This window comes from Empidonax traillii, unplaced genomic scaffold (assembly GCF_003031625.1).
Source record: "Empidonax traillii isolate 1590-97213 ecotype Southwest subspecies unplaced genomic scaffold, ASM303162v1 scaffold826:size277384, whole genome shotgun sequence".
Classification (NCBI taxonomy): Eukaryota; Metazoa; Chordata; class Aves; order Passeriformes; family Tyrannidae; genus Empidonax; species Empidonax traillii.
Window position 1 is genome coordinate 63399 of NW_020956019.1, and position 142876 is coordinate 206274.

The 142876-nt window shown below is 40.9% G+C and overlaps 6 protein-coding genes across 8 annotated transcripts in view; 5 read left to right on the forward strand and 1 right to left on the reverse strand.

The window, feature by feature from the left end:
- Nucleotides 1-12849: 12849 nt before the first annotated feature.
- Nucleotides 12850-29305, forward strand: CCNC (cyclin C). 3 transcript variants are annotated; one of them, XM_027901951.1, is made up of 12 exons: nt 12850-12983; nt 13909-14015; nt 17514-17598; nt 17844-17913; nt 19365-19416; nt 21209-21264; nt 22502-22537; nt 23901-23992; nt 24723-24790; nt 25077-25156; nt 26789-26907; nt 27553-29305. In XM_027901951.1, exons 1-12 carry the CDS (start codon nt 12952-12954, stop codon nt 27605-27607), a joined length of 852 nt encoding a protein of 283 aa, XP_027757752.1. In that variant the 5' UTR covers nt 12850-12951; the 3' UTR covers nt 27608-29305. The 3 variants fall into 3 exon arrangements, with proteins under 3 accessions (XP_027757752.1, XP_027757754.1, XP_027757755.1); XM_027901953.1 differs by lacking the exon at nt 22502-22537; XM_027901954.1 differs by lacking the exons at nt 12850-12983; nt 17514-17598 and having other exon boundaries at nt 13910-14015.
- Nucleotides 29306-32292: 2987 nt separating this feature from the next.
- Nucleotides 32293-34448, reverse strand: TSTD3 (thiosulfate sulfurtransferase like domain containing 3). The gene is made up of 4 exons (XM_027901958.1): nt 34394-34448; nt 34058-34213; nt 33689-33848; nt 32293-32364 (listed from the first exon to the last, which is right to left on the reverse strand). Exons 1-4 carry the CDS (start codon nt 34446-34448, stop codon nt 32301-32303), a joined length of 435 nt encoding a protein of 144 aa, XP_027757759.1. The 3' UTR covers nt 32293-32300.
- A 2914-nt stretch (nt 34449-37362) lies between these two features.
- Nucleotides 37363-88365, forward strand: USP45 (ubiquitin specific peptidase 45). Its single transcript, XM_027901950.1, is given in 20 exon segments — nt 37363-37404; nt 44991-45100; nt 47203-47372; nt 48957-49060; nt 49435-49535; nt 57572-57717; nt 58959-59054; nt 60951-61081; nt 61174-61206; nt 61208-61261; nt 72320-72407; nt 76643-76724; nt 77699-77790; nt 79806-79862; nt 81181-81324; nt 82540-83209; nt 84749-84846; nt 85200-85286; nt 85697-85850; nt 86984-88365. Coding segments are annotated over 19 exon segments (2541 nt in total). The 5' UTR covers nt 37363-37404; nt 44991-45000; the 3' UTR covers nt 87118-88365.
- Nucleotides 88366-94108: 5743 nt separating this feature from the next.
- On the forward strand, nt 94109-122094 carry PNISR (PNN interacting serine and arginine rich protein). The gene is made up of 12 exons (XM_027901955.1): nt 94109-94233; nt 106542-106660; nt 107895-108080; nt 109569-109792; nt 111459-111645; nt 111915-112105; nt 112701-112838; nt 113853-113952; nt 114675-114728; nt 116013-116183; nt 118776-119874; nt 120113-122094. The coding sequence occupies exons 2-12, from the start codon at nt 106573-106575 to the stop codon at nt 120141-120143; spliced, it is 2469 nt and encodes an 822-aa protein (XP_027757756.1). The 5' UTR covers nt 94109-94233; nt 106542-106572; the 3' UTR covers nt 120144-122094.
- Nucleotides 122095-123676: 1582 nt separating this feature from the next.
- On the forward strand, nt 123677-131280 carry COQ3 (coenzyme Q3, methyltransferase). Its single transcript, XM_027901956.1, is given in 11 exon segments — nt 123677-123715; nt 123717-123812; nt 123814-123903; nt 123905-123964; nt 123966-124071; nt 125299-125422; nt 125789-125941; nt 126102-126201; nt 127604-127846; nt 129022-129181; nt 130631-131280. Coding segments are annotated over 11 exon segments (1389 nt in total). The 3' UTR covers nt 130849-131280.
- Nucleotides 131281-139136: 7856 nt separating this feature from the next.
- FAXC (failed axon connections homolog, metaxin like GST domain containing) overlaps nt 139137-142876 on the forward strand; it is a 22771-nt gene continuing 19031 nt past the window's right edge. The window contains exons 1-2 of the mRNA XM_027901957.1: nt 139137-139411; nt 139884-140019. Of these exons, the coding sequence (XP_027757758.1) occupies nt 139143-139411; nt 139884-140019 (405 nt within the window). The 5' untranslated portion in view covers nt 139137-139142. The remainder of the gene's footprint in view (nt 139412-139883; nt 140020-142876) is intronic.

Here is a 142876-nt window from a genome sequence, read left to right on the forward strand (position 1 = left end):
AAGGTGAAGTGTGCCCAGTGTCCCGGGCCTTATTTCCAGGGCTGCACTGGGCTCGGTTTGCGACATACAAAGCCCGGCTGTCCTGGAAAGCAGCGGCACGACTCTTAACAACAAATGTTGCTGAAGTCTCAGATCAAGGAATGAAGTCCGTTCTCTAGGGGGGAATTTGGGGTTTGCCCCTGCATCCTGCCCCTGATGAGTGGACGATCTGGTTTAGGGAAGACTCACAGGGCCCTCTGCGTCTCCTCCCGCACCGCGGGGTGCCCGACGTTCATATTTCTGTAAGACAAAGAGCGGCGGACACGGTCGTGCGTGGTGGAGTGCGGGGAGCCGGGTGGCCGCCGCTGAGCCCGGGAGAAACCACTCAATTTCGCCGCAAATTCCAGCCGCGGCTGGCTACTGGCGGGTGAAAAAGCCTAGCCCTGACATGCCTCCGCCCCGAGAAGGCTGCGACATTTGAATAAAAAAGGAAAGGGCATCCCCGCGCCAGTCGACACCTCTGCCCCAGCTTTCGGAGGGCGGGACGCGGCAGGTTTGCCAGCACAGCCTGAGCCCTGCCGGGGCGACCCGCGTTTGCCTCCCGCTAAGCCAAACCTTGGCCTCTTCCCGAGGAGAAAAGCGTGGCCGAGGGCCAGGGCGAGGGAACAGGCGCCCGGCCTCCGGCTGCCCGTCGCTCCCGAGGTACCGGCAGAAGGGATGTCCGGGAAGCCCCAGTGCCTGGAGGCTGCTCCTAGGGTTAAAGGCAGAATTGCGCGCAGCTGCCTACAGCTACAGCATCAGTACGTGTCACAGGCACCTCAGAGGCAGCAGGGATGCGAGATTGCCTGTGAGCCCGTACATACGCACCCGGGTATTTATAAGTCGGTATGCTGGAGTCATTGTGATCGTTTCTTTCCATGGGTTTTGTGACAGGAGCGCAGGGATGAAGGCCCGTCCTCTCCTTCCTGACCGTCCCAGAGAGACAGGGCTGTGATTTATTGAGAATCATGTGGAAAAAACAAAGGTTAGCGAACATATGTGGAACCTGTGCATTAGGAAACATCTGCAAAAGTTTGCGTGGTGCCTAGGAACCGAGTTGTTCCTGTGCTCCGGGAGCAGCAGGGTGAAGAAACAGAGGGTGCTTCTCTCCCTCCCCGTCCTGCAGCATCAAATATCCCCGGGAATCCCAGAGATATATTCTAATCTGAGCTCTCTCTGAGTCGGACTGTGCAAAGACAGTGGTTGTCACAGCTAAATCAGGTTTCCTCCACCTCTAGACAGGCAATCTAGCATTGAGTTTTTATTTCATCCCGGGCTTTAATTGTTTGGGGTTTTTAAAAATACAGTGGGAGTACCCTTCTCTGAACATTTCCACAGATTGTCTCTATTCGTTCTGACAGCCTGATAGATCCTAGCCCGACCCTGAATCTCTTCTAGGGACGAAATTGTGCAGCGACAGGTTAAGCCAAAGCACGCAGACAGAACGCTCATCGCGCAGAGCTCCCTTCCTCATCCTCAGAGGACTGCTCCGCCATGCTCAGCTCGGCTCAAGGCGAAAAAAAAAATTACACATAGCGTAGATTTGTTGCATTTTGCTCAAGAGCTTACAGGGGGGTTCATCTCTTTTAAAATCAGCCCTGTGTTTACAGAAGAGTTGCAGCTGTAAAACGAGGCACTTAATTTCTGTAAATCTTCTCCCTGTGGGGAAGCGTTATAGTTCGGTAACAGCAACGACATAGCTGGATCTTATGTTTCGTAGGAGGATGCCAAGGACCTCGGGAGAAGCCAGTGCCATCAGTGCCAGGACAGGAGCGGGGAGCCGGGGCGCGGAGGAGGGAAGGCGCCGACGCCGACCCGCTCCAGCGGCGGATGCCCTCGGTTCGGGACTCGGGAGGTGAAAACGGTGGTGGTTTTGCCTGCTGGGCTCCCACCAAATTCAGCGCTCGATCTGAGGAGAGGCAGGGGAAATAAATCATTGGCACGGAAGAGAGAAAGGGATGAAAAAATGGTAGCTGCTGGAAGGAAGATCTCTCTGTGCAGTGGCACCAGGGAGCAGAGCAGAACAGAGCTGGCTGGCTGGCTGGTAACAGTGTAAATGGAGAAAGATAGGTTTTGCCAGCGAGCAGGAGAAAGGGCTATAAGAGAGATGACTTCCTAATGAGTGCATGTAATGTTGTTAAGGGTTTCGCCGTTTTATGCTGAATATACGACTTTTCAAGATACGGCTATCAGCAAGAAGAAAAAAAAAAAAAACCAGAACTTTAGCAAAAATGCAGCCATCGGAAACGGTTCGTTACACTCTGGTAAACATACCCTCATGGTGAAATTGTTGATGGGGGCGGGAAGCAGAGCAAGAAAACGCATCTTCTTCTAGTATGTGCAGCTCTCTAATTAATGAATTTGACAAACTGAAAGGTCTTTCTCTAGTCCCTGTGACTTGACTTTTTTCCTTTTTTTTTTTTTTTTTTTTTACCTAATAAAAATATTCGATACAAGAAATTCTTTGATTTAGATATGCTGAATAATACAGATTAGACCCACGTTATCTAGGGCTTATCAAGTACTCCAAGAACTACAGGTTTTTTTCTTCTGTTTATTTCACCATTGTACATTCTGACGCTGAAATATGCATCATTTTTGACAGATTCAGAGTTATAAGACCAAAGAAACTTGTAGGTGTCATCTGTCAAAAATAATTTTTCGTTATACCCTGTAGATGTAATGTTGTTCTTTCTATTCATTGTTTGTGCTATTAAAATAAAATCTAAATAAAATTATTCCATATTTTTTTGCCTGATCGCCTGTGGACCGCTGCCCTCAGCTTCCCCAGTGTCATCATCTTTCAGTCTTAATATTCAAATATGCATTTAGAAGAAGACAGATTAACCTCAGAGTTTCTGTCTCACTCTGTGTATCTCACATGGAAAAACAAGGGCACACTTCGGGCACACATATACAGAAGGGTTAGTTCTTCCACAGCTGGGAGGGAAAAGTCCTAGATTTGAATATTTCTATAACGTCTTGGTATTCGGCGGGGGGGGGGGTCTTCTTAATAAGCTGACCTTCTTAAATTATTTGTAGAATGAACCCTTAAATCGGATTTGAATTAAGCTGTGCTCAACTCGAAATATCAGAGTAAAACCAACTCCTTCTTTCGAGTCATTGATTTAAGCTAAATTAAGATGCCCACCGTAGAGATATTTCTTCCTGTGAAAGGACTTGCCATCATTGTTTCTAAACCCGAGTCCCGAGATGTTTGGGGGTGGAGGGAAGATCGACTGTGCACGTTCAGCTACCGCTGAGAAAAAGTTTTCAACAGTCCATGTCAACCAGAGCAGCGCCCCCGACTTAAGGGCTCAAGCCCAGGTACAGACACTGCTTTTGGATGAGTGTGGCACTGGACCTTCGGCAAACGGAAGCCCATGTGGAGGGAATACTTGACTTCCAGTCATCACTTCTGAGCCTTCCAGGCAGCCCCCGAGGTGGTCGCACCCCCAAGTACCGGGCTGCCAACGCCACGCCAAGCTGTCCGCACCCGTTGCCCACGCAGCTGGCAGGGCTGAGCGCTGCCCCATCCGTGGGAAGCCCCCGCAACTCTGGACAGCTTTACTTGAGAAAGGACGGCCCCCTCCTACAGCCTGGGCGTCCCGAAGCCGGTGGGCTGAAATTTTCCAGTAGTACTTAACTTTGTAGAAAAAAAAAAAAAATAAAAATCAGGAGATCAAAAATACGCTTGTTTCCAGGACGGGGAATATCTGGATTTTTATCACGGCCCACCTGAAGCTGTCACCCCGTTCCGTTGTGCCAATGGTCTCAGCGAGCCCCGCTCTCCGTGTCTTTCAATTCCCATAAATATCAATCTCACCGGTGCTCCCTCCGCAGTCTATCCGTGGGAGGAGAAGCCGGCCCGGAGCCGCGGGGTCCGCAGCGTGGCCGCGAACGTTGCTGCGGCATCCCTGTCCCACGGCTTCCCCCGAGCCGGCCCCAGAGGTGGCTTGTGTTGGGGGTGGTTGGAACCTGGGGCGAAAACACCGCAGTTTCTCAAACTCCCTTTGAGAGCTCGCAAAACCGGGTGGAAAAGATGTGCATATGAAATATGTGTCTGTTTGTCATATATGAAACCTGCCCGGGGGAATACAGACACGGAATTATATAAGGCAGCAGTGATTTTTTTTTTTCTCTTCGGTTGTATAGTTTTTCCTCACTTCTATAGTTTCAGAAGCCCCCTCTGAGCTTCTGGGTTGGAGAGGAACCATTTGTTACCAGATAGAGCAAGGCAGCGAAGCCTGCCCTCGGAAAAGCGTCTCTCAAGCGTGATCCGGGGAAGATACAACTAATTAACTCGCGTCTCTGTTTTCCGCTCATTTCTCTCCAGTAATGTCAGAGGCTTGTTGGGGAAGGGGGAGTTTCTCCTCTGGCCAGGCTCGGCAGCGCTCACCAGGAGCCACAGCCCCCTCCCGCCTGCCGGGTTGCTTCAAGGTTACCCGATACCTTCGCGAAGTCGTGCAGAAAATGCGGCTTCCGAGGTCCCACGGAGTCGAGTCAAGCAAGAGAATAAGTGTTCCTCATTTTATTCGAGTTAATAAAAGCGACACAACTGCCACAACGGCGGGAGGCTCGGGCTGAAGGTGGAGGAGCTGCTCTCCAGGAGAAAATACAGGGTTTTGAGTGAAAAACTGGGGGAATAGTGAGAAAGGAAGGAGAGGTCCCGCAGCAGTGGGGAAAGCCCCTGTGCAAGCCTGGAGTGGCAATGGAGCATCCCCCGTGTTTCATGAGGGGGGGGGGCTGCAAGCCACCTCCATTTTACAGCAGCATCATTTCCTCTGGAAGGACCAAGAGCTCAGTGCAAAAATATACGCCCTCAGGACAGACTTGCTTTCTCTTCTTGCTGAGCCACTCTCCATCATTTATTATTTTATCATCAGTCCTAGCTAACCAGAAGTTCCCAGGTGACTGAAGGTTAGCCAATGTGATGCCCATCTACAAGAAGGGTTGTAGGGTGGATCTAGGGAACTACAGGTCTGTCAGTCTGAGCTCAATGCCAGGGAAGGTTTTGGAATAGAGTGTGATCACACAGCATGTACTGGACAACCAGGACACCAAGCCCAGCTAGCCTGGGTTTAGGAAAGGCAAACTCTGTTTAACCAAGCTATCTCCTATGACCAGGTGACCCTGATGGATGAGGGAAAGGCTGTGGGTGTTGTCTACCTACACTTCAGTAAAGCCTTTGATACTGTCTCCCACAGTATTCTCCTGGAGAAGCTGGCAGCCCACAGCTTGGGGCACTCTTTGCTGCATTAAGAACTGTCTGGATGGCCAAGCCCAGAGAGTGCTGGTGAATGGTGCTACATCAGGTTGGTGACCAGTCACTAGTGGGGTTTCCCAAGGCTTGGTTTTGGGCCAGTTCAGTTTAATATCTTTATTGATGATTTGGACAAGGGGATCAAGTAAATAAGTTTATGGATGACACTAAGTTAGGTGAGAGTGCTGATCTGCTGGAGAGCAGGAAGATTCCGCAGAAAGATCTGGGCAGGCTGGATTGATGGGCCAAGGCCAACCCTATGGCATTCAATTATGGGGAGTACTGGGTCCTGCACTTTGGTCACAACAATCCCATGTGGTGCTATGGGCTGGAAGAAGAGTGTTTGTAAAGCGGTCCAATGGAAAATGACCTGGAGGAGCTGGTCAACAGCTGGATGAACATGAGCCAGAAGTGTTCCCAGATGGCCAAAGAGGCCAATGGCACCCTGGTTGTATCAAAAACAATGTGGTCAACAGGACTAGGAAAGTGATCATTCCTCTGTACTTGGCACTGGTAAGGCTGCACCTTGAGTCCTTGTTCAGTTCTGGAATCCTCACTACAAGAAGGACATTGAGGTGCTGGAGCGTGTCCAGAGAAGGGCAACAAAGCTGGTGAAGGGTCTAGAGAATAAGTCCTCCAAGGAGTGGCGGAGGGAGATGGGATAATTCAGCCTGGAGAAAAGGAGGCTCAGTGGAAAACTTATTGCTCTCTACAACTACAATGACCTGAAAGGAAGCTGTAGAAAGCTGGGGTTTGGTCTCTTCTCACAGGCAACTAGTGACAGGACATGAGGAAATGGCCTCAAGCTGCTCCAGGAGAGATTCATGTTGGACATCAGGAAGAATTTTCATTGAAAGGGTGGTTAAGCATTGGAACATAATGACTGGGGAAGTGGTGGAGTCACCATCCCTGGAAGCGTTCAAGAAACAACTGGATATGGCACTTTGTGCTATGGTTTAGTTGACACGGGGCTATTTGGTCAAAGGCTGGACTTGAGGATCCTGGAGGTTTCTTCTAACCTTAATGATTCAATGAAAAGTTGTTTAGGCTGTAGAAGTATCCCCCAGGGCACCCAGGAGTGCAGGGGCAGGTAGAGAGATCTCCTGTCCTGGTAGGGCAGCAGCCGTGGTCAGCATCCTGACTTCTCAGTAGCCTTTCATTGCCCGTAACTTAATTTTGTTTAACTGAACATTTGCAAAGAGGTGAGAGAGAGACAAACTCTCCGTGAGAGGTGCAAGCCAACTCAGAGACCCTCAATCCCCTACTTGTGTCCCATCAGAGGTCCCCAGTGGAGTCACCGTGGGAACTTGGTCTTTCCTGGTGAGTCACAGGGTCCACGTGAGCGTAGGGCCACCCAGTGTCTGTCCTGCAAGTTTATCTGCGTGGCTCCCAGGGTTTGAAGGACAATCTGAACACCCATCTCAGCCTGGGCCTGGTGGAATGCTCAGGATCCAGACCAACACACTAACTCCCATGTGGAAAGACTGAGCCATTGGAGTGAAGGATGCATTTCAAGCTGACCAGAGAAGAAAAATAGATCAAACCAACACAACACTGATTCCATCCTGTATATGTTCCTGCTGTGTGTTTTACTGAGAGGAGGTGGGGTTAAATGCTGGAGTGTCTGTGACCCAGAAAGGAAAACTCATTGAAATAACAGGCTACTGTGTGGGAATGCTGATGATTTTTAAAATTATTTTAAGCAAAGGTCAGTAGGAGGTGGCTGAACTATCTATCCTCATCAAGGAGTTCTTACAACAGAGCTGATGGTTTTAGTAACACCTCTGTCTCTTGCTATTTATCCTCATGTTGTAAACTGAACCCTCATTATTCTAAAGTCTTTCCCTTATCTAATGAAATTATCCTGAATGTCTTCTATGTAAAATATTAAATAGTTGCCTCTGCAAGACTGTGTTTTGTGTGTGTGTCTTGGGAGGTGAAGTACACGTAAGGGTGCTTCAAATAAAAAATTCACCAATATAAATCCTTTGCCCCTGAAATTGTCTGTCAAAACTAACAGGATCCTTATGTTCAGATGCATTACTGAACAGCTGAATTTTTATTTCATATGTATAAAAATTATTTGTTGATACTTCTTGCTGGTTTAACATGAGGTCACACCCAGGGTCACCACTCCTCCAATCCACCTCCTCTGTTGCAAAATATAGCCTAAAAGACCGCCATTATTGGGAAAAATATCAGACAACTGTCACATTACCTAACTTAGCGAAATCATAACAAAGGCTTCCATTAGAAGTGACATAACATAAGCTGGAAGGGGTTTTCAATTCCACTTACACTTCTTTTCCTCTTCCTTCCCTGAAATGTCTCACATTCTCAGCATGTTTTGTGGAAGCTTGATTAAAGTCAGGAAATCTGGGTTTGTACCACTCATTCATTTCCTGAGGGGATATTAAACAGCAGAGGGCAAACAAGAATGCTTATTGTCAGATCTGTGAAAAGATACGTACTATTTTCAGTTATTAGATGAATATGTAAATGTGAAAAACCTGAGAGTATTAGTAGAGACTGTTTTTTGTGTGCCACTAAGGAAAAGGGATAAAGAAAACATTATATTTCCAATTGTGGAGGAGAACCCATGAACAAAAACCTGACTGTGTATCATCCTATTTATCATGCTATTTATAAGATGTGGATTGGAAAATAAAAAAAAAAACATTTATTTGGGGAAAAATATCTGTCCAACTATCCTGTGTATATTTATGTCTAGTGATGGACTATTAAGTATATTCAGTATGTTTGTGATGGGTTTTATTAGGGGGGAGGAGGGGGAAGAGATCAGCAAGAGCTGACAGACAATTTCATCTCACAAATACGACAAAGTATAATTTTACCTGCAGGTTCTTGGATGCGATTTTTTCATCCTATATCTGGATGTCCCTCAGAGCAGCAGCCAGGTCCGAGGCTGAGCAGGAGACATCAGCACACACACGGCAGCACTGCACATCTGTTTCATGAAATCTTCGTTTTCTTGTTTTGACAGAAACACACAGAGAGGACATGGTAAATAAAGCGATCCCCCACACAGCTCCTGGAAAAGAAAGGCTGCAAAGCAATGTCAAGGGAAGAAAGCTCTGCCCTGTCTGCCCCCTGCCACGGCCCTGTCCAGGAAAGCACCTCCCAGCTGGGCCTCCAGGGACATGGAGCGACAGTGGCATCCACGTTCTCCAAGAAACACATGAAATCGCACATGGTCATCAACTCCCCTGCATCGTGGTTCCATGCCAGCCGCACAACTCCTGGCCTGGCAATGGGCATCCCCAGCATGCTCCAGCCAAAAGGAGCCTTTGCTCTTTTGCTCAAGGGATGCTGCAGGGCTGGGAAGGACCCCCCAAGCACTGGGAGCCTCCTGGTTGCCATGCTGCAGGGAGGATCTCCAGCATGGCAGGATGTACCCCTCTTGTAGGGTACCAGAAGAGTGGCTGAGCAGGGCAATGAGTACCCCAGGGAGTCCTCGCTTCTCTCTGGGTCTGTGGGCATGGGAAGGTTTCCTCCTCCATAGCTCTGGTACTGGTGTGGTCTGCTGCTGTGCTGCGAAATGGGGTCATGCATCATGAGGTCTGTCCTGCTGGGAAAAGAACAGTCTGGGAGTGGAGCTGGCAAGACTCTGCAGTGCCAAGTGCTCCCATTCCAGCAGTATCAGACAGCCCCTGCTGTGCCAGATACAGGGCGAGGAGAGTTGTTCCCTGTGCCCAGTGTGCAGTGGAGCAATGATATTTATCATAGTTATGGTAAGTCTCCTGCCCAGTCCCTACTAACTATTTCCTGCCATGCTGCAGCATAAGATTATAGAATCATTTAGGTTAGGAAAGACCTTTGAGATCATCAAGATCATCAAGCACTGCCAAGTCCACCACTAAACCACATCCCCAAGTGCCACATCTGCACATCTTTTAAATACCTCCAATGATAATGATGCCAACACTTCTCTCAGAAGCCTGTTTCGATATTTGACAACCCTTTTGGTAGATAAAGTATTCCTAATATTCAATATAAACCTCCCCTGGTAAAACTGGAGGTAATTCCCTCTTGTCCTGTCACTTGTTACTTGGGAGAAGATAATGTCTACAACCTCCTTTCAGGTAGTTGTAGAGAGAGATAAGGTCCTGCTGAGCCTCCTTTTCTCTGGGCTAAACAGTCCCAACTCTCTCAGCTGCTCCTCATAAGACTCATTCTCTAGATGCTTCACCAGCTTTGTTGCTCTTCTTTGGAGAAGTTCCAGCACTTCAGTGTCCCAAAACTGAGCACAGGACTTGAAGTGTGGCCTCACCAGTGCTGAGTACAGGGCAATAATCACTGCCCTAGTCCTGTTGGCCAGACTATTTATGAAACAAACCAGGTTGCCATTGGCCTTCTTGGCCACCTGGGCACACTGCTGGCTCATGTTCAGATGGCTGTTGATCATGCAGAAGCCAAATCACCAACATGAAGTAACAAAATGCAGGTACTAAATCACAGCAGAAAAAAAAGGCAAGGGCTCAGGTAGAGAAAGACGGGGGGGGAAAAAAAAGTGCTCACTGGATGTGATAAGCAGCACCATGAGATTTGCTGCTATTTTGGTTGCTCTAGTATGTTCAGTGAGGCAACAACAGACATCTCTGTTGTACAGCAGCTTCTCTCTCTGCTGGCTCCTGGGTGCTGTGCTGAGCTGTGTGATGCAGTTGTGGGTGGCTGGGATCCAAGGCATGTGCTGGCAATCTGATTCCCTTCTTTGTGACATTGACACAGTGGAGTAAAGTCTTTCTCCCATACTCTGCAAGGTCTGGTCTGGATGGCTTTTTAGAGAAAGTGTCAGGTCAGAGAGCCTCCGTAGACCTCCCGCAAAACTCAGACTGTGGTTCCCATCACGTTTCCTTGCACTGAGAAGGCAAAAGTAAAGGGTATGCAAATTATTTCTTCCCTACCTCCATCCTTACATTCCTAGTCACAGTCTCTAACCTAGAGTCTCTCTGATGTGTTAAGAAAGGTGTCCCATTTTGCCAGCAAAGATATTTAGAAACATTGCTGTCTCCATCTTATCCTGTGCATCTTCCTTCTCCATAGTTCCTAATGCATCTCCAGTATGTTAGCTGCACCATCAGCAACAGATCATTGCAGAGTTCTGTGGGACTGGGTCTAAAAAGCCTTTCAGTCTAAGGCCAACCACTGGGTGCTTCTCGCTGCTCCCGCTGTTGTATTAAATATGAGGACGGCCATGTAAATAAAACTGGGCACTCAGATGATGATGGCCTAAATTCAGCTTTATTCTCTTCATCCAGAATATTACATTGTCTTCACACAGCTGCACACACACACTGTCTCCTAGAATCTTACATACTAACACTATTCTTAGCTCTATTATCTATATTTACCACGAACCTTCACATATGATTGGACGTTCACATCTTATTTACATTCTTTCTCCCATGGTCAGGCTGCACAGCCTTGCTACATCCTCCGACATCCCGCCACCCAGAAATTCTTGGTTTACTGCTTTCAGTCCCCAGGCCCTGCCAGTTTCGAGGCAAAGCCCAAATGAATCGCGTCTTGTATGCTTCAGGGACAGGCTCATCTTTGCATAACATATTCATATATTTATGAGTATATGAATACCCCAAAAGATGCCCAGAACTACATTAATTATCTTCCCAATTATTTGCTAATTGATTATGTAGGAATTTCTTATGTCAAGTTGGGCTGAACGGAGAAATTTCCTTGCTTATTGGTGATGGTGGTGTTTGCTGCCTTGCAGGATGTTTACTTCTGGCTCTGCAGACAGCCTCTCAGTTCAGGCGAGATATTTGATGTGGTGGACAGAGACGAAGAGAGTTTGCCCATTGGGAGGAGAATCCCTAAAAACAAGCAGGCTGCTCTTCACATGGTATTTTTAGTGTGAATGGACAAGGCACACTTAAATTTCAGAATAAATAAGTTTTCTCAGACCTTGCAAAAATTAGTCCTAATGTGCTCACAGATCTTGCCAACCATTAGCACCGTACACAACATTCCTAGCAGGACAAACCAGGAGTTATTTCATCCTGCCCAGGATCTGCCCGGTGGGAGTGCTTCTTGCTGCCACCATGATTGCTGGCAGAAACTCTGCTGACTTTTGTGGGTGTAGAGATGAGTCTAAACTCCAGCCTGTGTTCATGGTGGAATGGTGAGACCATGAGGGCTGCAGCTTTACATTTGCTACCAGTTGCTGTCTGTTTGTATGTCTTGTATCCAGGCAGCCTTCCCCTTTCTGTCTACATTCATCCCTGAAAACTAGGCTTGCAAGAGGGATGAGTATATACGCTCATCCCAGGATAAGGCACATACTTGTCTCTGGGTGGGGAAGGGTATAATCCCCCAATCTAGGTTCTGCCACAGTAGAGTCCTCATTAGAATTAACCAAGTCAGACTGTTGACTTTGCAGAATAGGGTGTAGAAACAGGCAATGGACCTGAGACTGACTTGCTCAATCTTAATGTTATATACAGCTTATGTAGAGGACAGGGGAGAGGAAGAGATGAATGTAACTTCTGGCACCAGTGAACATAGGTAGAGCTTGCCTTCAAGACTCCCAGAGTTTTACCTTTATAACATTCTGGATTAATTAGCAAATTAGGAAACTGCTCTGAAAGCTGAGGCAATAAAGTGCAAAACCTAATGATTTAGACAGCAGCTTTAATACAATTGTTCTTGGGTGAAATACTGACTCACACTGGAACAAAAAGATCTGTTTTACTGCATCTGTGCTCCCTCCCTGCTCACCCTGCCAGGATTGCTGTATCCCACAGCAATGCAGGTATAGGCACCCACGGCTCTGGTTGTGATCCAACCTTGCCAGCAGTACATGCACTGATACATCTCAGATGATTGATACATGATATTGATACATCTTAGATCATACTGAGAAGCTGAAAGCCACCACGGGAAAGGGCATGAAAAGAAAGCTGGAAAGGATTTGGGCGCATGTTCTTCCTGTTAATATTTTAAGTTTATAATGACAGTTATTATATGATTATTAAAAAAAATATCTCTAGAGGCCTTTTATGATGAGCAAAATTCCAGCACGGAGCAAACTGAGCCCTGAAACCTTGGAAACATGTAAGTTAAGGGGAACTTTAGGTGAGGTGGAGACAGCACAGGCCAAGTAAGCTCTTGGTCTTACTGGGACCTTACAATTGGGAGAATCCTGGTTCTGAATTTAGACCTCAGTGCTTTCACACTGACAGAAGGCAGGTATAGACTGGACATAGGTAAGAAATTCTTTCCTGTGAGAGTGGTGAGGCACTGGCACAGGCTGCCCAGGGGAGCTGTGGATGCCCCCATCCCTGGCAGCGTTCAAGGCCGTGCTGGATGGTGAACGGACCGACCCGGTCTACAGGAAGATGTCCCTGCCCGTGGCATGGGGGGTCAGACTGGACGGTTGTGGAAGGTCCCTCCCAGCTCCCAGCCCAGCCCGGCCCGTGTCCCTGTGTCCCTGTGCCAGCCCGCGGGGCTGCGGGCCCGGAACCCGCGCACGGGGGAACGCTCGGCAGTGCCGCGTGTTGCCGGACGGCGGCGGCGGCGGCTCCTCCTTCCTGCTGTCGGCGCGGGGGTGGCGGCGCTGTGGTGGCGGGGCCGGGGCATCGCGGCCCGGGCGCCTCCACCGCGCTCCTCCCCGCTCCGCTCCGCTCCTTCCCATGGCCGGCAACTTCTGGCAGAGCTCGCACTAGTGGGTTCCGCGGCCGCGGGGCGCGGGTGCTGCGGGCCGTGCCCGCGCTCCGTCCATTCATTGCGGGGCCGGGCGGGCGGGCGCGGCGCTGAGGGGAGGCCCGGGCAGCGCCGGGCAGCGCCGGGCGGGCGGCGGGGCCTGCGAGCCGCGGGGCCCTTCCGAGAGCCGCGCTGGGGTGCGGGGCGGCCCGAGCCGGCCCCGCTCCGCCGCCGTTTGGGAAGCGTTCGGGCGCTCCGGGAGAGGGGTCGCGTCCCGGTGTCCCCGCCCGCGCCGCCGCAGGCTCCGGCGGCGGATGCGGGCACTTGGGGCCCTGGCACGATTGTCCCCCGGCGGCGGAGCAGCCAGGGTCAGCTTGGGATGGACATTAGAAAGAAGTTCTTCATAGAAGGGGCGATGAGATACTGGAATGGACTACCCAGGGAAGTGGTGGAGTCACCGTCCCTGGAGGTGCTTTAGGAAGGACTGGACGTGGCACTTCGTGCCCTGGTCTGGTTGGCAAGGTGGTGTTGGGTCATAGGTGAGACTCGATGATCTCGGTGGTATTTTCCAGCCTAATTGATTCAGTGATTCTGCCCTAAAACTCTTCATGCTGAGCGCGTCGAGGTTTGTGATGTACTGACTGCAATCCAAACCTTGTTAGCGACTGACGGGGTGTAAGAGCTGCACAGCCAGCTCAGATTGCTACAGGTAGAGGCTGATCTTAGCCTCTGGTAGTTTATGTTTTTTTTTTTTTTATTTTGTAGTTTTGTTGTTGTTGTTGTTGTTTTTCCCCGAGTTTGAAAACTCTGCTTGAGAAGACTGTGTGTGGCTTGGTTAAAGGCCACAAGCCCTTTAGCTCCAAGCCTTAATTCATAGTCTGTTTGTACAGGAGACACTCAATATAGTGCTGATAAAGAGTTGCTGAAATTATTTTCCATTCCTTTAGTTTACAATGGATTTTGGATAAACAAGATCTATTGAAGGAACGCCAGAAAGACTTGAAATTTCTGACTGAAGAAGAATATTGGAAGCTACAGATATTTTTTACTAATGGTAAAACCTTTTTTTTTATTTCTGCCATAAAATCTGCAGTGTCTGCCATGTCTAAATGCAAGCTTGAATTGCTTAGAGAATGTAGTGTTTTCATTGTCATATTACATATACTTTCACAGCCTATTTTAACAAAGAACTGCAATAAATAACATCATCATTTTTTAGTTATACTAACACAGTTCTTGGAGAACTTACAGGCAAATTATCTGCATATATAACATTTTAAACTGTCATAGGATAAAACAGTAAATTTTCTTATTTTCAAGAGGTTCTTACCAAAAACATAAAAGGAGGAGAAGTGAACAGAAACTGCTAAGCTAGCATACTAAAGACTCCATATCGTGCATTAGTACTGAGGCTTTTGGTGGGTTCTTAGGCTGTGGTAAGTATTTTAGGTGATCTGTGCAGTCCTGTTAAACAGCAGAGCTTGGAGACTTGTTATTTGAGTTCAGTTGCTTTCTCTGAAACTTGCAACACATCCTGTGTTTTGCCTTCTGACTGGTTCCTCAGCACCAGGTGGCTCACAAATTGTCCACAAGTTTCTGAGAGCTGTTGGCAGGCAGCCTGTTCTCCTAAAGAATCTGGGACTGCTGTGAAGTTATCAAAGTCTTACTTCACCCTTCAAAGCCTTTAACCATCCATAGGAATGGCCACATATCAGATTACAAAGGCACTTAAACTCACTATTTTCTGTGCAATTGTTCAACATGTAAGTAGTTCTGCACAAAGGATATGGCTACCTATTAATTTGTTTGCGGCATTACTGTTTTTTGCAGCAGTCCTTTAAAGTACAGAATGCTTATTTTTTCAGGCCAGACCTGAGACAGAGAAGTGAAGTGACTTTCCCAAGGCCACTTGAAGATCTTATGTCAGTGCTGGAATGATATCTGTGAAAGTTACTTATCCCAGCTTCTCTCTCAGCTTAGTTATTTTTGTAACAATTGCATATGCTGCCAACAGTGTCACTGTGGATATATCTGTATTATTGCTTATGTGGCACCAGGACATCAAGTTAGCAATAAATTACCTGTTTGATCCATTCCTGAAATTTCTTGAGGTTAAAACGAAGTGTCATAGCTTCATAATGCAAAAAGAGACATAAAGAGTGGTACAGATATTTTGAAAACTGTATTTCTACGCTAATTTTCACTAGTATTAATTTGAATTATGAAATATGCCTTTTAAATATTTCACTTCGGTGTTTTTCTCAAGTAAGCAAAGACTTACAAAATAAACAATTTAGCTTGTTAGTGTGTTTGTGGTTCTCAAGGTTCCTGTTCCTTGGCACTCCCTGACTCCCCTGAAGGTGCAGTGAGTGACCCGTGGCAGCTGGAGAACAGCTCTGCCAGTAACTCCCCATGTACGGACACAGCCTGGTCTGGAGGAGATGGTGGTGCTGGGCTTTACCCCTTCTCAAGCGGAGAGAGACACCTTCATGGGGAGGACAGTCAGGGGTGCTCTGTACTGGTGGGAGCTCAGGCAGAGCTTGCCCTGTCCAAGCCCTTGATGTGTGTTTTATCATCACCTGCCTCTGAACAGGGATCCTGCTTTGGGTCCTCCTTTGTCTCCCATCTGCACTACCTGCGTAGGGATATGAGTCTTGACCACAGCATGTCACGTGTGTGTGTCAGCCCAGGAGAAGATTGTTCCCTAAAGCAATCAAAAAATTGCTTGGCGAGGGGCAATTTCCTGCTGCTTCGTCATTGGAAAAGAAGTGCAGTAGATCATGAGCTGATTGTATGGCCGTGCAAAACTATTCAGAATACTGTAGAGAATGAAAAAGATTGTTTTCTAAAGTAGTTTGAAAAGTGAAACTATTGATTTCTCTGTTTGGATCGCCAAGTCTTAACAGTTTTTGTTTGAAAAGTGCATTAGTAGTTTTCCCTTTCTGATTTTGGGCAGAAGCTGTAATGTTTGTGTTAGAGGGTACTCAGAATACTCAGATTTAAAACAGTCTTTATTAAAAAAAAACAAGCACTGAAGCCACTTATTTTAAATATACAGGAATAAATAATCCTGTAGTTTCTTTTCAAATATAAAAAAAATAATTACAAGTATTGGACTTTTTCCCAGCATATAGAAGCTTCCATTTCATTAAGTCTCTCTAGGCTCTTGTCCATTTTTTTTCCTAAACCACACTTGATTTTTCTCTGACAGCAGATGGCCTAACCGTTCCTGAAAATCCCATGGGAGTAGGAAACATATTTGGAGAATTCTGTTTAGCTTAATATTTGAATTTTTCTGATGCCCTAGTAGTAGGACAGCTTTTTAGCCCCATGGTCAGATCAAAGGGAAAAATTCTTTCAAACCTGCTGATAAATATTTTAGTATTTGTACAGACATTGCATACTGGGCTTAACATCCTTTCGGGCAGTATTGCTTGTCCTGCTGTCACTGGCAGGCTAGTCCCAGTTTGGCATTCTTCTCTTTAGAAGTTTTGACATAGGCAGGGACTTGACGTTTCTTTGGGTGACCACAGTGGATGACAAATTAGTCAGGTGTACCCTGACTATTCCCCGGGCACATGTGGTAAGAGTTTGGGAAAACAGTCTGGACTCGGGTGCTTAAGTAGAGATTAAGAATTTAGTGATGACTGATAACAGAATTTTTTGCTTTTCTTGCCAGTGGTCACTGTCTTGGTCTTGCTGTACATATTTTAAATATATACTTAAGTGTATTTTAAAATACTGTTTCTGACGTTTCTCGTGAGGGAGGAAAAAAAGAAGAGGGAGCCTTCACACAGCCAAGCCTTGCTCAGAATAATGGCCATGAAGAAGAATGGGGAAAATAACAAGTAACAACCTTATGTTTCACTGTGCCATTCTTTATATCCAACCCCTGCTCTTAATCCCAGCTTGATGCATCTAATTTGCTTGGCACCTTTCCTTTGCCTGGGAGGCCAAACAAGAGCTACCTGCACAGATGACACCAGGGTTGTTTCTTGGCCAACTGGCAGAGGACCACCGTGATGGAGCAGCTGACTGCATCCTCTGGTCTCCCACCCCCTCTCCCTAGACTAAATATGTCATTTTTTTAACACCTGCTGCCTCTGCCAAATTTAATGACCATGTTTTTGTTGGCAGCTTTACTTGTTTGAAAAAAAACCCATCCATTTTGCATGGCACTGAAGAGCCATAGATTTATATTTTGTGTTTGAATTTGTTTTGCTCTTAAGTGGAATACCCAAGCTTTACCCTTCTGAGATTTGTGTTATCATCTTCTTAAAGGTCATACTCACTTTGTACACAATGAAGTCAAGTTACCTTTCCCTTTTTGAAGGTGTCCCCAAGCTTCAGGAGGCCGCGGTTCCTCTTCATTTGCGAGTCTGTAGGTTTACAGCAACGTGTTCTCACCAGAGCAGCATTTCTGAACTGAGGGAGAAGACTGTGCTGCTGCTCCTTAGAATCCCCAGCACTAGTCGTGTTTTGAGACCCTTTGCTATTTGGTGTCAAATTGTTTAAAAAACTCAACTCAAGCTTTTGTTCATTTTTTTTTAAGTTATCCAGGCTTTAGGTGAACATCTTAAATTAAGACAACAAGTTATTGCCACTGCTACAGTCTACTTCAAGAGATTCTATGCCAGGTAGGACTGTTTACTATGATGGTACAAGAATAAAACATTTGCTAGGCACATTTTGGTAGCCCTTTAAAAATGCAGTTCTGTATTAAAAACAGTGCCACTTTTGTTTTCTGGATGGTATAAAGCTTTTATGCTTTAATAAAGTTAACTTAAGCTTTGCTTTTTCAAAAGGAAGTGTGGTGCTCTTAATAGATTAATCGTTCTACGTGTATGAAACAACATATTATAATTTTGTTGTAACATTTCAGATATTCCCTAAAAAGTATAGATCCAGTATTAATGGCTCCTACGTGTGTGTTTTTGGCATCCAAAGTAGAGGTATGAAGTATTACAATTTTTTAATGTAAAATTATGTGATGTATGAGAGAGAGAAAACGTTTAGGACTTTTAAATTTTTTGTCATTCTTCATGCTTTGGGGGTTGAAACCTTCTCTTTTTTGTGTAGATTTCTGTAGCATTTAAAAAAAGGAGACGGAGAAGGCCTTCAAACACGTTATCTTTCGCTATTTTGTCTATATTACTAACCCTAAGTGCCTCTTAAAATTGAAAAGAGTATTTTAAATGGCTGTTTCACTGTGATACAGTGTTTATTATTTACATACACTATATCTTAAATTGTGCAGTGTCTCCTTTCTAGTGTGTTTTTCCTTATTTATGTTTACTCAAACTTTAAAACATAATTGGAATTTTTTCCTAATTATCCTGTTCTGTTTCATATAGTGAGGAATCCTCAGAGTTTACCACACTTTCATTGCTTGAATTAAAAGTATGTTGTAGCTCATGTGCTGTCCTTAAGAAATTATCGTGGCCCATTAGGGATAGTGGTGAGAAGGCTCCATGCTTCCACCATTAAAGCCCGCCATTAAAGCCCACTTTGAATGTGGCCAAGAGTCAGCATGAGCTGGGCACTGCTTTTAGTCCTCTGTAGTGCAGAAAGTTTTACAGCTGTCTGAGAAGTGTCTGTGTAATGGAAAAAAACCCACATTGGCCAATTTGCAATATGTCAGCACTAAGGAATTTTACAGGAGGAACTCAAATACCTAGTGGATGGTAGCAGCAGTCCTACTAAACCAGTGTTTACATGTGATACTGTTGTCTGTACAAATACTGTGACACTTTTCAGTGTTTGGAAGAGATGGAGGAAACGAGGGAGTTGGGGAGAGGTTTTTTTTTATCAGCTTGTTAAATAAGCCTTAAAGAAGTACAGACAGAGTTTATACTCATAGATGTGCCTTATATTTTAGAACAAATATTAGAAGTCTGTGTAGCCTTCCTTATTTTAAAGCTTCTGCAGCTTTAGGGGGTACCTATAGCAGTAATGACTCACGAACAATGTATACAGAAAATTTTCTGTTGGCTGACTGTCCCTGCAGAGGAGCTAAGTCTTCATGGAAGCTTAATTAAAAAAGGTAGTTAATGTCAGGTTTCTAAAGACAGTTTTCTCTCCAAATGAGATAAGGAAAAAACCCCATACCCTCTCGAAGCCTTCTTGTCTATTTTATATACAGTGTTAGCCAACTGAGTTTTGTGGCTGTAATACCTTTCGTAAGTCTTTACTGTTCCTCACAAAAACAAAATAACTAATCAGTGAAATAACTCTTTACGTAAGAGTCACCTTAAAGAAAAAAATGGGGTGGGGGAGAAAACCAAATACTGCAGTACTGCATAAAGAAGCCCAGTTTAGTAAGAAGCCATTATTTTAATTTGATAACAGTGTGAGTGTATGGTGTTTCAGGTGGTTCACCTCATTTACCATTCTTTTTCTTCAGGAATTTGGTGTTGTTTCAAATACAAGGTTGATTTCTGCTGCTACTTCTGTATGTAAGTATCAGTATTTCATTATACTGTAGTTTGGCATCTCTGTAGGGAGATCAGATGCCTTCTTTGCTTGTTTTTAAAACGTAGCTTTTTATCAAATCATGGAAGACTGTAAGAAGCAGTTAAAGCCATTTAGACTAAATAGCTTATGTTTCTAAATATAGAGACAGAAGGGTCCTTTCTGTATTAGTTTTTGGTTGATTTTGGTTGGAACTTACGCCAGGCATAATTAAAATAAAGTAATAAAATAAAACTATTGAAATTTATAAACAACATCGAGAAGTAAATTAAATTCTGAACTACTCAAAGATAGAATTGGAAACTTAGGGCTTTATTTGTCTGTTTTATAAAAGGTATGGCTCTATGGAAGTACCTGTTTTCAAAATTTTTGTTAGGCTGTATACCTTCACATTTTTTTAAATCCTTTCCCCCCATCATAAAATTAGTCTTTGCACATGATTTTTATTTCTAAAAATACATTTTATAACCTATATATTGTTCACAAATAAATTCAATAAAATTACACTGTAGTTACTTAATTCTCTATCTTTCCCACTTGCATCTCATCTGTCAAGGTCTTATAGTGTTGTCTTCCTTAGCTGAATGCTATTATCTGACCCAGAAGGTCCAGCTGCTCTCAATAGGCAGTTCCTGGCTATGCTCTTCAGAATGTAGGTCAGTGATTTTGAAATCCCTCTCAGCCATTGAGGGGACAGGTGACTGGCTGCATCTGTAGCTTCCACATGCAGTGAGTGTATCAGTCCATGGGGCTGGCTGTATGACAGTTCTGCCACCAGGAGCTGAAACACTTCTTCAGTGCCAGCATGACCAAGACCAGCACTGGATTTAGCAATGAGAGTTGCTATTTTTACATCAGCAGTGTCTCTGTGGAAGTTTTGATGCATCAGTGAGAAGGTTAGATGGGTTTTGGTAAATATGCAGTAGCTGATTTTACTTGGACATCTAGTTCTAAGCTGTGCTTTTTCTCAAAACCCCAAGTCTCAGGATCCTGTAGGAGATTTCTCCCACACCTCTTCATTCAGATGCAGAAGTCTTGTCAGCCCTGATTAGTACTATGCATTTCATGGAAGTGGGGAAAAAATGCAACAGGTTTTCTGCAAGCATTTATTCCTTTGTAGAAACATGCTATGTTTCTACATGCTATGCCATGTAGAAACATTTCAGTAGAAATTACTGAAACATGCTTCCATTGTAAGGAACATAATCTCAGACTGGTTTCCAGCAATGTCTTCAAAAGCTTTTTGCTCTGTTCCCACATCTCACTAAAAGGACAGCTCCATGTGATTCTGTGTCCAGTTTGCTTTGTGGGAAAAATGCTTTGTTTTGCCATCTTTTCCCTCAAAGTGGTATATTCTTTTACCATCTACATCTTCAGTTTGCCTACTTCCTGAGAAACCTTTTTATTAATTCTTCTCTTTCTTGAAATAATTAAGATTTCCAACCAGGAGCCTAGTCTTAGTGTCCTATAGCAAATTTTCTAGTAAAGCCCACCGTAGGTCTAAATGGTGAAGTCTTTAGTCCAGGCAACTGATGCTGTCTTTTCTTCATCAGCTGAGTACCTGTGCAAATCTGGGCTTCAGGCTTTCTCTTTCCTTTTCAAGATCTTAAATCTTGTAACCTACCTTTACTCTTTGAAATACAAATGTTTTGTACTGCAAGCAGTTATGCTGCCAAACAGATTTGAAGGGCTGTATAGAGATGAATTGATAGAAAGGGTAAGAAGTAAAAGTAATAATTAAATCATTTTTAACATACTTATTTCTCCTTACTGTAGTGAAAACTAGGTTTTCATATGCCTTTCCAAAGGAGTTTCCTTATAGGATGAACCATGTAAGTATGATGTTTGAAATACTACAAATAAATTAAGGCAAATAATTGTTAGCAGGAAATCCTGTCTTTTAAATTCTAAGAAAGAAATATTTTCCTGCTTATATGTCAGGGGTGTTCATAATTAGTTTTTGATAGAATATTGGGAAAGTTACTTTTAAAAATAATAAACATTAAATAACCTCTTTTCCTTTAATTGTTGACAGGAAAGACAAGTGATGTGACTGGGTGACTGAAACAGTTGTTCTATAGCTGAATGATAAAAGAGATTTAGTGGTTTTTGAATGTTCTTATTTACAAATACATTGCTCCAAGGAAGGTAAATGGCCCTTGCATCTGGGATGCTTCCAAGCTTGCACGCAGGAGCGGTTGGCTTACAGAAAGCAGTTTTATTTTTGCCTGTAGAATTTAATGGATTTTGAAAAAGAATTTTTATTTATTATTTAAAATTTAGATTTGCCAGTGATTTTCAAGGCATTCTCTGTCACAGTGCTGGGAAGTTCTGTAGTTTTTCTTAAAACCAGTTTTGACGTGTGCTGTAGAATTTTGGAAATTAAACATCTAATTATTTTTAGATTGACTGTAACAAATACTCCTTTTTTCTTGGTTTGCTTTTCACCCAATCTAGAAAGCCAAATGATACATCAGAATATAGAATATCTAAGAGCTTACAATAAAACTGCTATTTTACATATAAAGGCAAATGGAAATATATTTTGGAGTACTTCTTTCTATAGCCAAAGCAGTCCAGTCTTCCTTGACGTCACTAATATGTTACTTTCTCTGTTGAGAGTGAGAGCTGATTTAATTGCTACAATTGGACAGAATATTTCATATGAAATTAGACCTGAAAATACTTTGAAAGACTATTTGACATGTTAGTGGCCTGATGAAGAAGCTCTAGTTCTACAAAAGAACTTTATTTCTGTTAAGCGTTTATGCACTGGAAACAATTTTCGACTAGGTGTTGTAACAAATCAGACAAGTAGTGTCAATGAAGTAGTCTTTCATAGTAAACTTGATCCAAAATATTTAAATTCGTTATTACTATGACTGGAGTTAAGTTATAATGGTGACAAGGTAATTGGCATTTGTTTGGTTTTGTAGTTTCAGATGACATGCAGTTAGGACTGTTGGAAATGGGTGTTGAGAATTCCTATGAATTTGTGATGTTAAACTGTTAATTCTTTCTGTTGTCTGAAACATGCTGCTGATTAACTGTGATTTTACTTCTTTGCAGATACTAGAATGTGAATTCTATCTCTTAGAATTAATGGTAGGTTGGGTTTTTTGGTGGAACTGCTTCTGGGTTTTTAAAAAAGGTAACTGTATCAAAGTCCCAGTGCATAGACTGGGATGTCAGTGTCCTTATAAATGGCCTAGATAAATGGCCAATCATGATCACAAAGACTTGTATCCTTTCTATGCCCTCTTCTTCTTGCCTGGAAGAATCTGGAGCTACATATGTATGTTCCAGCAGATGTTGTGGGTACTATCCCACTCAGGCTATTTTGTACCATCCTGATAATTAGAGTAATCTTTTAGGAAGTGAGGTAGGTTTGAATCCTGTAAAGAAGCAGCTGAATTCAGCCCTCCCATTTTCCGAGATGGTGCTGTAACTATTACGCTGTTGGATGAAAGGAACACAGTGTGACATTTTCTTCAGATGCTTTCAAAGAAAGGAATTGTACCTGCTTTTCATAAGAGTTGCTATCCCATTGCTCAGTTTGTTCAGGCAGCTGAAAGGATTCAACCCAGGCTTCTTAGGGGCTAATTTCTCTCTATGTGTTGGACTTGGATGGGTTAATAGTTCTCGAGTATCTCAAGTGCAGAGAAAAGAAACCAGGGAGGAGCCTCGTGAGTTAGACAGCAAATGAGAAAGAATATGTGTTGGGACCAGAACACAGAGGTCAGGTCAAAGCTTTTGGTTGTGCCTACAGTTGTTTTACTACAGTCTTTAGATTCCTGTTTAGATTTAGATGTCCTTGATACCTCTGGTATACGTGGCAGTAACTCTCTTGAGTTTTGTATGCAAGAGTTTCATCACAAGCATTTACAAGAAATTGTTTTGGGAATTCACTTATTTTTCCAGGATGCTGTGCAATACATAGTGTGTGCAATAACAGTGTTTCACTTAAGTGTTCAGCACATGTAACTTAATGTGGCTTTTCCCTGTAGTATCCATACATTTGGCTGCTTTTAGCTATAGAGTTATTCCTTCTTGTTTACCTGGACCTGACATGAGCGGATTTGAGAGCAGTGGAATTTTTCTTTTTTTTCTTTCCAAACCAGTGTCAATTATTTTGGCATGCTTTCCATGTGTGGTATTTAGTAACAGACTGTTTTCTGGCAGTGTTCTGTATTTCCAAGTGGGAATTACGGGTTTGTAAGCAAATGAGGTTTCAGTATGCTGCAGATGTGACTTTCTGTCTCTTAGGGGAAGGACATTGACAGACTGGCAACGATGCTATGTAATGGTATTCTAGAGAGAGCACTGCCCTCATTAGAGCAGGGCTAGGTGTCAGAAAGCTACTTAAAAAAATAATCAGCAATTGACTTGTAAACCAAATGTTTGAATATGAACTGACAACATGCTCTGCACTGTAATCTAACTTTTATCCCACTGACATTTTTCCTAGGACTGCTGTTTGATAGTATATCATCCTTATAGACCTTTGCTCCAATATGTGCAAGATATGGGCCAAGAAGACATGCTGCTACCTCTTGCATGGTAATGAAGACAATGGCAGTAGTTCCTCCTTTCCATCAAGAATGCAACTGTTTAACAGTTATGCTACAAAGGTGGTTAAGCTTTTGCTTAACCCAAGAGGCTTAACCGTATTTGAATACAAAGGGTGCCCTGTGCAGGTGTATGTTTCTGATTTAGATTATTTTGTCTTTAACCCTGTATTTTAATTTTACTTTGCAGTCTAATTTTTATTTTTTTAGACTAGCTCTAATAGCACAGTTTTTACACTACTGAATGGTGACTGTGAGTAGAGAAAATCTCTTTCTATTAACATCGTCTTTCTGTTTTGTCATAGGAGGTAGAAACAATATATAGGGGTTTTTAGCTGGGTTAGCAGAACTCTTATTTTTGAACTTTTTCAAATACAGAAAGACAGTAAAAGTACTACTTTTATGCTTGACCTTACTTTTTTTGTGAAACAGATAATTATTTTATGGTATACATCAACATCCTCAGCAGCAAGACACTTATGGTACTAAAACAGGTTTTCCAAATAAACTTCTGTGGTGACTGGAAGGAAGAAGAATAAAGGCTTTAAGAGAATTTTTATAAGGGAAAAGATCTCTTCCCTTGATGTTTAAGCCCTGCAGCCTCACTGTTTCTACTATCTGGGAATCTGACAAAATATTTGTAAACTGCCAGCAGTTTTTGAAGTCATAAGGTGAATAATAAAGGTGAATAGGAGGATCCTTATAAGTTCTTTTTTGCACAGGAGGATAGTGAATGACACATACAGAACTGATCTTTGTCTGCTGTACCCTCCTTTCATGATAGCTCTAGGTAAGTAACACAAGTGCTGTCTCTTGTCATGTGTAAATGGATATATTCTGCGCACTGTCCCATCACAAGCATTCCTCAGAGTACACTCATAATGTGCTTCAGGTTGTGTGTCATACAGCACTGACAGTGCAGCCTTGACACTTAAAAGGTCTTAAAAAAAATCAGGTAATTAATCCCAAGTTTTCTCTGTTGAACTGTATAGTTTATATGTTTATAAAAATAGAATGTTTCTAACTGTATCAGGACTGGATCTTTGTTCAACATCTGTGTAACCTGTTCTTTGCAGCTTGCCTACACGTGGCCTGTGTTGTCCAGCAGAAGGATGCCAGGCAGTGGTTTGCTGAGCTGTCTGTTGATATGGAAAAGGTATTCTGCTTTTTATTCCCACCACTTGTAATGGACTGACCAGAAATGGTAAATGTGGTTGTCTTACACATCTGCGATACTGATTTGAACTTCATTCAGTGATTGTGTTAGATGCTGTTAAATCAGGCAGATCTCTTGGGGAGGGAAACAATGTAAGGTTATTTGGTTATCACCCTGCTCTGAAAGTCAAGACAAAACCATTTGATAACAGAAAAGCATTGCTGGTGTTGTCATTTTTCAGACAGAAGTATAAAACCAATCCCTTTTACATTTTTTGCCAGAAAAAGAATTCCCAGCATCTTTCCATCATACAAGATTGCCAGCATGAGTTTGACTCTTAAATTCAAGCGCACGTGATTTTCTGATTCACCTTTCAGCTAACCTTTGTTTCCAGCAAGCAAGCCAAACTAGTACTTATATTCCTTATCATGCTGCTTCACTTAGCACATATTTTATCCAGTCTGTCTGTTTTTGAAACAGTGTCTGGAATTAAATAGCCTGTTGTGCATGAGATGTATCATTGCCCTCTTTGCCTTTGGTATTGCTCTTTATCCCACTGATGTTATCCGGCATTGTATTTGTATTCCAGGATTTGTCTTCAAATTTAAACACAGTGTGGATGCTGTGCTGCCTCAAGAGCTCTGTGAATTATGCTGTCATGCATGTAAAAGCAGGGTGATAATAAATTGGTAGCAGAGGAGAACCAACCTATATTTGACAGAAAAGGTTACCATAAGCTTGGTACTGAACACGTTTGAATGTTTACACATCTTGGTTCTCATGTCAGTGATACAATCTAAGCTTGATTTTTTTCACATGAACACCAGGAATCTCTTAGCCAACTATGACTTTTGTTTCAGGGACGTATATATTGCTCTAGCACTTAATCAAAGCTCATGCATTAAAAAGCAGAAGTCTACTTTACTAATTTAGAGAATGATGAAGCAAATTATGGACCAAACATTATCCATTTGTATAGAATATTGCACTAGAAATTTAATAGGAAATAAGGTAGTTGAGGTGCAATAGATAGAAAATGTCCAAACTGGTAGAGAATGCTTATGCTTGCTTATGAAGTGGAATATGAAGTGTCAATAATTCTTATTATATGTGTGTAAGAATATTTAAAAACTCCTTGGAATTGTTTCTTGGGAAGGAATTCAGATTGGTATTTTATGGGTTTGGACATTTATTTTCCAACATTGCGCCTTTTATCATGTAGAACATTGATAATCATCAGTTACTGTATTAATAATGCATAGTCATATAGCTGCAGTCATGCTGCCAGGTTTCCTTATTTTACCAGTAGCATAGTTATAAGCTGTGGCAGTAGTTGCAAATAAATCTATAAATAAAAAGCTATTTAGTTTGCAGGGGAAGAGAAGTGGTATATACAGTTGAAAGGGAAAGTATTCCATTTAGGCTTCCATTCACAATAAAATCAAAAAACTAATTAAAGAAATGCTTGATTGCCACCAGATTAAGTGTGAGACTGCCATTTATCATATGAAAATTGTGCTGTTCAGTTTCAGTCTTGGGCATGTTTAATTAATTACTCACTTAAACTGATAATGAAAAAGATAAAATCACTGTTGTGCCCTGAGCTCAGGATCTCCTTTCTTTCTAATTCAGATTTTAGAAATAATCAGGGTCATTCTGAAGCTGTATGAGCAGTGGAAGAACTTTGATGAGAGGAAAGAGATGGCTACTATTCTTAGTAAAATGCCTAAACCAAAACCACCTCCAAACAGGTACTGTACTTCTTTAATACACCTTTCGTATAGAAAAACTAGGCTACTGTCTTAAGAATGCGTGAACGTTTAATTCAAGGTATAGCATGTTTTTACAGTGCAGAGGTTTCTGTTACAAAACCAGTATGATTGTTCAGGAGCTAGTGAGAAGCAGAACATCCCTTATGGGGAGTGTTAATGTGATTAGAATGTGATCGATACAGCTCTGCAAATGTAAGGAACCCCAGTGTGAGGCTCCATGGCTGGGCCAGATTCAATGGAACTGGGCCTGCTTGATGTCATATTTAATTACTGTGATTAAATATCACTGTTGGGAATCTGCACATGTAAATTCCCGTGCACATGCTTATGTAATGTGAACTTCGCAATGTTGATTTCAGAAGTAGATTCAGCAGGCAGCTGCGTGGACATATATTGAAATTATTATTCAATAAATAGGATGAAGTTATTTATGCATGCTGAAAATAAACTTTGCATTTTTTATGAAACTGAGCAGAATATCTTGACCTGAGTATATGTTGAAGTATTTTCTATCAAAAGGCTTTTATTATTTTCAGAATACTGTATTTTTTTAATCAAGAAAAAGATAAAAATGTAATATAATGCTTCTTATTGAAGACACATGTTTTTGTTTTCTTCAAACAGTGAAGGAGAACAGGGTCCAAATGGTAGCCAGAACTCTAGTTATAGCCAATCTTAAGGCATTCCAAAGAATTTCTTTATGGACCACTTTGACTCAAGACATCCTGGGATCTTCTCCTGTGTTCATGAAATGGACAGAAGGTTTTAGTAACATCTTGGACAAAGAACTCGAAGAATAAATAGCTTGTTTGTGTCAAGCATTTTGAAAGCTTTTCTCTAAAATTACAACATTTTCTCTGACGCTGGAGCAAATGTGCTAAGATTTTTCAGTGTAAGGAATCAAACGTTAAACCAAGCTGCAAAAGATTAACACTTTTCACTCAAAACAAATAGTTCGTTATTGGTTTTATTTGCATTGAAGTGAACTATTTTTAAAGTGACAGTAACCCGAAGCCTAAGTGTAACTGTATTAATGACTTGTGTTGTCTTCATTTTGTTTGTGACTGAAGGAAGATAGTGCACTGTATGTTAAATCTATTCATTACCTTGAGTTTTGTTGATTTAAAAAAAAATAAATACAGATTCCATAACAAGTAACACACAATCCTTCAGAAACAAATTCCTAGAAGAGCCTGTAAAAAATATTGTGACAGTTTTAATGAAAGCTGCAGGAAAGAAAGTCAGTTTCCTTTTTTGGATTTAAAAAAGCTGTTTTCCTCAGTAGACCTACTTGGATGCTTTTGCCATGATGAGAGTAGCCCAGCTTACCAGAGAAGTGCAATATGTATAGTGATTCTGCAGTTTTCTGAAACATTTCAAGTGTCAGGAATTAAGAAACCCCAACATACCAGGATTTTTTTTTTTTCCCGGATAAACATACTGTATGGTACAATCGGAGTATTTCACAATCAAGTACAAATCTGGATATGATTGCTATTTTTTATGGTGTATTTTTTTTGTAGAAAAGATATACACTGTTAGTGTGCCTTCACTGTTAGTGTGAATTTGTGTGGTTCATTAGAGAGTTTATTTAAGAGGATCATGCATTCGGTAAGCTTCATACTGACTAATTTTAATTGGAATGTTAGGAGCAACTCTAGAATAACTGAAATGGGATTCCTTGGTTAACTTTGTGCTGGAGAAAATGAGATTCCTTCAAGTAGAAGGCCATATCCTGTGTTCCTTACTCAGGCAGATATCCCACTGAAGTCAGGAATTGGCCTAAATTGATTTCTTGAATTTTTTTCTTTTTTTAGATAACTTTGTTTTTAATTAAGTTCTGTACAACTTTATTTTGAATGATAATGCCAACTTGCCCAAGTACAAAAATTGAGTGATAAAATAAAGTGTAGTAACATAGTTATCTTTTTTTTTTTTTTCCTCCTGAAACAACACATTTCACTGGTCTGAAATTCTGGAGGGAGATTCTTGAAAACCTGTGCTCTGTGACACGTCTTGGTTCAAAAAACTGGCCACTTAAAAAAACCCCACCTATTTTTGCAAATGCCTGTCTTTGTAATTGGCTGGTCATTCAGTGAAATATAACTGATGAGTGTTTGTATGTTGCCCATTAGGCTACTCACGTTTATTTCTGTTCAGATTATTTCCATAAACCATTAAGTAAACAAGCCCCAAACACTTTGGTGAGATCGAAAATATATACAGTTTGGTCTTTGCTACTTTGTTTGATCCATACCTTCTATAGACACTTGATTGATGAAGTGGAATTTGGCTGTTTTGCTTTCATTTTTTGAAGTCTAAAATGTGCTATTTGTAATGTGGACTTGGGGAATAGAAATAAATCAAAGCAACTTGACCTCTGTTGTGTAGAGTTCTTAAACAGGAACTGTTCTTCAGGCAAACATCAGTCTTCTCACATATACCACATAATCTGCCAAGAATGCTCATGTTTAGGAATTAGGGATGTCACACTATTAATGAAGAATTCTGGCTGGAGTGATTAAATTTTTTCTTGCTGCACAAGAGCCTTTGCAGATTTTACTTCACACTTAAATCACAATGTGACCTAAACCTCAGAGATAAAATGTCAGGCACTTCTGGATGGTAACTAGAAGTTTCTCTGCATTCTCTGCTGGGGAGGTGAGGATAATTTTACCAGCTCTGATTCCAATGTAAAAGTGAAAGGCAGTAAAATGCAGTCAAAGGAACTGGATTCAGTGATGACAGTTTAAAAAAAAAAAAAAAGATGTAATTTGGAACAACAGGAAATGCAACACAATGTGAATTCAACAGCCTTGCTACAAAGCAGGCATAAAAAAAATCACCTTTCTTGTGCTTCATTTCAAAGGAGAGGTGCATAAAAATATGATATCTCATTAAAAGGGAGGTAGCTGAAAGTCTTCATAGATGATACGGCTGCAGGTGACAGTGGAGTGGCAAAGCAAACACAGGCCATCTATGCCAAAAAGACTTCAGGAAAAATCCCAAAGGAAGCAAACTGAACTGGATCAGACGAGTTAGGTAACGCAAATTATATTTACATAAGGAAGATACAGAGGAAGACACAGAAAGGATCATTAATTTGGCAAGCTACCAATAGTTTGAGAAACATCTTGTAAAAACTACCCACACTAATAAAAAATGAAAATAAAAAAGAGGTACATAGTAGCTTTCCAATTAAAAAAACCCACACAACTCTTCATCTCAGAAAAGACAGCAGTGGTCTAGAAAAATCATGACTGGTGTGAAGACTGATGAGGTGACAATGTTTCAACTTCTGACAGAAACATCTGGAGCAGCTGATGAAAAAAATAATGGCAAGTTGAGAAGCAACAAAACGAAAGATTTCTTATGTTGTTGAACCCAGTGAAGCCTGCTATGTCTGCTGGGAGTTAGTGCTGAAACTATACAAGTACCCAAATATACCAAGACATGCAAAGCCTGAAGGAAGTATCAAAACACTGTGTTGTAAATGAGAGTAATCTGGGGATTGTATCACTACATACTAATCCTGTGTTATGCTCTTCCTCAGATGCTTCTTACCAGTTGCTGCCAAACAGAAAATAATGGGCTAGATAGATGTGGTGTGGCACAGTGTAACTGCTGTTTATTTTCTGTGGCTATGTAGTTTTAGGTGTTCCCAACAAACTTTAGTGTAGCTACAAAAGGAAGCATTGGCTGCTTCTGACTAAACACTGACTGTTTGGTTGATTAGATTGCCTTGCTTTATTCATTTGTATACTGAAGTTTGGTGGCTTGATCAATACAGCTAAGCATGATTAATTTATACACTCAGGTAAATGTTCTCAGTGTCTCTCAAATCCTCTGTATAGTCTGACCTTAACGATCTTCAAAAGGCATCATTAGTGCTGCTGAAGCCCGGCACAACACAGCAAACAATGGGTTTCTGTTGCTCCCTTGATCACATGCCCATAACATTGTGAAACCAGCAGTCTAGGTCATGTTAAACAGGCAAAATTAATGGATTGTAGGATTTGCCTAACTCCAAGGGAAGTGTTAGCATCCATTACTTCTCCTGATCCAGTCTGAAAAAGACCTTCTCAAGTAAGATAGTGAGAATTGCAGAGTAATTGACTACAACAAGGTAACACCCATGCTCATCCTGGCATTTTAATTTCATCTTAGTCCCATTAACAACATAACATCAGTTATACCAAACCAGTATTTTGAAAAATAGTCTAAATTCTGGTTCTAAAGTTGTTTGGGTATTTTTTATGGACTGGAAATACAGTGTAGCAATAAGACACTAAAAATCAATAATACTATGAAGAAAAATGCACTTATTACTCACTATTCTGACAGCTACTTACTAGCAAAGATGAGAGTACAGAAATCCCTGTAAGACACCATCAGAGCAGCACAGCCAACATAGCTGGCTGTGCCAGCTACGGGGGTTCTCCTTTAGAAACCAATGACTGCAGAGGCTGCAGAAATAAAATTCTAGTAATGTTTGTTATCTTCTCAGTTCTCTAAATTTGAGAGGGCATATTTTCTAGGTCCTCTTCTAACCATGCAGGTTGCACTGCCAGAATGGAACAGCTGTAGGATAAGTGCACATTGCCTGCAATACCACAAATTTCAATTCCTTTTTCCAGACATCCTACAGAGTCCTAAACTTCTGTGCTAGAGCTTTATTTTATAGAAGCCAAAGCAATTCACCTTCGCAAATCCCCTGAACTGCTACAGCATTAAATAAATTTTAAAAATTCCTTAAAATTATGACTATGCACATTTTTAGGTGACAATGGGTTGGTATGTTTTTTAAAGTTAAGACATGCAAATTACTGTATATAGAAGAAGGAAAGTGGTTTAGTGACTTCCTTGGACACCTCTAATTTTCCAGCCTAAAATTATTACATCTCTGTAATAGTAACTTCAAGTGTAGGCAAGTTCTCGCTTGATAGTGAGAGCTGCTGAGAGAACAGAAGTGTTGACTTAACAAATGTTACAGCACTGTGGGCTCAGAAGCAGATCTGCTTATGAAAGTGGATATACTTTTAAAATAAGGATTCACACAGCATTTTGAACAGTGAGTATTCTAGCATCAAGTCAGTTTCCATATGTGCACTGAGATTCTCTTCACATGCATTCACCAAAAGCACTGGCTAAAGTAAAGGTTGAAAGGTTGAACAAATGTAATGTCCTCTGTTCATGTCCTAGTCTTTACATGTAATTTAAACCCAGCAGTTGATATGCACGGCCATTTGAAGGTGAATGTCCATTCACACAAGAAGACAGGAGTGAGCTTTATTCTGGAAGTGGAATGCACACAGTTTGAATGCTAAAACCATCCTGAAGCCTTGATGCAGTAAGGGTCGGGGCAGTAATCTTCATTTCTTTTCTGGAGGTTCATGTTTTACCCAGTCCTCAAAGCCACCAGCATAGTGCTGAACTCTGAAAATACGCAGAGATACCTTTTTCAAGAAGAGTCCTTCTTAATATTGTATCTTAAGAGGACATGGCAAAAAAACCTAAACCAAACCAAACCAAGAAAAAAACCCCAACAAACCAAAACCAATCAACCAAAAAAAAACAACAAAAAAACCCCACCATAACCCCAAAACCACACTGAAAAAAAAGAGGGAAAAAAATAAACATAGAGAAATTCGATGGGCATCCCCCGTGCTCTAATACTGCCTCCTTCCATGCAGTGTGTTCTGTTCCTCTTTTTTTCCAAATGACACAATGCTGGAGATCAAACATCAAGCAAGAAATAGCAGCTAGATCAATGAAACAGTTTTTTAAAAAAGTGAGAACAGACTCTCTGCAGTGGAAGATTTATTTGCTATTGTGTCTAATACTTCAGATGTCGTCAAATAAATACAGCACAACAATCTTTACTTCCTTGCAATCTTACATGCTCTATAGATCTGACATAAACCTGCACAAAACTTAATTCTGGAAAAAAAAACCCACCATGCAAAACAATACTGACTCCTTTAATTAGGCATTACGAAAAACAGGTAATGGAGGATATTTTGCACTTTGAAACAAGAATGTTGTTCCATACTTTTGACTAGAATTGGTAGGAATATTCCAGTTCATGAACTGCAGTTCATGAAAGCATGAGCAAACAACCAGTGTCTTAAATTTTACCTGCAGTCTTCAAGCCAGCAAGGCACCTTCCAGCATGGATGTAACAATTCTGCCAACCAAATGCTGCTTTTGATTTCACTCTATCATAATCTCTTTTTTTTAGCTATTGCCTTGACTGCTTTACTCCTGGAAAACACTCCAAAGCTTTACTGAAAGTGAAGGTGTACTTTGTCAACAGTGAACTGTACAGGCAGAACTGTAATTCAACAAAGGGTGTGGTTTCATAAAATATTTAAGATTGTACTTCTACCAAAGCAAACACCTCTCCACCTTTCTAATCATCCTGCATCTTAGGACTAGTACTTATGAAGCTGTATAATGAAGCAATGTCTCAGCAAGGGAGCTCTTCAGTGACAGTGTGGTCTTAGAGCAGTTTGCATCACCTGGAGCACATGCACAGAGCTGCTGACGGGTTGTGTTCAGAGGACAATACACCTCACTTTCCTGGAACACCCAATGGCATCTTTCAAGGGTAAGGGAGACATGAAGAGGTGTCTATCTCAAACACCAATTGTTTTCATATTCCCCATGTAAATTTTTACCCTTGCCCACAAGGTGAGTACATGTTCTGCTTCATGAGGGGTGGCAGCATTAATCCCATCCTTACATACACAAGTCATACCTGCTGAAACCCAAGGACATGGCAAAACCAAGTGCTTGTTTACTTCTTGTTCCTGCCAAACAGGAGAAAACCACAGGGTCTGACTTGGATGGCATCTTTTGGTTGTACTGCTCCTTGAACTCCATTGGGTCCATTTGTAGAGCTTCCACTAACTCGCCCACTGGGAAACACAGAAAGCAAAGTAGTATTTATTGTCCATCCACAGACAGACTTACACTTCAAGGCTTCTAATTCCTCTGGAGGAAAAGTTCAACCTCACCACATACCAGCAGCTATCTAGCACTGCTGCTCTTGGCTCACTCACCGCCACATGTCCTGAGCCTTGACCATCAAGCCAAGAGGAACACTCAGCGGCGTTCAAAAACTTACGCGGGATGTTGATGGACTCTGGTATTTTTCCAAACCTGTCGATCTCCCACCTCTCCCGCACGTCAATGTGGAGCACGTTGGTCTTCTTCAAGTCTTTGAGCTCCCGGTAGGAGAGGCCGAGCTCCCCGCCGGCGCACAGGCTGCGGCTGCTGGGACCTGCCGGGGAGGCACAGCCCGTCAGCCGCCGCAGGCCCCGCGCCGCGGCCGCCCGCCCGGGCGAGGACACCTCCCCTGAACGCAAACACCTCCATCCACACCGGGCTCCCCCCGGGCGCCGCCAAACCTGACCCCGCCCGCCCCCCGAGAGACGCGGCGGCCACCCCGGCCCTGCCTCACCGGGCGCTGCCGCCAGCAGGGCCCGCGCCGCCCGCCACCAGCTCCCGAGCACCATCCCGGGACCGGGCCCGGCCCCGCCGCTCCCCGCCCGCCGCCAGCGCCAGCGCCCGCCCCGCCGGCGGGGAGGAGACACCGCCTGCTCCTCGGGGGCGGGGGCTCGGGGGTTTGATCGCCGCCGGCCCGAGCAGGGACTCGGGAAGCACCCCCGGGAAAGCCAGGCGGGGCACCTGCCCGCAGCGGAGGCAGCCTGGTAAGGCAGCCGCCGCCGCCTCCGTTTCGGTACACCCAGCTACCGCCGCCTTGCCTGGGTGATTTCTACCACTGAGCCAAGCTGTCGAGAAGCCTTAAAGTACCAAAGGCTGGGAGTCTGAACATGGATGGGAAATTTTGATGCCAAATCTACTCAAAGTGATTAAAAAACCCCCACACTACCAGAAAAAACAAACAAACAAACAAACAAAAACCAAACAACAAACCACAACAGAAAACAACCTCTGAGTGTTATGTCCGAGGAGAAAATGGGTTTCAGCAATGGCCTGCACCCCTTTCATCACAGTCACTGTCCCCCTACAGCCACAGGAACGTGGTCCAGGCACCGATCTCCTCTCTGGTGACCAGTGAGAGGACTCGAGGGAACAGCCTGAAGCTGCATCACAGGATGTTTAGGTTAGACATTAGGAAAAGGTTCTTCACCCAGAGGGTAGTCGGATACTGGAACAGCCTCTCCAAGGAAGTGGCCACGGCACCAGACCCACCAGTCCAAGAAGCGTTTGGACAGCACTCTCAGGCACATGGTGTGATTCTTGTGGGTTTGCTGTGCAGGGACAGGAGTTGGACTCAATGAACTTTGTCTGTCCCTTCTAACTCAGGATATTCTATCATTCTATGATCCCTAGTTTCAATACCCCTTGATTTTGAAAGCTGTCAGTCTCCCAGCCACAAGGACTAATGACCAAGCCATGTAGGTAGAGAAATGAGGGTCCTTCCATTCCACACATTTTAAATCAATACTCTGTATTTACTGCATACTTTTACATATATTTTACATACCAGCAGTTCCAGTCTTTAAAAGCAGGCATGCTGGATCTTTTTGTAAAAGATGCATTTTGAGGAGTATGTTGTTGAATCTTTATTAATAAGAGTTTTCCTTTTCAAAATAAGAACAAAATATTTCTTGGTACTGTAAAGTGTGACAAATTGAACTTGGCACATATAACTGGTTCACTAGCTGCCCTTCTGCCAGCCTCTCCATATGGCCTCCTTGACAGGCATTTGCAAATTGTCTTTCTGAAGCAGTACATCTCTATGTGACTTGAGGTTTCATGCATTTCCCATTTTCCACAAGGTCTGTGTAGAATACACTACTTCTAGAAATTATATTTTGAAATATAATCTACTGTATATTTTATCTGTAGTAAAATAATGTCCAATGGTTAATCTCCACTTACTGCATGTATCACTGTAAGGACCAGCATTCAATGTGAAGCACCAGGATACTTGTCATATGAAATGCGTGTTCACTTGAAACTGCATTTCTGTGTTTTTAATTTGACCCTGGATCATGCTGTGTACACAAAGCAAGAATACACTAGTTTGCTTGCAGAAATAGGAACCATCCACCATCCATCTTGTGAAAGACTGAGAGTTTGAAGTCAAAAGAGATCAAGCTTGGCAAACTCCTGTGGTTTGATGAAAAAGTGGGAAGCAGCACATTCAGTTCTGCTTTTGCTTTCATGGCACTGCCATTCTGCACTCACTGTACCCTTCCTCAGCAGCTTTCTTCATTTCACCTCTTGGGACTCTCTTCATTTCACCTTCACTTCACTCTCCAGTTCTGCACAGTTCTACACACTCATTCCCAGTGGTGTAATTTCCCAGACCATTACCCAGCTGCATTTACCCTTGCACATTCTTTATCCCCATCTTCTCATTTGACTGAAGACTATGTTGATCAAAGAAAAGGTTCACTAACCTAGGGTTTCATTGTCTTACTGCCTTTCTGATTTTTTGATTACCGCATCTTTTTTTCCTATCATCTGACTTTTTTGCCTTCACATGGTTTGCAGTCTGCCTGCAGATCTTTGAGCTCACTTGTCACCACGGTCACTGATGTGCCTGAAGAATTCCTCCTACCTAAATCAAATTCTACTTAATCTGTCAACCTCTTTCAGTAATAATCTTCTTGACATCTTGTCTTTGCTTGGTCCAAAGATTTTTCACCTGTTTCTCTAACCATGGTTTCAGTTTACTTGTCAGCAGATCCTCTACAGGTTCTCCATCCTTGGTTCTAGAGGAGTGCCACAGCAACCCTTTTCCCTTTTTACTCTATGCCTTATTACTGGGTAATCTTATTCCAATAAAACTATTTCTCAGTCCTTAATTCAGATGTGCCTTCTGCCCAATAAAGCCACCTCTGTTTTCTAGCCACTTGCTGAGTTTAATCCCAATCCCAGTTTCCACTAGTTCCTCGAGTGCTGGACACCCTTTACTCTGCCTGTCCTTCAGCGGGGATATGCACCTTTGATTCTGATCTCTCTCCAGTCCCTCCCGCGGTGGATGCCCTGAAAATCCACGCAGGGCCCAGCCCTTGCTGTGTAACCTCTGGGCACGGCTGTCCGCACCCCTGCGCGGGCACAAACCAAGCGCAGCATCTCCAGCTCTTCCACGAAAACTCAGACGTGAAGGGTCACACCACCACGTCTCCCTTCTTTTGCACCCTCTTCGCCCCAAGTTTCTAAGGTGCCCTGCAGCCAGACCCGCTGCTCCCTGTCGCCTCTCAGCGGGCCCGCCGTGCGCTCCCGCTCACCATGGGATGGCTCCGCTTTCCCACGGCCCTCCCCACCCGGGACACGCGTTCTGCCCTCAAACCAGAACCAACCCGCCCGGGAGCGGTCCGGCCAGCGGCCGGGACGGGAAGCGGCGCGGCCGGGGGCGGAGCGGAGCGCAGGGGAGCGGAGCTTCCTCCGCCGCTTCCTGCCGCCGCCGCGCCCGCCGCCGCCGCCCGGCGCTCCGTGAGTGCGGGGCGCGGGGAGGGGGGGCTGCCGGCACAACGCGGGGGCGCCGCGTCCGGCCGGACCCGCCCTGCGCAGCCGGGGGGGATTGCGGGGCCGTGGCCGGAGCGCCGGGTCCGGCCGGGCCGGGCCGGGCCGATCCGCCCCACCATGGCGGCAACCGGGCCCGCGGCCTGCGGAGCCGCGTCCCGGGGGCGCTGGGCTGGGGGCGGGCGGAGGGGGCTTTGCCCCGGCGTGGCCCTGGGCCAGGCGAGCCCCCCGCGCCGCTGCTGGGAACACCTGGGGCTGCGCTGCCCGCGCTGCTCCCGCGGGACGCCGGGCTGGGGGCCGAGCGCCGCTCTTGCTGGGTCGCCGGCGACGAGCTGCTGGTGGCGGCCGCCCGCTGTCGGTGTGAAGCGGGTTAAGCCTGCCGGGACACGTCCGGGACCCGCAGCGCGTTTGTTCCTGTGTTACATTGAGGAGAGGTGGTAGCAGCGCCTGAACACGCGCCCCGGTCACTTGGCGCTGGGCCCGGGGGTACGAGGGTGCCCCGGCCGCGTGTGGTGCGGCCAGCGCGGCTGCTGCGGCCCCGCCGTGTCGGCCTGGAGCTGCCGCGGGGTCGGTGCCCGGCGAGCGCGGACCGGCCCGTGCCCCCCGCTGGTCCCGATGGCAGCCCAGGGACGGTCCTCGCGGTTAAGCGGAGGGAGACGTGGTATTTTAGACACATAGCTGCGACTCTGCAGGTTGTATTTGACTTGATGTTGGGATTCTCTTGATTCCTGGCCTTCTTTATTTTTTTTTTCTTTTGCTGTGATGTCCTTTACTTTAGGACTTCATCCTGCCCTTGCTATAGATATGTTGCTACTCGCACTACGTAGCACTGTATTCTAGCTGCACCTCATCTTTAACTGCAGGTATTTCCCAATTCCATGAAATAGTCCTCTCATATGAGCGTACAGAGCAGAGTTGTAGTTAAAGGATTTGTATTTATTTATTTGTATTTAAAGGATTGTTTCTGCTTTCATTTTCTAACTTTTAAGTGGGAGTATAGTAGTGGTACTATCCTGGTAGCATGTGCCAGATTGAAGCAGAATATGCCTTTGTGAAATTGTTTTGGTGTTTACTACATTTGTAAATATTTTGTCAGCTTTCTTCATGAAATATTGAAGAACTGATGCTCTGTATTTTCTTTTCTGAGAGAGTCACAGAACTGCAGTTCAGGAGTTCTGTTTTGAGCATCGATTGTAGATTGAGGACAAGTTGTTCCACTTCACACGTGTCATCAAAGCAAATTGGGGCAGTTTGTGTGGAGCAAGAAAATGAAATGAAATGAATTTTTTTTGTTATGGTGGCAAGACTTAGGCTTTAAAAGAGTTCAAACTAGTTTTCAAATTTATGGTTTTATCTGTTCTACCCTCATTACTTAACTGATTCTCTCAACACCCTTCCAGAGTATATGGGAAGTTATACACAGCCGTTGTCTTCCTTTATCTGCTCTAACTCAGCCATTTAGGAGAGGTACAGCAGCAGCCTTAGCTTAACGTACGGTCTTGTGTGGGTTTCAGCCTTCTGTCTCACACACATGCTGCAACCACAGTTCCTTTTTTATTTTCCTGAATTCACAGAATTAGCATTTCTCTTAAGTTCATCCTTTGCTCATTTTGTCCTTCATGTTCTCTGACCAGCTTTCCCCCAGTTTTTGGCCACATAGTTGTCCTACAAAGGTACTGTGCTTTCACTGGTTACTCTCCACCTGTTTCAGTTGTTATACTCTCAAATTTTCTGTGGTGATGGCACTGTTACATCGGTGTTCATGTCACAGGAGTGCACAGTCTGTCAGCTCTGTCCTCTGACTGCTTTTTCACGTACAAAGTTTTCACTTGCAAGCCATCATCATTAGTTACAAGCTCTGGCTCTTTTTATGATACTGTGTTTTCCTTTTAAAGCGTAAATTTTCTTGGAAAATCCATGCTGGACCATCAGCACATCTACTCAGATGTTTTTCCCTCTTGGTGTGTCCATAGTTTTTTAAAAAATGCATTTAATATGGGATAGAGAACATAAAAGTTGCAATTTGCTTTATGGGGCTGGATATTGATATAAGTATCCCTGAAATTTTCCTAAGACCTTTGCTATAAGATAGTAGCAAAAGTATGTTGTCAAAATACTACTCTTTTTACCCACTCAGTTCTTTAAGATACTCTAGTTATAAATCCAGTTACAGACTCTTCTCATTATTGTTTCTGGATATATTTGGTTTCTGTTCATCCTTAGAAGTAATTTTTTTGAGGCAAGTGGGTTTCAGTAGGAAATCCGAGGGGGATTGTGCAGGATACAAACGTAAACTTTGACAGACCATGTTTACCGTGGGCAGCTGGATAAAACAGGCTAATGAAAGTGAGAAATGCTATGGGATAGATACAACTTGGGAAGTTGTATGTAATAGTCCAAAGGCTCTGTCTCACTCCTTGCTCAGAAAGTGCATCAATGTCTCACCCTTTTAGGACTGTGCTATAATGTCAGGTTTGGCATTTGAGCTCCAGTGACGGTGTAGGATGTGTGATGTGCCTTTGGGCTAGGAGATCTTGGAGATGACGCTTTCAGAATTTCAGATGACATTTTCCAGGGGAAAAGGCTTTGCTGCCACTACCAGTCAGCAATTCTGGTCCTTTTACTGCTCTAGCAGGCAGCAGGGGCTTGTTTGCCGCGAAGGTTTTGGTGGCTGTCAGAGCGCTGAGCCTCCTGGCCCGCTGATGGGTGACACTGCCCAGTTGCTAACTCTGATGGATGTGGTTCCTGCTTTGATTGGGTGACATTTGATCTAGTGGTGAGCAAGCCAAGATGCCATAGGTAATGCTTGGAACAGATGTCCAAAATATATCAACTTGCAGCTTGCGTCAAAACATGTAGCAGTTCTGCATGTAGTAGTGGGGGGGTCAGGCGTTACTGATCCATATAAGGCTCTTCTTTCTGTGCTCTCACAGTTATGTGGAAGATCATAAAGATCTGTGTCAGATGTGCTATGGAGCATCTTTGAACTTAATCTGCACACCTGAGAGGTTCCTCACCCCTTTGCCTTGGAGCAAGACTGCTGTTGAGCTGGAAGTGCTAATTTTTTCCTTGTATTCAGTGAGTGCTATGCCCTTTCAGCGTGACACAGGTTTTTCTTTGCATTAGCAACAGAAAATGGTATAATTTAAACTTGAAACTTTGACTGCGAGTGGTAAGACAGCTGGAATTTAGAATACCTCAGATGAAGTGAGGGATTGAGGTAAATGTATTTGCCCCATCTTCCTTGAATTCAAGTGTTCACTGATGGAATAATTAAGAATATTTGTTTCACAGTTAATGGACAGTCCTACTGGGAGAGTATTACCCATATCCAAAACAGTATCTGGAGACTATCTGTAGACTCTCTTGGCTGTATTTCATAGGTTAAGTATGCTTAAATAAGCCGGTGGATTTTTTGTCATTTTTATCTTGTTTGCATTCCAGCAATGCTGTTGTAATCCTCCTAGTTAATCCAGAATCAGGAGAGGTATTGGAACAGGTATTACACAGATAAGAACAAAAATGTGGCACTCACTTGAAAGAGCAAGCACCCTAATTATAAGAGGAAGAAAAAAGTGAATCTTAGCAGATAAAAGCAGTGTTACGGTATTAGGCAGTAGACCAGGTTATTTCTCTAACATAATGGTGGTCTGGTTCCTGTTTCTTGTAAACATCATGGTGAAAGTACAGCATGTGAAAACTCATTAAGGGGATACATTTCAAAATTTAGTAAGTGAACTATGTAGGCATTCTAGGAGGGACTCAACTTCCAAGTAAGAAGTGCAAGATGGTAAGATGGGAAAAGATGTTGTAAAGAGAAATTATTTAATTGGTTTGTTGGTTTTTGGTTTGGTTTGGTTTTGTTTCCCAAAGAAAAGTGATTTTTAGTTCATACTAGCCTTGTATCTTTTATTGGTCCTAGCTCTACTGAGTTACAGTAAAATGAAGGTTTTTTTAAAAAATAGCAGTTATTTTAGGAACTACAGTCAGCTCTTGTAAGTATCTAAATGTATACTTTATGAAGAGAGTCAATTTCTAAATGTAGGAATATTAATGCTGTTAAATATAGACTTTTTCAGGCATACCTTACATTTAAAATTCCTTAGATTTAATTTAACAAATTCAGCACATTGATTTTTGGCACTTAGTCAAATTTGAAGCTTTTAAAGTTAGATAGGCAGATCATTCTGCTGCTTTTGAAGTGGTTTGTTCTTTGTAGAATGGTGGAAACATTTCTTTGTAAATCTCAGCAGTTGTAGTGAGGAGGTTTTGATCTTAATCAGCTTTCTGTAGGCTGACTGACATTAGGAGTCTTTTAAGAAGTAAAAATTTACAGCAAATAGCTAGTGATGATGATTACACTTCAAACTCTTGTATGCTGAGCTCTAAGAATCTGAACATGTTTATCAAGGACTAGTTCTTAGTTTTGTATGAAATTATTTTAAAAAGGAAGAGATTTAGCTTTTTCCAATGTGTCTCTTCCTATTTTTCAACTTTTCCTCATGAAACTGCATAATTTCTACTTAAGATTTTTACTGTGTGCCAAATAGAGATCCAGGTGGAGCTCATACCCTCTCAACTCAGCTTTTTCTACCACAAAAATCAGTGTCCATTTAGTTGTCAGATTCATTAGTCAAATATCATGTGCATCATGACTTGATTTTATGTATGCAAAACCACTTTGATTTTGAAATGTTGATCATGTTAAAATTCTTAAGAAAGATCTTTTATTCGTGATGTTTTCTGTCCCTAAATGTACTGGAAAAGGGCAGATAGCACTGCATATATACTGTGCTACTTGCATCATAGATCATATGGAGTAGCTCGTTGCTCTTACCCTTCCAGCACACTTACACGCGTTTCAGTCAGGCACAAACCCTGGCTGTTTAAGTCCTTGATATGCTCTGGTTTTTCCAAGAGCTCACAGGTCAGTAAACATTGTCTGATGGATGCCCCTCTATATGTGTGTTCATAGAAACTAATTAATCTAATGGTCCATGTTGTCTTTTGCTCTGCCTGCTCTTAGTGAAAGGAGGCTGAAAAGTGTGTGGGCTGTGCAGTGCGTTCCAGACCTGCAGTGTGAATGCCAGCTTCTTATGCCAGTGTTCATTTTCAGTGCCATGTTGATTATGCTGGGCTTGAAATGCCGTGTTTTCAGTCATTGCAGTATCAACTGACACTCTTTTCCACGTGTCCTGAAGGTCCCTAGAGTGTGGGTTCAGCAGTGGGCTGTGTGTGCCTCAGTCCGGATTGTATCACCTGCTCTGCGGGCCACAGGATTTCACAGGTGGTAACAGCTCGCTTTTAATTCAGCTGGTTGGGCCCATAATTATTTATCTGACTCTGAAAATGTAGTGATACGAACATGACTTTCATTGGGGTGAAGTCTGTGGTTTGGACAGTCTTACATAATCTGTCCAAAGAGATCAAAATTGTTATGCTGAAATGAACTTGTAGATTGTTTATGTCAGTGTTGAATAACCTAAACACAACTACGTTCCTTTAGGGAGGACATTTTTGCTGTCTTTGCTATTGACCCTTTACATAATTTAGTGCAAAATATTAGGGTTCCTAACAGCAGCTGTGTTGGCCTTATTGTTTGATGTGTGTCTCGATGGATCTTGTGCTCAGTTAAGCGGCAGTGCTACAAGTGGTGATGGGTAGTTTCACATGAAGCTTGAATATATATAATAAGGTGCCAAGGCAGAAATACACAGTTGAAGTTGTTGGAGTCTTTTCGTGTTCTAGGCATGCCATATGCATGGCTGTTGATGGACATTAGGTGTGCTAACATTTGTTCAACGTAAATAGTCAAGGGCTGGAATTTTTAGATCTTACTGTATGAGCAGGAACTGTGAACCTCTGAAATCAGCAAAGCTGAATTCAGTAGCATTGTTCACTTGCATGTCTAAGCATTTGAAGCTTTATAACTGTAAGTATAGGAAAATTTTAAAGCTGTAATTTAAAAACATCGTGATATTTAATATAGTCTAAACTAATTTGTATGTAAATGTAGCATTCTGCAAAAAATGCATTGTATTTTTGAAAGGTTGAAAAGCCATGAAGCCGCTGACGCAAAGACGCAGAGAGTAAAGGTTTCTTTTGTTACTCTACAAAAATTTGACTCGTCCAAGGCAAATCTGTAACCTATACCTTCAGACAGAAAACCTCCAGCACTAATAGTGTGGGCAGCAGGTGCAGGGATGTCTGTTCAGGTCTGTAGGAACCTGGAACAGGACCTCTGAGGTACAGATTGCCTGCTTTGCTTCAGTGCAGGCTGTTCAGATACCACTGATGGTGGTGCTCTGGTATCAGTATTGATGACTGTTCTGCTGACTGGCTTAATGGATAATAAAGGAGAGGAAATACTGAGTTCAATATACTGGTTGCCTCCTGTGTCTCTCAGGGCTTCAGTTATACAAAGGTTTAAACGCATATACAGAGAAGATTAAAAAAAGCCTTAAGTAGGCTAACTTTCTAAACTTTGGCAAACTTAACTAATTGATGTGTAGTAATAATATATTTTTTGCTATTCCCAAATGTAGGACATTTTGGAGTTCTCCTACACATAAATTGCAGTAGCACAATTGAAAATGTTTGGTGCTGGTGGCTCAGGTGACATTACTAGCCAGTTTGTGATACACAAACATTTTTTTTCTAAACAGAATGGCTCACAGTTTGCAGTGTATGAATATTTGACTATCTTACATTCATATGCTTCACATATGAAAACAAAAATTTGTTTTTATGAAGCGCACTGTTAAAAGACAAACAGTAAGCTAAGCCCCAGCAACTGTTTGTGTGATGCATAGCTACACTCCTTTAGTGAATTTGTATTTGGATTTTGATGAAATGACTGGTGTGCCAGAATCTCTGTGTATTTTTTTTAATATTTAGTGGCAAATATCTATGCTTTAATTCTGTTCCTTATAGGACTCCTTGATTAATGACCCAAATTTCCTGTGAGAGACTTCATCCTTATGGATTCTCTGATGTTTAATAGAGGGATCAGCTTGCGTTCCAGTTTGTCATCCCTCATAGGATAGGACACTTGAATCAGATTTGGAGGACTTTTTGTATTTACTTAGTGTTCAAAAGCTTTCAGGGAATTTGCCAAGGGTAAGGGATGACTATAACCTTTCCTAAGGGATATATTTTAAGGAAGAGAAGCTTTTATTTTGATGAAGTTTTTCTGGTAAGGTGTGATTGGAGCTCTGTAATAAGTTGCTTTACAAAAGCAAAAATAAAGGAAATCTTGGTATCTCAGATATTTAACAGCACTGCCTAGAAGTGTGTGTGTGTGTGTCCCCTATTGCCACAGATACAATTCATAGTGTCATGTAGTGTAACTGATCTTGCCACATTCCTAGGAATTCATTCCTGACACATTCACAGTCCTTGTTACACAGTAGCTGACATTAGTCCAAGCTTAAAACTGTGCTCCTGAGGCTTGAATGTGTGATTTGATCTTGTGCTTTTAGAGTTCAAACTCACTACATTTGGTGAAGCATTTACATAGCAATAACAATAAAACAACATCTGTCTCTCTTTCCTAGTAAGTAACAGATGCGGGTGAAAGATCCATCAAGAACGCACCCCGAGAAGCCGAAGAGAAGCAAAAGGCCTAACAGGCCACAGGATGAGGACTCTTCAGATGATATTTCAGGTAAGTGCAGTAGGTGATGTTTGTCCCTGAGGCTGAGGGCTAATAAATTCCAAATTGACTGATAAAAGCCACAAAAAACCCAAAAAAACACCATGACATACTTATCTTGTTTGAATGTATAACAAAATATGCCCAGTCAGTTGTTAATGACATGATCAGTTCTTGTACTGCATGCCTACCCTGAAGGGTTGGAGATTTGGTTGATCTTCAATGAGAATCTCTTCAAAGCAGAACGGTCCTTTCCTCTCCCTGTAAGGTCATGCACGTGTGGCATGAGGCTGCTTGGCTGAATGAGGAGCTTCCAGATGAGCTCAGAGGAAAAAAAGAAAGGGCAGAGAGGGTGATGGCATGTTTGGGCTGCCCTTGCAGAGATTCAGAGTGTGCAGGATTAGGGATTAGGTAAACCAACCTCAGTTAGAGTTGGACCTGATGAGGAGTATGAAGAGTAAGATGGGCCTATATGAATACCATGACAGCAAAATGATAGCTAAGATGAGTACAAACCTGCTTCATGAGGGTTCAGAGGACCTAGGGACACAGGACATGGGAAAAGGCTGAGGATATCACTTTTTACTTTGCCTCTGTCTTCATATGTAAGCTCTTCACTTGATCCTCTCTGACCCCTGAGCCCAATGGCAGACTCTTAATGTTGTCTCACGAAGAAGATGGAGCACTGTTAAACAAACTGGATGTCCACAAGTCCATGGGATCAGATGGGATGCACCTGAAGGTGCTGAGAGAACTGGGTGATGCCATTATAAGGCTATGTTTTGCCACCTTCATAGCAGTTGAAATGCAGGGGGGCAGTTCTGCCATTCAGAGTGACTTAGACTGGCTGGAGAAATGGGATGGCAGAAACTTGTCAGAGTTCAGCAAAGGCAAGTGGAGAGTTTGGCACCTGGGCATAACCACATGCAGTTACAGAGTGGGAATTAATGGCTTGAAAGCAGCTTTGCAGAAAAGGTCCTGGGGGTCCTAATGCACATGCTGAGTAAAACCAAGCTGTGCTGTTCATGCTGACTGTATGCAGGACTGTATTAATTAGAGCACAGGGCAGGCAAAGTACATGATTGTTTCCATCTTTTCAGCATGGGTGAGACTTCTGGAGTACTTGTGTCCAGTTGTGGGCTTCCTGTGACAAGAAAGACACTGACTTGTCAGAATGAGGCCAGTGGATCACCCCCTCCGCATTGTTAAGGAGATTGAGAACATGATGTGGGAAGAGAGACTAAAAGGAATATCTTTGTTTAGCCAACAGAGTGAAAGTGTAATTTCTTTCTTTGACTGCCTCATAGTAGTTACAAAGAAGGCAGAACTAGATTCTTCCAGGAGGTCTGCAATGAGAGGGCTAAAGGCAACAGACAAAAGTGAGGCCATGGAAAATTTGACTGGGTGTGAGGAAATTTATTTTGTTTTCACTTGGAGGGTGGTCAGAGAGAAAGCTGATTTTCTAGTGAGTTGGTAAAACCTCTATTCTTGAAGATATTCAACACTCAGCTGAACAAACTGTGAAAAAACAGATCTAATTCATATTTGGCTCTGCTTTGAATGAGGGTTTGGACAAGATAGCCTTCAGAGGTTACTGCAAACCCACCTTATTCTGTGATATTATAGTGGAATTTGTGTAAAAAAATATGAGAGTGAAGAATGTCTGATATTCATGTTCAGAATGAGCAGTCGTATACTAGGGATGCACGGGTATTTGAAAATCTTTATGGGTTGAAAGGAAGGTCAACTGCCTTATTTTTTTTTTGTTGTTGTGGACAAAAATAGATTTATGTAGTGTTTTACTGTTAAAAACCAGGGAAATTAGTTTTGTACAAAAGTAGTACTTGTACTTTTGTACAAAATAGTTTTCTGGTTTTAAGAGATGGCGTTTATTGACTTGAAAAGAATTTTCATTACAGAAAGACTGAAATAGGTTCTTCATAAAATTCAGTATATGGGGAGCAGCTGGCTGATCTTTCCTATTCTAGTTATTTGCTATTTTTTTTTCCTTAATGCTGAATTCGTTGGAAATTATGCTCTTGTAGTATACACATGCTCCCTTTCATAGCTATTATTTTTAATGGATAAAGGTGAGTATCTCTTGTTTTCTCTAGGCTTAACCTGCCAGCACGTGAGCCAAGCAGTGGATGTGCATCATGTGAAGAGAGCGGTGGCTCAGAGCGTCTGGTCCATATGTGAAGAGTGTCTGAAGGAGAGGCGGATGAGTGATGGTGAGCCCACGGCACCTTCTGACATATGGCTGTGTCTCAAGTGTGGCTTTCAGGTGAGCACATGCGCTAAATTTAGGTGGGTTTTCTAAAGGATACGACTGGTGTGAGCCCTTGTCTGTTTGTCATCTCATTACCTTCAGTGAAACAGTGTGACGTAAGTGCTTAGTTGTGAGAGTCCGTGCTTTAGCTTCTTCAGGGAAGTGGGATGTGGCCTTATGTTCTTGTCTTGGTTTTTGGCAGTGTTTTGGATTAGCTTGACGCGTTAGGGTGTGATTTGTCATCGTGATTAGTAGGTGATGGTCCTGCCTCTTCTGTGTTCTTCATCTGCATGCTCTTGCCATTTACAGAGAATTGGCACCAGTAACTGTGTGGCTGCAAAATGCATCCATTCAGATGGCTCATCTGGGAGAAGTTCCCACGAATACAAGTGAAAGAAAAACCAAACATGTATATTGCTGAATCAGCTTGTACTGTGGACACTCAATTGCTAGATTTGATTGAAACCAGGCAGAAAGGACTGTGCTGGAGTGAGAATGCTGATTCCATGGCAGCCAGCCATTAGATTGGATCAATTATAATGTCAAATCTTGGCCTCAGAGTTTAAAACAGCAGGTCCTGACCCCAGGGGCTTGCACAGGTTTCTTTCCTGTGAATGAAGTAAAACCTGATACAGAAAAATTCAGTTTATGGGCGATGTCAGGTTCGGTTCAGCCAATAGTTGCCTGAACAAAGCATTTCACAATTTTTTTATACTTTCATTAGGTTTTGCTATAGTAAGGATAGAAGCCAGCTCCTCCCAGTATAATCTGAACAGATTTGATTTTGCAAAGAAACATGCTATTTACAGATTTCAGAAGATAATTTACTGGATCTGAGGAGGACTCCTGTATCTTGTTTGAAAATTTCTAGTTAAGGAGGGTTTTTAGAAGGAGTTAATTCTGTGTAATTCTTCATGTTCATGCCATTAACAGGTACCAAAATTCATATCTCATTCAGAGACCAGTCCCGGAAGTCCCACTCTCTAGATACTTGAAGAGTTGCAAATGCTTTCTCTTGAAATTTCTGTACATAAATGGTGTGTTCTGAGTAGCTTTTTAGTGCAAAACACTCCATTTACCTTTTTTATTTGCTGTCTGGAATGTATTTTGCATTCTTGAGCAGTGAGGGTTACCTATGCTGTCCTTTCCTTGATATTCTGTGGACCAAATATGCTACATAATTGTTTCCTTCGCAATTTTTAGAGCATTTTTACTTTTGTAAATGGCATCATTTTCTGTCTATTGATACTTATTTAATACTTTTCCAAAAGCTAGGAATTATTTCTATTCAGTTTAAACAAAACTTAATAAATCTCTGTGCTTGTTTTTTTCCAGGTAGAAAAGATGAGGTTTTGGTTTTGTGTTGTCATTGATTTTCCTTTATTAGTAAAAAAAAGTTAATTGATATCATTATAACACTGGATTATAAAGGATACTAAATCCTTTCAATCCTTGAGAATGCTAAAAGGAGAGGGCAGAATAGCTTCTTGTCTAATTTTGAAACGTGAAGTTTTTGTCATTTATTTACTAATAATATAGTCTTTTCCTTCTTCCCTTCCTCCCCCCCCCGCCTTACTGTGTTAATGTTTCCATTTTTAGGGATGTAGTAAGAATTCGGAGGGCCAGCATTCTCTGAAACACTTTCAGGCAGCACGCACAGAACCTCATTGCATCGTTATCAACCTCAGCACGTGGATCATATGGTAAGAATAAGCATGCAGGGGTTTGTGTATGCTTGTGTATAAGGATGCCATGACTTAAAGGAGTGTCTTCTCATGATAAAGATGATTCTGACAGATAAAATTAATACTTTCTATAGAGGAAAGGGAGGCTTTCTGGAAAGAAAATTAGTTTGTCCTTTGGATTCTCTGAGAATATTTAAATCCATAAGTGAATTGGGACTGATCCATAGATGAGCATATACAAGATGAGGGAATTCGATTCTATCCCTCTTTTTAGTGTGAAAAATTGAAACCTAGATCTTAAGGAATTTTTGTAAGGTTGCTCGAGAGGGTTGTTAGAGCTGGGATGTGCATGCAGATAGTCTGAATTCTGGTTTGTGTCTTCTTTTGTTTAGGTGTTATGAATGTGATGAAGAGCTGTCAACACATTGCAACAAAAAAGTTCTGGCTCAGATAGTTGACTTTCTTCAAAAACATGGTGCCAGGGCTGAACCAAGTAAGTTTGCACAAGAAGTTTTATCTGGAGACACCTGTAATGTACTGACTAAAAATTTCAGATTTTAAGTCATGTTAAAAATACAACTGAAAAATTATGTATAGTATGACTATAATGTAATATGTAATTGCACAACTTCTTGGGCACATAATGCCTGTCAAAACATAATGTCACTTTTTTCTACAGTTTGATGACATTTGAAAATTATTTTGGGCACTAGAGGACAGTTTTTCCAAATTTTGTCTGTAATGAAAAGGGTTTATCATAGAGAAGTTGTTACCTAAATATAATGCAATACAAATTAATGCACAAAAAATATGTTGAAGCGTACACTATACATTTACTATAAAGGAATTGAATTTTTCTAGTGTGGATGTATCAAAGCTACAACTTCTCTGATTTAAGTTCATTCTACACAATTAAACAAATTTATTTAAGTGGATTTTTTAGTATTCTGTTGTTGTACGTAATGTTCATTTCTGCTGTTTGGTTTTAATTGACAGAGTGCTTGTTTCTATTAGTAGAAGATAGTATTAAATTATTTTCTTAAGTTAGGAACCTAATATAACTTCTCAATATATGTGATTGTTGCTAGAACCTTGTATGTGTGGCCCTCAGCTGTCTACTCTTGATAGTGTTGACATTATTCATCTCTGCTATAACATACTTGGCAGCATTTCTGGCTTGTGACTTAGAGAGTGCATTGAATTTCAGATTTTCTTCTCAAAAACCAGCTTAAGTAAACTTTTAAATCAACTGGTTGCATTTTTCAGCTGAGATAATCTACTGGTTAGAAGTAAGAATGCAGAAGGATTGCCTTACTGAATTAGACTAGGTGTTCTAGCTCCTTGTGCATAAATTCTACTGGTTTTAAGAGGTGTTACATATTTTTTGAGTGGAGAAAATGAAGGGCCACTTAAAATATTATATTTTGATCAAGTCACAAGTTATATGCTAAATTATTCAGTTGTAATAAATTGATAAATTGCTACTTTTTGCATCTTTTTTCTCTTGGAGAAATGAAAATACAGTATATGATTTTACTTTTTTCACAGCTTCAGTTTCAAGTTCACATGTAATAAGTGGTTGTTGCAACTTTCCTGCAAATGAAAATGCCATAGTGTTTCTTTCAGTTAATGTAAGGTATTCATGCAAAAAGTGGGTGTCTGTACTTCCAGTGATGTTTTAAAAATGGAAGTCTGTAACCCTCTCCACTGTGGCTGTGCTGAGCAGTTTGGATCACTATTGTGAAAGGTCTGGGACCGTTGGCCCAAAGGTGATATGCTGGGTTTTTTACATGGCAAGGAAAAGGGGAAAAAGCTGTTTGCCTGGGACACTCTGTTGCTTTGGCCAGGCTCCTTGCTGGAAGAGGCTGTAAAACAGTCATGTATTTGTAAAAGAAATGCATGACAGGGAACTCCCAACCAGAGTTGGCATTCTTCGTTTATTTTGGTAAATGACACACTTGCTACTTCCCCTACAGAAATCTATGTAAGGTTTTCTCCTTTCATTTAAATTAGACTACCTTTAAGGATTTTAAAAAAATAGAATCTGAAATTGAAATGTAATTCTTGCTGTTGTCCAGAACATGAAGGACACAACGAATAACTAAGAATTAACTCTACTTTTGTTTTGTTTAATTTTTATTTAGTTTAGCATTTTATTTCGTGTTTTATTGATATTTTCAGTGTAACTATCATTGTTGAAATTATTAGTTGGCATACATTTTTTAAATGTATTTTATATATTTAGCCATTAAAAACATAACACAATTTAAAAAATATGAAAAATAACTAGAGAGAAACAAGCAGTGTAAAGCTGACAATTACCAATTCATGTTTCTCGTTTAAAAATCAATCTTGTGCTTTTTTTTCCCCATTGTTTTTCCATTTCTTCCTAGAAAAAGCAGTCAAAATGAAGACAAAATTCTCATATCAGAATGTGGCACTGTAACAACAATTTGTCTTATGTCTGGATTTCTTTCTGTTGTAACAACTGGTTGGCATGGTGCATCATTAAAATTCAAATAACATTGTGTAGAAATTTCTGTAGAGATGAAGTATGAACATGGATATATAACTAACAGATGAGGGCTGCTAGGGTTTTTTTTTTTCAGTTCTCAAAAGTGCAGGATTCATTTAAAGATAAAATAATCAGTTTAAACATGTAAGGGAGGGTTATATAGATTTCCTAATTAATGCATCTTGGAAAATAAACAAAAGCAAAATGCTTGTCATTTGGTACTAATGTGGTGGAATAGTGTGGCAGCAGGATCCCTGCTTTTCACTCGGCCTCTCATAAAGATTCAACTTCACTTCAGCTGTAAAAATGTGCAAATTACATTACTACTACATGACTGACTTTTGTAATTACATTAAGCGATTGAGATAAATCCCAGTGCTGGGTTCCCAAAAGAATGCTTGCAGCTGTGTGATTTTCGCATCTGATCCTATGGTTTGTTGTACCCAGCAATGCCTGCTTCCCCCCCTCCCTCCCCCCCCCTTTTTTTTTTAAAGGAGTCTGTTTGGTTAAGAGGTCATGTTGGACACAAGATGGAAGAATAAAGCAAGATTGCTTTCCAGGGTGTACCACCCAGAAATTTGTTTTGTGGAAAAGGTTAGCAGGCCATGATGATTTCCACAGAAAGGCAGGTGCAGTATTGTCCGTGTGGCACACTTGTGAGCTTCACATGGACATAATGCACATGTAGTACACAGGAACCATGCTGAGACATTGCAATCTGTGTGTCTGCTCATTTGCTGCAGAAAACAAATTGTTTTGCAGTCTTCAAAGTGAATATTATGCGTATTTTCCTTTACAAAAGCCAAATTAGATGTCGGTGGAGATGTAAGATTGCATGGTTTATATAGAGCGGTTAATTAAATTGGTTTGTGTGGCAATAGAATGGGAAGAAAGAATATATATTCTCAAATTTCTTAGTTAAATGTATTGTTGGGAAGGTCAAGCAGAGGAATGAGATTTTGCTAGTAAGTTTAGCTGCCTAGATTTGCCAATAAATGAAATTTAGAAACTTGATTTCTATTTTAATAAATCTATTTCTATTTTTATACATCTAATAACAGATGTATAAAAATATATATAATTTTACAGTACAAGTAATAGTTGTTCACTTGTGTGTAAAAACAGTGTGATGAATAATTTTTTAGATTTGCATTCATCTGTGTGTATTAGCAGTTGACAAAGGATCACTCTGAAAAAAAATTGTATTATTTCATAAGTGATTTTTACTACATGTACGTCGGAGTCATGTAAGACCATTCTGTCTATTTAAAATTAACTAGCAAAGTAAAGCAGAATATATTGAGTCTCCAAATCTGAAATACACTTCAGCAAAAAGACATTTCTGTTATCGGTCATAAATTTTCTTTCAAATGTGCATACGTATTAGGGGCTGCGGTTAATTATACACCCTGCAAAGGGATGAAAACTGAATGAATGGTAAAAACTTTTTTTAGGCATCCTGTCATTTTTATTCACAGATTCTTTCCTTTCCCTGTCCATGTACTTCCTTACTTGTGAGGTGTAGCACAAGTCATCTGAGCGCAGAGGATCAAAACCTGTGCTTGAATAGGTTGCTCTTTAGCTGTGCAGATGTCTTTAGTTTATAACATTGTGTCAGATTCAGAGAAATAAAATTGCAGTTTTTTGATCATTAATTTGGTATGATTGTAACACTGCAAGAGAAATAGGGCTTTTAAAATATATAGCTAGTGACCATTTTAGAAGAAAACTGTGCTGTTTGTCCAAGGGTTAGATTCTCATTGTTGTACAGTGTTGAACAAAAAAAAAAATCTATTTTTTTTTAATAAAAAAGGAGTGCCAGACAATTTAGTAGCATTTCATAATACAACATGATAAGAACTTGGTAAAAGAAAGGCAGTCTATTAACCTTGTTTTTACTGTGAAGACCTTCAGCTGAAGTACCAGAGTTGTATTCAATAGGAAAGGCTTGACCTTGGCATAAAAGTGAGTGTTCCTGGAACTCTCATTTTTAATTAAAAAAAAAAGTTGAATTGAAAAGATGAGCAAAAGTGCTTACTCTGATGTCATTTATCTTCTTGCTTGCATACCATCTGCACCCCCAGGCACAGCTCAGTTTCAGCAAGGGCGGCACAGAAGTCCACGTGCACTGGAAGTGTCTGAAATACTGGCAAAGCAAATGGATAGGGAACACACGATAAGTTTTCTGGACATCTTTTGCAAGTGGATGTGTTGGCACCATGTGTGTTTGTACACCTGGTCCCGTAACTTGCTTTGCTTCATGGAATGAATCATTGCCCGTGTTAATGCAGGGCTTAGGAATCTCAGTCACGGGGCTGGTGCTGTGCAGCTGTGGGACAAAACCATGTTCCCCACCTCCTGAGAGCTTATAAGACTACAAGTGAGCAGAAGTACGCAAAACAAAAGAGTGGCAAGAAAAGGGTGGCAGGTAAAAACCTGTAGTAGAGGATCAGTCTCTGCTGTCCTCTTTCCCATGGGTCTGGTGGGAAGGGAGTTTTCTAGCATGGGGGAGAGCAGGGTGATGTCGGGAAGCTTTGCTGAGCATGGAGGCTGTGTCTATGCACAAATGCAGCTGTCTGAGGGCTGAAGGAGGGAGTGCTGGAGGTGGATGTCATGATGGGACTATGAGGCCTACGAAGAATTGGTCAGTAGGGTGTGATGAATTTGGTGGAGAGCTGGGCAATGGGTCTTGGCAGAATGCTCAGGTAGGGCATCTCTATAGCCAGGTACACTTTGTCAAAGGAAAAAGAGGTTTTGGTGGTCAAGGCACAACTTGGGCGAGAGTTTTCCTTGTGTGACTGGATTAGGAGGGCCCCTCTGCAGCAAAACAGCAAAAAGAGCCCAGCAGGGTAGCCGGAATGTGTGAGCCCCAGGCACAGTCTCTGCTGTGGAGGGACAGGCCTGTGTGGGGCTGATGTTCACACTACCTGAGAAGGACAGAGGTTGAGGGTTACCACGTCAGTTCTTTGAAAGATGTTATAATGAACTATGGATACAAACTAGTCTATGAATTTAATTACTTCTATGCTTTTTACCCACCTTGCTCTCAGTAATGTTAATAAGGTCCTTTATAAGAAGTATTACTGCATGTGGATGGATGGCTTGGACTACTTCGTTTCTCCTGTTTCTCCTGTTTGGCAAGGAGCTGAAGGTCCTTGTGGGCAGCAGCAGATGACAGCCCTTTTGATGGAATCCTTTTGCTGGGATCCTTGTTGTGTCTATACTGGCTTAAGAGTCACTTTTCATATCCAAAAGCATGCCTGTTAAAATATTACAGGATTGCAAGATTGAGCCGGCAAGACTCCATGAAACAGCTGTTCAGTGCAAATTCACTTTAAAAAATTACATATTAGCCTTTTGATTAATAACATGCTTGTAGCCTTGGGTTAATCTTGCAGAAGGACCCTCCAGCCCCAATCTGTAGAAGTATTAGCTATCACAGTCATTACCAGCATGTCCTATTAAGACTGACCAACTCTTCACATGTCAAGTAAACATTCAGCTTCAGGCCTGTCTGTCATTTATCACTGAGCTGGGGACACTGAGCGGAGCTAAATTAAAAACTGCTGTCCCTCATCTGGCTCTATGTCCTTAAAAATACCTGTCTTATAAGCAAGGCAGCAGATAATGTTTGTAATGTCAAAACAAAACTTTTCTTTCAAGACTTTTTCACAGATAGAAAAAAACCTAGTGAAATGTCATGTGGACTGTGTTTGTAAAATTATTAAAAAATAAAGAAGCAGTAATTAAAACCTTCTGAGTGAAAGGACATTCCTAGACTTCGATAACAACATCCAGGCCTTTTCCCAATTTACTGCTACTTCTCCTTATCCCTATGCTAATTATCCAGCTTTGTGGTAATCGTATGTCTGGTTCTCATTTATTGTGTTTTATAATTGCGTATTCATCCAGCTCTTATCGCAAAGCTGGATGCTTTGGCTTTGTTTTCCCTCCCTTAAATAATTTATATGTAAGGTTCAGCAAATGGAACCTTGCTACTTGTGTGAAGCTGCCATTTAACCATGAAGTGAAATGCTTTTATCGAGTTTGCCCTGCAGATATGGTCCGCTGTGGCAGTGCTGTCCATATTTGGTGGCTGTGCAAGGAGAGCCAGGTGGTGCTGCAAAGCGTAGCACAGTGAAGCGTGGACAGATCTAGGTTTGACATTTGTCATCCTGTACTGCTAAAGGGAAGAGAAAAATCTGCTTTTCCATATGCTTATGCTTTAATTTTTGCCTGCAGTTTTGTCCAGATGGCCTTGTGAACATTGTTTACTTTAAGATGCTGTCCCAGATGTTTTTGAATGCCGATGGATAAATGCAACAACTGTGGTATACTAATACACAAATTATTTACACAATTTTGGTTTTTTTCCCCCTATTTTTTTTCCTTTTTAACCATCTCTTCTCCCCTGCGCTACTCTGCATGGCCCACTTCTCTGAGGGGAGAACAACTCCACTTATATTATTAAACTTTTGAGAGTGAGCAATGATTTCGAGTTGCAGATATTTGGAGCTCCTATTCCTGCACTATGGTCGTTCTGGAGCTCTGTGTGGGTGGATGAGCGTGCCCCTTTTAAGCATGCCTGTTAAAAGGTGTTGCTGCATGTAGCCCATGAAACAGTGAGCAGGGTGTAAGCAGCTCGTTTGCCTGTCGTAGCATTCAAAACCACTTGCCTTTTTCAAGAACTCAGTCTTTTGCTTTGCCCTTGTACTGTCTTAATTTTCCACCTGAGTGGAGAGTAATTTAAAGCTGTGTAAGCGGTATTAGCAGGAACATTTAAATATGTTTTTAAACAGCAAAGCACCTCTAATTGTGTTTTGACAAACTCTGATACAATTTGGAAGAATAGGTATGCCTTGATGGTACTGTAGGGTGCAGGGAGACTGCTTCAGAGGCTTGTTTCCAGATACAACAGCTATTTCAATTTCTTCGTTATGTAATTATAGTTTTTCATCTTCTAAGCAAGAAGCTACCTAGGAGTGTACATAAAAGAACCTTTTGGCATGAGAATTTCATTAACGTAAATAGGTCTGTTAGTTATTTCTCAAGAACACTTTAATGAGACTTCAATGTGAAACTCATTAGAACAAATATATGAATTCATATGTCAAGACAGAGATTGTAGCATCACAGTTCTTGGCATCTATTAAGTCCATAACTCGTTTACATTGACATGCATTGTTAATCAATATTTAAGACACTGCAGATGTCAGTAATGTTCATATTTAGTCCTGCAACCATGACAATATGAAAGTTGCTAGTAGAATTCAAGGCTAAATATTGTTATCTCAAGTCTTTCCATTACCTCTAGGCTACAAGTTAATGACTGTCTAACTTTGCTGCCCTTATCTATTAAATAATAAGGGAAGCAGGGAATTATGTGGATGTTATACTGGTAGCATAGTTTTACAGATTTTTGATACTTGAAATTAAAACACTAGCATTGTATGTATGTGGGCTGTATTAGCAAGTCCTCAGGCTGTAACAAAGGGAGGTGGGTTGAAGAGCAAATGTAACGTTGGAGCAAACTGATAATGACTCCAGTTGGGCTGTTGACAAGGCAATTGGAATGGAGTACAATAATTGATAAAGACTTGCAGCATTCAGGTGGTAACTTTTGGTTACCTCTCTTCAAATGCACCAAAAAGCAGCCTTTGTGTGGAGTTTGTAATGTGTCTGGGGAATGTATATCTCCACTGCCTATTGTTAACAAACTAACAGAGCTCATTTTACTTTATTTATTGTTTGCATAATTTTAGAAGTTACAGCCTTATGGGAGAGTATGATTACTGTGGAAGGTTTTGTTGGATGTATGAAGTTGTTGGGAGGGGATTTGGGGATTTTCCTCCCTCACAAGGGCTTTAACTGGTGAGATTGCATAAAGCAGCATCTTAGAGTATCGTCAAGGTATCTTTCCACATATGTTAAGATTGATAAACATAATCGTGGAAGGACTACATTGATAAAACTGTGCAATTACGTAGTCATATTAATTTATAGTTCAATTATAGGTTCATCAAAAATCTTACGTCTTCGTGAAGAAAACAGTGAAACAAGTGAAATACTAAAAGGAAAAAGTTCTGGTAATGGTGCATCAATTCCAGTTAAAGGAATAAATAACTTAGGAAATACTTGCTTCTTTAATGCTGTCATGCAGGTAAGATGGAAAGATCATACCACTTTCTCTTAATAGATTTCAGAAATACTAAATCTGTATAATCTGTGGGCTTCAGAAAAGGTTCTGAGTTACCAGTCTTCATTCTGCTTTCTGAAGGTCCTTTTCAAATTCTTTTTACTCCTTGCTATCCAAGGAATATTTCCTGTTATAGCAAAAAAAGAATTCTTGGATCAGTAGCATTTTGCACAGTAATGAGACAAGTGAAAAGGTCAAGTGTTTTACACACTGCATATGTGTGTGGGTTGTACTCTAGCATGTAGTTTTATTTGTAGTTCAGCATTAGCAGTCATGAGTAATGCAAGGTAATTGAGTCATGAGTAATACTGGTGCTGTGAATAGTGGTACTTTGTGTGTACACTAAATTGTGGTGATTTTAAGCCCCTACAATGGATACAGTTATAAAATTACTTTTACTGATTATGATTTTTTCATGATAGAATAAGAGGAATGAGCTTTACTAATACACTTCTATTGATGTTGAGTATACAACTAATCCAACAAAAAAAGCAGCAGCCTTAGCAGGTTTTATATTGGACCATCCCATTGTTTGTCAGCTGAAGAGACATCTCTGTGTCTGCAGGCAGGAGTGAACAAATGAGGGAAAACTGCTATAAAGGTGTTCTGCACTGGCACACTTTACCTTGTGTTTATAGTGTTGATTACAAGACTCAGTAAACAAATAGTAAAATTATAAGGAGTAGATCTGCTGCAAATTGGTATCTGTCAGTACTTGGAGCATCGCAGAGACAGAGGGATCTGCAGTCAAAGTTAATAAAAACTAAAGAAACAATGTTGAGCTGGTTTCTCTCTCTCCTCAATTCAGGGAGGTAATGCTTTTCAGCGTGCCAAAACCTTTGAGCTTTATGAGGCATGATGAGAGGGACTGCAGAGTTTAAAAGAGACAAATGATTTCTGATACTATTGTCCTCACCATAAAAAAAATAAATTAATGAATCTTGTTGTTCAACAAAAATAACAAAGTTATTACTAGGAAACTATTTTGAAATTACAGAAAAAGAAATAGATACAATTTTAGAAACAAGTCAAATCAGTGATTTTTCTAGTGCTTTTTCTAGTGATCTGACCTAAACCTCAGTTATACATTATGAAATAGACCTGATTTTGTCTGTCCCTTAAGCTAGAATATGTAACTAAAGAAAACTGTGTAATTGAAAGATCAGCATGTTTCCTGTGGATTTTGATTTTTTTTTTCCCTTAAGAACTTGGCACAGACTCACGTACTAAATGAACTGATGTATGAGATGAAGGAGAAAGGAACAAAGTTAAAAATCTGTCATGCTTCAGACTCTCAACTGGTAAGTATGCAGTGAGAAATACAAATTTGGGGAAATGTGGGAAGAAGCCGGAGGACAGGAAGTAACACCTCTGTTAAAGGCACACTGTTACTCTCCCGTTTCTTTTGCCTTTTAATTGTTTAGCTGTTTATGTTATCTGTGAACTCATTCCTTTTACAAAAGTCAGTATTCAGCCCGGGAGGAGGAGGAATAAATAACTTGCTTTCACGTTGTCATATTGAAATATCAAATAATGCCTGGCCTTAAGTAAGAGAGGCTGGCTTATTTTTATTTGCCATTGAGTTTCTTCAGTATGAACGTATATGAACAGGAAATAGTCTATTCAGCTTTAGGAAGTGTTAATAAAATATTTTATTCCAGTCTGTCCCAGCCCTTCATTGATAAGGCTTGTAAAATTTATTATGTGCTTCAGAGGCCATAGGATTAAAATGAGAGAGGCAATATTTCACTGAGGAAAAAATTTCTTGTCCTTGAGCTCATTGCAGGCATATGGGAAAGAGACTCCTGTGGCTATTTTCCAAAGAATATCTTGCTGTTCCTGTCATGTCTTAAGAGACTTGGATTTTCATATGTTGTCGGCAATAAAGATAATAACCCTTTCCCTCAGCTGTTTTAAGCAAAGTGTTTACAGAAGACTTTTGCTTCTTTCTGTTTTTCCTTTTTTTTCTGCTATTTGCTGGGAGCTTTCTGGTGGCAGTGAGGGTAGAGGGGTGATATCCTGTTTCAGATACCTCTGAAATGATGAACATTTCTCTATGTTGCTGTAAGTGATGTTCATAGCCTTTCTAGGCAAGAACAGTGTGAAATTCACTGCACTGCTGTCTTTATTTCCTCCAGTGGTATTTCTGAGCAGCCACATGTTTCACTGAGTTATCCTGAGCCACAGTGGAGGTCTGGAGCTTGTCTGTGCCCAAAGGCTTAGAAAGCCAGTGAGATGTTGGCTTATGCTTGATGCGAAACTTGCAGCGCCATAAGGTTGAAAGATTGATTTTTTTGTTTAATGACAATGCTTACACTGTAAGTAAGGTATTTGGAACAAAGACTGTGTTTTCTGGTCTTTTTTTTTATTTTTCAACTCAAAATTAGAGGGTTGCAGTAATCTGACTAAGGTAATGTAGAAACCTGCAGCTTCCCGCTTGGTAAGGGGCATTTTTCCACCTTTCAATAGCGTATATAAAGCATATACTTTATATTTGTGTGTATCTGTAGTGCTTACATTTTGTGTGGATCTGCTTTCTGGACGAGGCATACTCTGTAATCATTTGTCTGGCTGTTGTAATCTGTTTTTCTGAGAGTCAGGCCTCCTAGCAGGGAGCACTGTGGTTATGTATGAACCTTGGAACGTGTTAGGGAGAGCTGGTGGTCTGTGGTCGCTGTGAGCCGCTGCTGGTGCCTTCACAGCACCTGGTTCTTGGAAGAACAGGGTGTGCTGTGTCTGCTGGATGTGTGGAAATCTCGGTGTGTGGCTCACAGGTCAGAGAAGCTGGCCACCCTTTTCCTAAGGTAGAGTAACAGGGAGCCACTGAGCACCGTCTTAAACTGGCCCACGGAGGTGATCACTTGGGTTGTCACTCCAGCTGAGTTTCAGTGCCATGTGGGAGTAAGAGTAAAGCAGGTAATACAGGAAGGCAGTCTGTTTTTGTGAGACTCAGATTGGCTCAGTGAAATACCTGTTTCCATCACTATTGGTTACCACTAATTTTCTCAACAAGAATTGTTTGGTTTTGCAACTATTATGGCTTAAACAATAAGCTTTCTCTTCAGATGTTTCAATCTTGTAGGTGACAGCAACCCCAGAACACTCTTAAGACCAAAGTTACATTGCTCTTTATCATGAATGTAGTAACTTGAAAGAAGTCTTTGAAATCTGATGTGTATTTTACCTTTGTTTTGAAGGATCCTTTGGTGGTAAACCTTTCCAGCCCAGGACCTTTGACTTCAGCGATGTTCTTGTTCCTTCACAGCATGAGGGAGGCTGGAAAAGGTCCTCTTTCTCCCAAAGTACTATTCAGCCAGTTATGTCAAAAGTATGTATTGTCAGTATCTTTTACTTATTCATTTAATTTTAACTTTTAATGGTGTGTTTCTAAAGTGTTCAGTGTCTTTTGTGCTTTCTAAGGTGCCATTGGATTTTTACTGGGCAGTCCAGAAAATGTCTTAAAGTTGCAGGACTTGTACTCCAGGGTTGTACCTGCCCTTCATGTAATGTATGGTCCAGTTTTTGAACTGAGTGTGAGGGGGCAGAAGAGGGCATGATAAAACTGAAGAAAACAGGATTACCTTTCAGGTTTTGTTTTGTATTAGCATAAAGCTGTGCTAATACTGCGAAGTGTTATGTAGGTATTTTGTAAAAAAGAGTAAGATTTTACATGGGAAACTTCTGCAATGATGTCTAACCTTGGCATCGATTCAAAATTAAAAAGGGTGTAACAAGTAAGGACTTGAAGCAGTACTGAAACGGCATATGGCTCCAGATTGCGGAGAGCTTACAAGCCCTAAAGAAAGTCCTGTTTCTTGGTGTGGAAAATGTTTACAGTGGTGCTTTGTAGGTGCTTTCAGTTGTGATGCAAACAGTCTTGTTTTTTAAAACACCTGTAGAAGACCTATTTAAAAGTTGATACAAATATTTAAATACTGACTTACAAGCAAAAGAAGCTGTAGAATCAGAGTAACTGGAGGGTGGTATGTCTGAATCTCACATTTAAAAAATAATAATATTTATTTGCTGCAGTATTATTTATGAAACCGTAAGCATTTTGCAGCAAGAGAATTAGGAAAGTTGCAGCCTCCTACCATGGCTTTCCAGGACAACCTTACTGGGCAGTGGATTTAAAATACAGTATTAAAGAAACAAAAGCTTTTAGACTAGAGCAGGGACAATTGAATACTGTAAAGAAATATGTAATTACCTTTTGAACTGTAAAAGAAAATGTGTATAAAGTGACCTTACAGCAATTTTGAGCCAAACAGCAGTGTTCTCTCTTTAACATTATCTACCTGGAAGAAAATATATAGGGAAGAAAAATATGTTGTTTTCTCACTCCTCCTCCTGTTTTGAGGCTGTCTTAAAAAAATGTGATTATAAAGATAAAATTTGGCTGAGAAATGGAAGGGAAATTATTAAATAACAATAGTAGTTTTTTCCCAGTAAGTGTTAAGGATAGAAGGGAAAAGATGATATAAAACATGTTTTGAAGCCCACCTTAGCAAATTCATTGTGAAATAATGACAATGCAGTGCTCTTCAGATGGCATATGTATTTTTAAAGTGGTAGTTATTTTGTATCTACTCTGTGTCTGTTTCTGTAGTCATCAAGTGATGTATAGCAGTATTAAATCTCAGCTATATAGTTTTCTTTTATTGTTTTTGGTTTTTAAAATGGGCATATACTTTAACTACCAGCTAAAATGGAAACATTTTAATGTGGGCAGTAGGATTTTGCTGTTTAGACATGTATCTGCCCACTTCTACCATCTCTTGTCTTCATTCCTACTTCTTACTTTTGTTGTTCTTGAGGAACACAACATAGATAGTAATACTTCTCTAGCTCTGTTGTCAATATCAAAAGTGTCAGCTGCATCCTGTTAACAAGAAGTTAAGTGTTCAGGGTCAAATAAGGGGTTGGACAAGTATGAGATAAGCTTTTGGGTTTTTGACTGTTTTCTTATTGGTGGGTAGATAAACAAGAAAGAAGAAGGGGAGTTTCAGCAAATTCAGCAGTCTGCAGTGGTAGACGCAGGAGAATGCAGTATTCTGTCATGCCATGTTTACAAAGCCTTTTTTCATCTTTTAAAGTTGGCCTTTCTACTCTTCAGCAAAGCTGAAATGGAAAAGAGAGCATGGCGTGATTACAGGAGTCCCAGCTAGGAAGAAGTCTGTGTAACTGCAGCATTCTCCGTAAAAACTGCTTCTTGAATCCTGCCAGAAAGTTGTGTTAATGAAGTAATCTTAGAGGCATGCTCTACTTGTGGTCTTCACATTGAATTAGCCCAAACTCTTTCTATTCAACAAGTAAAGTCCAAACAGGTTTCCTACAGAGATGGGAAGGTGAAAGCGTAAAAGGAAGAACTACACTGAAATAAAATGTTCGTATTTCAGAGAGATATATCAGAGAAAGACAGGACTGTTAACTGCTGGGGAGGAGGGCATGGGGAAAGACTTTTCATAGCAGTGGGTTGGGTTTATTTTTAGTATTAAATCTCAGCTATCTAGTTTTCTTTTATTTATTTTTTACATAAAAGTTTGCTGATCCCGGTTGCAGTCTCTTTTTTGTTTGTTTGTTTTTGTTTTGTTGGTGTTTTTGTTTGTTGGTTTAGGGTTTTTTTAAATTATTATTGTTATTTTTTTGTTTATTCTTTTCGCATCACAGGTCTTGCTGTCTCAGTGCAAGTATACAGTATATGACCATAACTTTCTTCAGTACAGAATTTATGAAGCAGATTGTGCAGATAGTATAGGATAAACTTGTCTGTGATACCAAGAATTGGACTCAGTGATCCAGGAATTGTCTTCCCAGTCCCAGCCTTTGCCATAACATTATTTTCAGTGGTTGCTTTTAGCTTGCAAAACATGGGGGGGATGCACGCACTGAGTGGTCATTCAGAATACAGATGTTTTACTTATTACTTAGCGTAGTCACTTCCTAGGTTTCTTACAGATGTGAGTGGTTGAAATGCTGAAGCTGTCAGCAGGTGATGGTATGCTGCAGTTCTTTATATACTTAGACCTACTTGATTTCTTATTAACGTTTTTCTCATGTGTAACAGAGGGCTGATCTTGTAAAAATGCTTACCTTTCTCAAATGACACAATTGGTTTCTATATAAAAAAAATATAAATTTTGATAAATTGGTATTGATGAGTTTGGATGGATTTTTGTTTCCTTTTCAATCTCCTAGCTGGATGGTGACATATTTTCATGTTGGATCAGTTGATCCAAGATACAGTAAAGGTAGCTGTATAATTTTAACACCTGATACTTGCCCTCATTTCCAGTTCAATGCTGGAATAATACTTATGAAATTTCTTTTTTTTAATGTATGGAGTTGCTTTTTTGGATGTCACTGTAGGACGTCAGGACTTGACTTGCTTCAGATGTTGCAGTATGCAAGAGTTTGAATGCTAACATTTGAACTGGGCATCCTTACTCAAAAATTGAAAGTGCTCAGAGAAAGAAGACCTAAGAAAAGCAGGCAGGAAGGAAGGGAGGCATTAAAAGGAGCAGGCAAAGGCACATAGGAGTGAGGTTAGGTGTGGGCAGAGAGCCTGTAAAGAAGGGCCTTGTTCAGCTGCACCTCTGGCCTGTCCTTTTGTGGGATCCCAAATCTGCAAGTGGATACATGTTCACTGCTCAAAAGCAGTAAGGGAACTGGAACACAGTCCTTTTCCACTGCACACTGCTTCTTTAAGAGTCTGAGGAGATCATGGAATGAAGTTCATAGTCTTGTGTATGAAAGGGGACCTGTGGGGCCTTTTTTAATGAATAACAGAAGAAAAAAATGATGCCGAGTGTTGATTTTATCAAGTGGTGGGGTAGCCAGGTTGAAGAAGGGGAGAAGAAGAAAAGGAATGGATGAGTCTTTCTATACAACTGTTTAGCGTCTGGTACTAATTCATCCACTGTTAATTTTGTTAGTGTTGCAGCTGTCAGATGTTTTGTGAGGACAGATTGTGAGCATAGCTACGGGGCCCTTCTGTTGGTTTTCCACTATGCTGAATATCAGGACTGCAGACTTCTGACTTATCTGGAGACTTAGTAACTAATGCAACACTGATATTTAAGAGGATATAAATTTTATTTCCTTTATTTTTTATGCCTGAATCATTTTATTGGTGGAAGAAAGCTTAGTTTTGTAGATCAAGGAAATGTTGCAGCATATAGGTGAGGAGTCCAGAAAAGAGTTACAGAATTTAGCTGCTTCAGACCTCCACCAAATAATTATCTGTATAGGTATTATACTGCTACATTACCATGAAGGAAAATACACTTTCCTAACAAAGGTTTTTTTGGTGGTCACAGTATCTACGTAGGTCTCACTTCCTCAAGGAGCATTCATCCTTTCTTCTCAGGTGCAGAAATTAGAACTCAAGCCAGAGGTGGGACTGACAGAATGGAGGTCATGCACGGTTAGGAGTGTTGATATTAATAGAACTATAGTTTTGGAGGGAAACCTAAACAATGCTTGGAGCATTCCACATGTATCACTTCTGAGAGGAAATGCTAAAGAAAACTAAGGTAATGTTGTACAAGACATACGGGGTGAAGGAAACAGGATTTTTCTCATTAATTATGAGTCTTTGAGCCTTTTCTTTTAAAATAATATTGCTGTAGAGAAAATACCTCTTTAGAAAAGATTTTCAGCTTGCTTATAATTCCCATTTGACTTTTACCATTGAAAAATAATAACAGCAGAACACATGGTTGATGTTTCCTTGACCAATTGTTAAGAATTATTTTGTGTCCCTGTCATGCCCTCCATGTCCCTTGCTGACGGTGCTGTGGTATGTTCAGGAGCTCCGACAGAGGTGATTACATCTTCTTCTCTGTGTGGCAGCAGTTGAGAGATTGCACGTCTTGTTTTTCAGAAAACTTTGTCAGAGTTTTCATGATTTTAGGAACAAGTTAACAAAGCTGGGCGGATAAAGTTTTTGAGTGCAAAGACGAATTGCATTTAAGAGTGTGCATTGGCAGGAATCATGTTCCAGAGTTTTGTGTTCACTTCTTCTACTCAGGGGGAAGACCTGTGCAGCATTGTGGAGAACACAAGTATTTGAAATGTGTGTGGTATTGGTGAGCTATGTAAGCAAAGCTTGTAGATCAAATGAAGGAGAAAACCAGTAATTTCATTAGGTACATTGGAGGTGTAGTCTCAGTGTAATGTTCATAATATCTAGAATTTAAGGAGAGGTAAGAAAAATAGGAAGCCTTGATGTCACTAGGGATTTGAATATTGGGAGCAGAGAACATGAAAAGAAGGCATGACAGTGAGAGAACACAGAAAATGATAGAAAATAAATTAGCTGTGCTTCATTAACTGACCTCATTAGAGTTCCAGTAGCTTTCTGTGAAACTGAAAGGCAACAGACTTAAGAGCTGGAGATTAAAAAAATGAGGTTTTTTTAACATTTCATAGGGCTGACCTGTGGAACTTGCTGTCACAGAGCGCTGTTGAAAATCTTAGCAGGACTTAAAGGCAGAAAGAAGAACTAAGACATTCATATAAAGAGAAAACTTTTTCTTAGAGGGATTATCTTGTGCATAAAGTCCTTCACTTGCCTACCAGCTGGTAGGAAGAAGTTTCCCCAGACAGATATTACCATTACTTCTTAAAAAGAGATGTGTTTTCCCTCTGACAGTTAAGTTGGAAATAGCTCATGGTAACATGTGAGCTGTTATGTCCATTCAGAGCTCCTTCTAACAAGTGCTTTTTACTGAGGTACCAAAGATCTGGTGCATTGCATGGAAGTGATGATGCCTCATTTTCTGTTTTGGGGGAAGGTGAGACAAAAAAGATTCAACAAATTGGCCAGCATGTCCCAAGGAGAGCTAAGAGCTGTCTATCCATGACCTCCAGATGTGCCTGGTGTTATCTGTTACTTACATATGGGGGCAAACCCATGTTTGGTTGGGGTTTTTCCTGCCAAGCACCTCCTATCAAGCAGAACTCTGTAGTGTATGTACTGCATTACTAAAGGGTTCCTCTGTGTGTTGCACTACTGGAAAAAAAAAATCAAATAGTATGCTCTGTTTCTGTGTCCAGGTACTTATTTCTGTTTCCAAAATTTTCCAAGGTATTAGGCTATCTTCTAAACAGAGATAGTAATTCTTGAAAGGATGATTTTGGGTGAGATTTTTATTAGAGACAGTGAAAGTGCGCCAGCTCTGAGCAGCATGACTGAATGACTGTAATAGTGTATCCTGGTTCTGCTTTCAAAGCATAGCTTAATTTCCCTCAAATTAATATAGTATAGGAATTAAAACTATCAGGGTATTTTTCTTTGAAAAATTATGTTATTACGTAGTTTTTGTTATTACAGCATTCTAGGAAGTAAATCATGAGGAGAAGTATTTTTTTAACTGACAGTCTAGCAATTACAACTGGTCTCCAGATGAGCAGCGAGAGGCTAGATAAGTAGTATGCTTGTAGATGTCACAGTTGTCCTTCACCACTTATGGCCATTAGCAGGAGTTCAACCTGTTCTGTCATTATCCTGCTGACACTGTACAACAGGTTGTATCGCATTGGCACTGGCTTCCATATGTCAGCACATCTGTGAGCGGTCAACCCAACCAACCATCTCCAAGTCCCCCACTTTTGCCAAGGATCTTGCTTGGAGCATATTTTCAAGGAGACGAGAGCACACATCTTTTAGTTGTCAGATTTCTGTGTATCAGCATGGATTAATTCTTTTTCCCCCCCCTCTAATACTGGTTTACAAATGTAGGAAGCTTCCAGTAAAATGCATTGCGAGCTGTGAAATTCCCTCCTTTTTATTGTTGATTTTTTGGTTTCTTTTTGTGGCTTCCCCCCAAAACAAATGCACTAATCTCAAATGTTTTTCCACAGAACATGAGATGGAATTATAGGCAACATTACATAGCATGCTATGTACATGAATGACTATATGTTAACTATTAACTATATGTTAAGCAGTGTTAACAGTGACATCGTTTGTCAGTTCAACTAAATGACTCAAACCTTACATAGAGTCTTTACAGGTCACTTTCCTTGCTGCTACACTTTTAAAGTGGTAGCTGTTAAATTACCATCATCCATGTTTCCATTAAAATTTAGGCATGTAGATTTAGTACAGGCACAGAGAAGCCTAAATAATCTTCCAGTCATAGATGCACCATGTGCTAGTAAAATAAAAAAAAAACCCAAATGACACACTGCCTTGGCTGAGTTAATTTCCTCCCTTCTAAGTTTAAGCTGTTAAAACTGTGTTGAACATACAGGTGAACTGTTTTACCTTGAAATATAAATTAGTACATTAGTTTTCATCTGAAGTGATTATTGCATGCTCATCAGTGGGAAGCTACACTGCAAACCATAAGCAGTAACAAAAAGTATCTGTGGCGCTTTTTGCATTGAAGATTTAGCTCTGAGGTGTGTTTACAGTGAAAAGAAACCTCCTGTAACAGTGATAGAGTTTTTGTTCACTTCTTTGTCAAGTAATTATTAATTTTTATTCTTTTTTACTGTAGTGCCTCTTGCAGAGGTCCTGCTTTTGTGGCCAAAAAATAATAAAAATCTCTATTAGTACCAGGATCCAGGATGTATATGTGCAAGGTTTTCTTGATATACACTGAAGCTATTAATGTATCTGTACTGTAGGAGATAGGCTGAATATACTCACTGATTCTCACTGTGTCAAGGAAACAAGACATTTCTGATAAATTAATGATAAAGCTCTGGCTAACTAATTAGATTTGTCAGAATTGAACTGATTTTAGCATCTGGGTTAAAAAAATAAGCTTATTTCAGGTTCCTGGACATTCAGTGAGGGAAAACTGTTTTAGCAAATTGAAAAGTGAAACTGTGGATACATGGAAACATGCATGCAGCTACGTATGTTATGTTTTTTTTAAATGGATATTGAGAGTTTTATTGGAGCCAAAATAAAGGTTCAGTGCTTCTCAGAAAGTGTTTGGGGTTTATAATCAAACTGATTGGAAATAGAACATTTGATTTTAATAGAAGAAAATATTGCATTTTAATTGTATTAAACAGAATATTTTTTAGGAAGAGTGTTGAGATTTTTAAAATCTGAAATTTAATTTTTTAGGTTGACCTGCTCATGGAAAAGAATTCACATTGAAAAGAATACTTAAAAAAATCACCCACTCTGCTGATTCCAGATTTTTTAGTGAGCCTCACAGTACAGCAGCATCATTAAATCATTTTTAACTAGGGGTATTGTCAACCTTGTGTCAAAAAGTAGACATAAAGTACAAATGTGAAAGTATCCTATTTGTAAATGTGAATATGTTGTTTTGCATATGCAGGTCCAGATTTATTCCACTTAATTTTAGGCACTGACCTTAGAGATCTGCCTTGTCACCTTCAGTCCTTCTCCAGTTACACCCCAAAGGGCCTCCAGTGAGCAGCTAAAAACTGAGAGCGTTGTATCCCTATCCTGCCTGTAGCCCAAGTATGCTGTGTCCTATCTTGGCATTTTGACATCTTGCCCAGCTTTACATTTTACTGTTGTAGGCACGTTGCACATCTGATGTGTTCTCTGAACTCCTTTAATTTCTCCTGTCCAAGACAAACCCAAGGAGCTTTAGTGTATGAGTGAGACAGAAGCCTCACCTTCAAGAACCCTAGAACAGCTGCAGAGCATGGCTGGGCAAGTGAGATCATTGTGCCAGGGGAAAATGCAGCTGCGTGTTTGCAGCTCCATGTACTGGTTAGCTGGAGCACACAATGAAAATGAAAACTAGCTCAGCGTGTGTTTAATAAAATTGAAGTAAGTGGTTGGTTTTTTCTGGCTGCTCTGCCGGTTTGATTAAAAAATTGCTGTTTGAGCTCTGCTAAGGGAGTTGTCCCCTGTGCTAAGTTTTGGAAGGGGTGCACGTGGTTACGCCTGCATGTGCTCTTCTCAGTCTGCGTCAAGAGTCGCAGCTGCCATTTGGTGGCATTACTGGAAATGCATAAACCCACCCATTCCAGTCCTGAGTAACATGCTGTGGTTAATGTGAATAGAGGTATGTTAATAGTGAATATTTATACAGTTTCATTTGGGGTTGCAAGAAGCTGGACATCAAAGTTGTTTATGAGGAGCCTTCTAGCGGTGGTTATCTTAGTAAAGGCAACACCTTAGGGATCTATTCAGGTACTTATAAGTCTATTTTTTGTGATTTCTGTGTAATCTATGCCTGGAAAATATTGTATTTAGAGTATATTTAGATGCTGTGAGTAGTAAAAAAAGGAATCACCTGTTTTCGAATAGCAGTGATTAAAACTACTGAATAGCTGTCTCATGAACAGACGCAACGTTACCCTGTGCAATTGGCTAAAAGATCACCAGTGTAAGTGGGAGTGTAGTCTGAAACAAATGATTTTCCTTTTTTGGCTTATGAGGGTTGTGTGGATGGTGCTGGTGATCCAAAAGGCTAGAAAAGAATCACCTTTCCTGTGGAGCCTTCAGTTTTTGTTTGTCCTGGATAGTAAAGTGCAGTGTTACAAACTTGGCTGGTGCCACTGTCCCTTCTGTGTCCTTGGGCTGACTCCTAAGTTGGCTCATCTCTGCTGGTGCCAGACACCACAGAGGACAGCAGCTTGGAGGACAGTGTAGTCAGAGAGGACAAGAGTGACACCAGATGTGTATTTTCTAAGGCGTGTAGACCCTTTTCTTTGAGACTTTTTATTTCTAGAGAAGAAAGGTTAGCAAGTACACTACTTTTTTTTTTTCTGAAAGAAGCTGTTGCAGCTGTTGAAGACTCTAAATTTTGCAGGTTCGTATTTCTGTTTAACATGAGTAGCCAGTAAATGAATGTAGTGATTTTAAATCACAGTAACAGTGTGGATTGTTCATGATCTTTCACGGTCCCTTTCAACCCAAATCATTCTATGAGCCTATGATTGGATTGGTTGTCCAGATAACTTGGTTTTGGTGCGCTCAGGCATTGCAAAAATGCTAAAATTTGTAATGTTTTTGTACAATTCAATGTACAGTGGGAACAAAATACTTGATATACTTGATTGTTTTGATGGGTGAGTAAAGCAGGTTCCTTTGAATTAGTGCTGAATGTTTATGAAATTTGAACATCTGTCATTTCAGGGCTTTTTGCTGTTAAAACCACATGGGTATACAATTCCCAAAAGCAGCTTTGAGGAGAGTTCAGACAGTGTTTAGCCAATTTATTATCTATCTTCACAAACCTGATAGTTTTGGAATTTGAATTCAAATTTATTGTCTCAGTTAAAATACCTGTGAAGAGATTGTCTCATTATTTTTGGTCTCTCTTCATTTTAGGTATGAAACTGTGTTTTGTTTGCTTCTGGTAATATTGCATGTTTTAATATGCATTTCAGATGTGTGAAGTATTGCAGTTTGTTAGGACAGGATTTTGGATGCAGATATTGCACGAATTGATAATTTATGATGCTAAAAGGTCCTTTTAAAACTTCTGTGAAAGAACTGTAAGAGTAACTCTTACCTGATAACAAAGGACTGCTTAACTCTTCCTACCCAAAGAAACCCAACACCAAACCCTGGCTTTTCTGATTAGAAATGCTCTTAGAAGGGAGATCCCTGGTTTAGAGCATTTATAGCTAATATATGTAATATTAGTTGAAGAAATTTAGCATAAATAAAAGAATAATTGAATACAGTGGAAATTACATGTATTAGGATACATATATCAGGATATCTTTCTATTATAATTCTCTTATAAGTTTTGTTAATAGTATTTGAAATCCATATACAATGTGATGTTTACCATCTTAACTCTCTGATAGTTTGGTAAGCTGCAGATTACTGCATTAATGGCCTGTGTAGCCATTTAGAAGAGATGGTTGTATATTTGTTTAAGTTGAGAAATTCTCCTTTGGATTCTGACACAGTTTTTGTTTGTTTGCTTGACGTATGGCCTTGTGACTTCCCTTTCATTTCAAGATTGTCTTTTTCCAGTTGAGATTATTGTGCTGTTTATGGTCTACTGTACATGGACTGTTTTGTGCACATTTGAGATTTCTGCTCAGTTGAGAAAAGGGTGAGATAGCAAGGGAGGCTAAGCACTTTGACAATCTTTCTGTCTCTTCCATGACATTGGGAATGTTTAGTGGTACAGAAGTACTGGTGTAGTCAGTCAGGGAAGTGCTGCTAGCATGGATGAGGCTCTACTGGCAAAGCTGTACTTTAGTCAAGCCATACTCAATAGGATTAAAATGTGACCCAGGTTAGAGTGCAGCCTTGTTGGTGTAATTGCTGCCTGCCACAGCAGGAGCTTCCTAAAGTCCCATGAGGTCCAGCAGGGATTGCACCTATTTGTGTCCCTGGCATCCAACAAGACTCTGCTGTAGACATTGTCTTGCCACTGGAACAGGCTCCCCGGGGAAGTGGTCACAGTGCTAAGCTTGATAGAGTTCAAGAAGCATTTGGATAATGCTCTCAAGCACATGGTGTGATTTTCGGGGTGTACTGTGCCAGGCCAGGAGTTGGACTTTAATGATCCTTGTGGGTCCCTTCCAACTCATCATGTTCTGTCATTCTGTGCCTTCTCAGGTAATTTTAAATTCTTTACTCTTTCTTTCATAGGGCTCCTCGATTTAAGGGGTTCCAGCAGCAGGACAGCCAGGAGCTTCTGCACTATCTGTTGGATGCAATTAGGATTGAGGAGACAAAGGTAATGTTTTTGTGTGTCTTTTTAAAGAACTTAATTGACTTTATGGTGAACTACTAGCCATTGTTTCGATGTTCTTCATGTTCCAAATGTTTGAAAGATGTATTTACTGAAGTAAGAGTGGCTATTTTTGTTATCTTGAGAAAAATGATTACTTTTTTTGAAAGATGATTTAATTATGTTCATGTTGATTTGTTAAAATTGTTGATTGGAATGGAAGTTTCAGTTACCAGTAGAAGGAGTATGGTAAGTAGAACGTGATAACTTTAGGAATCTGAGTTGTTTGCCTTTATTTAAAAAAAGAAAACTATGAAAAAAGGACATCTGAGGAGTCAAGAAAGTAAATACATAGGACCTCTGATCTAGCTGACAGAATTTTTATGCTTGGGAACAAAAATTAGCAGCTCCTAGCTGTGGCCTGCCCACAGTTTTAACTGAAAATTGTGGAAAAAAAAACCCCGAAGAAAAATCTTGAGAGATTTCTTGTATCTGTTGAAAGTGTGAAGAGCTCCTTGCTTTATAAATAAGGTGTTGCTTTTCTCTGCTTAAAATCTACATCTAAGTATGCTAAGTATAGAAGCAGTTCATTGTATTGAAAATGTCCTTGTGTGAGTTTTGTTGTTTCTTTTCCTTCATTACTTGTGCCTCTTGCATTGCTGGAAAAAAGTGTGTTTGCTTGCTGGAACGATCTTGGACCATATCAGATTTAATCTGCCTGACTTGGACCCTTCTTTTCAGATGCTGTTTAAGTAAATAGGCTTTTCTAAGCATCCTCTGAGGGAAGGCCTTAAATATCATACTGACCTGTGTACTTCCTCTTCCCTCTCATTAGTAACCTGATGAATGTCATGATCTTGAGTTGAATTGTCTCACGGATAAGATGTAAAGTTGTATCTGAGCCCAGTTTTGGGCACTAGAGTAGAACTGAACAAATCCCCATCCAACCAGAATACTAATATACATGGGCCAACCATGTCTTGAGGGGCACCAGGCAAAGCATTGCCAGCTGGTTGAGGGAGGGGATTGTCCTGCTCTGCTTTGCACTGGTGAGGCTCACCTTGAATATTGTGTGCAGTTTTGGGCACCACAATATAAGAAAGATACTAAGCTGTTAGAGAGTGTCCAAAGGAAGGCAACAAAGATGGTGAAGGGCTTGAGGGGAAGCCCTATGAGGAGTGGTTGAGGTCACTTGGTGTGTTCAGCCTGGAGGAGACTGAGGGGAGACCTCATTGCAGTTACAACTTCCTTGTGAGGGGAAGAGGAGGGGCAGGCACTGCATCTCTTCTCTGTGGTGACCAGTGACATGACCCAAGGGAATGGCCTTGAAGTTGTGTCAGGGGAGGTTTAGGTTGGATATTAGAAAAAGGTTCTTCACGCGGAGGGTGGTTGGGCACTGGAACAGGCTCCCCAGGGAAGTGGTCACAGCACCAAGCCTGACAGAGTTCAAGAAGTGTTTGGATGATAGTCTCAGGCACATGGTGTGACTCTTGGGGATGATCCCGTGCAAGAGTAAGGGTTGGACTCAATGATCCTCGTGTGTCCCTTCCAACTCAGCATATTCTGCAATTTTGATTCTGTGGTCTTGTTAGCAGCATACTTGATCATAAACAGAACTGATTTGCAAGGAGAAACAATTAAACCTTGACACTGGAAATTTTTAGAAAATTATGTCTTGAGCAGGGTGCTCAGCAGAAGCAGGTAATTTCAGTTAAAAAATGCTTGTCACGTTTTTTACAGCAGAAGGAAACTTTATTGGTTTATTTTTTGATTTTCATATTAAAAAAGGTGGAAACTGTACTTACTTGACAAAGGAGGATTCACAGAAAGTAGGATTATTACCACAACCAAGCTTCTTCTCCAGTAGGTGCTTGTGTTTCCCCTCAAGTCAGTCTCCTGCTTCACCAGTGGATGTGCCATCATTACGATAACCTGCATTCATATTTGCCTTTTGAATTTTGCCATTTATTATTAGAGAGCAGTGACAGCTGCAGTAGCTGCCTCAAAAGAGTGATGGAAGATGGTGAGAATTCATGGTGACCTTTTGGGCAGTATTTCTGCTGCCCCTTACCAGGCGGGGAGAGGTGGGTCCCACCCTGCCCTGCAGTTAAACCTCACAGCTGCCCTAACTATGGTTTACTGCAAACACATCTTTATCACCTCGGGGTGCTCTGCCACCAACAGTAGTAGGAAAAGCTCTCTCCCCCTTTCTCTCTCATTTTCTTTAAAGTATCCCTTGTTTCAGGTCTGTAGATGGCGCAAAACCAGCAAATATAAGGTCCGTGGTGAGCATTGGCCACCGTGCTGGCCGGACACAGGCAGGAGCCTGGCAGCTGCCCCTGTGGCCTCCTCACCTCAGTGGCTCTGGCTGCAGCAATGTGTTTGCCACCAGAACCCTGTGGCAAGGCTTACAGACGCTGACCTTCCTCTTTCAAGCTGCTTTTAAACTTTATGCTTGGAAGAAGGAACAGCCCTGCTGAAAGGTGACTGACCGCTTTGCCATCCACCTGTGAGGGCTGAACGTGGCCATCCTTGCTTCCCTAGCCCTACCAGGATTGTTTTTAAACCCTAAGCGTTTTGGTAAGAAATGATACATATGATACATAACATGACACTAGTTACAGGACCTAACCAAAAATCACTTTATATTTTTGTCTCTTCTCTTTGGTTTTGTGTCTTGTATCTGATACCAGTGCTATCCCTGTGAAAAAAAGTTAGAAAGTGTGTTTGTACACATTTTTAAGCTAAAAGCCTGGCAGTACGACAATAAAGATGACATAGCGTCTGCCGTTTCCAGCAATGTGGGCTGGAGATGGTTTCACACCGGGGCCTGAAGTGGCTGAACCCTGCTGCTAATTGATTAATGTCTGCTGCCATTGTCCACAGCACCCTGTCCATTCAAAGACTATGTCTTTCTTTGACCTAAATAAATGGTTCAACGCGCTAATCCCAACAAAAGGGTTGCTTATGGCCCTAAACCCATTTATGGTGCTCAACTTCATGAATTACCTATTGATTAATCCTTTTAGTATATTGTTGGCTTTAAGATGAACAAAGCTGAGCTTGGGGCAGCGGGAGTTAATTCACAAGCCAGGTCACATACTCATAAGGTCGGAGTATGACTGGTCTGATGGGTGCCTGAACTGCAAACCAAACCTCCAAGGCTGTCTGTCATCCTCACACTTTTGTAGCATTGTGGTCTGAAAGTGTACTTTGCTGCCTGGAAACAAGAGCCATTTATTAATCCTTTCCTGTTAGGACACAGGGTTTGAGTTGCTTGCAGAAAGTTGGGTATCATCATTTGTCTCTTAGGATGGTACTTTGCTCTAAGTGTGACTTCAGTGACACGTTTAATTAGAAATGTCATTTGCACACCAATGTGGGAGACTCGTACATGTTCCTAGAGTTTGTGGATCAGATAGCCAGTACGTTTGCCAAGAAAAGGGGAAGCACAGGTCATGCATGCTACACTTGTTCCCTGTCAGGGGACCTGATTCATCCTCCTGCTTCCCTCTAAGCAGCATGTCAAGTTGGGCTTTTTTACCAGCCAGTGCTGCTCTGCTGCCAGGGTACACCTCACAGCATCCCCTCACCCCAGGGCAGCTGAGAAACAGCAGGGGGAAGTACCCTGCATCTGGAGGGGCAGCTACAGCCCATCGCTTATGAAGTTGCTTATTTCTGATCCTTCTTTCAAAAATGTAGTTTTTAGGATTTTTTTGGAGCAAATATTAATAACATTTATATGGATTCACTTCATGGAAGTTTTCTGTCTCTTGTAAGGTTTTCTAACATAACTCTGGAATGTGCAGTGTTAGAAAATAAAGAGAAGTAATAAAAGTACTGCCCAAACACAGTCATTGAAGTCTGACTGTTATAAGGTCTTTAGCTGCCTTCAAGTGTGTTTTGTCTTAGTCATCAGTAATAATCCATTCTTCCATATATTTTTTCTCTCCAGTGGTGGAAGAAATGGACAGTACTTGTTCACTGAAAATTCCATTGTTTCTTGATAACGTATCAAGGGCGCTACAGTGGTTCTCTTTTTAAAGGAAAGAAGTTTTTGGATGGTTACCTACTAAAGTTAAGCTCATGTAGTTTTGACATTGTTAGTGAATAACAACAGTAATATGACAACATTAAATTATGATTATTTAATTCAAATAATACAAGATAAAATCTAATAATATACAACTATTTTTAGAATGCTTACTCTTAAAATACTTGTAATTTTTTTTTACTTACAGCGTATACAAAGTGGTATCTTAAAAGCATTTAATAACCCAACCACTAAGACGGCAGATGAAGAAACTAGAAGAAAAGTCAAAGGTATGCAAGTCTTTATTGAAAACTTCTAAAAACTCCCAAGTCTTTAAATACTATTTTCTTCATAACTGCTTATTGCAAACAGCAGTCCCGAAGTGCTGTAGTGAGCAGACATTTGTTCTGTGTTACTTTAGTGCCGCCTAGTGTGTACCCAAAGTACAGACAGCTTAGTATGTGCTGGCTTGCATCTTTGTATCCAGGATAAAGGCTCCCATGGTGTTAATAATGCATCTTTTAATGATAGGCAGAATTTAATTTTCTTTTTTAAAGTAGCCTGCTTCACATTTTTTGTACAGTCATAATTACTGTATCACTCAGAGAGGCCACTTCCCATAAAGAAACTGATTTCTGTCACTTGACTGATACTTTGAGCACTCTAAATACAACTACAAAGTAAAGAAGGCATGGTTTTGTTCAAAACGAGGTTTTAATCTTTTTGTGTATGTGTGTTTGCTTATTCAGTAGTTCTAATTTGGGGGATAATTTTTTTTTTATTAAAGTCTCAGTGATTAAGATGTTTTAAAAGTCACCCTTCCCAAATCTGCAAAAGATAAGGCATAGCAATGTATTAGACAAGGCTCTTGTTTATTTTTTTGGAGTTTTGTAGTTGAAAAAAACATTTAGAAGGGGTGACAACCTGTCTGCTACCCCAGTCTCTATATCAAGGCAATACAACAGTATGTATGCAAAGGGAAACAGATTTTATTTAAAAGACTTCTTCTTGAGAGATACAGTTTTATTATTCTGTTACATTAGGTTGGGAAGGGAAGGATAAAAGGGAACCTTCTCACTAAAATATTTTTAAATGTTGAGATAACACAGTATATGATGAATTAGTTATTGTATTGTGTTCTAAACATTTTGAATATGGTTAAAAATATGTTTTCATAATATATCTTGGAAAGAATTTTTTTGTACTTATAGTTTGGCATTGGATCTGTTATTTTTCACATTTAAAAAAGGCAATGTTTTTTCAGCATATGGAAGAGAGGGTGTGAAGATGAACTTCATAGATAGGATCTTTGTTGGTGAATTGACTAGCACTGTCATGTGTGAGGAATGTGAAAATGTAGGTATTCTGGAATTTGGTTTGATGTGGAATAGATCACATACTGGTTTGATTATGTTGTCTTGAAAGTATAAAATTGTGTTGCCAATTTTATACTTGTTTGTTTGTTTGTAAAAACAAGACTTTATTGAAAGTTTTTCATTTGAAATGATTTATTCCTTCTTAAAAGCATTATCCTCCCAAACCTAAGAAGAGGGGTCCTTTGAATTGAAAAAGGATTCAAGTACTGGGCTTGATTTTACATTTAACTTAAGGCTGGAGGTTCCAAATTCCATAATCATAAGTGCTATACCCCAATGCTACTTGATATTTTTAAAACACCTGCCTGTCTTAACACATAAATCCTCCTGCCTGCTCTTCTGGGATATACCTGAAAATTGGCAATTACTTAATTTGAATTAGTATGAGCGGGGAAATGCTGAAATTATTTCTTTTTCCTTGAAGTATGTTTTATAATTAACATAATAACCCCAATGAACAGCATATTCCTTTCATAATTAATATTACTGACATTTCATCATAAATGCTTTCCATGATCGTTATAATTTACTTTAAGTTTGAAAGAGAAAAATCTTATTTGCATGACTTTTCTAATTGAATGTTATATTTGTGTTTGGTTTTAAATGTTCTATTTCATATTATAGAGATTAAGTAAATTAATCAATCTGAAAAATTAAGCACAGTCGTGCAGTGCCAGGTAAACTTACCTGTGTGTGATGTGCAGATTACACTTCAATGTGCTACTAGTGTCAATGAAGAACTTTGACTATATAAAAAATAGAGGTTGTATGTATTTTGCACGTCTCATTTATTTTTGATGGATTCTTATATTCTACCTGCACAGGACTTGGGAATGTGCTAGCTGTAGCTCTTTGAGGAAGAGTTTAGCATTTATTTTCCTTTGCCTGCGCTGGCAAGATATTTTTGATTCATGTTCCTTCATGCAAACTGACACTTTAGAGGAACCCCTGTTTGAACATCGCCCCTCAGGCAGTCAGTCACCGTAGTTGCAATGCTTTTTATCTCATTTATTGCTTTACTGGAACCTAAACCATCCTGATTCCCTCGCACAACAGGTAAAAATAAGCCCGCAGTCCATATCAAATGTCCCAGGTGGAGGACAGGGTCACAAATACAAGACAAGGGACACAGTGATAGTAATTGAGGGCATGACTGTGTTCAGTGACTTAAATGTTCAACATGATTTTTACTGTGTTTTTTTTTTAAGGTTTTGTTTTTCACAGTCTTTCCAGAGGTAAGATAAGTCAGTTTTGGAAGGATTGAGGGCAGCAAGGGAGAGAGCTTAAGGAAGTTAGTGATAAAGGCAAATGGGAAGTGCTGGAAGAGATTGTCTTTAGGTATGCTTTGAAAGATATTTCCAGCTTATAGATGGCAAAATAAAGCCGCAGTACAAAAAAGAAGCTGGGGAGTTTTTTTAATTCCTTTTTCCCCAGTAACTGGATCTATTTTAACAATACTAGAGTATATTACAGTGTGAAAAAAATCTAACAAAGCTTTTAGCTGTAACCAGTAATATTGACTTAATCTTATCTGAGGCATGAGGTCAGAACCTGTCACTTAACTGTCACTAACCAGTCCCTGCTGTGCAACGGTGTACGAGGTCAAATGCCTGTGCAGAAGAGTCCAGAATCAGGAAACTCTAAAAGATAGCTTTCTGCAAATTTATACCACAAAGGCCCACGTGACTTGAAAATCTGTCTGAAGCTCAGAGAAACTGAGCACCAAACTACTTCTATGTCCAGTTCATGCCCAGGTGAATGGCCTTGCCCTTTGTGTCTGTATGCTGAAATTTTGTGCAGTGTTGGAAAGAAAATTAAAGCTAACATAAAAAATTTTTTAAAAAGTGGGAAGTTCTTCATTGTAGTTTGATACATCTCGTAACTAAGTAACTTCTTGTATAGTTTCTGATAATAAATTGATTAAATAAAGGGAGCTATGTACTAAACCTGCAAAATGTTCTTTGTGTTTAAATGCATTTTCTCTTTTTCTTCAAGATTTCAACAGTAAAAGAACCTTTCATTGATCTTTCACTTCCTATAATAGAGGAGAGGGTAAGACACAGAATATGTAATAAGTAACTATTGCTTCTAGTGGATTGTTTCTACATAACTTTATGAAGATATTTATGTATTTACACAGAGTTTTGATTTCAAGCCTAAAAATGTAACCTTGTCCATAAATACGAGTATTGCCATACATTTGTTCATTATAGGATTTTCTTTGTATGGATAGACATACAATATCTTAAGTACATATATTTTTAAATTAGTCCAAACTTGGACCAAATAACCATAGTAATTTACAGAATATATAGGTCTGAGATTAGCTTAATATAGTAGAATATACTTACATGAATAGAATGATTGTAAACTTTTTTTTGGAGGTTCAGCAAGTTAGATTCTCATCTGTTGGTTTGCACATAGAGAACTGGAGTCTCTTGGGCTGGAGTTTACCTACAGGATGAGACACTGTAAAAATGGATATTGGAATTTATTGATTCTGGTATTTTCAGCATTTCACAGAATACTTCCATTAGCTGTGGAGGAACTGCGTTCCTTTGAAGGCATCTACTCTGGTTTTGCAGGACTTGGGGTTTTCATTTGACAAAGTGGGGGTGGGTTGGGAGGGGTTCTTCCCCCATCCCGCATATATTCTTTATATATTTAAGGGAGAGTATTAATGTAGTATTTATTCCTGTATAAAATGTGTTCTTGTCCAAACAGCAGTTTTGCTCATAACAAATTCTCTGCCTTTGTCGGTGCATTGAGTGCAGATGCCGGTGGGAGTTAAAGCTTTAAGAACATTTTGTGTATCTGGGCTCTTGTGCTTCCTGGCTCCCATGTGTAACACGGGAACTCTGTGGGCTCTCTTTGGGAGCCATTTCTTTGGATGTTTGGCAGTTGCTGCACTTACTCAAGGACGGGCATCACTGTACAGTTGTTGCTTTCCTCAATTCAGACACACTGCTGCCAGTAATGTGATGGAGGGGGTGTGGCAGCTCCTTCACCGTGGCATAAGGTGGTTGGCTACACCAGAGACTGACTTACGGGAGCTGTGTCCCCTTTGATTAAGTCATATCTCGTACAGCTACGCACGTCCTTAGAAAAATAAGAGATTATTTTGTGTTGTATTATGTACAGGAATTTTGTATCATTCCTATTCCTTCTGCCTTTCAGTTGATCCTTCAAAGACTTTGACAGTGAGGTTATGATAAAAAAAGTTCGAAGGCAAGTTAATTGGTTTTATGTAGGTCACTGTTTTCTAAAGTAAAGGAAAAAAAACCACCACCTACATTCATCTCTTCTGTACGTTGCAAAGGAATACAAAATTGACATAGTGCCTGTCCTAATTTTCTGTCTAATTTCTTAGGTTGCAAAACCTGTGCCTTTGGGAAGAACAGGTAAAGGTAAAAGTGTACAGGAGGCAGATCTTGGTCAGTATAACTGTTCTTCTATCAGTACACTGAATAATCAACCCAAAATTGTCAAGAAACACACTTTAACAAAAGATAAGGTAAGAACTTACGCACACTAACCAGTCATCTTGAGTTTATTCTGAAGTTTCTAGGGCAACTGGGAATTTCTAGGGAATTTTGCTAACCTATGAATGGGGGTTTTTTTGTATATATGTTGTTGATATAAACTTGTTTTAAAATATTTAGGTCATTACTAGAAGTGTGAGAAATGACAATCATTGGTAACTGTTTAGTTTTCAGTTACAGGGTTTCCTTTGTGAGGAAAAAAAGTCTGCAAACTAGTTTCAATTCATGTTGATTTTGGGACTATTGCAAGGGTCTGTGCCCAGTTGGGAACCATAAAAACTCTTCTTAATCAGGTCCTAACACATTAAATACATGTGAAGAAAAAATACAACAGAATGACTATATAAAAGCATTCTAAGAGAAGAGAATCAGACAGAAGTACAAAAAGGGCATGGGATATAAACAAAGGAAAGGATGGAAAGAAGTAGTGCAGAAACTGATTGTTGTAGGAGAAAAGGCCTACAGCTCAAACTACTGAGGTGAATGGAAGGATTCCCACTAGCACCACTGGAATTTTCATCCAATTGAAATAAAGGAAAAAACAAAGGGGAAGGGAAGTTGCTAGTTTATGTTGAAAAGTAGCCAAACAAAAGAAGGAGAGAAAAGAATCGTGAACACTTTTTATCTAAATCACTTTTTATCTAAAGGAGTAGTTTTCTGCGGCAGCAACCTTTTTCTTTCTTCTTGCAATCTTGATTTTAAAAATATCAACTTCAGGTAATATACAAATTAGCAAACATCCTACAAGGGATGCTTTAGTTAATTCTACGGCAATGCCTACAAGGTGAGTTGAATTTTCTTCTGGAGCCTCTCATTGACTAAGGCCTCTGACGGGAGGACTAGCTTAAACTTGGGAACCTTTTTTAAATCAGATTAAGTGAATAACACTTCAGGCGTGCCATCCACAGCTGTCACAAAGTGAGTTATTAGTTGTGGGAAGTATTGATCTCACAGTAAGTATAATGCTCTTAGCTGAGTGGGATGTAGGTTTCTAATCCTAAATCAGTTTAAAAAGATCTTAGGGAAATAGACTAGCTTAAACATGTGAGAGGTGGAGCATATAAACCAATATAAACCCCAATTAATTTGCTTTGAATTTGTCATGTTTCAAAAGATATGATAGATTACAAATCTATTTTCTGAATGGATTACTTTTATTACTGAAATAATAGTGCCATAATTTACAGAACCAATTGAACCATGAGAGACGGCTTGCCAGAAAAGCTTCCTCGAAGGAAGGAGAAAGAAGTCCTGTTATCATGCAGGAGAAAACCAAAAAGCTTGAGCTGGAAGGTAGCTCTGGTGTCCTGTACTCCAAAGACACAACTGCTGACTCAGCTGTCAATGGCAGTCAGACGGAGGGCAGTGAGAAGGAAGCCAGCCGCTCTGAAAGCAGCTTTGATGCTGACAGTGAAGCCTCAGAAAGCGAAAGTGCTTCTAAGCAAACAACTTTGAGCCCGTCCAGCCACACGTCTGGTTTGCATGTCAGCCACGTAAATGTTAAAATGCCACACAACATGCCAAGTGACAGTAATGAAGAGGTGATTTCCAGTGCCATATCCAAACTTGGCTTCTGTGATCCAATAAATGAAGATAAAAAATCGAGCCGTGGAGATCCAGCGTTAGGTTTATCAAATAATTCCATGTTCTCAGTAGACAAATCTTCACTATCCCAAACCCCTCAAAATGCTTTCCAGACGCTTTCCCAAAGCTACATAACTAGCTCAAAGGAATGTTCTGTTCAGTCCTGCCTTTACCAGTTCACCTCTGTAGAGCTCTTAATGGGGAACAACAAGCTTTTATGTGAGAGCTGCACAGAAAGGAAACAGAAGTATCAGAAGAAAACCAACTCCACAGGTAAAGTGCTTGTACCCCTCTGGACAATTCCCAGCATTTCCTCCCAAAACCTCTGCGCTGGCTGCTGTTCCATTGCTCCATCACAGGCCTCCCCCCATTGTGGCTAATTAGAAAATGTCTCCCCAAGCAGAACTTGCTTGTAACAACTCAAAACTTCATCAGGCAATGGCAACAAAGCTAAATTTTGTATTAGAACATAATCATAGATGCAATGTAAAATTTATTTTGCATCTTCATTCTATCCAAGATTAGGAATTTAAAGATGACCATAAACTGAATACGTGCATTGCCTTATACTAATCTTTGCTGCTATTTCTGTTCCTTACAATCCTTGAAGCTCTGAAATAAGTGCTGTAATATTCAGCCCCAGTAGCTTATACACTCAGGGAAGTAATAGTATTAAGTGTGGACAAGGGGCAAAAAAAGACACTTGTAATGAAGAGGGGGGGGGGGAAAAACTTCCAAAGATTTGTACGAATGGAGATGAGAGACAGGTACCTTCTTGTGACAGTGTTTTCCTTGACGTTTGTATAGCCCAAGCAGACCATTAGAGTTCACTGAGTAAGAAAAACAATTTAATGAAAAATAAACTTTTTCAAAAGACTGGAGGATTTTTTTTTAATGTATAAATATTCAGAAGGATAAAAAATTAAGCTCTTGTGATTATTTGTAAATAAAATATAAAGGGATGTCTTATAGTAACAAAAATTTGGCCATTTGCTCTACAGTTGTAGATATCTGTAGAGATACAAGTTAAGCATCAGTAAAATCAGAAAAATTAATCTAAACATAGTATTTTATAATCATTAGAATGATTGGACTGCAAGTGCTGTATAAATAGAACTTTGGTTCCAGGGGCACCATGAAATATGGAAAAGGAACATCAATTTACAATTAATCATCATTTATTTTTTCCTTCTAAAACAAAAGATGTAAGAAGTTGCTTTGACATGAAATGCTCCATTTTACCTCAAATGAAATATTTTCCTTTGAACATGTATAGAACTAGTAAATTAATTAATCTTTTCAGCAAAAATAAATGGTGATAGCATGTGCCTTTTTACTGAGTAGCTAACCCCTGAGCTACTTTTGGTAAGAGCCCTGTGTTCAATGTCTTCTGCACCATAGGGGGACTGGAGTCCACATGTCCCAATCCTGAGTGCTTAAGCTAAGGACACCCATGCCTTCTGGTTTTTGTCCAGGGATCATCCGTCTGTTTCAGGTTTTAACAGAAAAGTTGGTTGCTGTAGTAACAGGCAATGTAGGTATCTCAGTGTGCAAGATGACCTAGGCTCCCAACTTTTGATCTGATTTGCACAAGACTGGCTAAAATAATCCTCAGATTTGGCAGATTATGGTTATTAATAACTAGAACAATGAGAAAATGTTTCTGTTACTCTACAAAATTTCCCTTGTATTTTATATAACAAGTACAAAATCATCGCTACATAGATCTATTCTGACAGATGTTAAAAATACTTTAAAAACCCCATGTGACTGCCTTCACTTGACAAATTATTTTGATACTCATAAATACAGAAAAGAAAATGGAAGGTGTCTACACAAATGCTCGGAAGCAGCTTCTGATTTCTTCAGTTCCTGCTATTCTTATTCTCCACCTGAAAAGATTTCACCAGGTAAGAGGCTAAAACCCTCTTGTACATTCCTCTGCCCCACTGGTAGACAAGCAGTTCTTGAAATGTTGTTTTGCATAGTGATACTGGCTTTTTATAAGGATAGCTGGCAGAACCTGATAGAAGATGAAACATGCTGGTGGTTTTTGTGATTGTTTTAACACCTCCAGGGAAAGGTGTCCATCATGTTTATGTGTAGCAACATGGTATTGAAAACATAGAAAAGAATGTTTAAATCGGTTACAATCTTACTCTTGGATTTGGTTAATTTTAATAGTATAGTGCTACACCTTAGCTTTAAAAACTTCTAGTAAAGATACATATTTTACAGTATTTTTTTTTCTTTCCTTTTGAAGGCTGGTTTGAGTCTACGGAAAGTAAATAGGCATGTGGATTTCCCACTGATCTTAGATTTAGCACCATTTTGTGCTGCATCTTGCAAGGTACTCATTTCAAATCTTTATTTTTATTGTACTTCAGGAGTCGTTGTCTGACCACAAGTAAAACTGGACTGATGATGATGATGGTGATGATTCCTTCCTTTCCTAGGGACATTATAGAGTGAATTTTTCACAGAGATTTTGAGATCAAAATGTAACTATTTGCAATTCCATTCATATCAAGAATATCACAGTGTTAACTAGTATTAGTTAAGCTATGGTGCCCTGATGATGTTAGTGTATCTAACAGCATTAAGGACAAGTATTATTGCAAAATATAACAAAACTCAATTGTAATGCTGTAGGTGTCTGTTTTCTTCTTTTGAAGTAATACAGTTGATAGCTAGTTAAAATGCCTATAAAATTCACTGTGAAACAATTGACCTTTGTTTTCTGCAATTCTGGGAATGCAGAATGTTACGGATGGCGCAAGAGTGCTCTATAGCCTTTATGGAATAGTGGAGCACAGCGGGTCAATGAGAGGTGGTCACTACGCGGCGTACGTGAAGGTCAGGACATCCTCCAAGAAATTACTAGAGCATATTTCTACCACTAAGAATGTTTTGGGTATGTACAAACATAGCCTTCTTTCTCTCTCTCTCTGTAAAACCAAAAACAACCACTGTCCACAAGGATTTATAGCAAATAATTTTTTTAGCTCAGACTATTCTGTGATGTTTAGAGAGTCGTAGAAACCCATCCCTGAAAGTGTTCAGTGCCAGGCTGGGTGGAGCTCTGAGCAACCTGGTCTAGTGGAAGGTGTCCCTGCCCTTGGCAGGGGTGTTGGAACAAGATGATCTTTAAGGTCCCTTCCAATCCAAACCAACCTATGAATCTATGAATTTTTCTTCTTTTGTTGCACCCAGTACATAACCTACTTCTGCTACTAATTCCACATAGAGCTGAGTGAATAATGGAGTTTTGATTCAGTTATTAAACAGACAATTTATAGAAAACTCTCCTCTCTTTCCTAGCCAAAATAATATGCCCAGATGAATAGTTGTGCCTGGTAAAATGTAATTATTTGGCATATTTGGTATTTGAAAATATTTTAGTACAAGAATCAAATCCATGACATTAAATTAAATTAAACTTTCCAAATATTTGGGCTTTTTATGTATTTTAGCATTAGACATTTTTTAATGCTTAAACTGGAATCATCTGGATTAATGTGAACAGGAAGAAGCTTTTTCATGGAGGATACAAGATTTAGTGGAGGGTTTCTAATGGTGTTTTGAGAACAGCATACTAGTTCTTATTAATATTTTTTGGGTATATAGAATGAAATAAGATTCCAAGATAGAATCTGTTAGTGAAAGATTTGTTGAGGCAAGAATATGTTAAGCCAACCAAGTTAAGTAAATCTATTTACTATTTCCCTTCTTGGGGAGGAGTGAGAACCAAGCATTATCCTGTCTATCCTATGTGGTATCACTTTGCATTTGAAGCTCATTTCCCAGAAAGACAAGCTTATACATTATTTTTGAAACCAGAGTTTCCTTCAGTCTTATGCTTGTCTTGCATTGATTATTGGAACAGACTAGATGTTTTTGTGTTCTTAATTTCACACTGGTCAGCTTTTGAAATAAAATGAATGCTTGGGGGTTAGAAGCTTCTCTTGCTATTTGAAATAATCCATTGTATGTGTTTGATGACGTCTTGAAAGACAAGAAACAACTTCTTTTGCTTCTGCATTTCAGGTTTAAAAGAAGCCATGGGAGCATCAGGAGGACAGTGGGTGTATGTTAGTGATGCCCATGTTCAGATGGTTCCAGAATCAAGAGTACTCAGTGCACAAGCATATCTACTTTTTTATGAAAGATTATTACTATAATTCTTAACAATTTAATTTCAAAGATGGCAGTGGGTTTATCTTATTTAAAGCTGCAGTGGTAAGAGTACCTGTAAATATTGTGCCTTTATCTTGTAGAGAATTTATCATCTGTTGGCTCTGAAGTTTAGTCAAGCTATTATAAATATCTGAATGGTTCTTTTAAAGTAAGCACTTTGCCAAATTCCTGAGTTCATTAAAATACAGTACCGTTAGAATGTAAGATTATGTCCTATCCTACTGAGGTCTAAGGAAAGTTTGTTTTTGATTATGAAAAAGATAAGCTTTCACCCATAGTTCTAGAACAGCTGAGAATAGAAATACTGGTAGCGTTAAGTGCCTGGATTTGCTGGTGTACAGTAACAGTACAAAGTATTTCAACTTTCTGTGATCTAGTCCAGATCCTTCCCATCACTGGGTTGGATGTCAGCTTGTTAAGATTTCTGCAACCAAGAACTTGTCAAATAGTATCACTTCCGTGTTTAGTAATTGGAAAGCAGAGTCCTTCCAGAATGGAGTAACAACAGCTGTCTGGGTAATACTTCAGTGAACTTTCCTGGTAAGACCTGGGAATAGATTGGGAAAACATGGTTTCTACAAAGTGACAGTGAATCCTTAGATACCCAGTACCCTTTCAGCTGTCTCCAACTGGCACTGGTATAGCAATGTACTCCTCTTTCAATATAATATGTACTTGGTGTGCAGACGTATATTTTCTGAGGCATATACACACACCAAAAACCATCACTATATATTCCCATTCTACCTAGTAGGAAAGTGATTTACAAATACTTCTGTATTTAGTAATTTTTCAACTCCATAATTATTACAGTGTACAGCATATAAGCTTGTATATGTACAGAGTTTAAGCATAACTTGGTAAATTCTGTTACTTTTGGTTCCAAACGTGAATTTCTTTATCTGTTCCTGAACACTTTTCTCACAGGAGGAATAAACTATAAATTATTTTTGCACTGTGCGTGTGAGTTGAACAGTAAATTATGACTTTTGCCCTCTGGACTTCTTTTTGTCAGCTGTGGGGGATAGGAGGTGTCCTGGTGGCAACTGGTTTCTGTAGAGTGTTTTACTGCCCTGGTTTGAGTTGCTCCTTCTTTTGGTAATTTCTCATTTCCATCCCAGTGAGTAGTAAATACATTTTAGGGTAAAGATCTGATGACTACTTTGAAGCTATGTGGTAATTAACTTATTTTATAAGCACTTACTTAAATACAAATTATTTCTGTAACATTTCCATTCTGTCTGACTTGCTCTTTGGTAGAGAAAAAAACCTATGTTTATTTCTGCTTACTGTTTTCATTTATGGACATGTGAGGGTTTTTTTGGGTGGGTTTGGGTTTTTTTGTGGAAAACAAACAAACAAACAAACAAAACCAAAAACCCATGCCATCCTTACATCTCTACCATGTGTTGTGATACCTACCTGCCTGACTCTCTTGTTCTCTAGTTCTGTTTCAGAGCTTCATCCCACTGGCATTCACTCTTTTGCATAAGAAAATGTCACAATCAGGTATATTTTGCAGTCACAGTACTTGCACATTCCTGTGCAGGCACTAAGGATTGTTAGGCCATACAACTGATTGCCGTAACAGAGTGAGCCCCTGGTTGCACAGGTTTTTATTTTCCAAAAGAAGACTCCTCTGTTTAGGTCAAAGTTAGTCTATGCGTTTTGGCCAAAATGATAATTTTTTTCCTTCCACAAATTAAAATTGTTTCAGTCCACACAAAAGTAATAAAACTCAGAGAAACCAAGCAGTCAGCTTTAGCCATCTGTATTCCTAATCACATCTTAATCTGCATCTGCACTAAGAAAGAAAGAAAGAAGGAAAAATAATGTTTAGTTTAGAGCTGGTTCAAGTACCTTAATTCTCTTCTAGCTCTTTATCTTCCCATACCCTTCATCTACCTATACACACCTTCCTCCTCCTTGTATGTAACTGATCGAAACTCAGAATTTAGTTCTGGGTAACAGTCATAGTAACTAGCAACTAAGTTTCACTTCTGTGACATAATCTTGCTAGGGGAACACAGATGGAGTGTATTTCCTCCACCTTAAAGCAGAAAGACCAACCAGCTAAGGCCTGACATTCCTTGTTTTTCTGACTTGTGTAAAACTAGTGAACTGCATTAATCTCCTACTTTTTAGCCTAGAACTACCTCCCTAGACTGCAAAACTAGGAGAGAAAAAGAACAAGGTTCTTAACTTATTAACTTATTTTTAGTGCTATTTTCTGGAAGTTCTTGGAGTGGTCTTCACTTCTTTTTAAGTGAAGTTTACAAACTGTTTGGGCCACTGGAATTTTTCCAAGTGGACATACTGACTAGGATGCCGTAAAAGATGCTGGCAGGATTATTTCATTAACAGCCAGGGACATGTTTCCTTGTATTAAGGTATTTTACAGAACAAAGAGAGAAAGTGGCATGAAAAAAACCCAATGCCTTTATCCAAGATAGGCATCACTGGCTCCTGAATGAAGCTTTTTGAGTTGAAATGTTAGCAGGAACTCAAGTGAGCTCAGAGTCAGGAACAGGTATGAAAATATTACACATGGAAATATAATCTAAAAATGAGGGCAATAGGTGAAGTTATGCCTTCAGAATGAAAAAGAAATTACTACTAATGCAAGATGCTGTATAAGATTTTAGATGCAAGTCACAGTGTCCTTTAAAACATAGGGGTGTGTGGGTGTGTGTGTGGGTGTGTGGGTGTAAAATTTGGCTGCAAAGCACCTGATTGTACATAAATGTGCATACTGAAGACTTGTAATAGTTCCCTATCAGGAATTGCAAGAGAAGCTCATAGCATTCTGGAAAAACAGGGGTGTACATCCTTTGAGTGCTAGAATTCTAAGGTCTAGGAACTTGCAGTTTCCTGCAACTGCCAGCTGCGTGCACTCTATTGAAAAGCTACATGTTTTCAGAATTTAAGTGAAGGGCTTGAAAGTTTAAGCCTACTTAAAATATCTTATGTTACCAACCAAAAATATTTTTAGGCCTACAGCTTCTACTCTTTGCAGAGCTACACCATACTTTTGTGGGGCCCCTGCACCCTGAGAAAGTGCGGTAGCCTGCATCTTCACGTGGAATAGCTTCAAAATGGCTTTTTCTTTGTACTCCTCACGAGGGCACCGCTGTTTTCTTCATCAGCCTCATCTGTTATGTTTTCAGGGTCTCCACAAGCCTCTGTGTCAATGTCTTTCCTTTCATTGATCCTCAGCCATAATATAGTGGTTCCCAGTCCCATCTCCTGTGTTCTGTGAACTCACAAAGCTCTTCCAGGAAGAGCTGCTGTAGCTGAAGCCTGGCCTGTCCCTGCCACCACACTGTCTCTGCCTACAGACTGCAGTACAGGTAATTGAGAAAAGCTGTGACACCTGAGCAGCTCTCTGCTGACCAATCACAAGACAGTGCCTTCAAAACAATGAGAAAGAATGCAAATTAAGTATTTCCTGACTCCTCAGTAAGTAAACCTCATTTATGGGAAGTACTCGATTTGCAGATGGACAAGTGGAACTCCCTACTAAAGTTTACCCAAAACAGAGGCATCAACAAAGTCTGCTGCATCAACTGAGGAGTTACTACATATTATAAGTCTTTTTTCCTCAGAAAGAACTTGGTTATCTTTGGATTTATACATAATTTATGCCAAATGTGGCAAAAAGTGATGGGGAATTTTATTATACTAACCCACCTCCACCAGTATGTGTACAGACATCATGTTTGCATAAGTCTGTTCTCCTAAGAGAGGGCTACAAATAGTGGTGAAGGAAAAACAAACAAACCCTGAACTTTGCTGCCCAAAATGTACTCACTGTAATCGCCTTTGTTTAGAAAATGAAATCCACACAGTCTGCCAAACCTTCCTCCCCTTCCCCATCTGCACCCTCTGTGTGTATCAGTGAAGTGCTCTTGCTTATGGATTTCAAGTGGTAGCAGGTGAGGGTGGTTTATAAATTCATTAAAAGGCTGAAATGTCTTAACTTCACCATTTGCTTCTCTTTGGACTTCTTTTTTATACCAACACAAACTGAATCATAAAGGGACATGAAATTAATGCATCTACATTCTCAACCCATTATAAAAATCTTATTTGAACATATTGGTAATAAACTAAGGTTTGGAAACTAATAGTTTCTTGAGGAGAAACTCGTATTAAAATGAGAACAAAGAAAGCATTTGAATACAACTCTTCTGTTTGCAAAAATCAGCAAATCCAATTTTAATGAAAATAGCACACCTCAGAAAAGAGCTTTACAGCAGCCCTGATTAAACAAAGATCTGATATTCCTCGGTTTTCAATAGCTGGACACTCATTTGCTGCGCCCTGTACATATTTATGCATTTGTACAAAGATTTACATATCTATGTGAAAGAAATGCCACCAATTCCCTGTAGAACCATTTCATTCTAATTATATTAGAATGGATTGTTGTTTCTTCTGTATCTATTTACCATGTCTTAGGCTGTCATTTTGCCAGCTGTTCTACCTGTTTGTACCTTTCCCGTTGGTGTATAAACAAAGTGCAGAAATGGTAGGAAACTGATTATTCAAAATGATTCATAATCTATTTTTTTGTAAAGGGAGATTATAAAATGTGTTTTCAGATGGATGTCTGTTCGTGCAAGTCAAAGCCCTTCCCTTGCACAAGACTATATAAAAAGTCTAAGTGAATTTTTATGTTACAACATTTGCAATGCATTGCAACTACTTCAAAGCTACTTGATATACATTTCACTTTATATAAAGTTATAAATACTTTTGTCTTCATGCATAGCAGTAGAAAAACTAACTTTTTAAGTGTCAAAAATGTTTCTTACATCTATGGCAGTTTCCAGTATTTTTCTAGTGCTGTTTTCTTTTAAAAGAAAACAGAAAAGCACTTGTTTTGTGAAGGTTTATGACTTTTTAACAATTCCCTCATTCCTTTGCTAGGTTAGGGGTTTTTTTGGTTTTCAGCTGTGTAACCTGGGGATCACTGCAGTGAACTCTGTAATGAAACCACCATGTCAATGGCTGCCATTCCCTGTTAGCCATTCCACAAAGCTGAGTTCTGGTTCTGCTGTCATTTATGCACAGGGATAATCCCTGATAGGTTCATGTGTGCCTGTACTTATACAAAAGACAATCCAATTAATTAAAAAAACTGTTGCTAAGTCCAACATACTTGTGAGCAATAAATCAAGTATGTTAAAAGTTTCATTTTGTTTTCATTAATTTCCTTTTATTCATTTGTTTGAACCAATAGTCTCTTCTCTGCAAGTATTTAAGTAACAAATAATATTTTTAGAATTCCACTGCAGTACTGATACATTGAGCATTTTATTTGTAGACTTCTAATTCCAAATATTACTAAATAAACAGGGTCTTACACACAGACTGTATTTAAAAAACAAACACAAGTCTGATCAGTTTTCTAGTCTATTCTAGGTGCTTTAACAAGTTTCTCAGAGTCAAGCTGCCATTTGTCATCTATTAATTTTGTCTTTTCATGTATTTGACGAGCATGTGAATAAAACATCCAGCTGTTTGGAAAATTATATTGTTTATAAGCCGTTTGTTCAACGACTGAGTTCACATATTTTTTTCCCTTCATCTTGTATGACAACATCACTGCCCGTGGAAGAGCTCTCCAGAGATGAGTCTGTATCCTTGAATACTTAGGCTACCCAGCTTGTTTCCCCTGCCTTGCCATCTGTGGCACAGGGCACAGATTAAGAGACAGTTTCTTCCCTTTACGAGAACTGAGTTTTGTAATTCCCTGGTAAGACCAGGACCGAGAGAGTGGGGCTCCCTCACATCCCCAGTTTCAGTAGTGGCTGAGAGCTTGCCTGTCCATAAGCACCACTCAGCGGTTCCAGCTGGAACCTGGAGCTTGTTTCCCTGTTGCATCAGTCAGCACTGGACAGACTTAGGACCTCTGCAACACTCCTGCCCGTGGAAAGCCGCCTTGATCCTGCCATTCCTTGCGACACAAAAAGGGGAAAGTCCAGAACACTTCAAATAACAGTAACATGTAGCATAAGTGGAAACGGCAAATCTTACAAGGAAATTATTACAAAAGTTTCTTAAGTACTTTGATTTTTTTATAGATTTATGGAAGGTTACTTACTCTGTTACTCCGTGTGGGTGTTAATGTTTACTTTATGCAACGATCAGAGAGATTGTGGATGTTTTAGGCATTTGCATCCCTGACGCTAAAGGAAAGGGAAGGCAATGATCGCAGCAGTAAGTAATGTGCCGGCTAATGAAAATCCCTGTCCCACACAGGAATGAACCACTCACTACTTGCCTACGGAATCACCCCCGGTGTCCATGGAAAAAGAGCTGTTTACCACGGGTGATTTTGGTGTATCTTCATACATTAAACTAGAAGGAAAATTTCGAGGTAGATCTTACAGTAACTTTAAAGTTAATCTGGATATTGAGAATAAACTACTTAAGAGAATTGTCCTGCTCCACGAACGCTCCAGATACACAAACACTGACCTGACTTGGCATGCTGACACTCTGCAGCCGTGCAACACTGAAGTAACTTGTGTATTTCGGTGTAGGATCCTTGCCCTGAGTCTGTCCGCTTACACCACTTACATCCTCATACACCAGCTTCATGTACCTCTTCGTGCCGGCTCCACCCTCCGCACTGGAAACACGGATCACACTCTATGACCATCAGTTACCTGCGGAAGCCATGGAGCTGATGAGCTTTCCGCGGGTGTCCCCACCGTAGCGCGGCCGGGGAGGTGAATCCCGCTGGCTCCGCTCGGCTTCCAGGCGGGAGCGTCCCCGCCTTCCCGCCCCGCCCCGGCTGCCATGGAGAGCCTCCAGCGGCAGCCGGCGCTGCCCGAACTAAAGATGGCGGCGCTGCCGCAACCGTCGGGGCAAGGGAACGAGGAAGCACCGCCCAGCCGCCCGCGAGCCCTCAGCAAAGATGGCGGGGCAGGCGTCCGCGTATGACAGGCGAGGGTCAGCGCCGTTGCAAGCTTCACTTCCGGGTGCGCAGCAGCGGGCGCCATATTGTCTTGTCCGTGAAGACGAGGAGCGGGAGCGGGGGCAGCGAGGCCGCGGAGCGGCGGCACCGGCGGTGGGAGGCGGGGGAGAGCGTAAGTAGCGGGGCGGGCTGTGCTCGCCAGCGCTCCCGGGGGGGCAGGCGAGTGTCGCTGACCCGATCTTCCCCCTTCGCTCCTCCTCCTCCGAGCCGAGCTGGGAGGCCGCCGCGCGCCGCAGCGGCGGCAGCCGCTCGCCGGGCGTGAGGAACCGCCAGCACCGCCAGCAGGAACCGGCGGCCTGGACGAGAAGGGACGAACCCAGAGCCACTCGCCCTCCCCCGCCGCCCCTGGGGGGGGGCGGCGCGCTGCGCATGCGCGGCGGTGGGGAGGGGTACGGGGGGGGGGGCGTTGGCGGGACCCCCTCGGGACTGCCCTGGGATCCACCGGGATCCCCGGGATCCCCGTGCTGTGCCCCCCCACCCCCACCGGCCCGGGGGGCACGGGCCGCCCCCGCACTGCGCATGCCCCGGGGCCGCCCCGGCGCGGGGCACCGGGAGAGGCCGGAGCGGAACGCGCGGGGATCGGGATTCCGGGAGTCAGGGATGCCGGGAGCGCGCACCCGGCCAGGCCCTGCCGCAGGAGCCGCCAGGTGCGCGGGGGAGAGTGTCCGCTTGGTTTAGTCTCTAACCCAGTTAGGGAAGCAACATGTGCACCGGGATTCGGTAGCTGGCTGTGCCAGCAGCTTGGCTCCTGCGGGTGAAATGTATTTGCGGGATATTTGTGCTGTTTCATGCGTTTCGTGGCCGTTCCTGAGTTCGTTCCACTGGAGGGCTCCAGAGAACTAAAATTAACAATATCCTCACACGCAGCAGCAATTTTAAGATACCTGGACCTGGTTCAGTAGCTTTGCAAATGCAGGGAGCGTTTTTAAATGGATCCTCAGAAAGACCAAGGGATTGGAAGACTTTCTGGTTTCAGCACTTAACTGCACACGTTTCCTGTACTTTAGACAATCCCACAGAGTAGCTGAAGTGAAGTTTGATGGGATGTGCTAGGCTTTACAGTTAAGGGTGGAGCCACAAAAAGGTCAGTGGGCTGGAATCTCTCTCCTGTGAAGACAGGTGATGAGAATTGGGATTGTTCAGCTTGGAGAAGTGAAGGATACCTTGTTGTGGCCTTTCAGTACCTAAAGGGGGCCTATAAGAAAAATGGGGAAAGACTTGTTACTAGGGCCCAGGACAAAGGTCACCAGTTTTAAACTGAAATATATCTTTTGACTGGGTATAAGGAAGAAATTTTATGCTATAAGAGTGGTGAGATAGTGGAACTGGTTTTCAAAAGAAGCTATGTGCCCCATAATTGGATATGTTTTCAGATCAGGCTGAATGGAGCTTTCAGCAACTTAGTTTCCTGCAAGATGTTGGACTAGATGGTCTTTGAAATTCCCTTCCAACCCAAAGCCTTGGATGATTCTAGGATGTGGTACCCCAGCTGAAATTTACCAGGTTTCTGTAACACATTATGGAGTATTCATCCACCTTGGTTGTTGTTAATTTCTTCATTTAGACTTATACCTGTAAATCTTTTCAAGCAAACAACCCTTATTGGAAGGTGTGGGATGCAGTGAGAAAGTGTTGCCACAGGATTTGTTTTAAGACACAGGGTCAGCTACCTGTCAAAGGTGGGAAGTGGTGGTCTTCAAAGCATGAGGCATGTCTGCATCAGGCAGCCAGTGTTCAAACATAATTTTACCAAGACAGGGTTACAATACCAGTCCAGCCAAACTGCTGTATTGTTGGTGGGAGTAAGAAACCCCTTTCGAATTTTGAGGTCAGGCTGCACTAAAGTTGGTGCCTCTCGTGGGGGGGATAAATGCTGCAGCTCCCCCGACTGTGGAACAGAGGAGGAACTGAGGGTCTCAGATTTGTCCTGGGACAAGTCAGTGGGATTACTGACCATTCAGTGACAAATCAGGAGACAAGCCCCCTGAGTTCTAAATTGTCTGTTACAGCAGCAAACCTTGTGTCATCTCTGCTATTATGTCATTACAAGACTTCCTGTATTGTCCTTGGCCCATGGGACTTGCAAACTCCTGCTCTGATAAGAGTGGTTTCTTCTCTTTTGGGCTCAGAGGAGTTGTAGGGTTTAAGAGTCCACAAATTTAGCACAGTTCTGCAGGTTTTTGGGGGATAACTCAACTTATAAACTGTAATGGTAGAGTGGAGTCATAGCCATATTTGATTTTTAGTTAGGTGCAGGATTGTGTAAAGATACTATTGGAGACAGGAGTGCCCAGTCTCACTTCTTTTCATGACTGAGGTATGTTGTGATCGTTGGTGCCATGTAATACTGTGGGTTATTAAGTATTCTTACTTTTCATCACTAGCTGATCCTTCTTCATTAAGTGACAACTGTATTTATCATTGGGAGTAATACCTGCTCATGACCATTAAGGAATAGTTGTCTGCTTGCTTAATTATTGGTACTATAAATTTTTTGTGCAGAGCATGTTGATCAAGGCAGAAGTTGCAGATGAACAGTTCACTTTGGGGGAAAAAAATAATGCTGTGTTACACGGTTTATTGAAAATCTAGCATCAGGACTTCCAGCAGGATGATACCTGAAAAAAATAAGATCAAGACTTCTTTTTTTTTTCCCAAACACAATAGATCTACTGAAGTTATTATGCTTCTGTGGTAGTAAATATTCTAGCAGTGGGTTTGGTGCTTTATGATAATCAAAACATGTATTCGTCCTTATGTCTTTGAAATACAAAAAATAAGGAAATGATACCTGACTTGCCAATATCTGGTCTTTTTGTTCCTTTTAAAGAGTTAGCTTCAGCTCAGTGGATATGTGGATTCAAGTTTGAAATAACAGACCTTGGAAGTTATACTGCTTGAATGACTCACTGAAGAAGATTTTTTTTTTTTTTTTTTTTTTTTTTTTCAATTTGGCCCTTGTTCAGCCTACTTCATCTTGGTAGCACTGTAAATATTAGTCAGATGTGCTGACATGTGAACCAGGTTCTGGAAAACTTCATAGATACCGAACCAGCTGTTTTCATCAGTTCTTTTTCTGGTTCTGTATTTTGGATCTTGATTACACACTTGGAAAGCCTCTGTTCTTCAATCTGAGAAGGAACAGTTCTGATGTTAAAAAATGCAGTGGAGCAACTGAAGTTGACTTCCACCATTTTAGTGATACACAGCTGTAAATGGGCTGGCAGAATTTCACACGATTTTTGACTGGATGTCTTGGTAACAGATACCAGCAGGCACATTGGTGTAGCTTCTGGTCCTCAGGAGGAGAAAAGATGGGCATTAAATACCTGCAACAATTTTGGGTGCTGTAGATGATGTATAGAAGTCTTTGCCAAAAAAGTGTGATGGGTGAAACAAAGTAGCAGGAAAGACAGTTACTTTAACTTTTTCTGATTATTGCAGACTTAACTCAGGCCTAAATATTTAATTTTCTGATCAGCAGCTGAGTATAATATAGTAGTAAATATTAATTCTCCCAAATAAAATGGAAGCTGGTATGTTTTTGTCTGAGTGATGGCATATGTTTGTTCTGACTCTGAATGTGTCTCTGCAGCCCCTCTATAGTTACTTCTAGGGTTTGTCCCTATCTGAGTGCATAGGATGCAGTGCTTTTCCACACTCACAGATCTTTTCAGCTTCAGAGGTGTTCTGAATTACCTGGATCTCCCATGTCAAGACCTCCAGAGGATAATTCTTGTGACACCCTTTCTGCACTGAATTTTTCTTCTTGGAAGGAGTGCTCCTTTTGGTATGTGAGGCCATTTTTCCTTTGCAGTTCTCTCTTCAGCCACACCTGTTATGTACGGATTCTTACAGAAAAGTATCCTTTATTCCAGTGACACAGCCATGGAAGATGTGCTGAATTTACATTTCCTTCCATTCTGGAGTACATTGAGATAGATGTTCTTGGAGTTTGTACAGTATGTGTCCTGTATTGATTTCAGATTCCATCTTGGTTAGATATTGATAATACCATGGATGAGCTGCTCTGTGTTGCACATTTGGGAGAAACTTGTGAACTGTTGGTGTATTATCCGTTAGTCCTTCTAACCTCATCGGTGATGTCTGTGCTATTGTGACTCTCCTGAAGCAATAGCTTAGTGGCAGGAAGGGGAGGGGGAAACATCCCTCAGACAACACTCGAGCTTGAACTCTTGGAGGCACTGGCCTGATTCCCGTCTTTCTATTAACTCTTTTGCTCCAGGTGTTGTAAAGGTATGGTTTGATTTATCCTGTTTGCAACTGAACAGTTCCACAAAACTTACTGTGGAAATTCATCATAAGCCTTCGGTCAATGTGCTAAAACTCCACAGAGTCAGTAACAACTATCTTGAATGAAAGGAAAAGGCCTTACATTGGAATAAGGTACTCACACGAAAGATCTGTGGATTCCAAAGAGCTCTGCTTCTGAGACATCTCCATTTTCCTTTAATTCCATGTCCACAGAATATGAGACACTTTTGAGATCCTTCTCAAGGTGTGATGTGGATGACTTCTGCAGTCCAGGAATTCTACAAAGAGCATCAAACAGAGACTGATGTGCCTTTGCTGCTTGTGTTGTCTTAAGCTCACACCAGGAGATTACCTAGTTAGCGAAATTGACTATTTAATATTAATTTGTTTCCAAACCAGTACTTGCAGTTTATGACAAACCAGGACTCCTGTCCCTTGAGGTCTTTCCCTTCAACTACTCTGTAGACCTAAATATAGTCAAAAAGTCATGTCTGCACTTGCAGGTTATCTTAGAGGAGATGGGACATCTGCTTGTTTAGGGGTTTGTTTGTTTTTCTCCTGGATATCTGACCTGTGAATGAAGTACTGAAAAGGAGTTGTGTTGTCTTTAAATCCTGGGGTGCCAAGACTAGCCATGTAGGGATTCTCCAAGTGTGCAGGATGGCCTGTGGTTTCAGCTTCTTTGTTTATTTAGATAATGGATACTTCTTTGCTGAAGTGCAGTGACTGTTTGGAATGCCTGCAAGACAAGATCTTTAGTCACTAGAAAAACTTCTGCAGCCATGTATTGGAGCTCAGTTTACCAGTAAAACTTGTTAGGCAATCTTGTGTCATATATTGACCTGCTCTTCAGGAGTGATGTGTCCTGTGATCAGAAGGGTGATGCAACAGCCTCCCCAGAAAGCACTTCATTATTGGCTATGGTTCTGTAGGTTCCAGAGTTATTAGTCCACCTCTCTACAGGGCTGAATAAACCAGACTGCCAGATGCTGAAGATCTGGTCAAATGATGTCTAATGTAGGAGTTCCCAACTCGAATGTCCAGCTCAGGACACAGCAGAAGGTGCGTGCCACTCTCCTTCTAGGGACAGCCTGAGTCTTAGGCTGCCTCCTGATTTTGTGGGAGTTGAGTTAGTCTGGCTTCTAACAAATACCTTATTTAATTTCATCTTCCAAAGAGTACTTGTTGCGCATTGCTAAGATATTTAACTTCCATGAATTTCCTGGAAAGTCATTCAGAATCTCCATATCTCTGCTGCAGAAGCCGTTGATATGTGAGGTTTTTTGTGTAGTTTGGGTTTTGTGTAACATTCATGTTGGGGAGAAGCATATTGTCACAGTAATGGGAATTTCTTAGAAGAAGCAAGGAAGTACCTGCAGGAAGTCCTCATCTGGGCAGCTAGGTATGGTTAGTTATCTTCCTGATGGCCTTCTGGAGTGGAGCTAACTTCCTAAGTCTTTGTGCTTCTTGTCTTGGACTAGCTGCATGAATTGGAGCAATTCAGATTATCCATTAACTATATTAAATTGATAAAAAAGATCTTGATTATCTTTTCAGTGGAAATGTCTTTGCATTTTCAGTTCTGCTGCAGCTAATGTCATAAGGCATGTAAGGAAGATAGTATCCAGGAAAACAAGAAGGCTTTGTCTTTTGTCATTCACAGGACAGTGTCTTGACTGCTCCTCTCCATTGCTGAGAGGTCAGGGTGTAGTTACCTCTGCACAAGCACTGTTGGACTGGGTAAAGGTAGAGTTGTTTGAGGAATCTGAGTGAATATGATAGCACTCAAGGGCTGTTGGTGGCCTTAAAAATGGCCCCATCTTTGACATCAGTGGACAGTGAGCTGCAGGGGCCCTCACCAAGCACTGTGCCGTTGGGAAATTCTCAGGAAGCCGCGCTCTTCTTAACAGGTTGCATTCCTATTGGTGTCAAAATCTAACTTGCTTCAAGATAACTGTGTTTTGTGGGAAGTGCTGGGAGGAGTCTCCCAGAGTTAAAGGTGAGCTTGTGAATTATCACTTAAAACTGTATTTATTGGTAAGTACCTTCTAATGGTATGCTTTTGAGTGTGTGGTGTGTCTGGACATACCATACAACTGTGTTGGAAAATACCTTATGCAAACAAATGAATAGGTTCAAGGAGATGCCTTTTTTCCCTAAGAGAACAAGTCAACACTGAGATGGAATCTGTAGCTAAGCTGAAGTCACGATCAAGGAGAGGAGTGGAAAGGTGCCTTTTAAAGTATCTGTTCTTTCTCTGTCTTTGCCCAACAAAAACTTAAGTTCAGTACTGTAGTAGAAAGTTTGACAACAAGTTTAAATTTTTTTCTGAGTGCTGTTGGCTCTCAGAAGTTGCTGGAGATCAAGGTAAGTCCTATCTGTGTTGCTATCTTGGCTTTTATTGTCAGCAGTGGAGCCCTCCCCGGCAATCCTCTCAAGGGTGGCACTTTTCATACCAGCAATTTGCTTTAATAAAACTTCAGCAGATCCTGGTCCAGCCTTTGAATAGGAGAGTTGTTGGGTTTTGTGTTGGTTTTTTTTTTTTTTTTTAAATAAGCAACATGCAAAAGAACCCATTTCAGAATGTTTGCTCATAAAAACTCCAGCAAAATTTTGAGATATCACATGAACTTTTCATAATAAATGAGGTACATGTAACTGAAATTAGATGCGAGTTGATGAGGTGTTTTGCTCATGTGATTGTGTCTCTGTACAAAACAAAAAGAATCCTGAATTGGCTTCTGTTTCTTTATTGGTAAACAAATTTTTAATAGATTCAGGTTCCTGTTCCTCAGGGAACAGCTCTTGAAGCACCAATAAATGTTCTTTTGTTTGTTTGTGTTTGCTAGAGAGAGAGAGAGAGAGAAAGCAAAAAAAGGCTAAGTCCGGTTGAACTGGAGGGTAGCACAGCTAAGGAAAAAAACTTTAACCGTCATCATGAAGGAGGGTAGTAGCTGCATTTTCCTTTGTAATTAGGTACCTGTAAAATGGGTCCATTCTTTGAACCCATTTGCTTTTCAAACCTGTTGTGTTCAGTAATGATGTCAGAATCAGTGCATCCTATTGGCTTCTCAGTTGATGTACCCCTCTGTCAGTGTCTTGCTAATGTCTGAATTGAGCAGATTTTAGCCAGTATTAATCTTCCCCTCCCCCCACCCCCTTTCAGTGGAAAATAAAGCCTTTCACTGCAGATATGGATGCTCTTCTGTGTATTTGGCCTTGTGTCACTGGTGGGGAATAGGCTTAGAGCTGTCCATTGTGTTAGGTGAAGCCTCTTTTTTCAGGTGATGCTGATTTGGGAACTTTATAAGGAATTAAAACTTGTTCATTTCGTGTGACAATAACCTGAGTTAGTTTTGGCAATGCAGATTTTAATTAGGTGAGAGAGGACACTGATTCTCTTTTCTCCATTATTAATTACTACTTGTGTCTCAGGAAAATAATGTTTGTTTCTTATCACATACATTAGTACAAGAGGTTTCAGCTGTTTCAAGCCTTCAAGTTACTGATCTCTTGGGAAAGAGGCACTGTTTGTTGATTTTGGATTTGTTTCCTCTTTCCCTGCTTCAGTGCTGGGGGTGAATCCCTTGCAGTAGTTTTAGAATTACTGAGATCAAGCTCCATTTTCTTCATTCTGTTTTGTGAGTTCTTTTTGAAGGAGTTTGTGCCCTTTCCAATATATGGCACTGAGATTCAAAAGTGTTTTGCTGACTCTCACATCTGGTTTGTTCATTATTGTATGACTTGGCTTGGTCTGTTTTTATTTTTGACATCTTTAAGATAGCATCGCCAGCAAAGGAAACTCAGTAAGTTCCACAAGCAGAATACAAAGTTACAGTACTTTCATGTAAAAAGAGTAACATCAAATAGCCTAAGCACTTTTTTAGTTACCTTTTAGAACATGATAACTGAAAACGAAGAGCTAAAGCCAGGGGCCTTTTTGCCTCTGAAACTTTAAAGCAGATGAACCCATTAAACACTACAGTGCTCAGCAAAACAATTTTTGAAGGTGATAAACCATCTTTAAATGACTATAGCCTCTCTGTAGTAAGTAGAAAAAATTTATGTCAAGTACCTTTTTCATTGATGAAGTACCTTTTTCAGTTGATGAAAAACTTGGAAAAAATGCGGGAAAACAAGTGGAAAACAAAAAAGCAGAGGAGTCTGTTTCTCAGAAAATGATGGTGTCCTGTTGTTCCAGGTCACCACATAGACAGAGGCCTTAGAACAAACCTTTTCTGTTCACTGGCTCTGAGCAGTGCATTCTAAAATACATCATTTAGTCTTCAATACCCAAGTATTTGGATACGTGACGTCTTCTCTTTTAGCCTGTATATGTTAAGGTTAGTTTTATAAACATTTTAATTTGTTAATTTTTTTCCTTCCATGTCCAGTTCCTGTTTCTGTAAAAACACATTGCTCAATAACCAAGATGAGTTGAAATAAACAGAAAATCAGAAATACTTTTTTACCAGTTTTCACATGATATTTTAAAAAGGGCTTCTGCATGTATAGTTGCATAAAAAAAGTGATGTCACTGCTTAAGCATTTGTGTGGTACGTGTTTCTGATTAGTAAAGAATGCTTTTATACTGAATTTGGTAATAAATGTGTGTACTTGAAAGCCAGCATGTCTTATAGTTGCCAATCTATGAAAAATCAACATTTTTTTCCAGGAAAACAGTAAAAGTACAAATGCAATAAAGAATTAAAAGCTTTCAAATACAGTTCACAAACTAAAATTAGCAGTTTCAAAAGGCAGTGATTTTAAATCAGTCTGCTGTGGATGGCATAAATAGAATTAATCAAATGTGGAGGTTCTTCAAGGTATTATACTGTCGTTGCTGTCTTGTCATAGTGTTGTGCATCAAAATAGAAACCGGCTCCATGCCTTGACCTATTGCTTTGCACTTCCCCACCTGATTTCTCTCCCCAGAATAGCAGTACTAAGGTGAAATAATCTCTGTAGGGAGAGTTGAAGACTGGGGGCCGTATTATGTTGCAGAGCCGTGGAGAAGCAGCTATGTGTGCTCAAAGCTCCAACCCAACCGTGTTTTCAGTCTGACCCTGACGCCAGCTGGCACTGAGTGAAAGCCTCTGATCTTCCAACTAGAATGGACTTGTCCTAAGTGCCCGCTGGGTCTCAGGTCCGTGCTGACACCTGAAATGTGCTTGGGAGCAGCCCAGAGCAGTGCTGGGTAGCCTGGGGTCAGTGCTGTTCTGTAATGGGGAGATGGTGGGGTCCTACAGCACCACTTCCCTTGGGAGTGTGGACTTGGCCTCAGTGTCCTAGGGCATGGTAACTAGCTGACAGGGAAGCCAGGAGGGGAATGAATGCTGCTGCTGCTGTAGAAGGTCACTGTCCTCTGTGTCTCTCAGTCACCATTTCAGATGCCAGTTGATGCAGCTGCAGTTAATTTATCTCCCCCACAAAATTTATTTAAATACCTTTTAAAATAATAAGGCAGTTGTTGTCTTGAACGCAGGTTATACTGAGATGTGGAGGCATTTGTTACCTTGGACCTTCTTAATGATCTGAACTGGTACTTCAGTTTGCCCATAGTGAGTATCAAGGCCTGAGAATAAAGAAACAAAGACCAGAATACTAAGCATCCATTTCAGTTGAGAAACAGATGCATAATTGTGTTAGTTAGAACACATTAAAAAAATAATCCAGAATGCCTAAGATTTTAGGACAGAGGTAGAGCCAGTTCAGTAAAAATAAATCTCATCTGATCCTATCAAGTAAATCTGGGTGTAGGAGGTTCCAATTCAGTTGAATTTGTAGAGGTGCTCGTAATATTGTCACACTTTCATAAGAGAAATTGATATTTAACTGTTTAAAAAAGGTTTCTTTGCATTCAGTTATATGCAAAGCTGTCTCTTACGTTATTAGTGAAACAATTTAAACCCTTTGCTGAGTTTTAGTGTAATTCCACAAACTTGTTGCAACATACCATGCATGGAAGTAAGAAAGTGCTACCAGAATTACTGAAATACATTTTTATTATTGCTCTTGTGATATTTTAATAATAATTTTATTATTGCTCAGTGGTAGTCTTGAATGCCAATTGTTAAAAATTTAAGATGTAAACAAGTTTATTTTGACAATTGAAAGAATTTGTATTCTGGATGGAAAGATGAACTGAGGGGAGATAGAAACAGTTACTTACCTTCTTGTTATGTTAGGGTGAAAATAGTATGTGAGGTTACTCCTTCAGATATATATGAAATATGTATATGTGAATATCCAGAGAGCTAGCTGTGACAAGGCCAGCTTAGATGTTACATTAAGTGCATTAGTAGCTGCCATTACACTCAACTGCTGTGTAAGAAAGTTAATTTCCTAGGTACAGATCAAAACTAAAAAAAAAAAAAAGAACCAAAAGAAAGGACAGGGTCTTCACTTATTAAAGATTTGAATATCATAAAAATATAACTAAAATGGGAAAAATCCACCATACTTTGTTTGTCAGGAAAAGATAAAGAAAATAATGGAGTAGGTTTTGCCTGGTGCTCCCCCATGGCCAAAGTTGGATTGGTCTTGTTTAAAGCCCCCGCAAAAAAGGCATTTGCAGCTGAATTTTTCAGAGCTATGCATGTGAAATTTTCGTGCACTGTTGAAAATAAGTGGTCTTAAAGGTGATCTACAGTTTTTTAAAATAAAATATTTTCTTTGACAGAAGTATGCAGAATACGAGATTGCATTCCCCTCTGCAGGGCCCCCGACATTACATACAGCTCTTTGTGTTGTGCACTTCTGTCTAGTGATGCTCTCTTCCTATGCAGTCATGCAGTTACTCGTGTGAGTGGATAAAGCATTAAGCACAAGATGCTTTTGCAGGCAAGATCCCCTGTAATTGCTTTCTCTGCCTGCCGAAAGCAGGCTCTGTCTGGGGGCCTGCATGTGTCCTGCTCCGCAGGGCTGGCCACCCAAGTGGCTCTGGCTGCTTTGAACTGGTTTGCTCTGAAGCAGACAGGCTTTATTCATCTATTCTGTATCACACTTGGCTGTGAGCCACGACTAGGTCTTGTATGCTGCTCCTGTGACCTCAGGGAATGAATTTTTGTCTTTAGGTTTGGAGCATTTGAAACAACCTACATGGCTGATGTTTTAATAGCATGTACTCAAAGGACCGTGTGTTAAATTCCATGAGGATGTATTTATTGAGTGGGAAACCTGTTGAGAAGTTCTTAACAGACTGGGTAGGACAGAGGGAGACACACTCAGTGTGTTCCTACCCATACTGGGTTTTGGGAACAGCTTCTGGAGAGAAGTGTTCCCAGAACTGTGCTCAGTCTTTGCCTTCAGAGAAGCTGTTTGGAGCAACGTAGGTGGCCGCTCTCAGGTCCTCCATGTGTCAGGTGTGCACTGGAGGTATGAATAACTGGAAGGAACTGGAATGCCATTACAGGCACACCTACCTGGACTGCTGTGCCTCAGAAAATTCTTGCAAAGCTGGTCCTGGAGGACCACTTATAGCAGGTTGTGGAGCTTTGCTGTCTGGACCTAGGGCTGCTGCTGCCTGCTCAGTGAGGTTATACAGCACTGCAAAAATTGTTTCTCGTGATTTTAAAGGACCTTGTGGTAATTGTGCCGTCACATTTATTTTTCTTTCTCAGATTTGAAGGAATATATTATTTAGAAACTATAATGAGCCTGTACAATGCATAAAATGCATGTCGACACCATCTTGTACCTGTGCAGTTCTCCAGTGCAATCATTAACAATATGTTTTACAGTTTGGTGACTTCTGTCTTGCTTAACAGCCTTGCATGACACTTGTATAGAAAAATATACCTCTTTTCCCTAAGAAGCAGGCAAAGATACCAAGTGATGCCTTTCATATTTTGACTTGCTTTAAATTCATTTATTGTCAGATGAGTTCTTGTCTTATAAACTTGTCATATCTCTCTTTGAGCATCATTTTGCAAAAATACAGAGAAAGCATACTAGGCTTCTGAAATCTTACAGTAATATTTTCAGATATTACTCTATAGGATGAACCATTTCCTCCAGCTTAAAATATTAAGCCAGCATTGCTTCAGCTTGCTTTGCAAGGCTTAACTATATCTGCAGTTATGTAAGTTTCAGTTATGTGCTATTTCATGGGCATCTATTTAAACATACAACTATTATTTTTAGTTGAAATATAGACTATATAAAGACTTAAAAGATGTGGGATCAAGGTGGACAACCTTGGCAGCAATGGCCTTTGAACCAACAGCAGTGGATGCAGTCATTTCAGCACCAGCAAGATCCAAGTAAGTATCTAGAAAGCTTTGTGGATTACTTTTTTTAATCTGTTGTCATTTGGGTTCTTGAATCTTTGTTACAGAGCGTGACTCATAGTTGCCCTTTTGTAGTTGCTCTCAAGACAATAGGTTTATGATGCTTTTCAGAACTAGAAAAAATAAACATACATTGAGTCCAGATGCTTTCTCACCATTAATATATAATATGCAAAATAGAGGCAAGCAGCCTGATTATCCTAGACAAATTATCAACATTTTACCAGTCATACAGATCAACATTTAGACTTCATTTACTTTTACAGAATCTATATCCCTGTGAGTTGTTTAGCCAAGCTGAATCATTTATTTGAGAAAATCTGATTTTCTATTTAGTATCTGTGTGGCAGAAGTGCTAATGCAGATATATATATATACAGAAAAACTCTCATTGGAAGATTGGTTTAGGTTACAGCAGTGATAATCATGATCTTCTGTTTGGATTTTTTTTTCCCCACCATAAACACCAAATATTTTAAACAATAGAACATAATATACCTTCAATTGAGAATGAGGTGACAACAATTCAAAATATCAAAAGAACCAGAGAAAGGGGATAAAGAGCGTGGAGTGTGTATTTAATACTAGGGCAGAGGGATGAGGGCACACTGGTTTTACTGTTACTTTAATTCCTGTTAAATTCACTAGAGCATTTTCCTGACTTGACAATGAGTGGAAGACACACTACTGTTCTCATTTGAGAGTGCAGTTTATTCATTTACTGGTAGGAATGGCAGTAAAGAAAAAAATATGGGAGAGAACTGTAACATCATATTGCAAGGGTTATACAAAGAATATACATTGAAAAATCGTTTTATTACTGTGTACCTTTCTTGCACTAGAGTCTTCATTAATTTAGAATTTAAGGCTATGTATATTTATTTCTCATGTCAAAATTAGCTCACTTATGAAAAAAAAGTGCATTACTGCCCCCCATTCAGTGCTAATGTGAACCTAAAAATAACGTGGCTTATGGCATTTTGAACATGTTCAGAGAAACTACTTCAGCAAGTCTGTACACTGACATTTGCTTTGTTTCATTTACTGTACACTGTGAATAAGTTTTAGTGCTGCTCACAGTACTTGCTGAAGGTAAACGTTTCCCATTTCTCTTGAGCAATTAGACATGTAATTAAGAAATGGTGTTAAACTGTGTTAAACTGTTACTGTGAATTGTAACCTTTTTAATTTCCTCTGTTTATTTTAGGCCAAATTGACTGGGCTGCATTAGCTCAAGCATGGATTGCTCAACGAGAAGCCTCAGGGCAACAGAATGTAGTGGAACAACAAGGAATGATGCCAAACGGACAGGATATTTCAGGAATAGAGTCTGGTCCAAACAACCATAATAATTTTCAGGGGGATCCCAACTTCAACAGAATGTGGCAGCCAGGTTTGTTTTCCCTGTTGTTCATTCCTTTTTTTCATGTAATGACATTTTATTCTTGTCACATTTTTGGGTGTGAATATGCCCTGTCCCTCAGGTTTTAAGATGCAAAACTACCAGTTGACTAATTAATAAGTATCACAGCTGCTGCTTTCCACTCAGGTGTTCTACAAAATGGGTAACAGTACAGACAGAAGGGTCTGATAACACAACTCAGTAATAGGTTTATTCTATCCCTGTTGTAGGGATATAAATGTTGTAGAAAGATGGTGTGAATTTCTTTATATATTTATTTCACTGGATCTTATTCTTCTTCTGTGTTACTCAGCTTTTCCTTAGTTTAAGCAGTGTTATTCTTAACATATAAAAGTAGTCACAGCACACAAAACTGGATGGCTAGCCAAAGTTCTCTTGTATATTTACTCTGTTTCTACAAAGTTTCATCTTCCCTCTGTATCCTTCCAAGTTTCTTTTTGGATCCAAAAGTCTTTTGCCCACTACTAATAAAAAGCTAAAATGGCAATCTGAAAACCTAACTGGCAGGCAATTGATTTTGAAGGGATTCACAATCCACAAGTGCAAACAGCATGTGTTTTATGCTACTTGCAAGCTTTCAAGTCAGTTTGAACTAGCAAAAAAAAACTCTAGCAAGTAGAAAAACTATGCTAACACTTTTTAGTTGCTACAGTTATGGATCCCATTATGATGCAGATGGGAAGCACAGTAAAAATTAGAAAAATGGACTAAAGAACTGAATGGAAGGTGGAAATTAACCTGAGAGACTAGATATTAATTTTATTACTGGGGAAAATTACAAGGTAGCTCTATCTATAAGTATCTGTACAGTAGACATAAGTTTTGTCTTCTGAGGAAATCAGCCAAAATTTATGTCCACATGAGCTATTTATTCATTCCCTTGAGCCTTTGCATTCTGTTAGCCAGTTGTAACATATGTTTGAGGGCTTATGACTATAGCTTATGCTAGAACCTCTGCTAGGTATTGGACAATCCAAGGAATCACCCATTATCAAGACACAAGACTTTGGAATGCAGGTTTCAGTGGTTGTGCTGCTCACAAAACCATTTGCTCTCCATAGCAGGTGTTTCAAGTGTATTATGCAAAAGAACAAAACAGATCATTACTTTGAAAGTTAAAGTAGAGAAGTAGGAGCATTTTTTTAACAGTTGAAACAACTTGTAAATCCTGTGGTGAACTCACTGTCACTAAAAATTTATAAAAACAAATTTATGGCATGTCTACATCTGTCCAATTCTGTGCCCCCACTGCATGTTTTAGTTCAGCTACAACTGTTTGTATTTCCTTCATCTAGCTGAAGAAATTATTGAGGCAGTCTGTAGATGGATGATTCTTTTGAACTTGATCATTTGTGATGCTGTGAGGAACCTTGTGATAAATACGAGAACACTGAGTGATTGGTGACTCATGTACGTTATACTAACTTGGTATTGAATTGTATTCTAAATCTTGAACAGAATGGGGAATGCCTCACCAACCCCCTCACCCACCTCCAGACCAGCAGTGGATGACTCCAACCCCAGGTCAAATGGAAATTGTTCCTCCATCTGAAGACAGCAACAGTCAGGACAGTGGGGAATTTACTCCTGACAACAGGCATATATTTAACCAGAACAATCACAACTTTGGGGGACCTCCCGATAACTTTGCAATGGGGCCAGTGAACCAGTTTGACTATCAGGTGAAACATATTTGTTGCTTTAATATTGTAGACGCGCAGAGTCCCTTCCGTGGATGTGTTCCTCTAATATCATCTAGCGGCGACTTTCATTCTTCAGTTCTACAAACATCTACAGAATCTGTTATCTGCTAAGATACATTTTTCCCAAATACTTTACAGAAGAGACTTTAGAGTTTGCAGTTCTGTTCAGAGGCCAAAGGGTTTTATTTTTCTATAGTAGTAATGAGAAATGGCTGTTGTCTGCAATTTAAAATGAATCGCTGTGTTCCAGTATATAAATTAACATTATGTAGCTTTGTGTTTAAAAAAAAAAAAAAAAGAGGAGAAGAAGGAAAAAAAAATAAAGTTCAGAAAGATATATTTAAATACACTAGGTAATGTACAGGAAACAGTCCTGTATTTACAGGGAGATAGACTGGATGATCCATTGATCTTTTCCCTATCTATCTACTGTGATTCTTTGAATAAAGAATGGTATTTCTAAAGAAATCCACATCCAGTTTTTTCTTCATTCTAGCATATAAGTTGCATAGCATAATAAACCTGTAGGTGGTTTCAGCACTAATAATGGCAGGAGGAACTGCACAAAAATCTTTAAACACAAAGCAGTTTTGTATCTTCCCTCTATATTCAGTATTTTTCTTTCAAAACTCTTGATACAAATGACGAACTGTACCCATTAAAAAAACCTACATCTTGTTCATAAGCAAACACAAAGGAAGATGGGCAGAAATGTTTTCCTATCTTCTGGGCTATTTTTTTCTTATAATTCTGTTCTTCAGGAGTATTGTTAGGTTGAACAAATAGTTTTCCAATATACTCATTTATTATAATAATATTCTTTGTTTACTATTATGGGACAAACTCTTAAAAGTCAATTTCTTTAAATACTACAGAAAACTTGTTTTGCAGTGAATAAAAGAGAGATGCTTGACCTGAAATTTTAGTGGGAGAGTGCTTCAGTGCTAGTGACTTTAATAGTCAGTAGAATATTTGATGCTATAACTTTCTTCCTAAACACTCTCCTCTTAAATAGTTTTATTAAGTCATTTCTGGGCACCAAATCTTAACACAAATAACTCCTCTTGTATGCCTCAAGATTTAAGACTTTTGGATTGTATGCAGCTTGTCCAAAACCCAATATCTGTACTAAAATGACATAGATTTTAACTTAATATTTTAATCAGCCATACTAATAAGATCCATGAATGATTACTGGAAAATGCACAGTGCAAAATTATTTTGTAATAAAAGGTTGAACTTCAAATTTTTGTCCTCATGTTGTAGCTAAACAGAAAGACTGCTAACATAGCTAGACTTTTAAATCTTAGTTTTGTATGCTCTTCATTTAACTGCATGCTCTGATGCTAAGCTGGCAGGGAACTGATGGAGATAGATGGCGATTATAGGCTTAATGTTTAGCACAGCATGAAAGGAGATTGGTTGAAGCCCTTTCAGCTTTGTTAGGATCCCTGCTTAAATCTAAGTTTACTCATTAAGTATTTAAAGGAAACTTGTTTTGTGGGGATCACAGTAAAAGTGATTGAGATCTGAGTAGCCTAGAAATCGTGGATTCCTACTTGCATGGATTTTTGTAGACCGACTTGCTCACATGCTGCATTTAGTGTTACCACGTGAAGAAAAATAAACTGCATTACTCTTTCAGCATGGGGCTGCTTTTGGTCCACCTCAAGGTGGATTTCATCCACCTTATTGGCAGCCAGGACCACCAGGGCCACCAGGTCCTCCAGCACCTCCTGCACCTACTCAAAATCGAAGGGAAAGACCCTCATTCAGAGATCGGCAGCGTTCACCTATTGCGATGCCTGTGAAGCAGGAGCCTCCACAGATTGGTACATGTTACCCACTCCTTAATGAAAAAATGTAAAAACGGTGTTTTAGAAAGAATTGCAAAATTTGAAGACTTATTTTCATTTAATGGAAAGTAAAAGAGCAGGGAAAGAAAAAGCCATTGTAAATGGTTTTTTCCCCACAAGAAGATGTGTAACTTGTTTGAATGGGGGTGGAGGGTTTGCTTCTTTGTTTTGCAGAATCTTTTTGTTCTTTTTTTGGGGGGGGAAGGTTTTTTCATCTTGCATAATTGTAAACCTTGCTTATTTAGATGCTGTGAAGCGTAGAACTCTGCCTGCCTGGATTCGAGAGGGCCTGGAAAAGATGGAAAGAGAAAAACAGAAAAAATTGGAAAAAGAGAGAATGGAGCAGCAACGTTCACAGATGTCTAAAAAAGAGAAAAAGGAAAATGAGGAGGCTGAAGAAGGGGATGGCCCACGGTTACCTCAGAAAAGTAAATTTGTAAGTAAAAGTGTTTGCTTTTTGTTCAGGTTTGTATTTCCTGAAAGGTATCAACTTTTTGGTCACTTCAAAGGAGGGACTGTGTATTCCTGATTACCTCTTTGGTTTTGTTGCTTGAAGTAAGGTTATGCCACTACTTTGTTGATAATTACTTGGTGTTTTGAAGCTTTTAATGTCTGAGAAGTAAAATATTAGTAGCAAAAAAACAATGGTGAAATTTGCCTCTTTTTTTTTTTTTCATTGTAACATACAGAGTCTTTGAAAGTCTGAATTCTAAGTCAGCAGCTGAGAAAATTCAGATACCTGTATTTGCTAAACTGAGCCCATTCAGGGGACCTTGCATTGCCTTCACTTTAGCAGTTATCTTGTTTGTAGTGCTGAGCACATGTCTGGCAGTGAACTGACAGCTGTGTATTTTCTTGGCTTGTGTGGGTAGAGGTACCTGTATATTTCTTAGGAAAGGAGAAAATAAATAGTTTTATGCTAACTGTAATACAGATTTCAGTACAAAATAAACCAAGTTGACTATTACAAATAGAAAACAAGGAGCTTGACATCTACGTTTTTCCTGAAATGTATGATGCTGTTCTTGTAGGACAGTGATGAGGAAGATGAAGATGCTGAAAACACAGAAGCTGTAAGTGTTGGGAAAAGCAGCAGGAGTCCATCCCCAGCTCCTCAAGAGGAGCAAAGTGAACCAGAAATGACAGAAGAAGAAAAGGAGTATCAAATGGTATTAATAATATAGTTCTCACTAAGTGTTTCTGTCTAATTGCTCATATTATTTGTGTATATCAAAGTAAACCACTTTTTCTATGCCTGATGTTGTCAGACGAGATACAGTGCACATCGTACAGATATTTGCATGTCTCTTCACATGATGTCTTTCTTATGGAATCAAGGATATAGGTTATATAACTCATCTTTAGCACAATAGTGAAAGAATGTAATGACTGTAACTTTTAACTTGATTGTTATTTATTCTGTGGTTTTGCTTCACTTGTCAAATTTCTGAAAACTTGAGATGTTAAGTGCACTCATCTCAAATCCATGCTTCAACCTCAGTTCCTGTGAAAGGGAATGTAAGAAATGAATTCTTGCAAGAAAGAGATAGAACCCCAAACTCCTAGACCAGCAACAGTTTCACTTTGTGTGCGGAACCTTCATACTTTGAAATCACAGTTGAATGCTAATTGTACAACTGAAACCTTGTTAATTAAGGCCCTGAATTCTAATAAGTTTGATGAATATATTTTTGTAAAAGCATATGGCTAGACTGAACATCTTGGAGAACGAGCTACCACCATTTCAATTTTTGTAGTAAATATGTAATAATAAAATTCCATGTAAGTAACCTCTGATGATTTTTCCAGGCAGCATACCAGAGAAATGTGCTCCTTACTTTTTGAAAGAATAATTGGGATCAGTCTTAAGTACATTTCTGTTTTACATATTTATTTGTTATATCATCTTTGACATTAGGATCAGTGCCCTGGATAGCTCTGTGCAACACATGCAGATACAGTTTGCAGTCAAAATACAAACCTGAAAGTTTTGAAATCAGGTCACATTTAAACAGTTTCAGTCTCAGATTTTTTAATCATGCCTATTGAAAGAAGTCATTAAATAAAATGTGCAGGAGACTACTTTCATACCTATCAAAAGAAGTGAAGTCCTATGTATATAATTTGAATTCAGCATTTATTCAGATGTTTTGGCCTTTAATTGCATATACTGTTTTGTTCAGATGATGCTGACAAAAATGCTGCTGACAGAGATTCTCTTAGATGTCACAAATGAAGAAATCTATTATGTGGCCAAAGATGTTCACCGTAAAGCAACTAAAGGTATGCCGGCCTTTGGGTTTTTGTTTGTTTGTTTGTTTTTTTCCTTTTTAGTTTCTTCTGCGAATATTCTATATTTGCATGTCTCTAGAACATTTAACCTCCATAGTTCTCCCTCAAGAACAATTCCAGTATAATGCATCCAACTTGGTAGAGTTCAAATCCAGTAATCATGTACTGTTGTCCTGTGCAGTGTATTGTGAGTTACTTCAGTTATTCCATTTTTCTCATACAATTCATTTCAGTTAAAATGGTACCTGTGTGTCAATGGCTCTTGAGCTGTAGCTGTTTCTTAATACTATCATCTTTATCTCAAGGCTGTTCAGAAGTGAAAAGAGATGAACTTTGAGTCCTCAATTAGTAATTAATTTGCTTTCACTATTAACATGTATTGTATTTACATAACAGATTGTTTTAACATAACAGTTAATCTAAATGTGTAATTACTGAATTTGAAAATTCTGTGCAGATGCTGTAACTTGGAAAGTGATTTATGAGTATATATTTGGTTTTTTTCTGTTCACTGTTAATTTGCAGTTAAATTCTAAATCTTCATGGTCAGAAAATCTGGAAGTGGTTTTAAATGGATGATGCGTTTTTAATGTTTCTTCTCTCCCTCCAAAGAACAGCAATAGTAGTAGATTTAACAATACCATAGACTCATGACTATGAAATCGTGGCTATTTGTGTTAACATGTTGTTCCTGTTGTTGATGTGATACAAAGCTCCTGCAAAACAGCTGGCACAGTCCAGTGCACTGGCTTCCCTCACTGGACTCGGTAAGTATGTTCCTTATTTTTGAGAGGGCTTAAAGGGGGAGTTTTGCTCTTGCCTTGCGTTTCTAGAAATTGCATTTTGAAACTAGATTTTAATTGCCCAGTAGTATGGGTCACTTTCTGATAACTTTATCATTATCAGCACCTTTTTTTGTTCCACAGGTAATCCTACTGATATGTAAGTGGGATAGTGTTTGGAGTAAAGGACTAGGCAGTTAGTGTATGAGAATCTTGCCCTAATTTTGAAAATATGTAAAAATTTTAGTTAAATTTACTTTTTGAAGTGTCATAGTTTCAGAAGCACACTGCAGTCTTCAAAGAGAGGAATACTGTTTTATAATTTTCTCCTATCTTGATCCATCCAAAGCAGAGGGGAAAGTTGATAGAAGAGTAATGTAAAAGTATAAGTGAAAAGATTACAATCTTTGTAATTATTATTTTATTGAAAAGCTACATAAGCGCAAAGGCTCCCATATCATATATTACCATAAACAACATGGGAAAAATAGACTGAAATTCCAGCTTGAGACATAACTGCAAAACATCTTTCCCAACGTGATTTTTATCATCTAAAACATACTACAGCAGTGTTAGTGATCAGTTATATGTTCATTACATGGAATTTCATGAATTAGATTGAATGTTATCATAACAAGTATTCACATTGCAAAACTAAATAAAGATTCTAAGAACCATAGACGGAAAGAAAGTAAAATATCTCTGTGTCAGATGTTTAAATTGACTTTATCCTTCTTATCAGTCCAGTAGTTATTAATCTCTAGGGGAGAAGAAAGGCTGTTTCTGTTCCATCTCCATACCTGTCAAAGTGCAGTGTTTTCTAAATCAGTATAGAAAAACTGATATGGCATTCAGAATTTCTGTAGCCTGGACTACGGAGGCGGCTGAAGTCATTTCAGAGATGTCTTCTGGGAAAGCTCCCAGGTGTTTTCTGTCCGGTTGCTGATGCAGAGGCAGGCACTATTACAGTCTCCACAGGGAGCTTTTTGGCCCTTCCATACAATGGAAAAAAGTACCGTGATCACAGTGGTTGCTTGCCGAAAATAGACAAGCTGTTCCCGAAGGAGTAGAACCAGACAGTGAGCATCAATGCAGATATGGGAGCCTTGAACACACCAGTCAAACAACATTGGCACTTACCAGAATAAAGTGACTTCTTCAGAGAAGAGGAAGTGAAGGAAGGGAATGTTACTCTCCTCTTTGCCTCACAGAAATATTAAGAACAAAGCTTAACCTTTCCTCGTGATAGACTGGGCTTTATGCACGCAGGTGGACTGGGTGGTTATGGATCAGGAGACAGTGAAGATGAGAGGAGTGACAGAGGCTCTGAATCATCTGATACTGATGATGAGGAATTACGACACAGAATCAGGCAAAAACAAGAAGCGTTTTGGAGAAAAGAGAGAGAACAGCAACTACTGCTAGAAAAACAGCTAGAAGGTAAACCATATAGTGTTTTCTTACTGTGCTGCTGTATATGGAGTTTGCTACAGTATATGTAAATTGATGGGAGAGAAAATGCATTTTATGCCAAATGTAGAAGTAATGTTATTTAGTTTTAATTAAACTGTTTTAACAAAAAAGATGTTCAAGCTACTTGATCAAAATGGGGTTTGCTTCTTTCTTGTTGAAAAGAAAAAAATGCATGTAGCCTTTTCCATAAATTTTTCCACTTCAGTGTATAAGGGGAGACATGGTGCATATATGTATGCTCTAAATATTGTACTGTACAGATATTGTATAAACAATCATATGACTTTATAGAAATGCTCATGTGTGCATAACGTATTTTTAAAAGTTATTAGTGTCTCAGTTGTGCCTAGGGGATAAATTTCACCTTTCTGCACCAGACTGCAGTTTATGTAAACTTGATTCCTTAAGGTTGAATACTGTTTATAATACTCTTTTTTAGTATATGAAGCACATTTCATATAATCTGAAAAACTTGCTGTTCTGCTAATCTCAGGCACGTACAGTGGGACCTGCAGTTTCTTTGAACCCATTGACCTCCGTTGTAGTTGACGTTTTTTTCATATGCTGCATCTTCGTAACTGGGTTTTAACTTAATGACAGGGAAAAATTACTGAAGTCAGTCAGTTGACACTTAGCTTATGAAGAAGGTGGTAGGCTTGATTTAAAAACAAATAAAAAAACCCCAAAAAACCAAGAATAACAATCTGTGATTTACTTTTGCCTTTCCATACAATGTAAGGTTTGTTCTTTTGTACTAATAACGTAGGTCAAAAGGGTATCACAGTCACCTTGCAGTGCTGAAGAGCGGTCTAGATCAACAGTTGAATGCAATGTTAACAAGTCATAAACCAAGTTCATAAGCTAGAGGAGAAAGTGCTATTAGGATTATCGCTTTAAGATTGATGATTTCCTCCTTTTACTTTTTATTTTAAAGGCCTGGAAATAAAACAGATGCAGCTGTTAATGAAAAGCTGAATTAACTAAACTTTTGGTTTCCTTAATATTTGTGTCTCTGAGTGTTTTAAGATGTATGCATAAAAGGATAGTCATATGGAGAGTGACCCAGTGGTAGCTTATGACCTCTGTCTTCCCAGTGCACGAAGCCAGATGCCAGTGGATGGAAACATCTCCATGGAACTACTTGCAGAAATAGAAATCTAGAGTAAAGCAGCTGATTCTATACATCGAAAATACGGAAGAATACTAAATGCAGAGTCATTTGTAGCAGTGTTTTGGAAAGGCAGGAGATTTCTAATATACTATATAGCCTCTTCTAACATAGACTGGCTTTTGCCTGTATTGCCTAATAACTTGGAGACCAGATGGAATTGTTTTCTGGGTTAGATTTGACCATCAGCTGCCATTTGAATCACTGTGTGTTTCTGGATGCAATTTTGTCCTCTAAATTAATTCAACGACTCATGGCCCACATCAAAAGGCCGTGTTTTGGCTAAAAATGTTGTATGTCACTTTTTTTTTTTTTCTGGGTTCAGTTTAAAATGGGAAGGGGAGATAAACTTGGCCAGTGATGCAAAGGATCCTAGGTTGAATAGAAGTAGTTTTTTTTTAAAATTTGGAAACCTCTGGAAAATGCTCTGAGGGTCTGAAATCATGGCCTGATACTCATTATGTTACTTTCAAGAAATGTATTTTTCATTCATCTGTTGTCATCTTACCACATTTATCATATTTGCTGACTGCCAGACTTACATCTATTCTCAGCTGACATTAACTTTTCACTTTGTGAGAGCTTCACCATGTACCTGTATTACATGCTGTGGTCTTAACTTTTGAGCTGAGTCTTAAGCAAAGAATTATCTACAAGTCTCCTTTTTTAATGCTATTCCTCCCTTCCTTGGAATTCATTGGCTATAAAACCTACAAGGAAAACTGTTGATTGTTCATACTAGATAGCATTTAGGATTTATTCAAAATTATCCTTGAAAAACACCTATATTTTATTTCAACAACCCAGTATGTCACTACAGCAGAAGGTACTCCTCCTAAGACTCTTTTGAGTACCAAGGTCTACAAAGTATAGTGGTACAGCCAACATTGTTCTGACTTGGAGAGGCCACCCATGTGTGGGAAATACAGCTTTGTCAGACCAGCCAAACCCCGATGAACACGGCTGGAATGAAGGCAGGAAGCATCAGTTCTGCTAGAGGGGTGTTGTAGGATGGAGAAGGAGAGAATCATGTGTACAGTAAGGTTGCAGAAGGAAAAAAGTCTGTGTGTGTAGATGAATTCAGGAGTTATGGTGTTCCAGGGTATTTGTTTGAGAACTTCATCTTAAACCACTGAAACATGAAATAACATCAAGGACTTCTAAAAATGTGTGGGCTGTACTCTTTTTCTAAACCAGGAGAACAACTTTTCTAGAATTACAAGGAAAGAAAATGAGCAGTTTGGTGTGGTGGTGGACAGTGTTTTAATTATAACTATTAAGAGAGGTGCTTGGAAATTTGGTTTTGTCAAAGTAACAGTATGGAAATTATTGACATACTGCTCCAAATTGATTCCTTTTTTTCTTCTGTGTACCTTTTTTTTTTTTTTCAGAAGAGAAGCTACAAAATGAAAAAATTTCAAAAGAGATGAGTGAATTTATCAACAAAGAACAAAATAGTAACTCAGCATCACAGGAGGCAAAAGAAATTGAAGCAGATATGGTTAATGAAAAGAAAAAATCTCCAAATGCAATCACACCTGATGTAGAAATCAAGAAAGAGGGTAAAGACAGGACAGGAAGGAGTGGGTCCAGAAGCTCCAGCAGTGGTAGCACTAGCAGCAATAGTAGGAGCAGCAGCAGTAGCAGCACAGTATCTAGTTCATCCTATAGCTCTAGCTCAGGTAGCAGTCGCAGCTCTTCACGTTCTTCCTCTCCTAAAAGGAAGAAGAGACACAGTCGCAGTAGGACGCCATCACATAAGGTTAGGCGCAGCAGAAGCAGGAGTTACTCCCACAGAAATAGGAGAGAGAGGAGTAGGAGCAGAGAGAAAATAAGGGAAAGGAGAAGATCTAGTAGAAATCACAGTGCTGAAAGAGGGGAGAGGCGGAGAAACCGGAGCCCTTCGAGAGAGAAAAGCTGGGATAGACGTAGAAGTGGTAGCCGCTCAAGAGACCGGCGAGCCAACCGTGCAAGCCGCAGCAGAAGCAGGGACAGACGTAAAGCTGAAGACCAGCGTAGAAGCCCAACGGGAAATAGGCACAAACATAAAAATGAGGGTAAAGATCAAGACAGGAAGAAGGAGCAGGGTGGAGGTGTAGATAAAGACAGAAAAAAGAACAGAGAAAGAGAGAGAGATCAGGAAAAAAGAAAAGATAAGCCCAAAAAAGAGGAAAAAGAAAGTAAGGCTGGCAATCATGACGACAGTAGATTGAAGAGAAAAAGAGACAGTGAAAGAACTTTCTCTCGTGATTCAATATGTGTGAAAATAATAAGACAGGATTCCAGACAAGAAAGCAAAAAAATTACTACCAAAGATAGCAAAAAGCGGTCAGGCTCTGAATCTAGTGGGAGAAGTAGTTCTGAATCACCAGGAAGCAGTAAAGAAAAGAAGGCTAAGAAATCAAAGCATATTCGGTCATGCTCCATGGAGAAATCTCAAAGGTCTGGTAAGAAGGCAAGCCGCAAACACAAGTCTAAGTCACGATCAAGGTAGTATACTTTTTAAGTATTTTGTCTGACTTTTAAAAATTTTTTTATATTCGTCTTCATGTGTTCAGCATATGAACTTTTTAAAAAAGTATGGTATTTATTAAACTTTTTGTCTTGGACAAAAGTAACTTTGGAAAATCTTTTAAGACTATTAATTACTAAGCCTAAAGTGTGTGTGGGTTTGGGGGTCTTTTATTTTTTCCAATTAACTTTTTCCCCCTTTTCCTTTATTTTTCAGATCAACAACTCCTCTTCGTCGTAAACGCTGAGGAATTTAAGGCACCAGTGCTATGATGTTTAAAAATTCCATGAGTTATAAAAGGCTTGTCTCATTATAGAGGCACATTGTGGCTATGTAGGTGAAACCAGAATCCTTTTTTTATCTGTACATAGGTGTATTTTTTCCAAATGCTGCTCAGAATTAAATACCTAATAGGATTTCTTTGTATTACATTTTTTCAAGAACGGTAGTGCTTATTAAGACTATAAAACAGGCCATTCTCTTTCAGCTGTAATGTTCTTAAAATTACTATTGAATGTACTGTGATGTCAATAAAGCTCTTTAGTTAATTTTTGTTTAAAATTCTTGCACCTGAATTTTGTGTTAAATGGTAGAAAGTACTTAAAAAAAAAAAAGGCAGCTTTTTTGGTATAACAAATTTTTAAAGTACTTGAGAAAGATTTAACATAAAACACTTGTCACAATATGTAATTCCTGGATTTGATGAGATTACTCCATTGGGGTTGTGGAAGAACAGAGCAAAGACATTTTCCTTTAGATACGTGTAATAGATTTTTAATAGCCTTTTTTTTTTGGTCTAGCAAGTACTGTATGCTGTGTGTGTAAAATATGGGTCACTGTAATACAAGCTATACTTAAACAGACTGAACCCCATTAGGAATATGTGCGACTAACTGATCTCGTGTGACAGTATTAAGCTCTGGAACTATATTCCTCACCCAAATTTCAGAAAGAACTTTCTGGATGTTCAGGGATATTACACGAACATATCTCAGAATTTTAGATGTTTTTATGGAATATGTTTACAAATGTCACTGAGTCCACATTAGAAAACTGACAGTAGGTTAACTTTACATTTTGGCACATGCATTAAATGCATAGTGCATATTAAAGCTGGTTATTTTTGTTAGCATTACGAGAATCGTGATTCCTGTAAGGATAATACGTTGATTGGACAGCAATGTCAGTAAATTTTTGGGTTTAGTATCACTATAAAGTGAAAGAGGTCACTGATTACCTACTTCAGGAAATTGACCGTTAGTAACAAGAGTGTGAAATAATATTAAAAAGCAAACCAACGATACACAACTCTAGGCCAGTGACTGTTGCAGAAGAACACGAATTCAGGGGGACATCTGTGGCTAGAAGGTCTGGTATGACACCAGTTGTGAAAAAGATAAAAGGCCTATCATCAAAGTAAGTTTTCTTTGATTGGCTGTATCCTCTAAGAAAAAATATACCAGTACAGGCAACTTGCAAAGCATGTCTTCATGAACAGATTAATCCATTTAACTAAATTAAAATTAAGCTATGCAGCATTTTTCCGCTGTAATTTTTTTCATTATTTAGATGCAGAAATAAACTGTTTCAGTGCAAAGCATCACATTTTAGCTATGCCTTTATTAAGCAAGCTAATGGCTAGTGAATACATGCATGTTTATCAAAACACTGTTACAGATAAAGAATTAGTTAATCAGTTATAAATTATAACATATATCTCCCAACCCCCAGTAATGTCCTTTTAAACAGAGTAAGCAAGTCATACCTATGAGCAAAATAAGGCATAATTTGCAACACGTAACTTTTACTTGCATCGGTAGGGTTATAAATAAAAATGTGTTGATCCAATCCTGCTACACTCTTTGCTCTGGGTAGGAGCGAGGATTTTTTTTAAAAGTATGTAGAGCAACAGTACAGATATTTTAGAAGGATGCCTTGAGAGAGAAAGAAAGAAAGAAACTAGAAATAAGTTTAAGGAAAGCTGTTGAGGAATACAGTTTCCAGAATGCATTGATTTTCAGTTCAGATTTTATACTCTCTGTCTAATAATAAAAAAGATTGTGTATGAAAAGCTTTATATACTCTGCCAACCACTGGAACTCTATCACTTCCTGTAAATATGAAAATTATTTTTTGACACAAATGCACTTATATGGGTAGTGACTGTATGCCAATAAAAAGAGCATACGATCTCTGTATTTAACTGTTTCAGAAATCTTACTATAACGGCCTACTCAGTACTCAGTAATTAAATCTCATCGGTACTCTGTCAGCATCACATACATTAGACTTCTTTGGGCTTTAGTAACTCCCTTAGGAATGTTTTGCAACAGAAAAGGCTAAAATAACAACCAGTCTTTTAATTCCATACTTATGAAGTGATCAAAAAATGTGCAATATATGATGATGCAAAAATGGGTATATATCTTTTTGGAAGAGTCTAAATTGGGTTGTTGCTCTATTTTACATTTTAAAATGAATGCTGCCAAAATGTTTCAGGGCACTGCAGGAAAGCAAGACACAGGATTTTGAATGTTATGCAGTAACATGACATTTGGAGGCATTTCCCTTGAAAACTTTTTTAATATATAAGGGATAGTGTGGAATCAAATGAACAATGATTTCCATGCAAATTGTTCTGAAGATGAACACAACAAAACCAATGTGAGTATGTCTGCCAAGGTCCCTGCTACGCCATGTAAGAACAGGAACCAGCTGTGTCCATGAATAGGCCAAATAAAGAGTAGTTGGGTAAAATATTCTGACTTTTAAAGATGGAGCAACTACGTGCATTTTGAAATATGGCACAATAACAAAAACTCTGTTCTGTCTTTGAGGCCCTGTCTTGTGGAATAGCTACCTCTAGTTTGAAACAAGCTTATCCTCTTAAGTAGAATACTTGCCAGTGTGCATGTATTTAATTGCTTGTTACTGATTTTAAAATCACAAATATAAAAGCAATGGCAATGTAAGGATTTGCTCTCGCTCAGATTTTGTGTTTCCTTTGCTAAATAAATGACAAGTAATTAATTTGTATAAGTAATACACAGATGCACCTTTTGAAGGAAGGCTTAGTCTTGTATCTTAAGGAGACTGTCCTAGCATACAGGATTTTTTTGAGCTCTTTTTTTCAGTAGCTCTGAGGTGTTATTAATGACTCTTAAGTTAAGTGCACAATGAGTTTTGTTGGGTGGAAAGCAGGTGAGTAGAGAAGTGATGCACGTTTGCCATATGTTTAATTGCTGTTGAGATAAGCTTTTTCGAGCCCTTTCAGCAGTCTGTATTTAGCTTTAAAAAGAAAAAAATCCAAAATTTACTACATGAGTTATAGTGTATTTATAGGAGACCTGTAAACAGGCAGATTTCAAGCAGTGAGGATGGTAAGCACCAAGCAAGGCCAGTTAAAGCAGACTGGTGTTAGAGGCAAGAGCAAGTCAAACCATGACAGGTTATACTACTCCAAACTTCTTCCAGTCTGGAGGATGCCCCTGCCCTTGGCTGTGTGCAGGCCGTGCTTCCTGCCTGTGGATGCCAGCATCCACATGGCCAGGCAGGGAACCCAGCCTGTGATCACCTGCCTGGCAAGGACGGGAGTGCTGCCGGCTGCTGCTTACACAGCTTGCCTTTGATCTACTTTGCACCGCCAGCTTTGGTTCTTACTGGGCTCTACTGTGAGACCTGCAGCTCAATAAAGTGTCAGAAAAATGAATCTTTTTAAAAACAGCATGAATTCTTTTCCATTTTAAGCTTGTTAAACTAGCTCACCATGGGGATTTGAAAATGCTGAAGCCCAAGTTGGGGGGAAAAGGCTCCCCGTGTCTTATCAGCTCTGAACTGCCAGAGCTGCTCACCTGAACCTCAGTCCAGGGCCCTGGGCTGCAGTGCCCGGCGAGGGAGCGGGGAAGGCATCCTTGTGCTTCCTGGGCCACAGCCTGGCTTCTACTGCAGACGGTGACACGGCAGCCTCTGAGACTGGCAGCAGCAAACCAGCCTGGATGGTTCCCAAGGGGGGAGCGCTCGGGTGCTTGTTCCGTGCCCAGCCGTGCTGGGACCCCAGGAGATCTGCTCCATCCCGCAGCGGAGCACTGCAGACTGGTGGGAATCGCTTCCCTGACGTGCCTCCCGTCTCCCTGAACGGAGGAGTCTTGTGGGTTGTGCCCTGCCCTGCAAGTCCAGTGAGTTTCTTGGTAATAAAAGAAGACTGAAAACTCTTCGTCCCTGTGTCATCCGAACGAGCCTCTGCTCAGGGAGCCTTCCCTTGTTCCAAGACAGGCAAGGATCAGGACTAAGGGGGTACTCATTTAAACAGAGTCGCTCCAGGTGAAGCCCTGGCGACAAGTGCCACCGTACGGGTCGGCATCCGCAGAGGCCCCAGCGCCGGGCGGAACCTTCCCGGCTCCCGCCCGAGAAGCAGCCGGCACGGCCGGGAGCGGACCGGGGCGGGGCGACAGCGGCGGCCGCGGCGGTGGCGGCGATGTGGAGCGGCGGCGGCGGCGCCGGGGCGGCCCGAGCGCTCACCCGCGCCCTGCGGCGCCGGCGGGCGGCGGGCGGTGAGGGGGCCGAGCGGGCGGGAGGGGCCGGCGCGGTCCGCGGTACGGGCCGAGTGACGGGGCCTCGCTTGCCCGAGTCCCCCGCAGGCGGGCCCCGCACACTTCCCGGCGGGTGTGTGTGGAAGCTCCTGGGCGCGTCCCTGGCACCGCTGGCAGTGCCACACCAGCCCAGCGCCCGCCGGGTCCGGCGGGCCCGGAGCGGCAGGCCGGGGGGGGCTCTCCTAGTGGAGGGGCTTGTCCCCTGCCGCCTCCTTTGCAGCCCAGGGGTGTCTGTGGATCGCTCCATCGCTCTCTGCAGCTTAAAATCACCCTCGGGCGTGGTTTGCTGTGAGTGCGGTGAGGTACTGCTGTGGTCTGGGGGCTCAGGGGACCGCGCAGCAGTGCCAGGAGAGCTGAGCTCTGCCTTGGCAAAGCAGGAGTTTCAGGACAGTGTCCTTGGCCTGTCTGGGGACAGTCCGTGAGGTTTTCTTTGTTACGTTTCCTTACCATTTCACACAACGCAAAATGAGCGTACAGCTGTGTGTTTGTCATCCCAACACGTTGTTGATAAGTGTGTGTATACACATCTTAAGGTCAGAGTAAACATTTTGGGGAAATTCACACTAATCGAAACATTTCAGCTGCATGAAAAGCTCCATTCTGACTCTGGAAAATGGCATCGCACAAAACTTGAGAAGTACAGGGGTGGTGTTTATTTAATCTCTATGGACTCCTTAAATATGATAGTGAACAAATGTGCAAAGATTTTCCTGGTTAGTATTGTGCTAGAGCTGCATTGTTACAACTACGTGTTTTGCCTCTGAGCTCTCCTAAAGTTGATGTTTTTCGTTTGGTTGCCTTTTCTTTATGCAGATGGCCATGCTGATCTGTCTTTTCAGACAGGCCTGAGAGGTATCCTTCAGGACTACAACTGGAAAATACAACTGAAATCCAGTAGTACTCTGCCTGTCTCTCTGACTGAAATGAAAAGCAGCACGTAAGTATTGCATATAAATAATCCCATGTGACAGGGACGACCATTTTCTATAACAATTTAATTTTACTTTGTGACAGTGCCACATGGAGCCATTTTTACATCTCACTTAAATGTTTGAAGTGGCCTATTCCTGTTTTATTAATTACCGACATAAAAATTACAGGCATGCAGCCATCTGTTTGGGAAAGTGTGTTACCCATATAGCGTATAAAATCTGTGTGCTACTAAACAAGTTGAACTAGAGTCTCTAAAGGAACATGGGTTTTACCTTTTTTCATTTTTCTGATGTAGAATTTGTTTTTCCTTAATTTCAGCCAGCACAAAATATCGGTTTTAGTTTAATGACGTTCAGCTTTCATTATTTAGGCTCGCTACGAAGAGGCCTTTCAGCACTTCACACTCATCAGTGGATTCAGAGGAAATAAAAAAATTCCAGCTCCTCGCACACAAGTGGTGGGATGAAGAAGGAGAATATTCAGCCCTTCATTCTATGAATGATATTAGAGTGCCATTTATTAGGTATGGTTCTGAAGACAGATTTTTCTTACATGTACTATTTCTGCATAACCTCAGAAAACATTGTAGAAGAAAAACAATTATCAGTACTTAAGGTAACTGAATATTGCATTTACTAAAGCACCTTGTGTGTTCGACCTCAATCACATCCCTTTTCTTTCAGAGATACTCTGTTGAGCATGAGTCATAATTATCATCTGGGAAATCCACTTTCTGGATTAAAGATCCTTGATGTTGGCTGTGGCGGAGGACTGCTAAGTGAGGTAAGAAACAGGGTGCTCTCTGTTTTCTGGTTAAAAAGTGCACGAGGTATTTGAATTGCTTTTACTATTACACTGCTTAATTTCTAATCCTCCAAGGAGGACCTTTTCTGTGATATGTTAGTTGCTGAAAATGGTGTAGTGTATCCTACAAACCCTACAGAATATTTGGTTTGCATAGTGGTGGTGGTGGTTTACAGAAAACAAGAGAGGTGGTAACGAGAAATTCTCAATTTCTGAGGTTTATCAGTAAAATAAGATTTTAAACACTCAGAAGGGAAGAAACATGAAAAAGTCTTTGAGTATTTCTTTTTTTTTCCCAATTTACAAGCCTAGGCAAGAATACTTAGAATCATGACAATCCTCATTACCAAAGAAGTATTTCCTGATGTTACAGAGGCTTCCTGAGAAGTCTGCACAAACCTGGGACTGAGAAGTTGCTGTTTGTGGTGGAACCCTTTGTCCACAAAGGCTCTGAACAGTGCTGTGTCCCATCAGTAGACCAGGGATGGTTTGTGAATTTAGGTTTACAGATCTGGCTGACTTATTATGGGAACTTCATCAGCATCTGAAATGAGGTGTTACAAAGAGACCTGAATCTCTCCCCTGGTTTTTTTTTGTGTTTTGGTTTGGGTTTTTTTTTTCTCTTCTAAACAAAATCCTGGAGCCTTGTGAGAGCGGTCTCTCTGACAAGGCTGGCAAAACTGGTGTGCTGCATCACCTTCTCAGGCAGAACAACTGGTGAATTTCAGGTTGGAATATCATACATGTGGTCATGTTCTACAGCCTGTTTCAGTTTCAAAAGAGGTGATGACTGAGGTGTTAACCTAGGAGTAAGAAGACACTGGAGAAACCTGAGTGACAGCCAAGGCTGATGCTATCCTAGTAAACATCAGTGTTTAGTTCTCAGCAGTGAAAAACTCCCAGAGATAATCATATATTAAGTAACCATTAAAAAGATATGAGGATTTACCATTACAGGTGGATGTTGAAGAAAGTAATGACAGTAATTAAATACGGCATTGTTTTCCCCCTTTAATTACTGTGTTGATTTTCCCCCCTCTGTTTTTTTCCCCTCTATCAGAGAGTAATAGTAGAGGAAATCTTTATTTGTGTAATGAAATAGATTCAGAATAAATTATTCTACAAGACAATTATATTCCAGTATACAATATGTGTATATCACAGTGTATAATTTTCTAAGAAAATTAACACCACCTCTTCCAAATCTAAGGGTTTTCTTGCTTTGGTAAACATTTAAAATAAAATTGCTGGATCAGAGCTCATCATACTGTTGTTTGTCTTGTTCTCTGATGGATGTTTCTGCATCATGTATGTACATTGCAAAGTTAGCCTTAAGTAAATTGTTTTCATGCAAAGAATAAATTGTAATCTGTTTTATTAGCCTTTAGCTAGACTGGGAGCTTCAGTTACTGGAATTGATCCTCTGGAGGACAACATTAGAACAGCAGATCGGCACAAGTCATTTGATCCAGTCCTGGCCAAGAGAATACAGTACAAGTCCAGTTCACTGGAGGAGATTGTGGAAGAGTCTATGGAAACCTTTGATGTAATTGTAGCTTCTGAAGTAGTGGAGCATGTGGCTGACCTTGAAACGTTTATCAAGTGTTGTTCTCAGGTGTTAAAGGTAAGAGAGTTTTTGCTTTCGTTATTGGGAATATTTATTCTCTTTTATTATTATGGCTCTTACTTAAAGTAATGTGAAAGCACATCTGCATTCATTTCTCCACTTTGAAGTCAGAAGCACGCTCTGGAGGTGCCTGCCATTCTCCTTTGTGACGCAAGTACATCTTCCCAGCTTTAGTTGGGGAATTTATTTCCCCAGCCCTGCCTTAGCAAAGCGTTAGTTTTATTGCCTAGTATTGCAATGTTGCGTTGCATCAAGACCTTAAGAAGCCTGGTCGCATCTGATCAGCCAGTTGAGAGAAAACGTGATGGTGCTGCTGTTGATGGACATCTATAGCTCAGGCTGCATTGAAACTGTAGGGATGTTTCTGACTCACAAGATTCTATTCCAGCTCCAGCATCACATCAGATGTGCTCCTGGATTGCTTTTAAAGGGTCATAGTTGTACTTGGAAATAATCAGGTGGTTATTCCTCTTGATATTCATTTGTAAAGAAGAATGGTAGGCTCAGCACACAAGCAGCAGCTTTCCTTTAATCTCTTTATCTTTCTGATCATCAGAAGGAATATTGATTATTTGAATGGAACTAATTTTTAGCCAGATAGAGGCAAAGAAATTTTTGTTTATTTCTACCAAACAGTCTTTTGAAGACTTTTAATTATTTTCTGGCTTTATTTTTTTAACCATGTGATCAGTAAAACAAGCACAGCAAGGCACTCAGGAATCTCAAAAATTAGGCAGTGTTGCACATTTTACTTTGGTTTCAATTAAAAAGTGGTTTTGAGTTTTTTATGTGTTCATTTGATTGCTTTTTGGTTTGGGGGAGTTTTTAGGATAGATATTGTATATACCTTAATATTTTTTATTTAACCATTTCCTGGGCAGGAAATGTTATAAGTGACTTAGTTCTTTGTTAGGTGTTCTTTGGGCAAGAAAATGGTTTTTAGACCTCCCAAGACTCTGATTATTTTGACTCTTTGAGGACTACTGAGTCATACTGTTAGACCATTATATTCTTTCTTGTATTTAAATAATACCTTGTAAATACCTATCCTGGGTGTTCTCTTTTGCATTGTGTAGAGTTGCAGATTGACAAATTCTGTATTTTAAGGTGATTAAATTTAGAATTTTTAAAATTAATATTCTTCTAATTGCACATTTTGATCTTCTCATTAGCCTGAAGGTTCTTTATTCATTACAACAATCAATAAAACACAGTTGTCCTATGTCCTGGGAATTGTGGTCGCAGAAAAGATAATGGGCATTGTACCAGAAGGAACACATGAGTGGGAGAAGTTTGTTCCTCCTGAAGAGCTGGAGCACCTCCTAGAATCAAGTAAGTTCCAGGCCAAATGATGGGAATGCAGAGGGAGATATCCAAATGGTCCCTGTAGAAATAGCAAAGGAATAAGCTAGATGGGGTGAGTGCTGGCAACAATACACAGCTTTTCCTGACTGAGGTAACAGTCATATATTATGAGTGTCATTTCTGGTTTAAAGACACTGCTGCTTACTGGAGTTTGCAAAAAATAAATAAACTAAGTGAAATCCTAAGAGTGCAGTGATAACTCAAACAAATCATGTTACAGCTGCCCTCTCTTTGATAGCCTGAATAAAAATTCCAAGGTTTTCCATTGTGTTCTGGTGGCAGAATGTATGCTCTGAAGTGGTTCATGTGCTCTAGGCCATGTGTGAGGCAATAACTGTACTGGCACTCCAGAGCTGCCACTGCATTGTTTGTCGTCTGTCCCTTGGGAGGAGGCGTTTTTAGTTTTGGTTGCTGCTCCATGTTCTCTATTCATATGATGTTGCTAAAATATTTCTTCAAAAATGTGAAGATAAAACCTACCACAAATTTGTTACTCTTTTCTTGAGAAACTGTATTATACTGATTTTAATTGTTTCTAATTAAATTGCCCTGGTTTGATTGCTTTTAAAATAGACAAAGCACTGAGCTGGGAGGAGTTCTGCCCATTGCCCTCCTTAGCTGCAGATGTCTTAAAACCCTCTCACAGAATATTTCACTTTGCTTTAGTTCACTGCAAAGAAATTGAAGTATGAGTGGAGCTATTCTCTTGGCAAGGTCTTTTCCTGGCACTTTGCAGTGATGCCATAAGGAACATGACTAATACTGGTTCACATACTGGTAGTTCTTTCTGTTCTTCCTTCAAAAGGAGAAGCAGGTGCAGTGGAGTGATTTGTTTTGATAGGGTGTTTGTTTTCTGCCTTCCATCCTGCATCCTGCTGGGACACAGCGGATCCATGCAGCGAACTGAGCGCTGCTCAGCAGGGAGTGATAAATCACTCTTTATTTGCACTGAGCCCTTGATGGCATTCTTCTGCCTCTTTCTTACATTTTCCTGTTCCTAAAGGGAATCTGCAGAATCCTTCCAAATACATGCTCAGATTTTGGTTCTGGAGCGTGTGACGTCAATCTGAAGAACGTCTCTGCCTTCAGAAAACCTTACCAGTCACCCAGGTGTGCTGGTGTGAAGTTGGGGTTTCTGGCAGAGCACATTGCAGGGGCTCACCATGTAACATGCCGATGGTTCGGGGCCTGGCACAGAGCTGTTGGAGCCGCTGCCAGGAGCAGGAGCTGCTGTCACCTGCAGTGCCAGTGGCACTGCGTGTGGTGGTGTCTGACAAAGCCCAGCTTGTGAAGCGCTGCTCCCCAGCCTGCAGGAGGAAGTGTGGTTCAGTCTTGCTGTTCTGAAGAGCTTGATGCTGCAGTGAGTTACAATATTTAAGAACATCATTTGCTTTATATGGCTTCTTTCTTTCCTAGATGGCTTTTCAGTCAAGGCTGTGAATGGGATGTTTTATAATCCGCTCTGGGGTTCGTGGAGCTGGATGGAAAACACGAGCCTTAACTACGCAGTGCACGCGGTGAAGTCTGGAGCTCTGGGACAGTCAGGCCCCACAGATGCCCCGTCACAGACGGACATTCAACAGCACTCAGCCACAGCTGGCACAGCTGGCACTGCCTCAGACATCACTGTCTGAGATTTGTGGTGATGGACTGTCACCAGGACAGAAAAGAAGGTTTACTCAGATGGACATAATAAAACCTTTTCTAACAACAAGCTTCCTGTTTGCATCAATAATACTTGTGCTATTTTTGGCCAAATATTTTAGTATAGTCTCAGAAAAAAACCAAGTGCCCATTATCTCAGGAATCTTTTAAGACTGAAATGATCAAAGCTTTTAAAGAGTAAGTATTTTTTATGAGAAAGTAGTTTCAAATTGTTGGACGGGGAAATGCAAATTATTCTGTCCGTAGCTTGGAGGAAGCTCCTGTATGTGGAGGCATTTTCAGTCCTATTGGGACTCAGATCTTCACAGAATAATTGTGTAAATGTAGAATGAGTTAAAACCCACAATGATGTACAATAAATAAAATGCATTGGGTATTTAAGATACTCAACTCTGTTATGATGCCTCAGAGCTTTTTTTTATTTTTAAACTTTTATAGATTTTAGAAGCAGATGTGAAGTGAATGAAGATTTTAATGTAGCTGTATTATGTCCCAAAGTCAATTAAATTTGAAAATCATCTTGCTTTCATGTTGTTCATGATCATGGATCCATAGCTTCAATGCTTACATGAACAGTGACAGTAGGAGGTGAAAAAAGTAATGTTACAGCAACCAGGCATGCACACAGAACTAGGGGTGAGGCAAGAGGTTATTCTTGCCATGAGAGTGGGAAAAAAATTGTATTTGGGGCTTGCTCTTTACCAGTCTCTATTGCTCGTTGTAGACTCTTGACTCTCTTGATCACAGCCATTTGTTTCTGCAACACAAATCAAAGGAGCTGATATTGCAAAAAAGTCCAACAGAGCAAACAAACTATGGTGTTCTGGGTGGTCTCAGCTCTTCAGCTGTGGTTTGGCTTGTCATGTTATTTCATCTCTCCCATAGTCCCAGTCCCAGCTCTTTGCTGAGAGTAGTTCTTGTCTGAGGTGTAAATATGTATGTATGTATGTAAATAAGTATGACAGCCTCAAAGGAGATTTGCATTTAATCTTATTTTTAAATAAAAATACAACTTGAAGTTTCCATTATTTCTGTTACATTATCTTGTTGTCCATTGTTCTTTGGTGGTCCAGTGACATTTCATGGCCATTATTGCAGGACTTGACAGTTTCTTGCCTTACATTTTCACTAACACCCTATGTCAAGTTCCTATGGGATGGAAAAAAGGAGAGAGGAAGGAGTGGGAAAGGAAATGTGCAGTGGCTGTGAGTAGCAATAAGAATAAAGACTATCTTGTGGAAAGTTTTTCTGAAAATGACTTCTGAAGTTTTTCATTCTGTTGAAATCTGAGCTTTAATTTGAAAAAAAAACACCCAAACTTTTTTTTCATACATTTCTAAGAAATGCTTGAAAGGAATAATGGCATGTGGTCTGGAGGTTCAGAAGTCAGAAGACTCAGTGTCTGTAATTAGCCAGCCTGATGAAGCAGTCGGGAAGAGAAAAAGCGAGATAGAACACGAATCATAATGTGAGTGCTGAAACAGCAGATGCAGATGTTTGAGAGGTGCCCAGGAGTACCTGAATGGGGGACAGCACTGAAAAGCCAGAAATAGTAGAAGGAATATGAGTGATGCCTGGAAGATAAACATTATTCTGATGGAGATGAGAAACCTGAAGTAGAGGTATAGAGGGCAGTCTGGTTCTAGTGTGCTGCAGGATAGTGGCTCTGTGTCAGACTGAAGCACAACAGTTCAGGTATTTACAGCTTGCCCTCATTTTTGCATGGTAACTTCCAGTGCCTCATTCCAAATGTCTGAGCTGAGCTCCTAGAAGGAAAGGTGGGTTTCTCTCACTTCAGACTGAAGGGTTGGTGACTTATTAATAATCATGAAATGCTGACAAATCCCTCATTTTGTGATTTTGTGATAAAAATCAGCCTGTATTTCCCCAGGTTTCTCCAGGTTATAGGACAAAATTCTGATCACTTAAAGTTTGTGCTAACGGTAGACTTTACTTGTATTGACATGTGTCCCGTTTTCTTGGAGCAATATAAAACATCATGTCTTATTCTAGCTAGAAGGGCTGGGATTTTACCTAGGCTGTAAAATCACCTGACCTGTCTTGACTTACACATGCATTAATTGCACAACCACCTCTTAATGCATTAGTAATTCAGGATATATACTTTGATATACAGTTTATTGTGCTTGTATTCCCCCATGGAGTCACTCCAGCAATATCATCAATATTCACTTATTCTAAAAAGATAAAATATTTTTTTCTTCTTAAAAGGATTGTGAAGACCATTAGTGTTCCATTAATAAATCTGAAACCTCTGTTGCATCCTCATGAGATGTGCTAACTTAGAAAACCCCCCAAACAAAACCAAAAAACAATCCTGAAATAACTTGGAGATTGAACTTTACACAGCCTGTCTAGGCAGGACAGCATTTCCATGTGGGTTGCAAAGCATGTCTCCCTTATTGAATCTTACCTGAAGACAAGAAAAAAGCTTCTGTCTATAGAACTACTTGGCAAGTATCTTTTTCAAGAATCAAATCCACAATAAACCAAAGTCCTGCTGTCTACTACAGTGTTCAACAGTTCATCTTCTTGGAGGACACAGACTGCAGGCCATTGGCTCTGCCACTGTCTCTCCCATCCTTCTTTGTTTCCAGAGCTCTCAGGGGATGAAAGCACAGCCTTGGCATCAGGGATATGGCCTCTGGAAGGGGCTCTCCTCCTCCCTGTTCCCATCCCTTCTTCTTCTCCTCCCACTGCCTTCAGCTGAGAGTTGATTTCCAGACAAATGCGTCATGCTGAACGATCTCCTCTTCCCATGTTGTGGTCCTACTGTCCTGGATTTGCAGCATTTGTTCTCACTACTGGTATATTACTCTATTTTTCAGTGTTTGCAGCAGTTAGTGCTTTTATCTGTTATTACCAACTTAGGCGAGTTGCAAGCTAATCTAAGGCAGATGCATTAAACCAACTCATTTTCCCACAAAAAAACCCATTTCTTACTTAGTGGAGTAAAATCTGAAGACCACATAGGTCTTTTGAAAAGAGTAAATACAGCAGGGAAAGGAAATCCATGTAAGGAAATCTGCAAAACCTTCAAACATCTCTGTTATTAGTTTAATATGAACCAAGATGCCAGCCAGATCATGGCACTATGTATTGCAAATCTTACTTCTTCTGAGGATGCTGTAAATCAGAGAACACTTACAAATGAGCAAAGACTGGGAGCCACTGTACCAGGCTATGGCAAGCAATCTGTAGCTGGTTCCCAACACTATTCCACTACTGAGAAAGTGTTAGGTGAAATATCTGACTACAAAAGCATGTAACTGCCCCTGTGACATTGTGAGGGTTGTCAGTTGTCCAAAAAGCTTGTAAAACGGTGTCATAAAATTAAAAACAACTAAAGAATTGTGAGACTGTAGGTCTGTCAGCTGCGTAACAGTCAGCTATACTCAGCTGCCAGACTGAGTATTTCCACCTGCAGAAAGCCTTTTTTTTCTTTTTTCTTTTTTTTTTTTTTTTGAGAAAGCAAAATACTCTGACTTACGTCATTCAGGACAGTCTAAAGGTATAGGTTGCTTTAGAAAGTGGCTTTGTTGGCCAGCGAGGGCAAAGTAAATGCTGGAATTGCATTTAATGTGTACAGATACTTTTCTATAGCACAGAAGTAGTTTAGATTCTGGATGGTTTGCATTTTCTGTGTATTTGTATTTTTGTATTTCATTAAAGTTGCATTAACTCCTTTTCGAAATCTGAACTGAAAAACACAGCATGACTGCTTTGCAGATATACCTTGGCTATTTTTATCTGAATAATTAAAAAGTTGTGTTTATGAAACTCAAGCTGCCCAGAGAGGTCATTAATATTACAACAAAACCAATCCAGGCAGCAGTCAGCAATTATTTCAGAAAGATCTTGGGAGCCTGCTGGCAATGAAAAAACCTTTTTTCACCCTCTCAGAAACTCAGCCCTCACCACAAAACCCCCTTAAATTACATCATCCGCAGCCAAGGGCTCAGTGAGTTTGGGTTTCTTCAAAGAGAAGGAAAGCATTTCCGTACCACTGGAGGATGCTCTGGCAGCACACGAAGTGAGAGCCCAGCCTAAGCAGGGGTGTCACCTTGGCTGGTGACAGCTGGTCACTGTGCCTGGGCACGGAAAGGAGCTTTTGCTTCAGGCAGAGCAACCTGTAAAACTAACCCATCCTCATTTATGGAGCTGTTAAAAGCTCCGTGCTGCCCAAACTTTGACCACTTGGAAGAGAGAGAGGCAGCAAGCCTGGGTGATACCAGTGAAAAAAATTAGTGGAAAATGGATGGCCCTGTTTTATGAAGCTCCAGGGGAGATCTGGCAAGTAAAGCTCTGCTGTTTAAACCCAGCTGGCAGGAGTACAGTAAAGCAAAACCTGGAGCAAGGCATTCAGCGTGAGCTGTGATTTTTAAAAAGCATACTTAGTTCACTTAAAATGCAGACAGGACAGGTTCTGCCATGGGGCTCCACAAAGACCCATCTCAACCACTGGGTTCAGACTGTGGTTTCCACACCCGCTGCCACCTGTGTGGGCAGCCTGCCATGGTAACCTCAGGGTTTTTTAAAGAGGTGCAGTGAACCCAAGGACATTACAAAAAAAATCCCCCAAGAAACATAATGAAGATCAAGAGTCTTTATGCCAACTTACAGAATCAAGTAACGAGTTTATAAGTGTCTTCCTGCCCCTAAATCAAACTGCAGACTTCAGAAGAAAAATTTGGCTTGCTCTGTAACAAAGTAAGCTTAGATTTCTGATAACTAAAAAAATCTAACTATTTCATCCTGTTACTCTGTCTTCCTTTAGGCAGCTGCATTAGAACAGATTACAGATAAAAGTGTACTTTAACGTATTAGGTCTTGTTTTGCTCTGCGAGCTGTATCTGAGGGATGACTGTTCCAGACTGTGCTGCACTTGGTGTGTGTTTGCGGCCAGACAGGCTCTGGGTGTATCACTGTTAGCTCTCATTTTCCCCACTCAAAAAAATGAACAGTGGTAATTTAGCAAATGCGAAGAGCCGGATTCCCACCCTCCCTGAGCAAGACAGTGAGGCAGTCGTCAGCCCTGCGGGCATCAGCTGCAAGCTGCTTTGAGGCAAAGTGGGAAAACCAGAGCCAATCTCCAGAACCAGCCTGAGACCGCAGCACCTGCAATGCACAGGAGCAGAAGGCAATTCTCAGGTTCATGGACACTGCTGCCAGCTAATAATCCTCTCTAATACAAGTCATTGGCCGTGGGCAAAAAGCTTTGCACCTTGCCTGGAGGAATGGACACTGCCTTCTTCCACAGTCAGGGAAAAGGCAGGCTGAGGACATACTTTTTGATGTTTTTTGCCTGCAGATGAGATTGGCTATCAGACTGTCAGGCCAAATGGATTCAATCCCTGCAGGCAGGAGACTTTAAAACCCTAAGAAAGAGAGAGAGACTGTCAGAGCACCACTAGCAAGACAAGTGTGAGGGACAGGTATGAGGGTACTTGTGTTTTATCCATGTTCTTTATTTGCTGTTAAACTCTGGCAACGAAGAAGTGACACTGGGATCTGCACCTTTTAAATGGCCAAGTCCGGCCAGCATCATGTGGGTCATAACCAACTTCCAAAAATCCTGCTCATGAGCAAGACAGCAAGGCTGCCAGGGTATCTGTAGGGATCTGTGTCTGACACACCATGAGGCACATGTGCTCTACTGCTAAGGCTTCCTGCACTGTGTTCTGGGAGGCATTGCTATGTTCTGAACCCTCTTAGCTTCCAGGCAACACCACACCCAGAACAAGATTAACACAGCATAAAGTCCTTCTCCAAAAGAGAGGTTTCAGCGTCCTTACTGAATAGATGTTAAACATCTAACTCAAGTACTGCTCTAATAATCCTGAGGCGACTAGGCACAAGCTGGACTACCAAAACACAGCATCGATTTTCAGAGCATAAATTGCAGTAATGCTTCCTTCAAAACACCAGGTTTGCCTACCTCACCTGTGTCTGCACTGGGAGGTAAATGATTTACTCCTGCCTTCCCTCTCTCCTCTCCCTCACAGGTCTTCCCAGTTGTGCTGGCCACTGATTAAAACACAGATTTCAGGATAGCTCATTTGCCTCTGAAAGTCAAGCAGTGGAAGCAGCTGGGATGCGGATGCACACGACCTTTCTTCACCCTCACAGAAACTTAGATCCCATCTGGAACTGGATCCCTTTTATCAGTAACATAGCAAGCAACTCCCATGGAGGAACAAAAGCTGAGACCAGCTACCAGGCTGTGACAGTCCAGATTTATTATGCTGCCTGCCACTTGAAATAAATCTTCACCCTGAGATTTGCAGGTGCTGAAGCAGAGAAAAAGCACTTTTCTTCTTTGCCACTGCACTGTTGTAAGAATTTAACAAAACTTCACGCTGCAAATGATTGGCTGTGGCATGAAGGGGCTGCTGGTCTCACTCTCCACTCTTGTTTCATTACCTGTGCATCATCCATCACGTGGGGTGGCCCAACAGCTGTGAAGATGGTGTTCAGCCAGCACCTCCCTAAGGATGAGTGCACAGGAGTGCAGCAGGTTTTGAAGGGAGCAACCTGTTTGTGGATTGAGGCTTACTGGGTCCCTGGGACCTCTGATTCCACTGATTCCCAAGAGCGGAATGTCATCACAGTATCAAACACACACTATGTATCAAACACAGGCTCTTGTGCTGTAGCCTGTGGCTACTGAATAACCATAAACAAGAAGATAAAAGTGAAGAATAAAACAAAATGCATTCAATAAGCAGGAGAGTATTCAATAAACAGCAGCCTTCCTGGTGAGGGCAGGCAGGACGCAGAGACAGTTCAGAGAATCATAGAATATCCTGAGTTGGAAAGGACCCAAAAGGATCACTGAAGTCAAGTTCCTGGACCTGGTACAGGACAGTCACAAGAATCACACCATGTGTCTGAGAGTTTCTTGGATTCTGCCAGGCTTGGTGCTGAGACCACTTCCATGGGGAGCCTCTTCCAGTGTCTATCACCCTCTGGGTGAATAACATTTTCCTAATATCTGACCTAAACCTCCCCTGACATAGCTTCAAGTTGCTCTCACTGATGTTGCATAGCAAAACTAAACACAAAACTGGCCACCACTGGCACTTGAAGAAGTCGGCATATGGATCTGAACTCCACAGCTTCTTTCAGGAATCTCCTCTCCCTCATCTGCCTTCTTTGTCTAATCTGTCCTACATCCCGAGGCAAAGCATTTACAAAGTCCCGGTCACAGATTCTGTTCTCTCCTGGACACTGAAAGATTCTTCATATGTGTGAAGGATCAGGTCACTTCTATTGCCCCTGATGGCATAATAAAATATCCAAGTTGCGGGAGCTTTTTGGAGCAGCTGTGTACACACCACAGCATTTGATGACGGACTAAGCATTTGGGCAGTGGTATTAATCAGAAAGCAAAGGGTATTGTTAGTGCTTTGGGGTCAGCACGATATGCAGAACCATGGATATTTGGCAGAACGTGAGGTGAAGTCCTGCCCATGCCATCACGGGGCACCCGTGGCTCCCGCTGCAGTTGGAGGATGCCGCAGGCAAAGGAGTGCCGGGACCCTCAGTGCCTGTGAAATCTCACGACCTTCTGGGCCGAGAGATTTGCTTTGAAGCCATTTTGCTTCCTTTTCTGCCCATGGAGGTGTTCTCCTCAGTCATCTCGTTGAGCATCAGAACAACTGGAAGAAAATCGCCGCGGTGTTGACAGACGCAGTGTGGCAACGCTCAGCTGCGGCCGGGCACCGGAGTGGCTCCTTTGTCCAAAATACGGGACGAATACGGGGCTTCTTCCGATCCTTCAGGGGCAGCGAAACGATGCTCGAACCACGGGCATTTTAACAGGACCGGCTCACAGGCAACCACTCCCCCGGAGTGATACGGCATCTTTTCGCCCTAAATTTTGGGCAGCGGTTACCGCGCCCGGGGCACTCCGCAAGGGCAGGGCAGGGCAGGCAGGACAGACCCGACTCGACTCGACTCGACTCGACTCGGTCCACCGCACCTCCTCCCTCTCCTGCTCATCCCCTCCCTCCCTTCCTCCCTTCCCAGCCTGGTCGCGCAGCCGCGCAGCGCCGGCTGAGGGAGCCGCCGCAGCCGCCCAGCCCAGCGCGGCGCGGCCCTTCCCCGCCGCCGTGCCGGGAAAGGCAGGGCAGGGCTGGGCTGGGCTGGGCAGGGCAGGGCAGGGCAGGTGGGGCTCGGCGGGGCAGGGCAGGTGGGGCTCGGCGGCTCCGCGGCGGGGGATGCGGTTGCCGGGCGCAGGATGCTGTGGGGGGTGGGCCTGGCGGCGCCGCGCTCCTGCGTGGCGGACCTGAGCCGCAACCGCAGCCTGTCGCTGGGCTGGTGCGCGGGGCCCGAGGAGCCGCCGCCCGCCTTCTATGGGGGCGAGATCGTCGCCTTCCCGCTGTCGGGCGGCGGCGGCACCATGGCGGCGCTGGGCTCCGACTCCTGGTGGAAGAAGACGCTGTACCTGACGGGCGGGGCCCTGCTGGCCGCCGCCGCCTACCTGCTCCACGAGCTGCTGGCCATCCGGTGAGCCTGCGGGGGCCGCCCGGGAGCGGCGCGGGGGATGCGGCGCCGGGAGCCCGGGGCGCTCCCGCCGGGATGAAGCGGCACTCGGAGCCGCTTGTACCTGCGGGGGGAGAGGGGGGCAGGCCGTCGGCGTCCGGCGGGTTGGGTTCTGCCTTTCAGCGTGCTTTTGCCATTTTTTTTTTTGTTTCCCCCCCCCCCCCCCCCCTCCCCCCCCCCCCCCCCCCCCCCATTCGCCCTTTGCAGCAGCCCAGGAGGCGACGCCGTGGCGAGCCCTGCGCTCGCCCCCACAGGTGGTCCGGGCTGGGCCCTCTCACCGCCTCCGGACCCTGGCAATCAAAACCTGCAGCAGCCCTTTAAAGGCGGACGAGTGTGTTGCCTTGATCAGAGATTATCATTTGTGTATTTAATTTACTGGTGTTTAATGCACCTGTCCAATGCTTCACTTTTTAAAATTCCGTGTCATTTTTGACAGGAAAGAGGAAGAGCTTGATTCAAAAGATGCTATCATACTGCATCAGTTTTCAAGGCCTAGGAATGGTGTTCCGAGTTTATCGCCATTCTGTCTGAAAATGGAAACATACTTGCGGATGGCTGATTTACCCTACCAGGTAAATTGTGCAGTTTGCTTTTGCATTGCAGCTTGCTGTAATTGTGTGAAATGGCACATAGACATCCCATCTCTCCTCCCCCCTTGTCTGTCTCACACAGGGACATGTAAACATACACCTACAACTAGGTGGGTACACCAACGCTTTTATATCTCCAGTTAAATAGGGTACATAACCTTTAAAGGCATGACTTGAATAAGATTGGTTTGGAACAGCTGTAGATTGAACTGGCACAGCTAAATGAATGTTAAGAAGTTAACTTGGCTGGAAACACTTAAGTGGGAGAGTAGTTTGGAGTTTCTATAACACTAAATAACACCGCAGAACTAAAGCGTAACATTATTTGATCTTTGAATTTCACCATGCTGAAGACATCATGATTAGACAGCTGCAGCTTCTTATTTTCCTGGAGGGTTTCTGTATGGAGCTCTCCTGCCAAGAAGTGCTTGCCTTTTGCTTCACCTCCCACGACTGGTGCTTCCTCCACAGTGAGGTGAAACAGGTTTGAGTTTAGAGGTCATGAATACTGCTCTGTAGTTGTGGTTGGGTGCTTCTCATGCCATCTTCCCATAGGGGACGAAGCCCGAGCTTCTCCAGTGAATGAAAGCTGTGAGAGCGGAAACTTGGATCTGTCAGTCTCGCCCATTAGCATCAAGGGTTTAGCTGCGACACTGCGAGTTTGGCGCGCACCTTTTCGTTGTGTTGGCAGGCTGTGCAGCACACAGGCTCTTTGAAACATAGGGTGGTTTTCTTTTTGTTTGTGTTAAGCACCGATTGCCTTTACGATGATGCAGCAGTGAAGATACACAGAGTTAAGATCTTCTGTGGAAGAAATGTCTCCAAGATGTTAGGAAGAATGCTTTATGTCCAGTGTTGTACAGAGGGGAACCAACCCTATTACAACTTTTGTTAAAAAACACATTCATGGTTGTTATTCATTCAGTTTCATTTGTGATTAAATTCCTTTACATCAGAAGTGAAAGAAAACCTAATGAGTACATTTTGCTTAACTCTGTATAAAAAGCCTGTTTGCTATCTTACAATTTAATGGTAATTCAATCAGATACTTTGGATTTCTAAAGAGGAAGATTTCCATCCCATGGGATGTATTTTCCTCATTTAGGTTTACAGAACTTGCAAGACACTGAAGTTTGAACATGCTGTTGGAGCAGGAGGACTCTGTGCACATTGCTTCTCCACCCAGAGTAATTTGGGTAGAAATTGCATGTTTGAAGAGAAGACAATATTGATGAGATCTGTTTTCTTCCTGATGGCAGTTGATGCAGTTCAGAGGTTTGTGATGGTCAAGGTTGCTCTGGTGGAGAGTAGCTGAAGGAAGCTGCAGTATAGAAGATGGTTGTGACAAGATGTGGTCACTTTCGTCTAAAAGATAACACTGTGCATTTGTGTGAGTCTGGATGGAGTCGTTTAGGAAGCTCATACTGGTTATAAATGATTCGCCCAGCTTTTGCGAGAGAGAGGAATTATCTGAGGGTTATCCTTCCCTCTTTATTTTCTGGACTGAAGCTCAGCATTGCTTTTTGGTGTTGCATCTCTCTCTGCCCCTACTCACTGATAGCTGTGAGAACACTAAGCTGGCATAGGTCAGCAGGACCATCAAAAAGCGACAGTCCTACCTTCAGCTGCTTCCTCTTGTCCCTTCCTCCTCGTGCTTTTCTGTAGCAGATCATGCTGGATTGGAGCTGGCCCAGCTGGACCCAGGGAGGTTTAGTTAATTTCGTTTTGACCCAGCTTGGTTCCCACATGCTCCGTGTGCTACACTGCAGGAGCGGGAATGGGTCTCGTGGGTGCTGGGAATGCCAGGTTGCTGCTTTTAGCTGTGCTGGCTTATAGAGGTTTAAGGTGTTTGTAGGGTTTTAGAGGTAAGTTTGATGGAGCTGAGCTTATAAGCTGAGGATGCAGCTTTTTTTTCTGGAAGAAGCAGATTTTGTTTCTGTCCCTGAGTACAGTGCTGCACTGGGCTCTGGCAGGTGGAGGAAGCTGTGGATACTGCTGTGGGATTGAGTGGGAAGGGAGCAGGGGGTAGCATTATTCTTGGCTGGAATTACGGAGTTTTCTATACCAGACTACCTGGAGACTTTTATTTGGTTACCTCACGACTGTTACCTGTAGGATGCTGTAGGTGGCAAAGGCATCTGATGGCTGCCTGGCAGGCAGCAGGGTGGGCGTGTGTGTGTGTGGGGTATAGCGGGATCCAGGAGGAAACACCTCACTTCCTGCATGCTGGCAGGGACTGTGATGGAGAAGCACTGCAGGTGGCAGCTGGTGCTCCTCTCAGGAGACCTGCTGTGGTCATCACTCTGCCAGGGAGAGGCTGCTTGAAAGGGAGGGTTGTGAAATACAGTGAAGAGAAGGCAGCAAGGTGGTCAGACTGCTTTTACTTTTTCAATTGTTTATGTTTATACTTTATTATAGTACATCAGGCTGTTGAAGAACCTGCTGTGTGTGTTTCACAACGTGCTTTAATGGTGTGTAGGGAGCCCCTGGTGGTCTAGTGGTTAAGGACGCGGCGCTGTCACCGCCAAGGCCCAGGTTTGATTCCCGGTCAGGGCCCCTCCCCAGGCAGATGGAGCTCGTTAGCCCTGTAAGGCAATCCATCTACATCCTGAGGACCTCGCTGCCACCGTCCAAGCTCGCTTGGCCCCGGCAGACGAGCCTTAGGATTAAAGGGTGGGCTCAGTTCCGCGCACACTGTGTCTCACCTAAAAAATCCAATGCGCAGGCTGGAAGGTGTAAAGACCTTCCCCAGTTCTTTGTTCACGAAGACTGGCCATTACTTACTTACTTACTTAATGGTGTGTGAGGATTGGAATAGGGTAACACATTCCTACTTTCA

Excerpts from the sequence above, each read along its gene's own strand:
- CCNC (XM_027901951.1), top strand. The coding sequence starts at position 12,952 with ATGGCCGGCAACTTCTGGCAGAGCTCGCACTA. Across the intron at positions 14,016-17,513 it reads ACAGATATTTTTTACTAATG|TTATCCAGGCTTTAGGTGAA; the intron begins GTAAAACCTTTT and ends TTTTTTTTTAAG. Across the intron at positions 26,908-27,552 it reads CCAAAACCACCTCCAAACAG|TGAAGGAGAACAGGGTCCAA; the intron begins GTACTGTACTTC and ends TTCTTCAAACAG.
- TSTD3 (XM_027901958.1), bottom strand. The coding sequence starts at position 34,448 with ATGGTGCTCGGGAGCTGGTGGCGGGCGGCGCGGGCCCTGCTGGCGGCA. Across the intron at positions 33,849-34,057 it reads AGAGTCCATCAACATCCCGC|TGGGCGAGTTAGTGGAAGCT; the intron begins GTAAGTTTTTGA and ends TGTGTTTCCCAG. Across the intron at positions 32,365-33,688 it reads ATGTCCTTGGGTTTCAGCAG|AGTTCAGCACTATGCTGGTG; the intron begins GTATGACTTGTG and ends GCGTATTTTCAG.
- PNISR (XM_027901955.1), top strand. The coding sequence starts at position 106,573 with ATGTGGGATCAAGGTGGACAACCTTGGCAGCAATGGCCTTTGAACCAA. Across the intron at positions 111,646-111,914 it reads GCAGGAGCCTCCACAGATTG|ATGCTGTGAAGCGTAGAACT; the intron begins GTACATGTTACC and ends TTGCTTATTTAG. Across the intron at positions 112,106-112,700 it reads TACCTCAGAAAAGTAAATTT|GACAGTGATGAGGAAGATGA; the intron begins GTAAGTAAAAGT and ends CTGTTCTTGTAG.